General features: G+C 41.6%; 5 protein-coding genes across 5 annotated transcripts; 2 read left to right on the plus strand and 3 right to left on the minus strand.

The window, feature by feature from the left end:
• Positions 1-18684: 18684 nt before the first annotated feature.
• On the minus strand, positions 18685-19491 carry olig2 (oligodendrocyte lineage transcription factor 2; the record flags this gene model as incomplete). Its single annotated transcript, XM_083921401.1, has 1 exon — positions 18685-19491. One exon carries the CDS (start codon positions 19489-19491, stop codon positions 18685-18687), a length of 807 nt encoding a protein of 268 aa, XP_083777527.1.
• A 37643-nt stretch (positions 19492-57134) lies between these two features.
• dhrs12 (dehydrogenase/reductase (SDR family) member 12) lies at positions 57135-63969 on the plus strand. The gene is made up of 10 exons (XM_083921400.1): positions 57135-57297; positions 58247-58380; positions 59075-59157; positions 60329-60421; positions 60513-60594; positions 60692-60753; positions 60904-61008; positions 61096-61186; positions 61935-62072; positions 63129-63969. Exons 1-10 carry the CDS (start codon positions 57242-57244, stop codon positions 63242-63244), a joined length of 960 nt encoding a protein of 319 aa, XP_083777526.1. The 5' UTR covers positions 57135-57241; the 3' UTR covers positions 63245-63969.
• A 1425-nt stretch (positions 63970-65394) lies between these two features.
• wdfy2 (WD repeat and FYVE domain containing 2) lies at positions 65395-84117 on the minus strand. Its single transcript, XM_083921388.1, has 12 exons — positions 83812-84117; positions 80452-80519; positions 78882-78955; positions 77583-77637; positions 76125-76275; positions 74479-74591; positions 72884-73010; positions 71813-71918; positions 70838-70939; positions 69113-69243; positions 68895-69003; positions 65395-68361 (listed from the first exon to the last, which is right to left on the minus strand). The coding sequence occupies exons 1-12, from the start codon at positions 83946-83948 to the stop codon at positions 68332-68334; spliced, it is 1203 nt and encodes a 400-aa protein (XP_083777514.1). The 5' UTR covers positions 83949-84117; the 3' UTR covers positions 65395-68331.
• A 4392-nt stretch (positions 84118-88509) lies between these two features.
• ints6 (integrator complex subunit 6) lies at positions 88510-111835 on the plus strand. Its single transcript, XM_083921931.1, has 18 exons — positions 88510-88906; positions 88990-89067; positions 89664-89813; positions 94492-94581; positions 97299-97482; positions 101466-101591; positions 101906-102057; positions 102862-103014; positions 103937-104069; positions 104428-104522; positions 104639-104749; positions 105433-105648; positions 106061-106187; positions 106368-106510; positions 107329-107512; positions 108070-108444; positions 109311-109404; positions 110202-111835. Exons 1-18 carry the CDS (start codon positions 88796-88798, stop codon positions 110293-110295), a joined length of 2616 nt encoding a protein of 871 aa, XP_083778057.1. The 5' UTR covers positions 88510-88795; the 3' UTR covers positions 110296-111835.
• Positions 111836-112222: 387 nt separating this feature from the next.
• On the minus strand, positions 112223-117884 carry serpine3 (serpin peptidase inhibitor, clade E (nexin, plasminogen activator inhibitor type 1), member 3; the record flags this gene model as incomplete). Its single annotated transcript, XM_083921322.1, has 8 exons — positions 112223-112342; positions 113542-113625; positions 113759-113845; positions 114045-114145; positions 114228-114426; positions 114642-114884; positions 116056-116283; positions 117620-117884. The coding sequence occupies 8 exons, from the start codon at positions 117882-117884 to the stop codon at positions 112290-112292; spliced, it is 1260 nt and encodes a 419-aa protein (XP_083777448.1). The 3' UTR covers positions 112223-112289.
• Positions 117885-121896: the final 4012 nt, after the last annotated feature.

The raw sequence follows: 121896 nt of genomic DNA on the forward strand, positions 1-121896 counted from the left end.
CATTGAACACTGTGAGATAAGACTTGATATTAGGTTGAAAATATGTGGATTATTTAGTTAATCCTGTAGATTACAATCACTGTTTAAAGGGAAACGTGTGCACAAGAACACTATAGAGCAGGAAAGAATGAGACATTATATAAGCATAATTCAATTCACAATTTAGATAATGCAGATGACAATTAAGTCTTTAGTTTTTTTAAAGTTATTATTATTGTTTTTTATTATTAGCCCATTTCAGGAAACAATGACATGAAAATGGATTTTAACCAACATTGGATAAAATCCAATTGGATATGAACACAATTAAACAAAAAAATAAAACTTAATTACTATGTTTTTGATATTATTAGACAGCAAAAGTAAAGAGGCAGTTTTACAGGCTGTACCAGAACTGTATATTATGTTCTATGTTATAGTTTTGGGGCTGCTAGAGATGCACACGCACACCGTAAATAGATTTTTATTCTAAATATGGCTCTGTCCATATTCATTGAAGTTACCAAACACACACACACACACACACACACACACACACACACACACTAACAATATATAAAACATTTGAAGAACAAGCAGAATTCAAACAAGTACTGGTCGATATGGAGAAAAACAAATATCACAATGTTTTTGACCAAATACCTCCATATTGATATTGCAAAGATATTGTAGGGTTGACTGCTTTTTACCAAATTATTCATTCATTTGATCATATATCATCGGGAATGTGAATGTAAGGACTAAGTGTGTAAAGGCAAATAATAGAACAGCTAAAACACTCTGGTAACTTCAGAAAATGTCATCTCTTTAGAGTGATGCAGCCTTTAAAACGTAGAAAAGACACAACACTCATGTCATATAATGGTATACTGTATATTGTAATGAGGTGAACATGCTACAATTACTAAATAGTCTTGAAGTCAGATTGAACATTTGAATGATCCACAGTTGAAAAGTAAAAGTGGAAGTTTTCCAAGTGCAGAAGACGATGCTCCACAGGTGGATTATTACAGGACATGTTAGTGTAACTGTAAAAGACTATATTGTCATAACTCTGACACAATGAGATGCATGTCATGAAGCTAATGTTTACTGTGACGCCCTTTTCTACAAACAAACTCCAGTCAGTCCATCAGCCTCAGCTGTACTTTGTCTTTAGCGCTAATTAAAAAAAATGTTGCATTCAAACACACTAAACTAAGATAGTGAATGTAATGAACATTAGCTGCTTAACATCTGCGCATTAGCATTGCCATTGTGAGCAGGTTAGCATGCCGATGTTAGCATAAAAGCCCCCAGTGTCGCTGTTGACTCTTGTTAGCACCTGACAACATAAGCGACGTCGCGTTGACTTTTTCTTTGTGTGAAGTTAATTGAAAGTGCACACAAAAAAACACAGCATTGTGGGCTTAATGGAATGTACCTCTACAGCCGTGTAACAACTTGGAAGCCATTAAAATCATCAGTACTTTGTTATGTGACGGAGATCAGGTATTAGCGGTATTAGCGGTATTAGCGTGGGTATTAATTGTGTCAGAGAACAGTTTTGGCAAACAGTGAATAGATACGTCATTGTGTGCCGGGAGTTAATTGATGGTTTGAGGTGGAGGTTATTGTTGCTCAGTTCTGAGTGGCTACGCTAACCAAATTGGCTGGCAGAGAGCTGGGCACGGTTCCAGACAGGCAGACAACAGGCCAATTGACTCCAACCACAGGTGAAGCTGGCTTGGGGCACCGAGCAAGGCTGGAAACCTCAAATGTGCCATTCATGAGCCACAAAAAGACCTCAGCGTCACTCCGTTGCACAGGGGGCCTGGCCGTCCTCCTCCTTTGCACTCCCCCCCTTTGTAAAGCCCATCTGAGTGGGAGAAAAGGAAGGCAGGGGGAAGAGGGGAAGGACAGCACCGTTACAAACAGAAAGCAAGTTGTTTACGATGAAAGCAGAAGGAGATGCAGGAGGAGGAAGATCCTTTCTTTTCTCCCCAGCCGCTCTTCACTTGTCGTTCAACAAGTGAAAGATGTGTGTGGAGGCGCTTCCCTTCCCTGCCAGTGGTCCGGTGGCGTCCGGCTGGTGCTGTGATTGAAGCTGAATGGACGGCTGCAGACGGACAGGAAAGGGAGGGCCTCATGAAAAGAGCCAGGCGGATGGCCCTCGCACCTGCAGGAGAACAGAGTGCAGGCAGCCAGGATGAATGTGTGCGTGTGTGTGTTGGTGTGTGCGTCGGTGTGCATGCCTGTGAGCTGAATTTGATTTCCAGTGCCTGTCTAACAATGAGGGGAAATAAACTGAGTAATAAAAGAAAACAAGCTGTGATGGTTTCGACTGTATTTGGGGATCTGGTTTTGGTTTCAAGAGAAAAAAAAGGACACCTGCAATGAACCGCACATACAGAAGTCAGAAAAGAGGAGAAAGAAAGAAGCTGGTGTCTACCAGAAAAGTGCACCTCCCCCACTTTTTTTTTTTTAATCCACCACTTACAAGGGAAAGAAAAGTGAGCTTGATTTGGGGTTGCAGCCCAGCATATCCGCCTCCCAGCTTCCAGCCTTCCTTTTGATGAGGCTGGACCAGGGCAGGAGCACCGGTGGCTTCAGGGCAGGGGGAAGACTAGTGTCTTTATGGTGGAAAGAGTACTATCCATCTGGGCAAGGCCGTCCAATGGTGGGTCTGCACCTGGGAGCTAAATGCCTCGTCTGTGTGGAGCCATTTCCTGCGGCTGACAGACAGGAAGACACCTCAGCCAAACTCCTGGCTCAATTAATTCCCCAATACAGGATGAAAAATACACCCGAAGTGACACCGCTGAAAAAAATGGTTATCAGTTATTTTCTTTTTTTTGGCGTTCTTCAAAAGGACAGAAAAAAAAACACCCTATGTTTTTCCTTTTTTTATGTGTATTAATATGTATGTATTGAATATATGTATTTGTATTCTTATTTAGGTGGTTTTGTGGTTTTGTTTGTGACTTTGAAGCCACAAATCTCCAGTATGGATAACGCATTTTCTTTTCTTTAATCAATTTTAATCGAATAATCCCAGATGTTATTTTTTTAAACAGAGCAGATTCAAAAACTCAAACTGACTAACCAAGATTTGGCCTCAGCAGGTTTACAAGTGTACAGAATTACAGTGAAAATTGGTGGAAATGAAAATGAGCCTCTAATTAATTACCAGATTCAGTCAAAATAAAGATCAAATACAAAATAAAAAAGGAAAACTAAATTGTAGAATTACAGCGTATCTGCACTGCAAAGGGCATTTGTAAAAATGTTGAGTTTCAAAAATATTTACACTGAATTTTGTTGTATTTATTGTTTAATGTGCTCTTTTAACATGCACAAATAATCTCTGATAAATGCACCTTTTATTCTGAGGAGAAAACTGACGCCTGAGTTTGGACCACCGGAGCAGACGTCCCCTTGTTCCCACACACACCAAACAACCTCTATTGGCTCTTTAATTGAGTACAAATTGGCATAATTATAAATCAGTGGATATAAAGAGACTGTTTCACAAATGAAGTCAAGCCACGGGCTGGCTGCCGCTGGTCCGGGCACTATCTTGACTTAATGGAGTCAATTTACATCAGGTGTCTGATTGAGCTCCTTTGTGCGTCACTTGATGGTGTGTCGATGCGTTCGCTGCCTCACATTGTTGACGTCTGAAGAAGGCTCTGCAAAACTGGGACGATTACACAGCGATTTTCTGTGTCCTCATCTGTATTGTCACTGACACTGTCTTGCTTGGTGCTCAAGAGCTCCTGAATGAAACAAAATTACATCTATCTGATTGGCTAGCAGTTCCTTGAGAGGAACAATAACACACGACTTCCTAGCTGGCTGAAACTGTAGCCACACAGGTATTTCTTCATTGTTTTTTTTCTACTAATTTTAAGACGAAGAAGAAGAATTCCTTTATTCATCCCGCAATGGGGAAATTCAATTTTCACTCACTATTTTTCTTCATGTTACACACACAGGCCGGAAATACACACACATGCACAGACAGGACCTATATACATGCAACTAATGGAGAGATGTTAGAGTGAGGGGGCTGCCAGTGACCAGCGCCCAGAGCAGTTAGGGGTTCAGTGCCTTGCTAAACAGCACCTCGGCAGTGCCCAGGAGATCAACCGGCACATCTCCAGCCACCAGTCCACGCTCCATTCATGGTCCACACAGGGACTTGAACCAGCGACCCTCCAGTTCCCAGCCAAAAAAATGATACTTTTTCAGTGGAGAAAACCCACATTAAACACCAAAAACGAGCCTTGAATAAAGTATCCATTCAAAGATTGTATGTCAGCTGATAAGATAAACATTACATTACAGATAAAAGTCTACAACAAGTCTGTCGTAAACAGTACTCATTAAATTAGTGAGGGAGGTTTTTTGGGGGAAAAAAACAAACAAACAAAACAAAAATCCCTCCTTTTTCCATTTAATCAGCTTCAATCAGACCACTGTTAAAAAAAAGTTTGCAAAATGCATCAGACTCAGAAAGAAAAGCTAATTCCTTTCATTTGAGCTGCATTTAAACGCTACAACATCCTGTTTGGATGATTAAAGTGTATTTGTGGTAATCTTTTTTGACAGAGTAGCTAACCAGAATGTTAAATGAGGAGGTGCACCTGCTATGGGCTTTACATCCCAAACTGTTTACAATGTGCAGAGAGATTGTAATGAGAAATTAACAGTTGCCAGTGACTGATTTCCTCCACGAGTCCACGCGGGCTAACAGGTGCAGCGGCAACAATGGAAATATAACAGAACAGGACTTTTCAGAGAGGGGGAAAAGGCTGCTCTGCATCAAAGCAGGAACGGAGGACACACTCATCTATTCGCTCTAACTCCTGCTCTGTGAGGCTTGGCCAAAGACATGAGAAGATTACAAGCTGTTAATAAGGTGGAACCAATCGGCTGAAGGTCTGCTTTTGTCCTTCCCAGCATGCTTTGTGAGCGCCGGCCTGGGATAGTCGGCATTTGGTGCTGATCATAGTGTGACAGGGATAATGAAGGTGGGAGGGGTGTAAGGTTTTAGCCCTCGGGCCCTTTGTGAAAGAGAGCCTAAATGCTTCACTCTCAATAGCTGCACACGCCAAGTTGGTCGCGGTTGTTTAAATACAGATGGACATTTGCCACATTCATATTTCAGGTCGCTAAGTGCTCCACTGACACTTTATTGTCTTGATGTTCATTGTAGATTTTTTTTTGCTTGTTTTGCTGCGTCTGATGTAATCCTGCAATATCTAGATGTGCTGTTGCTTTCAAATTAAGAAGCAAATCTTGTTTAAATATATTCATGAAGTTTTACCATTGATTTGCTTGCAGCAGTCAAACCAAAGCACTCGAACCTTTCGTTGCGGCCTTTTAAAATGACCCCAAACATAATCCGACCCGATGATTGTCTTTTGTTATAGCAGATGTTCCTCTCTGAAACAATGCCACCAGGGATTTGTAGGGTGGCTGTTAATAGGAAAGTGTTAGTTAACCCGTCCCCCACAAAGTCTCCTTAAAACCTCCGATCCTATTTAAGCGTGACAATGATGGATTCACAGACACTAAACTTCCACAGGAATCCTTGTCTGAAATCCAACACAGAGCCTCACACCGAGCGATCGAGGTCAGGAGCACCCCTAGTTAAAGTCTAAATGTTGAGGGGGGCGGGTTGAGATGTTTCTCTTTGGGTTTTATTAGCGGTACAAGGCCAAGGGTGGGTTTTCAGAGGTTATCCCCATCTGTATGGAGGGCGGTGCAGCGACACCAAAGTCACTGTTAAAGTGAAAGCTGATAGCGGTATGATGGATGAGGCTACACGTCCTAGAAATTAGACTTTGGAAAGTGAAACAGCGATGGAGAAGGGAACTGGGATTGAATGTGTTGTTGCCGAAAAAAGAGACCACAACAAATACTGGCAACAGGATGGAAATGTGGGGTTCATCTTTGTGATCCATTGACATACATGTATTTTAGTAATGGACACATTGAATAGGCTCAACTTGAATGTTTATTAACCAGGTGACAAAACCCTCACTACATGTCTACACACTCTGACAAACATTTTCCTTTCTCAGTTTAAAGGATAAATCTTTGTGTTTCAATTAGTTTTTTTAGTTTGGGGTTTCATGTCCATTAGTTGTACTTATCAAGTTAAATCAAGTTAAATGCAGCGACATTTCTAAAAAGAAGCTGTCACACACAAGCGGTCAGATAATCAGGCAGGTTGGAAACTAAGGTGAACGGTGAAATTACTACCCAAACTGTCTGTAAACACTAATCACATTAACAACTTCCACTTGCTGTACTTAAAGTGCAACCCTGTCTCCCAGAAAATGATGTTCCTGTACAACTAAACCGCATTCTTGATTACATTTTCGAGGGAACATGTTTTTTGAAACACGTGGTTAACGTCGTGAATTGAAACAAAACTACTCGGTAAGGATTACAAAAAGATGTTGGTTCGGGTTCAAATAAATATGTTTATCGTGTCAATTTAGATACGCATGTAAGTTATAGGTTGTATGTAAATGTTAATGTTGGTTTCGCAGACTTTGATCAGAAACGTTTTTGTCAGTCAAAGATAAATGTAATGCGGGACATAGATATTCCCCTTGAAATGTGCTGAGATTGAATGTCCAAAACCATGAGCATATAACCCAAGTTGAAATAAACAGCTGCAGGTGGTTTACTGAAGCCTTTTTGGCTAGAAGCTAGAGAAAACGAGTCCTGGGTTGACTCGGAGTAGCGATGATTGGAGTGGTGGCATGATGATGATGACAGTTTGCTCTCACAAGGCATTTGTTTGCAACGCTGGACCGCTGTTGAATGCTTCCATGTGAACAGAAATGGACCAAGAGACAAATGCAGCAATTGTATCATTTTAGTCACTGAATCAGAAGTAAGTAAACAAACTAAAGGTGTGAAAACGCCCCGATATGTTTCAGCTGGCCCTGTGGAGCCTAAATCAACAGCCAGACGGGCGCAGCTCAAATTCGGATTGAAGTGGATGTGAGATATCTGCAGTTATATGTTCAGTCTTCCTGTGCACAGAACTGTCAAATACTTTATATTGCTAAGTTGTTACGTTATTCGCATTTTTTCTGCACATGGCCTGGCTCCATTGTCCCTGGACGCCTCCCTTTGGACACGTTTCGCGCTCGGCCGGCCGGGAGGACGCCACGAGGCAGAACCGTGATACGCTGCAAGGATCACATCTTCCAGCTGACCGGGGAGCACTGAGGGAAAGATACTGCGGGGGAGAGAAGGTGTCTTGTGCTAATTTCTCTAATTTGTTACGCCGTGAATGAATGGATGCTAATGGGATCACAGGGTAAAGGAGAACTTTTCTCAAGGCAGAAAACTTTGTGGTTGTCAGAGCTGACCTCACTCTTCCTACCAAACTATGGCCTGTTTCTATGCATCTTTAACCTCTTAAACATCCCATTTTCACCTCAAATGTCCTGTTATTTTTCTTTGAATTAAACATACAATGATCAATGTTCACGTCTAGGAAATGATGAGATTTGATGAGAATACTCCAGAAGTCGTGTGCAGAATTTTGGGGTCTTCACCCTCACCCTTCAACCCTCTTTTTTTTTTAGTTTACTTGTGCTTTATTGTACAGCCAGAGTTTGCACCCCCCCTCTCAGAGTTTAAAAGGTTAAAGTGATCTGTTCATGTTGGGAAACCTTTTCTCCCACTTGTTTCATGAATAGGGGACGTCATTTTGCATTTTAAGACATTGTTCGGGTTTCACAAAATCTTGCCACGCCAGGCCGGCAGATGGATGCAGTGGATGTAAGATGATTCTTTTAGGCGTTGATGGACACATCTGTCAGCCTATACACTCTGTATCACTCACACAAACACACACAACCCCCCTCCTCCCCTTGAGACGGCCCAAAATCTCTCCGCTGTGCCTCACAACCTCATGCGGCTCATTCCCCTCCCACTGTGCGCCTGCTCCTCACAGCCTCTCAGCACATTGAAATCCCCACTAAGACCGGAGAGATCAGACTGAAGCAGCCACTGCTCTCCCTTTCTATTCAGCCTCCACTCTGATTAAACTGCAGCAGGTTTGTCACAGATGTTGTCCAAACTCATGACTGGCCTCCCGCTGAGGACTGTTAACCACTGATAGTGTGATAGCAGGTGAAATTGGTTAAATACTGATGTAAAAATGAAAAAAAAAGAAACATAATTGGGGTTTGCTTCTTTCCAACTTACTTCTAAATCAGATGACAGCCATGTGGACTGTGGTGCTAATTCAATTAATGAAACAGGGGAGCCCAGGGGAGGCAACAACTCAGACAGCAGACATATGTTGCAGTGCAACATGATAGCAGGCCTCAGTAACTTGACAAATTGGGTTTGTAGTTATTAAAACATCTCACGGTGGCATGGCTGCAGTGGACGCTGAAATATTCACTCTGGACTGGCTTAAACCCACAAACCCAACCCCAAGAGAGTGAGCATTTGCATGATTCGTTGCAAAGTAAATAAGGCGACATATTAAAGCAGTACTAGGAGCCTTATCCACCCAAGGCATGGCAAAAAGAAGAAGCACCGACATGAAGGATGAAATCACAAAAGGCACGTCTTTCCGCCTAACTAAAAAGACTGACCGGCCTTTGGTGTCATCGTTTCCAAAGTTCTCCATTTCTGCCCGTCCAGACTAAAACACAACCACGGCTGAGTTCAACAGCGTTTTCAAATAAAAGTGTAGTAGTGTGGCTGTGATACCGTGAGCTTCTACTGTAACTAGTCTGCATAGATTCCACATGAGGAGGTCAGGTTGGACGGATGTGTCAAACGAATACAGTTCAACCTGTGAGACTACTGTCCCTGTCCCACGTGAAGCCAAAAGCCAAGGACTTATTTTAAGTTGCTTAACAAACATACTAATAATAACCCAAAGCAAGATCTCTCATGACACACATTTGTTTCCATTCATGTTAACCACGTATTTTAAATTGCGACCATGTCACAACGAGCGCCTGTCCCTGGTACCTGGAGAGAAAATATGTTTCCCTGCAAACTTAATGAAGAAAACAGTTTAGTTTAATGGAAAAGTATTTTTTTAGGAGGCAGGGTTGCTTAGGAGGTGTAATACTCATAACGGTCGCCATCTTAGTTCTGCTAAAGTCTGTGTTTCCTTCTTATAGTCAGCGTTGGTTTCTGTTAACTATGGTGATGGTCGCTTCATAACCTTAACAAACCATTAGTTTCTCTAACTGTAGTGAAGCTGTTTTTTCCTAAACCCAACCGAACCTTAACCAAAGTAGGCAGATGAGGAAACACCCACACAGTATGAATCCCTGTTGTTTCTGAATCCTCTCAGGTTGGATTTCTTTGTCAAAACGTCCCGGCTGCCAGCAGCAGTCAGAGCCGGCAGGGTCACTGCCAGGGGACAGACATGAGCGTGACATGGTCAATAAACCATATGGGACATATGAGAGAGAGAGAGAGAGAGAGAGAGAGAGAGAGAGAGAGAGAGAGAGAGAGAGATGGTTGAGAGAGAGTTGCGTGTTGGAAAGTGAACAGTTTTCAGGGTAATGTGCGTTCAAGGCTTATTTTAGAGGTAGCGTGTAAGTGTATGCTGGTGAATGTTGATTGACTTTGCACGGTGCAATCAAAGGTGATGTGCACCCATGCAAATAAAACATTTTTTAAATTTACATACCTTTTTTTTTTTCTCTTTAAAAATGTAAACTGTTTTAGGGGTTACTTTTTTGTAAAACTGTCAATAACAAGATCCGTGGATTACCCACAGTAACCATCGTTTCTGGGATTATATGTTGCTGTTAAATTCATCACAATGGAATTTTCTTTGCTTTAATTAACGCAAACTGTATCATTCATCCCCAGTGTGTTGAGATTTAAGAAGAAATCTATAAACCTAGACAAATAAAACCCAAATTATCATTATCAGACGTCCAACATTTGCTTAAAATAATTTGTGCAAAAAAACACTTTTTACACTCACTCCAGGTGAATTTTGCCTTTGTCCAAAAAAAGTTTAGGTGCTAATTGTGATATGGAAATTTCATTGCCGAAAAGGTTCAGATGTTGCGGACATTTAACCCGATCAGCTGTTTGTGTCCAAATCCATGAACATTAATCTGCTGGTTTTCCACCAGGTTTTCGGAGCCCGGATGCAGGAATTTGCTCCCATTCAGTCCCAAGAGCATTAGTGAGGTCCAACACTGATGTTGGGTGATAAGGTCTGGCTCCCAGTCAGAGTTCCAGTTCATCATAAAGGTGTTGCACGGGGGTTGAGGCAGAGGCTCTGTGCAGAACAGTCAAATTCTTCCACACCATTGTCACAGTCCAAATCTTTTAATAACAGGCTCGGATGAAAATGAACAAATGCAGAGGATCATTACTCTCCCCCTCAGCCGCTTAACAGACTGAAGGATATTGAGAGAACTTATTTTGTCACTAAATTCAAAGCTTAATATGTTTCTCAGATTGGGGGGCAGGTGCACGCACCACACCGTATCTCTCTCCTGAAAGGCATTTAGGAGGCCCTCATCCTGGAGTCATTCAAAGTGTTGTCCACCCATCAGACAACTGGTCCCCACTGGCAACCAGCACACCCCTCTGAGACCTCTGTGTTTCTGCGTTGGTCGATTCATGTCCCAGTCCTGCACTCCTCAGATTCACTTTGATGTTTAATCCCATCCTGACTGTGTCCTCCTTCAGTCCGCGGAGCCGCTCGGCCAGTCATGAATATCCAAAGGTCTGCTTACTTGACAGGATTATCCCTCTTTTCAAAGCCACTGGAGACGATTCTTCAGCCACAGAAAACACACTCAATGGATCTTCTGCTCTCTCGCTTTGTTTCTCTCGCTTTCCTTTACTCTCACTCCCTTCTGTCTTTGTCCCTCTGGGCTTTTACTAAACACATTGATCCACCCGATCGAGGAGTTCATCTGCTGCTGTTCATAGATTATCGAACACACGCACACGTACACACACACGCACACACACACACACACACACACACACAACTATTGTTAAGTTCTTAAGTATCTAGCGTATCCTAAAGAATTTATAAATAGAAGTACCTGCACCTAAGAGTATCTTGTCACATCACAGTTAAATCACGGATCCAGTTTGCAAACCTAAAACTGACCCAATACCACCAATAATCTCTAAATCATTCCCAGTACAACCTGTTAGTGTGAGACGCACAGCCCTGACCCAGACCAATTATCAATCAGGATCAGATCTAGCTGCTGTATAGGAACCAGTGATGGACACTGCAGACATGGGGATTAATTAATTATATAAAAAAGACAACAAAGTGCTATATTTAGACTAAGTGAAAAGCCGCCATTCTATGCAAAATCCCTCATAAAGCATTTTTGAATCATAGTCATAATCATAGGCTTTTATACGCCGTTTCAGAATGTTTGTAAACAACAGGCGTCACAATATTTTCGGGGGCAGAACGCAAGCAGGTTCCACTGACCTGAAGCGATCCAGCCGGCTACTGTTAACAGTGTTACATAGTTAAAAATTAAAACGTGTTGTGTTTGGGGTAGCGCCGCCTGATATACAGCAAACGGTGTAGGGAGCGGAACCTGTGGGTGAGGAGGTTAAAGCCAGTGGATGTGGTCAAAAGTCTGAGTGCTACAGAGAAGACCGCAAGAGGTGGAGGAGTAGCCTCTTCTAACGGGGCAGACTGGGAACCAAACCTCCATCATCGTGTTTGTGGAGACATTTTCTCACAGAGTCACCAGATGACATTTTTCTGGCTAAATTTTATCAAATTTTCCGTTTAACGTACAAATATAAATGATGGTGCAATGTTTTGAGTTAATTTAAGGGTGTAAAACTAAAGTCTGACTTCTTATCTTTGTAAACATATATCATTTTAACGGCCTAATTTAGCTTTGTGTTTACAGTAGTCGTCAAAAAGACACAAACGCCGGTGAATCAGCCGCTTGCTCCTCTCAACACCCCGATCTCCTCACCGTAAACACTGGGAACTGCTCGTCGTCCACATTTACATCAATGTTGTCAAAACATCCAGGATCATAAATCAGTACTTCACAATGAAGTTACATGCTTTAACGGCTCCAAAATATAAGTCTTCTTAATTTACATTTTTACATTTTATGTAAACCACCACCTGAGCCGCTCAGGCTGAGCGTCGTTCTTACTGTTTTCTCTCATCAAGGTCACTTGTAATTTGACATGTAAAGGCTCAGATACAAATATGATGTGTGCAAATCACCCAGTAATTCAAGCCATTCACTCCATTTCGTGGTTCCATCGGAGAGCGCTTCGGCTTTTGCCAACCGGGAGAACATATATCATTGTTGTGACGTCATGGTGAATTGTCGTATAAGGAAACCTACATGTTCTGTTCTGTTTGTGTTTTCAACAGCTGCCGTTACTACGAGAAACCACAATGCATTTGGCTAAGAGTTTCCATTTCACGCGCACTCTTTAAAACCGAAACCTGGACACGGATGGTGCGACTGACAAGTCAGACAACGCATCTACCGATCCTGCTGAAACCAGTTCATATGATTATTTGGAGGATTTTTGCAAACAAATCAGCACAGATGGCGTAGTTAATTTAGTTTGGGAAGTGGGCAGTGGCAATGATAGGAGGCTATTTATATTATCATGAGATCATGAGATTATCATCTCACCAATACCTGAAACGACCCACAAGTCTGAGTTACGAGAATGTAATGTTTAGGAGACAGGGTTAGAGGGAGACTAAGTCTGTTTTAAATCTTATGGAAATCCATCCAGAGGTTGAAATATTTCACTTAAAATCAAATGTCAGTGGAAAGGTCAGTAGGATATATCCTCTGGGGGTCATGAATGTCCGTACAAAGGTTTGATAGCAATTCATACAAAAGTCGTAAAGATATTTAATTTTGGATGAAAGTGGTGGACCAGGACAGAATTTGGTTAGCTTATCGTAGCACAAAGACTGAAAACAGGGGGAAACAGTTAGCCCCGCTCTATCCGGAGGTAACAAAATCCACTTACCAGCACCTCTTAAAGCGCAACACTTAGCGCGTTATATATTTTGTTGAATACGTGCAGCCACCGTGCAAGAAATAGCTAATCAGCTGCATTCTGCAATCAAACTATTCAAACTATTCCATGATTTTTCTAAACTAAATTAAAAAAAGCTCAATACTCAGCTAAGCAACCACTTGTTGCTTGTCTAAGCCATACAGTCAGTGTTCCTTTGTGTGTGTTAGAGTCCATCAGTGTGTAATGGTGAGATTGAGCAGATGAGTTGGAGTAAACATCAGTCCCATGGGAAAGAGTGACCTCTGGGGTCTCATATTCACCTTTGGAGCTCCATCTCTTCCCTTGTAAGTGTTAAATCCTGCCTTTGTCTCTGACAGCTTCTCTGTTTGTTTATCTTCTCTCCCCTAGTCCTCCTTTGGTGCATCATGGACTCTGTTTCTCTTTCTGTTTTTCCGCCACCTTTGATGCATCCCCCCTATCTTTAATCCTTTCAGCTAACACAACATGATGTGCAGAGCTTAAAGGGTGTACATCTGTGCAGTGTTTTCAGGAAGGTTTAAATCCAGTTACAACAGTGTAAGACCGATGCTCCCCTTCTGTCCAAAGTTATGAATATTTAACTGTCACAGAATCAACCTCACACTCTCAGCATCAATGGATAAGTCAGCCTGCCACCAACAGTGGATAAGGAGCTGTTTATTCAAATCTAGACGCAGGGATGTGAGACACAGCTGCTATTGGCTAGAGTGTTCAGGCAGCGCTGAAAGGATGCTACTCAATCAGTTTTTCTTTTAACTTCAGCACCATGTTGATCTGGGTGTATAATAGAAAAACATGTGTCACGTGATTGCAACTTATTCCAAAATGCGTCCAACGTTAAACGGCAACACGTCTTAAAATATGCACTGATATTTAATAGGAACAAGAATAAGAGTGCATGGTGGGAAAAGAATACAAAGTGCTGGACTATGAACTCTAAAAAGTCGAGCTGCATGTTTCTTTAAACCAATCACAATCATCTCGGCGGTGGGCCTTGGGTGCAGCAATGGTGCCCTTGTAAATGTATGCGTTCAAAATAGATAATGGAGTTAAAGGAAGGGGAGGAGAATGCCGCCCGAAATAGGCAAAGACAAAGGCTCGATTCCTATTTTTACCTTTAGCAAAGATTCTCCATACTAAAGATATCACATTTCAGGCAGCACCAAGGGAATGAAATGGTTTACACTTCCAGTCTCCTAAGGGCGCACTCACACTGTCCATCTGTACCGTGCCCTGTGCTTTAGGGTACTTGCCCCCCCCCCCCCCCGTGCCCCAGGCCCGTTTGTACTCACACTATCTGGGCCTCGCGCGAATGCTTCTGGCCTGCCAATACATCATCACGCCGTAACACGTCACACGCATTGATTGACGTCATCGCAATGCGTCGCTTTGTTTACAAATCTTTCCATTGACCTCTGAGTTTTTGTGCGTCTCATCGACTGTTTTTGAATATTTTCATTGACCAAATCTGCAATAAACACTCCACCTCCGCATCACACCAACGTGAACCTTTCACCGCCATTGTTTTAAATGTCCGCGCATGGTCCGTCCTTCTATTTCTCTCTGTCCGAACAGGCGCACATAAAATGACGTCAGAACCGTCGTAGGCCTCGTGCTCGTACACGTGCTCACGCTCATGCTCGTACATGTGCAAACGTGCTTTACAAAAGCCCACCTCTCCCAAACGGTCCGTGGCCAGCAGGCGTACCGTGCCTAGGAGTGGTACGGTTCCACTCACACTGGTCAAACAAACTAGACTTTAGTCATGAAACGTGTTTGGGCACGGTACGGATGGACAGTGTGAGTGAACCCTAAATGGGCAAACGCCTCTTTTAAGTGTAGTGAATGTTGATGAATGAAAAGTTATGTGTATAATTTATTTATATTTTCTTTTGCTAATTAGACATTTACACAGCTAACAGCCCTATTTATCATTTCAAAAATGAGTTTTCTGAGGCGTTTGTGCACGTTAGTTGATGTTAGCTTAGCAGTGTTCCCAGGTCTCATGAAAGTTTGTTGCTGGGACAGAAAAAGGTCTCAAACAAAGTTGATTTTCTTCAGATTTGTTGTTAATTTACTTCAGTGGTCACTATCTGTGTTTTCATTCACTAACATTCACATGACCTGCCACTAGTCTCCTAAATGGGACATACTACTTTTTCGTAACATTGCAACTTCAATTTTGACCCTCTTGCTAAAATATGCTGAAGCAAAGGATTAGGGGTCAAAATAGAGAGGAAAGCATGCTGGTTTGCGTACTGCAAAATCTGACTAGATGAAGGACACCTTGGTATTTTTGGCCTATTGTATCTGACAAACCATGTATTGGGAATTGGAAAGTGCAGGGAAAGTGTTTTCAAGATTTAAGATTCAAGATTCAAGAAGCTTTATTTATCCCGAGGTAAATGATTGTGCAACAGTTTCAATACAAGGGTGGAAAAGGATCAGAGTAACAATAAGCTAACATAATCAAATCAAAATAAAGCTAACGTAAAATAAATCAAACAATTAACTAAGTGTGACAGAGTGCAACAGACATTGTGGTTAATCGTAGGTTTATACAATATACAACAATACGCAGCGTGCAGTTTAGCAGCAGATTGAAATAAATAAGTAAAACTAAATAAGTGAGAAGGAGCGATAAGTGATAACAGTGTTTGATGCAGTTTGAAGTCCTTACACCTCCTTCAGGATTGTGTGGGGGTGTTCAGACTGTGGCTGATTGGCCTCAAACTCTCCAGTCAACTTTGCTGTGTGACAACTGACCCCTTTAAGACTTGCATCAATGAGCATGGAGTTATTGGAACAAGTACTCACAAAACACTTTGGATGCAAAATAGACCAGTAAATTACACATCTAAAGGGTGAAAGATGAGAATAGAGTAAACATTTTATAGACCATACAACTATTATTGTGAATGATAAGAGCACAAACATTTCTCTTTGCCTAAACCTGAGCAGAGGAGTGGTTAAATTGAACTGGAAACACCTGTGTGAGTTTGCCGATCATTTAAGTCGGTTTTCAAATCAAGAAGAAATAGTTTATATCTATTAAATTTCTTTTTCATGAGATCCGAGCCTTAATTGCATTTGTGGCCAAGTGTGTTCAGCCAAATAAAACAATTTGAAATAAACCTATATGACATGAAATATTCTGTGTGATTTAACCAACTGGTGAAGTGAGCGTCCAACATCAAAACTGTCAATTTAAGTTACTAGAGAACAAATGGACAAGTGTTTACTTACAATTGTGGTATAAAGTGATCCTTTTTGTGAACCAATCTGACTGCAGATATTTTTCTTGATTTACACACACACACACACACAAATGTGGAGAGATGTCAGAATGATGGGTCACCACAGCACAGTGCCACAAACAGTTAGGGGGTTTGGTGCCTTGCTCAAGTGCGGTCTGCACTGGAACTGGCGCCTCTCCAGCTGCAGTCCTAACTCTGTACCTAGTCCTTCCAGGACTTGGACCAACTACCCTTCGGTTCCCGAGCCAAGACCTTACAGACTAAACCACTGTCACTCTCAGCTGTCTAATATGCTGCTGAAGTGCATGCCGTGATGAAGTGCATGTACGTAATGTAACAATGTTAAACATTTAAAGTATAAAGTGTGAATTTATGAATAAAGGGATTGGATGTATATTTGTTTCCAAGACTTTTTTCAAGATTGATTGCCTCATATATAGCTTACCTGGAAATAGACAGTATTTTGGCCATATGCACCAAATGACCTCTTCCTCTCTGAAACGTCCTACAAAATGCTGAAGGACTTTGAATAATTCAATTCCCGTAATGAGACGAATAAACAAATGCGTGCATGAATATTCAGAGATTCAGTTCATATCGTTCCAGCTTCAAAAGCCTTTGGAAAACATTGCAACAGCATGCACAATCTGCTATGCAGCTGCTGCCTTTTCCTAAAGTGTACCGGCCTTTACTCATCGCTGGCTCTTTTCTTAGTGGCTGTTTACACACTTATTTTGCAAAGCAGAGGGCTCAAAATGGGATTTTTTTACGAGGTCGCCCTCTTTCCATACAGTTTAGACAATAGAAATGTATTCAGCGTCTGTTATATATCAATCTTTTAGCTGATTACAACAGATACAATCTACAGTTGAACGTACAGGTGTCTAAAGTCATCACTGTTTGGTCTTTTTAACAGATTCCCAACCAGCTGAAGTCTCCTTGCAACTGTGAAGGATCACAAACACTGACTTTGTTGCGACCTGGATATCAGTCAGCAGGAGAGACGAGGTCAGAACAAGTTTGTTTGATGGCAGCACAAACGCTTCATCGTAAAACATTAAGATTACATAAAACAGCTTTATTTTATCATTACATGTAAGAAAAAAAAGGCAATTTTCATACTGATTCTAGGTTTTTACGAATACGTTTTGTTTATCCTTTGGACATTATGATTTTTAATAATTGGTTTAAGAAATAAGTTATTGAAAAGTTCAACACACGTAGAAAACACCTTGTTTGTTCTTTATTTCTTGCTGAATTCTGCAAAGACCCCGTGAGGAGGAATTTCTGAAGTTGAGTCAGTTTTATTTATGGCTCAAAATCACGAAATGGTCTCATTAAGCTAAAAACAAAACCCTGAAATGTATATATTTGACTTTATTCTGATGAGTGGTAGAAAGCTGGAGGCCACAGTGTTCAGTGGGATGAGAAATAAAGGCTCACTTCCTGTCAAAATGTCAAAAAGGGGTTTTTTATAGCCTATATTTTTATTGCCTGAGTGCTTTAAAATTGTAAGAATTGCACATATTTCAGGTGAAACTGTGAATTTGTGTGTAACCTATGCTCTGCATTAGATGTCTGGTTCTGTAACACTGTTAGTGTTGTGTTTCTGTGATTGAATAGGCCTGCTGGTGTTTCAGTGCATACACATACATACGTAGGTTCTTGTGAAGCCTGCACAAAGATTTACCAAAAAAATTACAAACAAACATCAGAAGACTTTTCCCTTTTCAATTAATCGTCTTTATTTTACATTTCAAACTCCAACATGATCAGAGATTCATCTGAAAAAATCCCGTCCAAAATAAGTAAATAAATATCATTTTCATTTTTTTATAAAAAAATAAACAAGTGGTCATTGTTTGGACAGGGATGGAGAATGACAGCCTACAGGGGAGAAAATAAGGGGAGCATTGAATCAGATGGATAGAATAAAACGGGTGCAACGTGTGAGGGGCGAGCAAGTCTTCCCTCACATCAACTCTAATATATGATATCTCCGACTATTTAAACAGAATAATCAATCTACATATTTACACTCCAGGATGTCCCCCGGGCCCCTGCACAACGGATTCAATCTGATCTTTAAATAACTACACACAGGTGTTTGGGCCATCGAAGGTTTCCTGAAATACGCTGAAGTTGTGTTGTGATTTAGGAGCTCTGTGAAGAAACACCTGTTACAGTTGAGGTTAATTAGGAGAAAACACTAAGTTAGTTGCAAAACCCCAAAGTCCCAGTGAGAAAAAGCAACATTGTTCTTTACTGGCTCCGTCGACGCAACGGATTCAGCGACAAGGATAAATAAAAAAAATAAAAAGAGTAATAATGTGGAGAGACAGTCTGTAACAACCCCAAAAGTTCGTCTCCCTTCAGTTCGGAGTCACTTGGAGTCGCTGGCCAGCCTCGGCATGGTGACGGCGCTCATGCTGGTCACATGCGGAGGCGGGACTTGGCACATGCTGCACGGACAAGGCATCCCGGTGCCAACGCCCCAGTGCTGGAAACTGCTGCCCAGCGGCCCTGCACCTGCAGTGGGCGCTTTGAGGAGTCCGTGATGGGGTCTGACCGAGGTGACGGCGGAGATACCGGGCGCGGACAGAGAGGCGGTGGAGACGGCCGGTGGGAGGAGCGGGTGGTGCACCGCCGGGTGTGCGGCGTGTGAAACCGCCGGGTGTCCCGGCACGGGCCCCGCATGAGTCATAGTCCCACAGGCTGCTGGGTGGAAGCCGCCGTGGTGTCCACCGCTGCCGTAGATTTCGCTCACCAGCCGCTTCATCTCCTCCAGTGAGTTGCTCAGCATCAGGATGTAGTTTCTAGCCAGCAGCAGGGTCGCGATTTTGGAGAGTTTGCGCACCGACGGTCCGTGCGCATAGGGCATGACCTCCCGGAGCCCGTCCATGGCCACGTTGAGGTCGTGCATCCTTTTCCTCTCGCGGCTGTTGATCTTGAGCCGGATGGTCTGCAGCTCGTTCTCGGACAGGAGTTTGCGGTCTTTCTTGGCCAGTCGGAGGGCGAGGGACTCCTCGTCCTCGGCGGAGAGGCCACGTAGGCCGGCGAGCTCTGCCAGAGAGTCGCTCTGCGTGGAGGAAACGGCGCCGGAGAAGCCGTGCACGGACTTCTTTAAGGTGGCCAGGAAGATGTCGTCTTCGGGAGATGAAGGTCTGCTGCGGCTTGTATCTGAGTCCATGGTCTTGGTCCAGCACGGTGGTCTGAAGAGAAGGGAAAAAACTTCGGGTTAATTTACTGAATCCACGTGTCATAACTTTAGCAGTAAACCAACTTTTTGGAAGTCCCAAGTTATTGCAATTGTGTCAGTTTAAGTAATAGCCGAATTCAAATAATGACTAATTTAAATAATAGTATAAAGGTAGGTCTACTCAAACCAAAGTGAAAAATAAAAATAGTCCTGAAATGTTCAATTTAAACACGACTTAAAAGCACCTTTCTTAGCAGTTTGCTTTACCTTTTTAACCTTTATATCACTTTTGTCCTCAACACATAAGGAATGAGAGCTCTGTGTCTATATCTGTGCTGCACTGCCTTTATTCGTCTCTTTCTCGGCGTAAATAAATCAGGAGAACAACCACACACATATGCGCACTAAATACAACAAACAACAAGTAATTAAACACCTACCAAGAGTGTTTCCAAGCGCGATGGGGAGAAAACCTAAACGTCAAATCCACTTGTTACTCCAAATCGCATCTGACAGCCCATTTGGCACGCCTGCGTGCGACCGCGGGCTTTTATAGCTGGCTGGAGCGCACAGAGGCCGGGTCACCAGGACAACGCAGTTTCTGCCCCTACTGCCTCCCTGCGACCAATCAGCTCCGTGCAGGGAGGGGAGGGAAAGGGGGGGGGGGGGGGGTGACGGAGGGTCCTCCAGCCTGATGTAATTACCAACACACAGCATTAAGTGAAATCAGACACACTCCCTCCTACATATGGCCCCTTCTTGTGGAAATATTGGCCCGTGTGTGGACGGATTTTACTAGAATAACACAGATAATAAACCACATTCGCCTCTTTTAACGTTGGTCCTAATCAGCATCCGGAAACAGTAGGCTCATGCAATAAATCAAACCCATTTTGGATTATTTATATTAATTATAATGCATTCGTTTTGTACCGAAACTGTGACTAAATAACTTTTTTAATGTAATATCTTATATGTTTTTATTAATCTATACAATATACAATTAATCTATGCATTATTTTTGATCGAAAATTCGTTCCTCACGTCTCATTTATTTTATCTTCGTCATTGAACCCTCCGAGCTTTATCCTGTTTATCCTGTCGCCCCTTCAAATGAACAGCACCAACGGGTCGGAGCCTAATAAGCGCGCAATATGTTTCCTGGCTGCAGTTTCGGTGTTAATGCGGTGTTTTCCGTTGTTAACCGCTGTCGACCAGCAGCTGCCGTTAAAAGCATCTTTAACGTTAATTAATGAAGTGTGCAAAATTGTTTTCTAACGGTTATGATCCGTAACATTTCAATTAGTCTGCGGTGAGCGATAGCGGTGTGGCCTGCTGCTGGCGCTCAGACGGCCTCTGACTGACATACGGGCCCGAACCGGTGATTTGCTCTCGGGCATAACTCAAAGTGACAGCCGCATTGTTCCCACGTACGAGTTGTATTGTGCAGTCAGACGCAATCAGCGCTAATTGCCTCTACAAGTTTATCTGTTTTCATAAGACCAGGCCCCGAATATCCTCTCTGGATTTGAATATTGATTTAAAAAAGTAGTCCACAAATGTTTAAGGTAACTCTCAAAATAATAGTTTACACAACAGACTCCACTTTGTGGCTAGGATGACTCTGAAAGGTGGGATTTAATTAAGAATAATTACCAAATTTGTTATTACAAGTGTCTGATTTTCTTTAATATATATATATATATATATATATATAGTTAATCTAATTATAATTGAGGGCCTAGGTGTATTTGTTTTTAAGTTTAATTTAAAACATCCTTATAAAATGTTATGTTGTTATTATTTATCTTATTAATTATTAATATTATTAATATTTATTTATTTATACTATATTTATATCTCCATCTTGGTCATTTAGTTCCAGAATTAACACGCTGTTCTGTTGCCGTGGTTACCTGCAAAAACGAATATTTTCCCGTGACCGGAACCGTCGGTCAGGTGTCACATCCGTGCGTCCAAAAAAAAAAAAATCAAGGTCACGCACACACACGCACACGCACACACACACACACGTTAGGCCTGTGTGCCCGTCTTCTCCGTCCTCCGTCCCTCGCGTTCGCGTGTTTACTCCCGTTAAATAAGATTATGGTAATGAAGGCGCTTAAAGTGGCATTTTGAATCAGGAGGTTTGTATCTGTGCCACCTCTTGCTTCATTAGACATTCCCACACTCTCACTGTTGCGCCGGATTTACAATGACACACACACACACACACACACACACACACACACACACACACACACACACACACACACACACACACACACACACACACACACACACACACACACACACACACACACACACACACACACACACACACACACACACACACACACACACACACACACACACTACAGGCTTTTCCTCTTTCACATATGCATCATTATATAGTTACTACACACATAAGCTCGTAAAACGTTGACATTTGTCAGAAATGATGGCGGCTTTTTCAGAAATATTTATTAGGCTAACATCCTCTTATCTTAAACCACAGATAACAAATACAGTAAATAAATGAATAAAGAGTTTCTCAACTATTTCTCAAACCTGGAAACTCCAAATAAAGCCAAAATGTCCAACTTTTATCCTAAACTTAAATCCTGGAGCCCACACTGCGGTCCCAAACCAAGGTTGGAAAACTTTTATTAGCCTGTGATGACCATAAGGTATTCAGAACATTGCTATTTTACCCTTTTTTGGTACTTAAAGGAGACAAAAGGTGAATTTCTTTACATTTCCTGAAAACTAATATTTTAATATAAAACTTTAAAAGCGCTATCGACCGCTGATGTCTAAAGCGACCGCTGAGAAAACACAATTTTCTGTAGGTTTCATACCCCAGAACTGCTTCAGGTCCATTTCAACCCTGCATCCAGCAGTTTGCAGTGTGGTCAGAAATATTCCCCACATATCCCCAAACAGCAGCACAGGTCTGGACACAAAAAAGACATAAATGACAAAAAAAAATAAAAAAATATGCGGGAAAATAACCTCAAAAAGCCTTTATATTGTGCAAAATCACACGTGTAATTTGAGACGGACAAGTATTTCCTGAGTTCAGCCTAAAAAATTTTTTATCAAAATAAAAAACGGTTACTCCGATGTGATTCCCACGACATGTGCATTTTAATCTGCTGCTTTAAAAGCCTCCACTCTTCTGGTTTCAGGCTTTCCACCAGATTTTGGAACCTGGCTGCAGGGGATTTGCTCCCATTCAGCCACGAGAGCTTTATTTCTAAGTGAGGTCAGCCCCTGATGTTGGCCGATAAGGTCTGGCTCTCAGTCCGCGTTCCAGTTCATCTCAAAAGGTGTTGGATGGGGGTTGAGGTCAGGGCTCTGTCTGCAGACCAGTCAAGTTCCTCCACAACGAGCTGGGAGAACCACGGCCCTGCTTTGTGCGGGGCGCCATTCTCATGTTGAAACAGTAAAGATGCAAACGTAAACTGTTGGAAGGGTTATTGTTGAAAAACATCCGTATGGTGCAAAATTAAAGTTTGATTGAAACTAAGGAAAATATGAAAACAGTCCTAAACCAAAAATGGACACAGGTGCTTTTAACATTTCCTGTTCCCCTCCAACTTTGACTCTCACCAACAGCACACACATCCTTCTTTCTCCCCCTCTCTCTCTCTCTCTCTCCCTCTCTCTCGCTCTCTCTCTCTCTCTCTGTCCATCAGTCTGGGTGGCGGTAGGCCCAGCGCCGTGGTGAATACCAATAGTGAGGAGGAGCATATGTGAGCCATACTTAATCCTGCTAATCTGCCTCCAAAATAAAAAAGAAAGGGAACCCCAAAAAAAAAAGCAGAAAAGAGAGGAGGGTGGAAAAACACGAGAGAAGGTTTCTCTTTCTGTCTGGGGAGCTGACCGGCCGAGGCCAAATGAACTGAAAGACATGAATAATGTCCTGGCTCTCCCCCTCGATCCTTTCTCTGCCAAATCTTGGAACGAAATGAAGCAAAATTCTCGCTTTTGTTGAAATCTGTAGTGAGGAACGTGAGACGCCGCCTGCCACCACCACTGCAGTTACTGTGTGTGTGTTTGTGTGTGTAACGTTGTCTGCTAGTTAGATTCTCATGCAGCTCTATAATTTACTGTACATTTAATGGCAAAGTTAAGTGCCAGTACAGGAAACGCAGATCTGAATGTTCTCTGTGATACTTTGAAGGTTAACATTGTTTCCCCCTAAAACAAACTTTGTAAATGCAAACTAGTTTAAGAAATATATAAGTTGGGGGGGATACTGTTTCACCACAATGTCTGTATTGACTCAGGTGCCTCAGGTTTCAAGTTCAAATGCAGGAAATGAGACAAATGACCCACACACTATGAGGAGGAAGATCTCCAAAAGAAGCCGGCTTAGAGTAATGCAATAATTATCACTTTCATCAGACGACGTATTTATCACAACAAACAGGAAAACGCTGAGTTAGATTTCTCCTCTCACAGATGTAAAGTTTGAAGGTAAAAAAAAATCTTCCTCCTTGGCTAGACTGATGTATCTGTTGAATAGGAACAGATCTCATTTTGTGTCATTTTTGGTGAAAAAATCTGTTATAGTCAGGAACGCTTTCATCTCAGAACCCACGACCATCTTGGTACATTCCCTGCTTCACTTGCCCGTCTGGTTTTCACCAGGTAACACAGATGATCAATTATAAAGTCATGCCTCTGACCTGTGAACTGAAATGTGTGGCCCTAAAAAAACTCCTTGGCTGTCAGGTGTGCACGTTCAGAATCAATCAGCATGGTGCAGGAACAGTTTCACATTCTTATCCTTAAACTCTTACGTCTTTCTGTGAGGTTTCCCTCATGCCAGTCAGATTTGGTAAACTCTCTAAACTGCACAAATGTGTCCAAAATCTCAGTTCGTGACATGTGTGTTTGTGACATTTGACTATTAGTGCAAATGATGCCCCTAAAATTCCCATAACTGATCTGCTCTATTTGTAGGCCAGTTTCACTCAAGGGTAAAATGAACTTCAGACTGCAGAGATTCAAGTCCCACTGTCCGACAAACACATAATAAGTAACAGTCATCAGAGCAGCACTGTGCTGCAGCAAAGAGAGGGAATGGTTTGAAAATTGGTGAATTAATTATCTTAAATCACTTGTACTTGCCACTTCAGACTAATTCTGCTCGTACGAGTGGGTCTTACATGAGGTCCAGCGCCGTGCTGTGTATAAAGAGGACACAGAAACATCCTTATATCAGCACCATCAAACTCATTTCTAATCATATGAGAGCGAAAACAACGAAAAATGTCAAATATATTTGTTTCATTCAGACTTCACTACACCTTGTAAGGTAGGTTGGTACTTCAGTGCTTTGGGGTAAACACCAGTGTCATAATGACAATGTTAACATGCTGATGTTAGCAGTAATGGTGCTTAGCATGTTCACCATCTTAGTTTAGCGTGTTAGCACTACACACAAGTCCAGCTGAGGCTGATGGGGATGTCATTAGTGTAGCAGGTGTTTGGTCACAAACCAAATTGTTGCATAATTACATTTTGACCTGCTGATGGCGCAAGAGGGAATGTTAAGGGATCAACAAAGTCACTACAATCCATCATGAGGGGACCATGAATATAAAGGGCTGTCCCAAGAATGACAATAATAGCACTAAATATAAATATATAGGTTTTTTTAAATAGTTCTAACAAGTGGAGTCCACAATTCAACTATTGACGACAACGACAGTGGTGAACGATATCATTGGCACCACTTTCCGAACTATTTGATGAATGACTTTACTGTGACTTTGACTGGTCGATTCCTCGAGTAGTCCTCGTTTCAAATGAACTCGATTCGTAAACACATCACTCAAGGTTTTTTTTTGTGTGTGTGTGTGGTTGTGCATCATCAGGGAAGTTCTTCCAAAGTCTCTGACAGCAGAAGTCTCATGAAGCTGGTCACCTGCTACCTCTCTGTGCAGGTACACATGGGGTGAAGAGGTCACGGATGCAGGCTGGCAGAGGGCATCTAACGCATGATGCACCACGTGGATCCTGCGTGCAGAGGGAGTGTTCAGGCCTCTGTGTCTCAGAGGCTGGACAGTGTTAGGTGATGCTGGCCGGGGGCTTTATCTCTACAACAGCTATTAGGAGGTAATTAAGTCCTAACACTGCAGAGCCTCCCATGGTTACTATAACATAACTGCAAATGGGAAGCTTACAAGCTCCTTTAGACGGCATGACAAATTGAATGGAACTCATTGGGCCCGGGCTATTATTCCAGCGGCCCCATCTGGCTGGGAAAAGATAAAGGGGATTTGCTGGAGGTTGTGAGGGGTGTGTGCGTGTGTGTGTGTGTGTGTGTGTGTGAGGGATAAGGAACGAGAGGGGGGTCCCGTTCCAGAGTAGGGTGTATTTTGAGGGTTCCAGGGGGATTTTTTTTTCTCTCCTCTTTGGTCTGAGCTTCAATTCAACAGGCAGCCTGAGATTTGCTTTGGCCAAATGTTACAAATGTTTCGACAACCTGGTCTCTGATCCTCGGGGGTCACCCAGGAGGGCACGGGGGTACAACGGCTTTACGCCCAGAGATTTAACAAAGCAGCATGAGGATGAATATATTCACACTTGTATTCAACTCCCCAGGCCTCCAGATGCTTGTTTTAGGGAGACGGAGGACTAGACTTAGCCGCACACAGCCCAAAGCAGGCCAGCTGGCGGTCTGTGCCCATAGGACGTCCGTGACCAAACTTGTGTGGACAAAAAAGTGTCATGTTCATGTTGGGCTGATGCTGTCAATTGTCATCAGGGAAAAAGATGGTGAAATTCTAAAGTTCTTGAGTATTTAGACTGATTTCCCTGTTGCTTCTATTGTTTTACCTACAATTTAAACAATGAGTCTCCAACACTTTCTCAAACTTAAAGTTTTAAGATCGTTGAAACCATTGTCCATCAATTTGAGTAGACTAATCCTGCCAAGCATCTACTTTCTTAATCTTTCTTAATTTGGCCCGTTTTTATCATTATTATGATTTTTAAAAAAAGTTATTTTAATACATTTTCCAATGACAAAACAAGCAGTTTAGACCTGAACGATACTTTACTCCTCACGTTAAAAAAACTTCAACTCAGAGTGGAAAAACACCTGAGGTCATTACTCCACAGCAAAATAACAGTTGTTCAGTAGTTGCAAGAATAACAAAAAAAAATATGCAACTGGCATCGCTCTTTTTAATCTGTTGGCCTTTTCAGGTTCTTCGTCTTTAGCACCACCATCTGGTCTGCAGTGTGGCTGAATGGACCTCCAACTGTCTCTGATCCGTGACTTTGTATTCCTGAATTGGTGCACTCACAATACAGGTGCCGTCACTGAGATACCCGTTTTTGTTGCCATGCAACAGAGAAAAAAATGACAAGTAAAAAAAAAAATATTAATAATCTATGGTTTAAATGAGTAAAACATTGTAACATTTGAGGTATGCCTAAATTAAAACAAATTAACTATTTTTTAATCAGTCACCCCAATAAATTTGGTTGATGGTCTTCAAGGATTTGTAACAGTGTTGGACTGAAAAACTGCTTTGAAGGTAGGTAGACACTTTACTTTGAAGGATTCAACTGTATACTGTACACTGTATGCTGCTGTAAGCTGTGTGTAAAGCAGGATTATAAATTAAAACAGTGTATTCTTTTACTTTTAAATGAGGGCCCAACAGCAGAGTCTAATATGAATACATATATCACATTGTTATATTCATGTAACATTTAATCAGCGGTACATGATAGTCGGGTTGTTGTGATGATAAAAACCTATAAGGGGCATTTTCAAATGCATCAATCCTGAAGAGCGTTTCCCCCCCCCCCCCCCCCCCAATAAAGGTGCAACATGCTAACCCTACTCTCGCCAGATGAATTTTGTTCTGCCTTGTTTCCGCATAGCTCCACTCATCGTTCTGGGATTGCTCTAGAGGAGAGGTGTTTTAGAAGGCTGGGCCTTATCAAAAATCCTTGTATATGATTGGATTAACCACTTGTCCATTATCTTTATTGACGTGCCACTTCAACCACTCACATCGAAACAAACCTGTGACGCTGATGAGAGCCAAAACAGAACTGCAGACATCTTGGATATAACAGCAGTGCAATCAGCGCAATGTTGGTAAATGATAAATGTCGTCTGTACAAGGAAAATTTGCGGATAAAAGGAAACTTTGCACACAGCAAACTTCCTCAATGCAAGCCACCCTTGTTGTCTGAATCAAAACAGTCGCTTCTATAAAAATCCCAACCGGCGGTCCTGATTGGCTCGACCATTTTTCACTGGTCCCCAAATCCCTCTCCTATGGAGCAATCCTGGATGGGTAAGTGGAGCTGGACGGAAGCAAGGCGGAACTAGATTCATGTGGCGAGAGTCAGGTTAGCAACATGCTGGTTTTGTGTGGATGTGAACAAAAAGATAATGTATCGGTGTTATTACGGACGTGGCCGTACTCCTGCTGAAAGTCACTGATAGCCCTACAGTATCCTCAGTGCTGCATCACAATGGGTGTCAAGGGGTCTAATGATGGGGCTCTGTCAGGCTTAACAGGCTCTCATTCAGATGGCGATTGTCAGAAGGCCCGGAGACAATAGGCTGAGGAATAACAATGGTGTACACAAGCAGCCCAGGCCATCCCCGTTCTGCTGCAATTAGCGTCATATGGAGGGTTACATTCCTTTACTCTCACTACCAGCCTCCTGATCCCATCACACACACACACACACACACAAGCTCATCATCTCTAACAAAAGGGTCTCAACTACTTTATTACCATCCCACTGCTAACCAGCTGTCACCGCTCCAACACACACACACATATACATGTACAGAGACATGCACCCTGCAAACAACAACAAAAAAGTTCTCAGAAACAAAGTGTTGGTTAGGCCAAGGCATGGAAACTAATGTTACATGACTGGTTAAGTTTAGGCAACGCAAGGGAACAGTTAGGCATCAAGACGACTTGATTAGGATTAGAAAAAAAGATTGTGGTCTGGCTTAGTACTTTTAGGACACGAACACCGACGAGACATGAACACCAGTCACCAAAGATGTACTTTTCAATACTGTAGCTCATTTTACGAAAACATTACTCATCAAATGTGTTCAGAGCAAAGAAGGGAACTAAATCATAGAGATGTCAGGTCAAAGACACTGCCAGACCCTCTACCTTGCTCTTTGGGGGATGAGGGCTTGTTGCGCAGGCAGGGTAGGCCTGCTTAAATGGCACAGACAGAGCAGATATTGAACAGAGTGTGGACCAAAGAGAACGGACAGGTCTCCAGAGCAGGGCAATGGAGCTGGAGAAGTTGGGGGTGGATTTTTTGTTTTTGACCCACTTGGCAACTCGACACACTAACTCTCTTTCAATTCTTCAGCAATTATGCTGTCATCAAGCCATTTTTCCCTTTCTGAGAATGAAGCGAGGAACACAAATAAAGGGCCACGCTGGTTTAATTAAACTAATACCAATTCATGCTCCGGCAAGATGCTTGAGGCGTCATTAGGAGAAGAAGGACAGAAAGGGTCTGTTCCTGTGAGTGTCTGTGCGCGCGAGTGTATGCATGTATGCCCATTATGTATGTGAGAATTTTTGTGTGTCCGCGTGTGTGTTGGCATGTGTCCCCTCATTTCCAGTCCATTGAGCTACGGTGCTGTTGCATGCTCTCTGCTGCCCTGGTTTTGGTCCAACAGAACAGAATGTGTGGAGGAAAGGAGGGAGGCGATGGGAGAAAACAGAAAGGAGGAGGAGGAGGAGGAGGTGGTGGGGGTCTGCTTGGAGGGGGCTGTTTGTCACTGTGAATCGGCTCAGGGTGGTTCACATCATCTGGCCATTGATGGTCGCCCCTCCCCTGTTGTAAAACAAGCTCCTGTGGGCCTGCCTGAACACTGGGGGCATTGTGTCCCACCCTCGCAGGAAACATACCACCCAAAGTGCTGCTATACCCCCACCGCGGTCCACCCACAGCATCCCCAGTATTTCTCCCTCTGTCCATCTCCATCTTTTCCTCCCTTGCCCCAAGACAGGTGTTCACCTCAAGTTGGAGGTGAACACCAGACAAACTGGAGGATGAGGGAGAGTCCGATCATCTGAAAGCAGCAGGTAGGACTAATGAGGCTGGACTGAAGGATGCAGGGAAAGAGGGAGTCAGCAGCAAGTGGAGGAGGCTGAGGGAAGTGCAGAGAGGAAGACTGATTTGAAGGGCTGGTGTAAAGGGGGCGTTCCCCCGTGGTTTCCGTAATATGGAGGGCTAATGGAAAGATTGATGGATTGAGACAGCAAAACAAAACAAGGGGTGGTGATAAAATGTAGAGTGGGGGATAGAGCAAGTAGGGATCGGGCTGAATGGCGTCTTCAAGCCTCAATTCTGAGGATGTGTGAGTGTGTGTGTCACAAGGCCAGGAGAAGGAGGAAAATTTACTGCATTTGGGGGCAGGGAGTGGGTGTGACTCGTTCCCTAATTACCAGGGAGGTCTCAGGAGCTTTGGGTACAAGACAAGTGTGAAGGGTGGGAGAATGAGACAGGATACAAGGGGTTAGTGCAGGTCAATGCTGACCACCTAGGATGCCCCTTGCAAAAGACGCACACCCCCATTCCATTTCAACCCTCCCCGAGTGCCCTGGCTGAATGCTATAAATAAATATCGTGTCTTCTCCTCTAAAAGTTGATAATTTACTGCCCACCCATTCGGTTCTGCCCATCTCTTCTCCATTTCTCAGCGCCGTTGCCAGGCGGTGAATGGAGCTCGTCCTTTGAGTTTGGAGGGCCAGGCCTGTGTTTTCTGGAGGGGCTGTCCTCAAAGTTTGGAGCACCCTGGAGTGGACACACACACGCAAACACACACACACACACACACACACACACATGCACACAGGCACACGCACGCACGCACACACATACACACACACAGTGTATGCTTATATGTTGAATGCCACACATGCTCCTTTATCAGCCACCAGGGATTCCAAAGGGAGTAACCTGTTGTTCAACGTGGGTGAAGAGAGCTAACTCTTTTCTTTCCTAATTAAATCTGAGACCAACAGGTGCTTCATACTGATGATTCTTTACTTTAGTTCAGAGGAGAGATGCCCATGTGCTCTCTCAATTCCAGCCTGGTCACCAGAAAAAAGGTTGGCATTGCACGTTTCTGCAAACCACAGACACTTTGATATTTAACATTTTTGCCACCCTTTTAGCATGTACATACACTATAATTACAGGTGTTAATATTACATGTTAAGAGCGAGTACAACAACAGGCCACAGACTCTTAAGCAGGAGGTTGGGGTTGATATTTGGGTCAAACACACACCGGACTTTTACCCAGGAGGCCGCTGTTTGTGTCCCATTCCTATCCCATCCCATCCCATGCCAAAGTCAAACGTATTTACATAACAGACGTATCTATTTCATGCAGAGGAAGGAGGCCACAATGTGAAATGCATTGTTCACTCATAATTTGTTTTAAAGTTCTTTACCACAAAGAAGATTCATTGGTGTGTCCTTGTGTATAGTAGTTAAGACAAGCAAAACAATAGCAATATCAACTTTTGTTACTTTTTGACATTTTAAATATCTTATTCCTGGAGGAAGGAGTATAAGGGCGCACTCACACTGTCCTTCCGCACCGCGCCCCGGGCTTTAGGGTACTTAAAAGGAAGAAGGTCAAAGTGAATCCTAACAGTTAACGTTATGACCACAACTGAGGATCCGTTGCTGTGGGCCTCGGAAAATCTAGGAACGTGGTTTCACTAAAACAAGAAGTCAGACAGGTCGATAATCTCCAGGTTCGACCAATTAAATAATAAAAAATGAAATGGTAAAACCAAGCTGTCTAAAGTTAACATACCGTCACAGTTTATACGCCGAGTCGCTGGTTCGAATCTCATCTGCCAAACTGTAGTTGTGGGCACACAGTTTTCCTGCATGCAATGATTACGCTCAACATTTCAGGTGTGCTCAACTTTATCTCCTGATAAAGTAGTTTAGATTATCTGGATAAAATGTCTGATCTCCCTTGTTTTTGACCCATCACATTCCTAGATTTTAGTATTTATTTTGATAAGTACAATGTGTTCATATTTGTTAAAGAATGTGGCTAATACTATGAAAATAAGACCCATATTGTAATCAATCTTTAACCATAGAGGCAGCAGAAAGTAAATATATTAGTCAGGTTTAGAATTGTCATATAGACATTTTTAGATAGTTTAGGTATGAAGACTTCATTCCTTGTAGTGCTTAGTATTCTTCACAGGGTCCCTCGTCCACATTGTTTTATGTTTTTTTTCTACACGTCTGCTGTCTTTCTCTGTCTTGAAGCCATCTGCTTCCTTGGCACCCGTGCCTGCATGGCATTCACCTGGAGAAACCGAACTAAGAAAAACACACAGCAAGCGTGCAACTGAGACAGATACAAGTCTTTAACTGCCAGTGCAGCCATTGTGCCGTTCTCTCAGCTCGACAGAGGATTGAGAGTGAAAGACACAGAGAGAGAGAGAGAAAAACAAAAATCAAACAGAAGGAGAGTGTGCTGGCAGCCTCACGCTGCCTCTGCTACCATGGCAGAGTCAAACAGACTCAGCTCAGAAATTGTTACCCTAACAGGGGGCACAGGGAGGGCAGAGAGGGATGGGAGAAATGAAAGGGCGAGGGGAAGAAAATAGCGCCTGTATTCCCCAGTAAATCAGTGCTGTTGAGAAGCTCGGGCCTCGCCAGTTAAGTGAAGAAACGGCAGTAGCAGCTGCACTCAGTTCAGTGCCTGCTGACAGAGAGGAGGCTTTTGTTTGCAGCACAGGCGGCACAGTGAACAGCATAGGGTGGCATGGTCTGGAATGTCATATTGTTTTTTTTTAATTGACACAGGGTCAAAATGGAGCACACTGAGGGAGCAATTAAGAGCGAACATTTTGTTTGTGTTTATGTATGTGCACACATTAAATGCATGTCTTGTAGCCGGTACTGACAGCCAAGGTTTGTAGATTTAACCGTAAGATTTTCATCTTGTTAATTGTCTTTTAAGTTCCTATTTATCAAAGAGTGAGTTTAAAAAATGGTGATTGATCATATGACCCACTAATGAAAGCACCTGTTGCCTCTTGGATGAGTATTCCAATCTGCGAGTCTGTGGAGACCCTCTCTTAATGTAAATGCAAATGGCCGCCATGTTGTTGACGCTGCTGACAGCGGTTGGTCTGACATCAGAGCTCATCACTGCCAGCTATGCTGCGTTTGGAATCGGAAATCTGGAACTTCCAACTTCTGAGTCAGGCTTGTAGTAAGGGCAGAAGTGTAATAGGAACGTGTGTGTGTGTGTGTGTGTTTGTATGTGTGTGTGTGTGTGTGTGTGTGTGTGTGTATGGATTTAAGAGGGTAACTTATACGGGACGAACCGGAAGTAGAGAGGTGAATGTGTGTCAATAAAGGTTACAAAAGAGCAAAAAAAAGAAAGTCAATAAACATAGCAACTGGGAATGTGACAAGCTTTGAATGGATAGGCGCGTCTGCGTGTGCGTGTGTCGTTCAGATAAAATAACATTGACATTGACATGACATTTTTTAAGTGAGGATGTCTGTGCCACATGTAAAGATAAGAAATGTCGGAAAAGAAGCATTTGGGAAACACCCATCTTGTCCCGAAGAATGCTGCCTACGTCCACACCAAGAGCAGTTAAAAGTTTTTTGTTTCAAGCAACAAATTGACGCCAGTGCTAATTCCTATCTCAAGTGAACACAGCATAAATTGGACCAAATAAAGAGTTCAAAATAATGAGCATTTCCTATAACATGAGGCAAACAGTCATAAACAACGTCTGTTAATCACTTTGAACTCATGTCAAATGATGCAGTGAACATGCTCACGGACACACGCGCACAATTTTCCCAGTGTCCCACACTTAACAAGTCAACACCTGACTTTAATCTGGCAGCACCTGCAGTGTGCTCAAAAGTGGGTGTTTACTTGTTTGTGTGTGTGTGTGTGTGTGTGTGTGTGTGTGTGTGTGTGTGTGTGTGTGTGTGTGTGTGTGTGTGTGTGTGAGAAAGAGAGAGTTTAACAGGCAGGTGGTAATGAGGCAGACTGTGCTGTGCTGGCTTCTATAATGAGGTGCCAGGCAGTGAGGGGTAGGGCCAGTGCCACTAATGGGCCCCTATAGCCTCTAATAAGCAGTAATTATAGTGTGTGTTTACCAAGTGGCTCCAACACGGTTGAAAAGGTTACCTTCACACATAGCTACTCCACTGCTGGCCCTCCCACCCGGGGACACTAAGTGACAACACCGAACAGTGCCTTGTGTGTACTGTATGTGTGTTGGAATTAGCATGTATGTTATTTTGGGGGTGGAGGAACGATTATAATAGAGATAATGGTATTTTACATGGTCATGTAATTTTGTATTAGTGTATTTTTATTATTCTTCATAAAACAGATCTCAAACTGTCAATCTATACATCTCAAATTGATACCTTATTCTAAATTGTATTATATAAGCATGTATATTTTGTAAACATTCAATATTTACAGTTCCCTTCAGCTTGCAAAATGTCTTCAGGCTAAATAAGCACATTTTAAAGGTGGTGCAGCTGCTTACAAAGTTAACTGAAAGAGGCAAGTGCTAGCTGCAGATAATAAAAAAGGTTCCCTAAAAAATGAAAAATGTGCACATATTCTGAGGGTTTTTAACTTTACTTTATAAGTGCACAGTGCTAAGAAGAAGGAAACGGAGGCCAATCAGGAGGAAAATGACAGAAGAAATCTTGTTTTTAAGATTATCTCTTAGGTAGTACTGGATTGTGATAATAGTGACAAATCTGCGGAACGTAGTCACTATACGTAACTGGAATTCTCCATCCAGTACAACGTAAGAGGCTCACAAAACTCAATTCAAACTGTCAAACTACAGGCAGCGCTGATCAAATGTGACTGTATTGCTTGCTGCTTCCCTAAAATGTTTTCAGGAACACATTTCCCCTCAGCTGTAATTTGATAAACTTTGTGACTCACTGATCAGGGCATTTGCACCCTTGTGGTATGCGCCATAACCACTTGGCTACTAGGACCATTTGTAAAAACTGTGCTTTGGCTCTGTGAGGCGAGCAAACAGGCTGCAAAACAAACACTTCAGCGTTTTAATTTGTGTGATTAAAATGATCACGGCCATGCCGAGCCCTCAGCTGACATTAATGTCACATATAAGTCGAAGAAAAGAAAAACGTAACCTCGACAAAGTGTTGACACACTCCACTCATGACTGTGGAGGAACAGTTTGGATGCACATTATGATCTGGTGAGGAGCACCATGGCAGCTCATCAGACAAAGGTCAATGGTCAAATATGTTGTGATGTCAGTCGTTACAGTCAAAGACAGGGACAGGGAGGACCGCATTTGAAAAAATTAATTTTAGTGACATTTGTTGTGGTACTTTCAGACTTTGCGTCTCCCCTTTGGTTGCACTCCGACCTCTACCCAACCTCTGACTGACCCTCTGAAGACACTCTGCATTCTGGGCAAGCCCTCTCAGTGACCTCATCAATCACAACACCAGCAGCCGGGCAGCAGGTTCACCCTCTTTCTCTGGCTGCTGACCGCATTGTTTCCTTTCTGTCTCCCTCTCTACGTCGATACGTTGCTCTCATTCTCTTGTCCCGCTCTCATCGAATACACCCTCAGAGCTCACTGTGATCTTGATGAGTGTACGGCTGCCAAACCTGACGAATTACACCACAGTGTTCCTACGTGTTGCTGCTCGACAGATTGATATCACTGGTGGCGAGTTCCTTTATCACTGCCTTGCATTCACTTGTTCAGCCCCTCACCTTCCCACAGCTCCTTCCACATTGTCTTCTTCAGAGGTGTCCACGTTCTTTTTTTTCTCATCTACCCTCTCTCCTGAAGTCTTGGAAAGACAAAAAGTTGCGTTTTGTGCGTTACTTGTTACGGCAAACAAGAAGAGAGCGAGTTACTTTTCCTGAATATATCTCTCTCTAATTCATTTTCTAAATAAATTTATTTGTCTTTGAAACCTGTTTGAGTAAACACGTGCGTCACGTAGGATTTTATACACCACTGGCTAAGTGGTTAGACCAGTCGCCCCATGTAAAGAAGCTGAAGGTCCTCGAGGCAGCGGCCGCGGGTTCGACTCCTAATTGTGGTCCTTTGCTGCATGTCTCCCCCTCTCTCTCACCCTATTTCCTGTCCGTCCTAACTAATAAAAGGCTTGAAAAACTGCTAAGAAAATTATAAAAAAAAATTAATAAAAAATAGCAAACTTATTCATGGTAATTAGCGAGTGTATTGCCTTCAACACACACACACATACACACACACACACACACACATTAGGTTACCACACCAAATAGGCCTATCCCAGACATAATATATGTTTTACGCAATTACGCAAAATGTATATACCTGTATATATATATGCAATTTTTTTTCCGATTACGTGATTAATCAATGGAATAATTGGGTAGAAAAAGGTTTGATAGCTGCAGCCCTAGTTGCAGTTGTTGTTTCCCATAGCAAAGGGGTATGGAAAAAAGTATCACACACTGTTTTTGCATTGAGCCAGACTAGGAAGAGATTAATAAGAAAAAATGGATGCTCATTGCACTATTGTGATGTATACAAAGTCCAAGCTGCATGAAAAGTAAAAAATGCAACAAGTGTGGACTGCAATATGAAGGTAATTCATAAAAAACTAGAGCCCTTACCTCAACCTCATTCAGCACCTTTGGGATGTGAGCCAGACCTTATCACCCAGGGTTAGACCTCATTCACGCTCTTGTGGCTGAATGGAAGCAAATCCCCACAGCCAGGCTCCAAACTGTAGTGGAAAGCCTGAAACCAGAGGAGTGGAGGCTGTTAAAGCAGCAGATTAAAGTCCATAGTTTTGAAGTGATATGTTCTACATATGGGTGTAATACTTGCTCACACACATACATCATGTGTTCTGCTATGCTGAAACACAAAATAAGTGACCACTGACGGTTGAAGGTGACACAACAGAAGTTTAACAAGTACAAAAAGATGGATTCAGTGTGATATTTGCATCATGTATCTCTTCTTTGTCTGACATATATGTGCTCAAATGCGGCATTGTGCCTCGAAGAAGGAGATGGACTGCAAGCCAGCTGCACAATGTCTTGGTTTAAACGAGATGCATGTAAAAGAAAAGAGAATTTAGCCTGATCAGACATCAACAGTCACTCATAAACACTACACAAGCTACTTTCTGCTTTTGGATCTCTAATCCAACATTAGTAGCAGGGTCTTTGCTCTCTTTCAGGGTGGTATTCCACCGGCCGTTGGGCTCATCTTTGATGTGGGGATGAATGTGTAGGATAATGCTGGTCCACTATCTCACTGGCCATTCACATGTCATGAGAACAGCAAACCAGCGAAAAAACAGGGTCTCTAATCTGGTGCCCATGCTGAGGCAGGGCCACGAGTTCGCTCACAGCACAGTGGTAATGTGTGTGTGTGTGTGTGTGTGTGTTGTGTGTCTGTGCGTGTGTATGTGTGTGTGTGTGTGTGTGTGTGTGTGTGTTTGTGTCTGTGCGTGTGTATGTGTGTGTGTGTGTGTGTGTGTGTGTGTGTGTGTGTGTGCGTGTGTGTGTTTGTGTGTGTGCGTGTGTGTGTGTGTGTGTGTGCGTGTGCTTTTGTGCGCGTGTGCGTAAAAATACTCATCTGCAAGTAAAATCTGGATCAGTTTTACTGAAGCAAAACTAGAACTAGAATAATATGTTTTAATGCCTGAAATTTTAAAGCTCTTCATATACATTTGGGTAAAATATTGATCTGCAAAGTATATAACAAGTACAATTGTCGAACTAATAATAGTAGAAAGGTAAAAAAACAATAAATACTGGTTACAGACGTCTTGAACTGACACCCACCACATTTCTTTTCTCCAGTTTTTCCACTAACTCAGGAGTTGAGCTCTTTGAGGCGGTTTCTTCATGTGGAAATACAACAAATTTATTGTAATTGTTTTGACTTAGGGCAGCAGATGATGAAAGCAAAGTATGATGTGAGATCTCAGTCGATTTACAAGTCCATTGAATTGACATTTAGGACAAGCACTCACAAACTTTCTACTTATATTTTCTAATCTGTGTGTAAGTAAAGCTATTTTTTTTTTAATAAAAAGAAAGAATGTGTAAAGAAATATTGTGCATGCTCGCCCAATATGCAGACTTTTAAATTAGGGCTGCCACTGAGGATTATTTATGTTAGTGAGTAATTATTAGAACCATTACTTTTTATTTAGTTATATATTGATTGGTTTGTCAGACAAAAGCACAAAAAATTAGGTTAAATCTTCTTCATCTTGACCTTGCTTCATCTGTTATTGATCAACAGTTCAAACCCAATAAAGATATTCAATTAACAATAAAATGAAGCGGGTGAAAGAAGTGACAGTTTCTTTTCAATCGCTGTGACTTTAACTCTGTGTTTTTTTATTCAAAACATGAAAATGAATGTCCCCAAAAGTACTTATTTGAACAGAAATGATGAGGTTTTTCTTTTCTTAACCATAGCATTGCCACAACATGAAACAGATGGACATTTCATGTGATTTGTATAATTTTAAAAGGCACTGGTGAATGATATTATTATGCTGCCAATAGAGGCGTCAGATCAGAAAACACATCCCCAACCCTGATCCTGAGAGCCACTGCCCTGCAGCAGATCACAATGATCTGCTCATTATCAATCAGCTTAAGTTTGTCAAGGGTTTGATAATCGTTAGAATCGAGTGCGGTGGAGTTAGGAGGAACCTAAATCCTGCAGGCCGTAGCTCTCCAGGAGCAGGCTTGGACACCCCTGCTCTAGAGGGCATGGACTTGTTGAATAAGCAGGAAATCCTCACATTTCAGACGCTGTTAATTGCGAATGTTTAGCAATTTCCCCCCATTAAACAATTGATATATCAGCAAAACTGATCAATAGAGAGTTTTAGCTCCATCTTAAATTGTAATTTTTCTTCGCTACTGCAGCTTTTTCTGTCAAAACATCCAGCCAACATTAATATGATGTAACACTAAGTGACTACTTTGAAAACGCCACAAAGTACGGTTAATCTGCGAATACATAGCAGCACAAAGTAGTATCAAAAATACATTTACTCAAGTACTGCGCTGATGAACAAGCACCTTGAGTGAATGAACCACTGGGGTTTGTGCAAATGTCCACGTCCCAGCAAACATTTGTGAGAAGAGAAAAATTCAGCTACATGTGAGTAGCTGAGTTATCACTTGGCCCATCGCTGTTTTTCCATGACAATGAAAACAAATCCAGCTTACACTCATTTCTGTTTTCTCTCAGACTCTGTATGTGTGAGAGAAAGCCTCCCTCTGTCCTCACTCTATAAAGGCTTGATCTCTGCCTCTGTTGAATATGTTAATCCATCTGGAGGTCCCCCCCTGCTCTTTCTCTCGGCCCACGAGACCCCCACTGCCCAGCTCTCCCTTCCCAAGTAGGCGAAAGAGGATCTGGGATACTTCAGCGGAGGCTTGGTGGGCCAGGACTTCATCCCCTGGTTGATTATGTGGGGTGGGGAGAAGAGGGAGAAGGAGAGGTGCACGACGTAATCCTATTGACCATCCCTGTCCCATATGGTGAACGCACTGGCCTCTCCAGTGGTACAGTCAGTGGAGTGGCAGGGCCAGCTTGCCTCTCCAATCAGGGCACATTTTCACTAAAGCTGGCCGTCTCGTGCTCTCATGTGGGATCACTGGTGCAGAAAAGACCAGGATTGTTCACTGCTATCGGATCACGATTTAATTGTACAATCAGTCATGATCTACACTTTTAATGATTAGAGTTTAAAGATTAGCACTTCTTGTTATATACGTGTGGATTTATTCCACTACTGAGTGGCTAATAATATAATAATAATAATAAAATAATATATTTTCTTAAACCAGGGGATGTTTAAGGTTGGGTTTTAATATAAAGCAATTATTCGCATTTTCGGTTTGGTTAAATAATGAAAGGAAAGTGTAATTATCTCATTTGTCTCTACTTATCTTTACTTTTGTCCGTTTGATTTCATGTTTTAGTTTTATGTAATTATTCTTTATTTTTTGTTTGTTTTTTCCCCTTGTCAAGAAAAGTGTTACAAATAAAGGTTATCATTATAATCGAACCAAGAAAGCAACAGAATGATCAATAAGTGCTTTATTTTCATAAATTATTTGAAAGTTTTCAGATGGAAAAAACCCAAAAAGAACAAACCTTTAACTTTGCATTACTTTTTACGTACAATGTAGTCGTAGTAAATTCAATCTCTTTCTAACCCAACAGCATTAAGAGCAGTGTGCAGCCACATAGCAGACCGAGCAACTCTCACATGGAAGGAAGAGCCAGGGATCGACAGCCAGAACGACATGCTCTACCTCCTGAGCCACAGCAGCACAAAAGAGGACAATGGAGGTCAAAACCAAGCAAAATCCTACTTCTTAATGATGTTTCTTTGCTTAATCTACCATGGATACACATGAGATCATCGAGACCGTGGCAGAATGGTTAACCACGGTGGTGCAGTGGTCAGCCATCTGGGGTCGTTCTCTGTGGAGTTTGCGCGCTCTTTGTTTCCTCCTACAGTCCGAACGCATGCAGGTTAGGTAAACTGGTGACTCTTAATTGTCTAGATGTGAATGTCAGAGTGAGCGGTTGTGTGTCTGCCCTGTGGTTGTATAGTGACCTTTCGGAGGTTTACCCCACTGGGAATGGCTCCAACCCCTCCGATCGTACAGCTAATGGATGGAGATTGTATACTCTCATGGTCGAACATTATTTATTTAAAACCAGGGGCAAGAAAGGCAGAAACTGCTGGAATTTGGTCTGAAGTAGTATAAAAGTCAAAGTAATCTAATTACTTTAGTACACAAAAAGTCTGCAAATATACGTAGGCTATTTGTGTTTCTGTGCACGTGGGTAGATGTAGCCTATAGCCTACTGTTGGCACTGGGGTCAGATTATTATTTCCTTCTTTTTATGAGTATTCTATTTGTCTTACGCTGTATCGTAATCATTTTTTAGTGCATCATTATTTCATCTTGAAACCAATAACAGTAATATTCTTTTGAAAAAAATAAGCTGCTATTTAAAAAACAAAATACTAGTTAAGAGTCAATGTCATATTACTGTGAGCTTTCAGTTTCCATGTTATAATAATTTATATTGATGCATGTTTAACAACTGTTTTTAGCTCAACAGTCTCATTTTTTTCAAACATCAGAGTCCAGTGGGGACCCATATGTGTGTGTGTGTGTGTGTGTGTGTGTGTGTGTGTGTATGTGTGTGTGTGTGTGTGTGGTGTGTGTGTTTGTGTGTGTGTGTGTGTTTGTGTGTGCGTGTCAATATAGGTGGTGGTGCTGGGGGGGATCTGGCCTTGTGTCAGCGGCAGCCTGAACGTCTGTTCAGTTCTGGTGGAGGTGTGGGAGCCCGCGGGGGGCTTTTTGTCCGAGGACCACTGTTACAATCCACGTTGGCCATTCAGCCCCAGCCATGTCAATTGGCATATGGTTGATCCACCCCCAATGGGTTCATGTAACCAGAAAATGCTGCCTTTCAGGGACCTGCATTCTCCATCAAGCGGGTGAGATTAAGATTTAATGTCGCTCTCTCCCTCCACAACAGGGGGTCAGTGGAAGTGACGGGGAGAGGGGGACGATTAGGACACATGAGACCGCAAAAGACGCCCTTAGGGCAAACGAGAGCGAGGACAGAGGGGAGGGATGTTGGGCAAGAGTGTGAATGTTGTGTTTACCACAACACAAAGAAGGATAATCATACTATTAAAATGTCACTTATTTTGATTGTTATTAAAGCATGAACTCAATTTCTATCTCAGTAACGATACGACTCTATTTTCCCCAGAGGCTGGACCATAGAAATAGACTTGGATAGAACGGACATTCAGCTGTTCCTGTGGTCATTTGACTAGTACAAAGCAAAATGGCAGTCAGTCAGTGGGGGCTGAGAAGGGTGTAGCAGCCAATACGGTTTAATACTACAGATCCCAGAATAGCGGGGCCAGCAAAAAAAAACTATTGGCATATTAGAAATCAGGCTATACTGGTCCTTTTTCCATCATTCTGTAAACAACCTGATCACATTTTATGCTGCAGTGAAAAGTGAAAGTAGTTGCTCACCTCACTGTGCAGCCTTTTGCCTGCAGCTCTTCATCTAACAGCACACTGTGGCTGCTCCTGACTCTTCCATTACTCCCTTCAATATTTTAAACCGACCCGCTGTCAAAATACGACAAAAAGGATCAGTCTTCTTTTGTAGATGCATTATTGTTGAACGATCACAGTCAAGGGAATTCGAGGGGGATCGATCTCCCTCGAATTCGCTAGTAGGAGGTTCTCTTTGACAGGCATTGCAGTGCTCTTTGCCCAGTTGGAGGTCTGAAACTGAAACTTAGGACTTCCCATGGCACATGAACGCAGCACGAGCATCACAAGTGAAAAAGAGCGAAGGATGACGATTGATGTTGATCAAATGATTGATGGAGTTTTAACCACCCGATGAGTCCAGAGTCACTCCATATTAGCTCCATTTTCAGTCTCTACCAACTCCTGATGGTTCCCTTTTCTGTCTGACATTTGCTGCTGAGCAGTATTAGTAGTTGCACAACAGGTTTTTATAGTTTTTTTCTTTGAAAATTGTTGCCTTCTTCAGCCAGAAACAAACATGAAATACACTTCACTGCAAGATCCACTGAAATCACTGGTAGTTGTTTGTCCTACTTAAAGGTTCATATACTGTGCACATGGTAGAAAACAATGCCAGCAATTAAGAAGCCTCATAAGAGGCACATTAAGAAAAGAATGACCTAAGGGCCCATTGAGGCAAGACAACCCTGACTTTTAGTCTATGATTCAAACTGCAAAATCACTGGGTCCTACACTTCCTTAATTGTAACCCAGTAGCACCTTTCATCATTCCCACAACCCCTTTAGTTTGTTACACAGGTATTGGCCTCCAGAGCCAACTGTCACAGCTGTTTATGGACGGTGAATAGAATTCCTCAAGACAAGTAAGTCAACCCTAATGTGCAAAATTAATGGAGTTCCCCTTTAATGGAGTAGACTGGATTATCACAATAACACAATATCACCAAATTACGTGAGGATTTTGGGATCACAAGATCATACAACTCCATCTTGTCAGGCTTCAAGTAATGCGCTTGTTTCCGAGCCCTCATCCCCGGCCAATCATCGCCCTGTGAGGAGCTACTGGCAGCTACAGGAGTGGTTTAGATGTGTGTGCCGGGCGACTGTTTGTTCAATACAACAACAGCGGCTCCTAGAGAGGTTAGCATGCTGCAATAGCATCAGTTATATAAGACCTGGAGATTATTTCTTTATTGAAAGAAGAGCAAAGAGCGGCACTGAAGGTGGTTCATCCAATCACCTATCAGGGATTTTTGGAAAGTCTCTGCCCTCTTCCAAACAATTTCCAATGACGGCTTTTCAGATCGGTTTGTGTAATAAACATCAGGTTAGAAATGGCCAAAGAAATGAAAAAGTCTTGTGGTCCTGCTTGGGACACACCTAAGCAAAACTGGACCCCTACTCCTTCACAGGTGAAGTCAAATTTAGAGCTACGCACGGAAAGCCAACTTGTTCTCTCTTGGTCTCTGCATTTTCTTTTTGAGTTCCCACCGTTTCAGATTCTGTTTCCCATCAACAGAGCCCGTATTATGAGAGCAGCTAATCAGGAAGCCTTATACCCAAACTTGGTAATGCCATTGTCCAGCTCGTACACAACACCTTCTTACCAGAACCACTTGGACTGACATACTCGCACACACACGCACACACGCACAAAACTTGTCACTCCCGTCAACCTAATTTGCCTCCAACATGGAGGATGGACACGCCCTACTCTAATTAGAACAAATCTCTCCCTTTCTCCCTCTGTCTCTCAGTTTCCCTTTCCCCCCTTCATTCTCTCCATCTCCTCACCCCCCCCCCCCCCCCACAGTCCCTCCAGCCTTTGCTTCCTGCCTTTTGATATTGTAGCCATCTTACTCATGCCACCAATTAGTGACATAATAGACCAGCAGGCTGCTGACTGCTGACTGCTTGGACCTCAATGATTCCGCTGCTGCTGAAGGCACACAGGACAGATATATGAAGACAAGGGAGAGGAACAGAAAGGGTGTGGTGGTCAAAAAGTCCCCAAAATTGCCCTTGCTTTGTTTTAACCAATTTCACTTTAACTGGAAAACATCATGAAGTCAGGGAAAAGTTTGGAAAAGAATTCAGAAGTTTAGAAAAGAAAGACAATGGTGTGAAGAGAACGTAACCATGCTACAAGGACAATTTTCTTATTAGAAACAGTAAAGGAAAAAGTAACAACATACGGTACATCAAGGCATTACAAAAGCTTCAGTGCTAAGCAGAGAAGCATTTAATTAGGTCTGTCCACGTCTTGTGCAATGTCCAGAACATATTAAGATCCTTGCATCTAGTTGAATGCCAATAAAATGAGTACTTCTTTCAAACAGTCTTTCTCCTGCACAAGCATGAAGGCAGAGAGGGCTCTGCTTATAAATATGTAGATGAAATTTGGTCTTTTTCAATTGAATCAGATTCAGTGCAACAGAGAAGCAGAATTGGATAGGAAGGACATTGAGCTGATTGCCCTGGCTAATTTTCTGTAACCCCTGTAGCATGAAACCAATCCATGAGGCAACAAGTAGACGGCTGCCTGGTTCGCTCACTTGGTAACTATGCCAGATTTCTGCATATGAATGCAGATAAATAACAAAAACCTGCTATTGTCATCAGATAATTGGCCGATAGGTTCTGTGATTGCAGGAAGGCAAATGCGTTCCATCTCTTCCCAGTGTTTCTACCTGCATGCAACCAAAGCCTGCTCAAACGTGACTAGTACTAATGATAGTAATGATACTGATGAGTGAAGACTCTTCCTTCTTTTAGAGGTTCCTTGCTGCAACCGAGGAATATCGAAAACAAGTAAGAGTCCTGAGATCACTGGTACTGGAGTTGTCAATAAAGAAGTTCCTTCTTGCTCTGCAAATAAACTAGGGCACATTTATAATACTTATGTTTACAGCTGGGAAACTGTCTCTGGTGCATCTTTAGCCCCTATAGGAACAAAAAAGTACGCCAGTCCACCCTCCCACAGGAAAGTAGGGCCCTTTGTGTTATTGTTAACTGTGTAAGGGTTTGATCTAGTTTTGTGGTTGTGGTCATCCAGTTTGGTTCACATCGTCTCTGAGCAGGGCAGATCTGTCTTATGTAGGTTAATACCCAAATGCAGTGAAACGGCTTCAGACACAACACACCTCTAACTGTGTGTCTGGCTGCAGGCCTGTCCATCACCGCCTGTTGCCACGATTGTCATGTTTAAGAGTTAGGAGTTTACAAGACATCCTCTTTTTTCATTTTCATACACCATCAAGCCATCTCATAAAAACCGTACCCACCAATGTGTATGACCGTGAGTATAATATATTTGCTAACTAACTAACTGACAAATGGTTTGAATGAATATTATTATATTCATACACACACACAAATACACAAGTCTCCATCTCCAACGGCAGCTAGTGTGTCATTAAAAGAGGCCATTGTTGCTGATTAATTAATGAGCATTTTTTTGTTCACGGTAAACTGGGATTAGCATATTCATAAGGGCAGACATCTTTCAGACAGCTTTGAGCGAATCTGGCGGGTCTGTTTTCTCACTGTGTTCTTGTTTGTGCCCATACATAACCCCGTTTGTTGACCGGCGTTCTACCCCATTAACTCCCATGATCCTCCATGTCACAGACGCAGAGATCGAAACATAAGAGAGAGAGAGAGAGAAGCAAGACGCATATGGCCACATTTTCACACTTGAGAGAGCACGCCCCCCGGATTACAGACTAAATTGGTCAGGGTTACAAACTGATTACCATGTCGTGTTACATCTTTATTCTCATACATAATAAACAATGAGCGACTATTAAAAACATGTTGCACTCAGTGCCCCCACCTCCATCCCAACCAGACTAATCATATTAATATGAAAACTGAATAAAAACTGCAATCTGTGAGTCCTGTAAGGGCGTCATTTATTCTCAAACATTGAATGCAGCAACAAGTTTAATTTCCCTTTGTGGCCCGTTTATGGAAGTATGGGCGAAATAACTCAAGAAGGTTTGTATCCAATTTTTCAACTTGCTGAAATGATTGCTTCTGAAAAGTTTCACTTCTCATTGCTGTCAGTGTATCAATAACGATACTCATTACATGACAGTATTATAGGCTCTATTCATTAACATACATCATATGTTGTAATCATAATAAATCAAATGCAGAGATTATAAGTGTTTCAATTAACTGTCAGCTTCAAGCAGGTACTTTAAATGCAGTAAATCTAGAGCAAATACTAATGACCTAAAAATTTATTAGGATGCAACAAACTAATCCTTTGAGTTTCAGTACTGTCTATTGTATGTTTCTTATTAGTTTACATTTAAACTGTTGTGTCATTTGAGGAAAATGTTGCACACTCAAGTGTTTCCGATGATCCCAGCCGATCGTACCTCAGCTCAGGCTGAAGATAAGAATATAAAAACAAAGAAGAGCTGTCAACTTTGCCGAGACTGAAGGATATTTCGGGTAGTAATTGGACAAAACACCGGTAAATAAACCTATATTCACAGTTTGAAAGGTTACTTTAAAAAGCCATTCTGATACAACCACTAATCATCTGTTAAAAATATAATCAGTAACTGAATCCAAGTATCACAATATTAAAGTAATGCAACTTGATTTATTTCCGTTACTTTCAGATTACCTCAATATCAGATATGGGCACAACATGCACTGCACTGTTAAGTAATGCTCTCCTTTACTGCTTTAAATACAAAATTATGTTGAAATTTCCACCCAGTGAAAGCAGGTTTTTTTGTTAGAGGTCATGACAATGATTTGGCAACTGCTGTTCCACTTAAGACCAGAGTGGTGTTGGAACAAGTGCTCATGAGCACGGTAGTATATACTTCTTTATTTTAAAATGTCTTTAATAATTGTAATCCTCTTATACTTTACTCTGACTCATCACCCTTGCTGACACATTCCAACTATTAAGGAGCCATCAGAAAATGTGTGGTTGAAATCAGGGGTGTAGAGGGTGAGGAGGAAGCGATCACTCCCTGTGTCCCAGTGTCGCTGACCGGTCTGTCTGACACAGTGTTGCAAGCACACATACTATGGTCCGCTCCTCAGGTAGTTGACAAACCAGGACATGGGGATATCGGCATGCATCACGGTCAGCTGGCCCGAGGGTGCTGAGAGCACTGGAGAAGTCCTCAACTCCCAGTCGGGGCGAGTAGATGAACCGGAGTGGATCCAAGAGTGGCCTGACCGTGGGCTGGAGCTTCTCCAGGACGAGTCTCTCCGGGGTCTTCATGGTGTGGGAGGTCAGTTCCGACGGTGTGTAGTCCTTGGAGCTACTGGAACGTGGCATCTTTGGCACAGGAACGAGGAAGGACGTCTTCAAAAGCACAGGGACCTTCTGAAGATTCAGGCTCATGTTTAAGACAAAGTGAAGCACCCCCAGCTGGAGGCACAGGCTTTGAGCACCTTGCACGTGTGGAGTCTCATTATAGTAGTAGAGATTTTATTACAGTAATTAAAGCATTACTATGTCCAGTTAATGATGCAGGAAACTTGGCCGCTGGCAGCCTGATGGGACAGTTAAAGGCCAAGTTTGAGTGACTTTCTCCGTCCCATCTCCTCCCCCATCTCTCATCTTATCTGATATCTGCCTTATTAGTAACATCCATCTAACTTTCTCTGACCTGTTATTTCAATCTCTGGCCACACACAGACACTCGCTGCTTATATACACTCATGTCAGGACACACTCACACATTCATACACGCAGACTGACACACTCCCCTACTCACCAGCAATTTGTTGCCTGTGACATCACATTGTGTGTTAAAGCCTTACTGGCACCGGGCTGCAGCTTCGTTAACTTTCCTCTTTAATGAGCAGTTTAATTGAGCTGTCTAGCAGGCCACCTGTCGGCCCGCAGCCTCATTATCATACTAATGGACTGGGATTGTTGCTGCTCTGACAGCTCGGGCTGCACTGCCCAGAGAGAGAGAGAGGGAGGGAGGGAGAGAGGGAGGCCAAGTAGAAAAAGGGAACCGAGGCCACACTGGAAGAGAGGGAAAGGGAGAGGAGAAGGCATACAAAGTGGGAAAAAAGAATGGACTTTAAAGGATAAGGCTGGCCTATATTTTCATACTTAGTATTGTCTGTGTAGTCTGATAAACCTTATTCCTCTGGCTCTCCACAGAGCTCCATTGTTTGTTTGTTTTTTAAACTATTAAAATACACAGCAGCCACACTCTGGCACTGGGTGACAACATTGAAAACAGGCCAATTTTCTCCTGTTTGAGTAACATTAAGAACAGAATCCAGCTGTTTTAGGAAATGACAAAGCTTTTAAAAGAAAAAAAGTTCTGTGAGCCCTTTTTAAAGATTTATGTCTTCAGTAGAAATCAACAGACTCAAACTACCAAACGAAGATGGTATTTTTTTTATGGCTCGGATCAAATTTGTTCAAGTCTGTCTTAAAGCAATAGTGTCGCTGTAAGCTTTCCTCAAGTTGTATATTCTGACCTTATCCTTCTACGGTGTGCTTCCAATGAAAGTAATGGAGGATACAATCCACAGTCCTCAGTAACTAACAGCAAAAGATATTCTGAAGTTCAACTACAGTTTGAGTTGTGACCAAATCAAGCGGGTATCTTTCAAAGTTACTAACACGGTGATAACTTGGTCACTTCACAGCATTACCATTATGTGACAAATCAACTGCAGACCCAGTTTTCAGAAGCCAAGTAGTTGGATCATCCTCCAACCTGTTACGCTGAAAAACACCCATGCAGATGTGACCCTCGGACCTCCCGTACACAAGCTGAGTCGGGATTACTTCATTAATTTACAAATACTACAAAACAATTGTTAATTTCGTACGAGTATGAAACGCTGACTTAATTGAGGATGACCTGCTAAATTATTATTCTGCACTAACAAAACACAAAACTGAGTAGAGAGACTGAAACTCAAAGGCAAACTTCCTTTCTGTGTGGGTCGTGTGTTGCTCAGGGTCTTGATGTGCACTAATGTGACAGCGGAAAGCTGGCATGAGGTGATCTCAGCACAATGGAGGAAAAGGCACCACACTGGGCCTGCTACTTTGCTCTTTTCCAGGCCCATATATAGCAGAGACACCAAGCTGAGTGAAAGTCAGCTCAAACAGAAGCTGCGTCAGGTCTTCAGCCGACTAATTCAAGTCAAAATGAGTTTTTAATGTGTCCCCCAGAAGCCCTGCAAGAAACGCTGAGCAACAGCCACAGTTTCGCGTCAGTTATTTTAAACAGAGCACCAAATTTATATTTGGTTCTAATACAGGAGGATAACCGTGTGCTTTTATTGGAGCTTACAAACTGACATTTCATTTGTTCCTACCTCTAATTATCCGGCTTAATTTGTTTTGATTTCGGGATTCCAGGGACTCTTTTCCAGTCCGCACGATGGCATAAAAAGATGAAGGCGACAGAAAAGCTGTAGAAAGTGAATGCAAAAGGAGGCTAAATAGGGTGATTACAAGTGAAAAGGTGGCTGTGGGGATGATGGACAGACTGAGAAGAAGAGAGGTGGGGGTGTGGTGGTGGTAGTGAAGCAATATGCATTCAAGGATCCAGTGAATACACTCCCAACTCCACACAGCCACATGCTAATGACGGCCACCATTTAATGTGTCAAATTCACAATTCCCCTTCGTTCTTCCCCCTTTCTTTCTCTTTCGTCCGCGGGGCTAATTGCTCTGTCCCCTCCTTTTTGACAGAGAGGCTGTTGGTCTGAATTAAAGCCCATATTGTGGCATCCGTGCCCAACCTGCATCTCCCAAAGGAGGAGCGCATGCACAGGGATCTGAAACAGACACACGCACTAGGTGCTAAACGGTCACTGGACCACCGTCCACGTGTCTTTTTTTTAATGTGCACATTAATTGATGTAAACTTGAAAATGATGGTTCTGCTTTTGCTTTGTCAGGTAATTTTCTTACACTAAATTGCCAAAAACTATAAGAAAATTGCCTTGTTTTTTCTGCTTGGGTAGTTTTGACTTTCATAAGTGAGAGTGTGATACTGCTGAGATACTTACCTCAGCGGGTTATTCCAAATATAAGTTTGTGAAATACAGTAAAATGATAAAGCACCAAATGCGTGTGGGGGTTTTAAATGTTCAGGTTACAGAAAGCCCCGGGGTACAGGCTGTTACAATTTCTTTAAATTGCTCACAAGCATCATTCAGTACTGAAGCTACTTTTTAAAAACTCTTCACACTACACATTACAAAAAGTTGATGTTACCTCAAAAACTCCAAAACACTTCATAGACGTCTGTGTGTTGGACCAAAACAGTGGCAACAAATCAAAACAAATAAATGACCAGGGAAGGAAAGTGAATTTGAAAAAATGTATAGGCAAATTAAGGGGGAAAAAATCCCCACTACAAACGAGCCAAACCAGAGCTAATTTACCTACTCACAGAAAGCTAAGGTGACTCAACCAACACAATAAAGCACACATGCAAGAAGGCTACTCTACCACTCAGCCCCCTCTTGAATACAGCAGAAACAAGTTGGTCCAAAAAGGTGGCTTGTTAAAGGCAAACTAAAATCTAGTATCAAGTCTGGGAAACACGGTAGTTGGCTCATCTAATGTCTTTGATTGAAACTATAAGAAACAGACACATTAATGTACAAAGCAAACTGTACAATAAACATTTTTACAAGATGTATGCAATGTCACAGTCGATAAAAATAAAAGTCCCTCACCAAACGTGAAAAATCTAACAAATAACACATTTTTAACAATTATTCAACACATTTTTAATTTAATACTATGAGCTAAAAGAAGTATTTCACAGTTCCACAGTTAAAACCGTGCTTTTTTTTTTTTTAAAGAGCGGGCTCACCAAATCAAACGCCAAACAAAAGTTGGCCTCAGATGCTCTCTCTGTGTCAGTGCCCTTAAGAAAGGCCCAGGTGTGAATCCCAACCCTCTTTATAGGCTCCCTGCCTGGGTCCTAGTGCCAGACCATTACCTGCCCTTCTACATTATAAAAGGATGAAAACCTCTAACTCAGGGCTGCCCACTCCTGCTCCAGACTCAGGTGTGTTGGAGCAGGGAGAAACCCATGCAGGACAGTGGCCCTCCAGGAGCAGCATTGGGCAGCACTGCCTAACCAGTGGCGTAGGCATAAATAATATTTTGGGTGGGCCAGTACAAAAGTGAATGGGCCATCTTTTCCCAGAGAAAATGACTTATAAAAGCTTACAGCATAACATAGGCCATCTGACAGAATTATCAAACGATTGTTGCTTCAGTACCACGGTCAGCTCATGAGGAATGCACAGATCATCAAATTTACCACTAAAGCAAATCAAAGAATGAAAACACCCAGTCACATATGATTTATAAAAGAACAACACAGCTTTGGTGTCAATTAAATCGACCATACACAATGAAGTCTGGATGAAAATTGGCTTTTATGCAAAGAAACGAGCTACTCAAAACAAGTGAGCAGTCGATCCATATGGCTGATTCACATCACACCATTAGTAAACATGAAATTCCCACACAAGAAAATATGAAGCAGAAAAAAATTAGTAAGACAACAGGCCCACCTTTGCTGCCTTCATGACATGCTTCTGGGTTTTGCATGAATGCAGAGATGATTTCATGATAGTCGAGAGAGCCACAGTTCCTTTTCCAAGGACAGGAGGGCCAGGTTGCTGGGATGGGTAGTACCCATGGACGCTCGGGGGTCCATTTGAATCTGACCTGCAGAGAACAGTCTCTCAACACTACAAGAAGTCATGGGAAGGGTGATGCTGACTGGAAGTAGTTTGTTGGGATTTGGAAAAATGTCAGGAGCACAAATGTCCAATACTTCCATGAGGGATGGAAATTCCAGTCCATTGTTTACTTTCCAACGCAGCTGCTTAATGACTACCGTTAATTCAGCATCCTCAACCGCGATGGGACGGCAGGACATTTGTGTCTATGCGGACCCCATGTGATGCCCTGCTTGGCACAAAACAGTACAATATCCAAAACGACTTTTAGAGGGTCCCGATTCCTCTCGATAAATGAATAGTTCATGGCATCACGGTTCATTTGATTTGACACATTTCCCCGTCCTGCACTTTGCTAGTCTGGTGTTTTTGACAGGCCTGGCGTGGGTGCTTCCGGTCCACAAACCCCTCTCTGGCTAACGGGCTCCGCTGGGGAAATGTCTGCACATTTTTACAGAAAAGTTTTTTTTTTACTTAATACTCCAACCAAGAAAACTCTCTATACCTCATAACTTCAAATTTGGCCGTGAATGTGCTTCACCAATTGCAGATAAATCAGCGGGTAAATCCGCGTCAAGATGACCGGGAGAGAGCACCGGGGCCGGGGAGCAAACATCCGGGTCCGAGCTAACCTTCTTGTGGGTTAATGACTCCGAAGAACCGGGCTGGCTGGACTCGGTTGATGAAGGTAGTGGCCCGTCTTCTTCCTCAACTCTTGGTTTCTTAAAAATAACACATTAACGAACTTAGCTTAGCCGTTGTTGTGGTGATAATATTAGCTACATCGGCTAACTAGCTAGAAAGCAGCCCAGTCTGCCTGCCGTAACCATAGGAACCAATTAATTACATTCCGGCCTCCAACAACTTCATTAATTAGTTCCGTTTTAATCAGAAGACAAATTAAGCACACACACAAGGCACCCATAAATACATGTTTTAATAAATTTCCTTTATTACATACATGTTTATATATTTTTTGTAACATTTTTTTTTTAGATCAAACTTGGCTGAGTGGGTCAGTGAGTAAAATGGGCGGCTTTACTTGACTTTTTTTCTGTTAGTCCTCGAGTCAAATCCAGCAAGTGTGTTAAGTTCAATTCAATTTTCTTCATAGTGCCAAATCATAACAAAAGTTACCTGAAGACACTTTACATATACAGTATGTCTAGATAACAGTCTATGGCTTATTATGATTTACAGAGACCCAACAATTCCTCCATGAGCAGCAGCAGGTCACACTATCTTATTTAATTATATAGAGTATTTATCCGGCAATCATGTGCACACAGTGGCAACGAAGACCTTCCTTTTAACAGGTAGTGATAAAGGTAGTGGTGAGGTCTGATATGCATAAATAATGCTCCCAAATAGTCACCTGTCTCCATGGTGCCGTCCAGTTTCAATCTGGTAAATGTCTCCCGTGCATTAAAAAACACTTTCTACCATCAGGGTTAAAGTCCTGCTGACGGACATTTGCAGACAGAAACAAAACAAAGTTAGCGGGGTCAGCAATAGTGGTAAGGGACCCAAAAAAATAGCTACAGCTGTCAATGCTGTGTCATCTCAGAGTCATACAATAACAGGAGGACAGAAGTAACGGTTTGACGTGAACTTAGATGCCCAAAACATCTTGCTACAGCAAAAGTGTGCTGTGTTCAAGGGGCTTGCGATCACAGAAATGGATGTTAGAACAACATACACAATGTTCCACTGTCAAGTCCAATGAAGGGTGTTCTCCTGGAAAGATACTTAATGGTCGTTCAGAGCAACAACTGAACTGTATAAGTTGACTCTGATGTCAAAAAATAGTTTTTCCCCATGGGAAGAAACCTGGACATCTTAATAAATGGTTGGTAAATGTCTTTTTACATCACTCACATGTCACAAACGAACCTATCCGTTCATATGAGTAATTCTCGTTTGAGGCCAATTTTACATTTTGATATGACAAGGTTCTTCCTCGGGTCCTAAAACTTAAAGCAACATATACAAAAAGTACTGTACCTCATGCTATTGTATTGTTAATTTACAATTTCTAGCTTCTCCCTTTATAGTCAGTTTGTTTAATTTGTTTGGATGAAGGGACATGAAATGAGACATTGACATAAATAAGTAAATAAGTATTTTTTTAATATATATTTTTAGTATTGTTCACAGACACTGAGTGGCAGCTCTATGGTACCCTCTAGTGGCAAGCTGCCACTGGTGCAGGGGAGTGTGTGGGCCTCACCATCCGTCTGCTTGCCTTCTTGTGTGGGTGTGGGTGCGTGTGAAAGCAGCATGTACCTCATCTTCCCTGCATGCCTTTCCCTTTCTCCAGCATGCTCTTGACTCGACGCCGTCTCCGGGGCCTAATCCTCTGATCAGCATGCCAGGAGAGCACCGAGGGGCCTGACTGAGTGGAGGACAGGGGCCTGAGGTGACGCCTGGCTCCAGCCACTTTCTCAGATTGTTTCTCAGTCACATGTACGGCGGCCTCAGCTTATTGTTGACCAGGGCATTTAAGTATAAGACGACCACATCTTCCCCCCACCCATCTGCTCTCCATCCAACCTCAGGATTAAGAGCATGGGTCAGAAACAATGAGTAAGAGTGAGGGAAGCATGCATTGAGGAAAGAAAAAAAAAATCCTTCAATCGTAATTTTAAATGAGGGTCGAAAAATAACTTGAATTCCACTCTCCCTGGTCTGATGTGTCAGGTTCAAGTTACTTACCAGACAAAGACTGGGGTGAATAGAGTGACTTGAGAGACCAGGGGATTGAGGGGAGTTGCTTGGCACACAAACAATTAGCACTCATCCCTGCATAGCTTACCTCGGCCCCAAATCCCCACATTTGTCCAGACAAATTGACTGGACCCCAGGGCTTGTTTGTCTAGCTCTGCTGGCCTGCTGGAGAGGGCTTGAGGGCAGCAGGGAATGCCCCCTCCAAAGAGCCCAGCTCATGGGAAAAGAACAACTACTGCGTTCTGGTCAGAAAATAAGCCTTCCAACACGTTCACAGACACACAGGTAAAATATATGGATTAATTGTGTGTTTGATCAAGCGTTATGCCGGTTGACGTGTGGTTTGGCTGTGCAACCCTAAAACCAGAAACTTACTTATTTATAGTTGAGGCATAAAAGAAATGTATTAAAGTATTTAAGGATTTCTGATTCAGAGACTTTGTTGCAGTGGAGAAGAGAGAAAGAAGTCTGCACACTGAATGTTCACCCTACATGCATTGCATTTCCTCTCTAAGTGCTTGTTGCCACAGTGCCAGGATGTGTCAGTATGTGGTGATTTGGTTGGATGCAGTTTAATTTAACTATATAACAATTAAACTATAAATTGCAATATCACCACATTTCATTTAAATAAAAAATAACATGTTTATGGAATTGTTAATTTATTAAATGTTAAATCAAACTAAACCTGTAATATTTTGTGTTTAAATACTTGAGTTTCTCAAGAGATTCTACATTCATAAGAAACATAGTGAAAAAAAAGTGCATTCCCACTGTATGTGAATGACTTCTTTCAAATGTTATACTTCTTATATCAGGGGCTTAGATGAGACTGCCATCTAGTGCATACATTGGGGAGAGAACATTAAATATAATTATGAATGGTTTGTACACATTAGCCAAATATCCTCTGACAGGTGTCAAGTCTCAGAGCAACAAAGACAAAAACAACTTTAGACCGCATTGTAAAGACGTCATACAGTTAAACACATGTGTACACAAACAAACACACACACACACACACACACACACACACACACACACAAACAAATAACCAGTGTAGAGATGCTAAAAACCCCAAATCCAGCTTTAGTAGGACATAGTAGGAACAGAGACATGTCTCAGTTCCCCAGATTATAGTCAGTGTCATTTAAAAGAGAAGATAAGAGATATAAAACTTTTGATTGTGCTACATTTAGGCTATAAAGAGATCAGCTACCATTACCATGTCGGATTGAATCAATTCTTGGATGGTAAACCCTTTGAAATAGCAGAAACAGATTGTACTACGTTTTTATACCTTCTATATTTTGCAACTATTATTAAGATATTCATGTTTCACGTACTGGAGAAAAAAATGTATTGTCAGAAGTGGGATTCGAACCCACGCCTCCATTCGGAGACCAGAAGTCCCGTATTCCGGAAGGTTTGAACCTTGAGTCTGGCGCCTTAGACCGCTCGGCCATCCTGACAACTGAGTATTAGTGGCGTCTGGTACGCTGTTTACTGCTGCCCATGTTTCAGGGGGAGTCAGAGACAGTGTGAGATTATTATGCTTTAATTATTGGTTTAGTAAAAACCATCATGTGCTTTCACTCTAACAGACTCGTCACGAACTAAAACAGACTTCCGTGTTTCGATGCAAGCCGAAGCAGAGTGTTCAAAAAATACCAAAAAACACATTTTCACACTGCATATAAGACGAGGAAAATGCAACTTATTAAGGGTAAATACTAGAGTTTAATAAATAAATGTAACCTGTAAATTAATACAGGACTAAATAAGTAAATACGGGACAAAATAGATACATAAATAAGTGTAGCCTATAAATGATTACAGGACAAAATAAATAAATACAGGACTAAATAAGTAAATACGGGACAAAATAGATACATAAATAAATGTAGCCTATAAATAAATACAGGACTAAACAAATCAACGCATAGGTAAACGTAGACTAAATAAATAAATACATAAATAAATGTAGCCTATAAATGATTACAGGACTAAATAAACAAACACAGGACTAAATAAATAAACGCATAGATAAATGTAGCCTATAAATGATTACAGGACTAAATAAACAAACACAGGGCTAAATAAATACATAAATAAATGTAGCCTATAAATAAATACAGGACTAAATAAATACATAGATAAATGTAACCCATAAATAAATACAGGTCTAACTAAACAAATTCAGGATTATATACATACATAAATAAATGTAGCCTATAAATAAATACAGGTCTAAATAAATAAATTCAGGACTAAATAAATAAATGCTTGAATAAACGTAGCCTATGAATAAATACAGGAATGAATGAATAAATGCAAAAATAAATAAATACTGAAATAAAGGAATAAATAAATACATGAATAAATGGGACCTCCTACCTAATAAGCACATAGACATAGAAATATTTAGATGAACAAAAAGGTAAAACTGTTGATGCCAGGGTGTCCCATTTCACATATCTTCATTGTGTGTCTATGATCGTACTGTATTTTGAAAGTTATGTGAACGAACAACAACTGAAGTGAAGTGTTGTCAGTTATCAATAAGTACAAATGAAACACTTCAACGGTGCCAAAAAGTATTGTCAGAAGTGGGATTTGAACCCACGCCTCCATTCGGAGACCAGAATCCTCATTTCACAGGAAGGTTTTGTACCTTGAGTCTGGCGCCTTAGACCACTCGGCCATCCTGACAACCATACTCCCTCGCGACAGAAAACGGTATTTATACTCACAACAAGTCCGCGGGTGGTGATGAGTTGCTGTGATGTTTGTTGTCGCGTCAGTCTAAATAGACCATTCAAGGTTAAATAAATAGAAAATAAGTATTTATCGCTGTTATCCGTGTTAAAAAAAAGAGTTCACGTTGAATCCCACCAGGGGCGCTAGAAGGTTGTTCTAGACGTGCTTCCGGTGGTCACGTGACTCCCCGCTTTCTAACTACATAACCACCGCTGCCAGTCATTCTTATGAAACATAAACATTGGACTGTCTTCACTCCACTCCCTATCTTGCACCTGGAAACCCTTTCGTACAGAAGTGACACACCTTTGTGTCGAAAATGTCAATTTTCAGGAATGCCGTTTGGTTCGTGAAAGGACTCCAGGAGTATACCAAGTAAGTCAAGAGGGTTACTTCTCCCTTAGTCCAGTCTGCTGTCGTTAGGATTTGTGCAACATTGACTCATGTAGTAAGTCCCCGAGAACTGCCTTCACATACTGGATGGGTGTATAATGATTAACTAGCAGTGGTTACACAATACTGCACAGTTGGTTGTATCTAAACCTATAAAATGTAAAAGAATACACGAATAAACATTAGTCAAGGGTGGAAGTACCTAATCGGATAATTCACTTAAGTAAAGCAGCAACACCAGTGTAAGAATACTCTGTTTTAAGTAAAAGTGCATTAAACATCAGGCTTGAGTAAAGTATTTGCTTGAAAATATTAATCGCTTTTATTAGTGTATTATTATTATTATTATTATTAGTAGTAGTAGTAGTAGTAGTATTAGTAGTAGTAGTAGTAGTAGTAGTAGTACATCAATTCAATGTAAAACAGGGGGGATGCTGTAAAATGTCACTTTTTAAATGCTGAAATTCAATATTTGACATTTTCCTTAATCAGTGGCATAATGATTACTAAATTAGAAAAATTATTGTCTAATTTCAGTTTATAAATAATTGACTAATTGTCCCAGCACTATACAGTGGAGATCAACAATGAAGAACAAAGTTTTAATTCTTATTTTATTCTAAAATATTGTTATTTTTAACTTAAAATAAAGGTTTTTGTTGAAGCGCCTTGGTTATAAAAAAAAAAGAAACATGCTAGTACAGCAGTGGTAAAGCCACAGCTGCTATTCCATCAAATTACGAACAATAAAAAAACTGTATTTAAGAATAAATCAAGAATGAATACCTCGTTCTCTTATTTAGATCTCCACTGTACACATCCACATTTCCCTACATCATCACTGGTGCGTTTTGTTAAAGGTAGATGGAAACAGTGAACGTGTGGTAATATTGGTGCCAGTGTAATGTATTTCACGTACTCCTCTTTACAGGAGTGGCTATGAAGCTGCAGCGAAGCACTTTGTTGCAGCAGACCTGGAGGTAAACCTGAGTGGGAGGTCCTTCATGATAACAGGTGCCAACAGTGGGATAGGAAAGGCCACAGCGCAGGAAATCGCCAACAGAGGTGAGTTTGAATTGTACTAAAGTGGAGAGCAAAACACTTTATGAGGCTACTTTAAACTTGTTTCTAGTCTGGCTTTTAATCACAGCATTTTATGGCCCTTATGTGATGTTTGTCTTTTACGTATCTTATCATTTTCAGGTGGGTTTTTTTGTATTTCTATATTTAATTCATACATTCTGTGTGCTAATAGTCCCCACTTGTTTTATTCTTCATATCTCAAATGTCTTTTTCCCTTTGCCTGTAAAACTCCAACTGCAGTTTACCACTAAAGTTGCATTCATTGATTGACACCAGATCAGTTCTGACAATAATTGCAATCAATCAATGTATTTGTCTCATAAAATCATAATATAAACACACAATTCTAATTGCAATCCTGTCAGTTCCTTCATCATAAGCATTAAAATAGTAAAAATTAATAAATGTGTATGAAGAGGGGTACAGTCTTAGGCAGAAACACACCAAGCTTCACTATTGGCAACAAATGAAGGCTTACGTCACCTGTGTCTCTCGTGGACGGGGTGTCTCGTGCAAAAAGGGGTACTTGAACACACTGTAAGACTACAGCCTACGGCCAACTTCCATGTGCGCCTGTGCCTGCGCGAGAGGAAATAAAGTGTAAAAGTTGCTGTTGTTAATGTCCTTTTGTTGTTAAAGTTTTTCCCCTGATATGTGTTTATCTTTGAGTCTGCAGGGGGAACCATCCACATGGTGTGTCGCAACAAGGGGCGCGCAGAAGCGGCCAAAGATGAAATCGTGGAAGCGAGTAAAAATCAGGTGAGAAGACCTGTTTCTGGCCTAGAGGAGGGGGGATCATTTCCTCATCCCAGCCCAGGGTCAAAGGATAAAGGGCGTCGTATGCTGCTCCAAAATTACACTATATATTATAGTGTACTTGGAGACAATAGAGAGACTTGTGCAGCATGATGCTAGATATTGCATAGCATCAAAGACAATAGTTTACTTTTATGTATTTTTTCCTACAGGGCTGCTCACGTTTTAAGACATTTAATGGGTACTACTCATTCTGTAACTGAGTATACTGAAGGTTACCTTTTTTTAAAAGAGCCAATAAATATTGCATGCCGTTAATCCATATTTCTGTAAATTCAGGTTTTAATTAGTTCGTAACAAAACAACTGGATAAATAAAATCTACAGTGGCGCTGACACACGCAGATTGGCAGATATGCGAAAAGAAGTGGCAGCAGTAAAATGGTGTTGGAGGTTATTGAGGAAGTTGTGTCTTTACAAGGTTTGTCCAGCAGAGAGCACTGTGAGGGACAGGACAAGTTTATTTTTCACCTTACTTCAGGAGTACTTGTCAAACATATATCTTATCATATCAGATCATGTCTCCTTCTGCAGGGGCAAAGTTTATAGCTTTCTGGTCAGTGAGATAAATGTGGTCCCTCTGTGGTGAAATGAGTTACTTCATTCAATCCGGTCATGATTGAATTGATTTGCTGCGTCAAAGTAGCAACATTCATTCATTCATCTTCAACCGCTTGTCCCTGTCGGGGTCACGGGGGGCGATTCCAGCTGACATCGGGCGTGATGCGGGGTACACCCTGGACAGGACGCCGGTCTATCACAGGGCACATAGAGACGAACAGAGACAGACAACCATTCACACCTACAGGCAACTTAGAGTCATCACTTAACCTAACACGAGTATGTCTTTGGACTGTGGGAGGAAACCCGGAGAACCCGGAGAAAACCCACGCAGACACGGGGAGAACATAAGAAGCAACATGTCAACATGTATTAAATTACAATTCTGAAATAGGCAACAGAAGGACCTTAAGTACTCCGATCATCAGCATTATACGCAACCACCAGCAAACACTTGTTTAAATTTGGACAAAGTCCCACGTGCGTATTCTCTTTTCAAAGAAAGTTAGATTTCAGTCTTATGCATGTACAGTATGTGTCTCGCTTCTTCCCAGAACGTTCACGTCCACATCGTTGACATGTCCAGCGCGAGACAGGTGTGGGAGTTCGCCCAGAACTTCTCACAAAACAACACCGTACACGTGCTGGTAGGTGTTCTGTACAGTAGACGTGTGTTGGTTCATCTGTAATACACACACAGGTTTGTTTACTCATTGAATCACCTGTTGTGTTCACCAGATAAACAACGCCGGCTGTATGGTGAACCAGAGAGAGTTAACAGAGGAGGGTTTGGAGAAGAACTTTGCCACAAATACACTCGGTAAGTATTTTTACCTACTTGTTAATGGCATCTGAAAGATGTCAAAGAAGAAAGAAAGTGTTGCTGACCTCCCTTCTGTGCTTACCTTTATTATCAGGCACATACATCCTCACCTCAGCATTGATACCTACACTGAAGGAGGCTGAAGACCCAAGAGTGGTGTGTTGAATTTCGATCATGGAGACAAAACCTCTTTTGGAAGAGTTAACGATGTCAACCCTTGTCAAGAACGGACAACTTCCCACTGTTTCTGTAAATGGTATGCTTTATTAAAAGTAAACATGAACATTTGCTCCCGCCTCCTCTCAGGTCACCGTGTCGTCAGGCGGCATGCTCACACAGAAGCTGAACGTGGACGACCTTCAGTTTGAGAAGGGGACGTTTGACGGCACCATGGCCTACGCTCAGAACAAAGTAAAGGAGACGGCTTCACAACGGCACAATATGACTGTGGCGTGTGTCCGTGTTTGCTGAAGTGCTTTGGTGTGCTCATTTTGATAGAGACAGCAGGTGATTCTGACAGAAAGATGGGCATCCCAGCACAAAGGGATCCACTTCTCCTCCATGCACCCTGGCTGGGCGGACACACCAGGTACACAAAGAAAATATATATTATACTAAATTGTCAGAAAATAGTGAAAAATGTCCACTATGAGTTCCTAAAAACCTGGGGGGAAACTTGAATTACTTGTTTTGTCCATGTAGTGGCAGTTTTCCCATATTTTAAGTTCAAATTAGTGTGTCAGGGATTACCACAGTTTGGACTTTCTTGTGAAATAAACCAGTATACCCAGGAGTCCAGGAGGCAGGGACGTGATTTAGGAGTGTTTATCTGAAGAGTTGTAGATTATAATACGGGGCACATGCATTCGATGATCTGACAGACTGAAGAGGCCAAGTTCCAGCAATTATTTCATTGAGAAAGCAGAACAAGGAGGCAAATGGATATTGTTTTTGTGGTATTATCTGTCGAGGTTTTGAAGTATCCATCTTTTGAGCTTTCAGGCTCCACCTCAACACAATGCAAAGCAAATGAATCGTATTCCCTGTACTTACAGTTTTAAAAGATTATGTTGTAATATTCAAGGAGCAACATCTTCCTCCAGAAACGGTTTCAGTTAACGTGGATAACCAGCAGACAAAGTTTTTGACTTGGTCTCTGGCAGTAATTCTACACACAGCTGAATAGGCATTTATAATGATTAATAACTATAGAACATATTCTTAATATGAGAGCAGCAGTCCTTGTTGGCGTCAGCAGTTAAACCAAATGAATGCTGTGTATTTTGTGGCACCTCCATGTGATGGAAAACATTCCCTCTGTGCTTTTCTCTCTGCAGCTGTGCAGACGTCCATGCCTTCCTTCCACGCTAAGATGCAGTCCAAACTGAGGACGGAGGCCATGGGGGCCGACACGGCCGTGTGGCTCGCTGTGTCTGCAGCAGCCACAAAGCAGCCGAGCGGCCTCTTCTTCCAGGGTCAGAAACAAATCCCGCTCAGTCTTTCTATCTGTCATTGCGTTTTCTGCTATGACAACTTTTCGTCAGGGTAATAGAGGCAGGAGGCAAAGCATAACTCATGGTGCAACAATGCTATGAGAATTGGTGTCACAGAGGCAAACCCACAAATAATTATTACCAAGTCTGCGGAGCATTTTTACTTTTTCTGGTTCAGTCTCTGCGCTTTGATCAGCCTTGTTTCCAGCAGCAGAAGGTCGGTCTTTTTAGTAGGAAAAATCCTTTTAAAAGGACCATTTGTATATCACTAACTCACCGAGCGTGGCCTTGAACTCATGAAGAAAGCTTTGGTTTTGTTGGATCACTCCACGGTGAACCGAGGATCAAAAAAACAACAAAGAGTTTAATGAATTGATGTACGCTAACAGGCGTTTAACAACAGCAATCTATCTCAGAACATCTGTCTGCAAACACATGTAACTCGTGCAGAATAATCCAAGTCTCCTTTATCCAGTCGTATGCTCAGTACTTCCCAAACGCATGCATTTTTTAACGGATGGTATTATAGTTTTACTGTTGTTGAATGCAGACTCTTATCTCCTCAGTACATCAAGACTGTGTTTTTTTAAATTCCCTGTTCACTGTGGAGGCATGCACCAGAAACTTGTTTAATGTGTTTATACCGTCATTAAATGAGCTGATCATATGTTTCGTGTGTTAAATCTTAATTTGGAAAATAGTAACTGAAGATATCAGAATGTTGTGAAGTAAAAAGTTAATATTTCTGAATTTAAGTGACATGAATAGATAGAATAGAAATACTATTAAATTATGTATGTACTCAGTTTCATGCCACTACTGTATAATTCATTTTATTTATATTTTTTTGCTGAATGAATAGATTTTAAAGGACTTAGATTGTGTTTTGTTGAGTCCTGATGGAAACTTACACTTTTGTATTTAAATTGATCCTGATTTTTTTACTTAACTCTCTGAATCTCAGCATTATGCGTAACACATTTTTGTTGTTCAGGGTCTCCAGTGCTGTCTCACGTATTCCCATAAAATGTCTTCCAGATCGCAAAGCGGTGGCGACGCACCTGCCGCTGGCCTTCTCCAGGTCCACACCGCAGGAGGAGGAGAAGCTCGAGGCGATGCTGGAGGAGTTCGCCCTCAAGTTCAAACCTCAATAAAAAAAACATCTGTAAATGCATTTGTTTCTTAAAACCAAGCACTCCTAAATAATTACAAATGTTTACATCATTGTTTTTTTTTGTTTTTTCCAATGTACAGGACACTTTTCATGCTACTTTAAAGTTACAATCTCAAAGACCTTTTCTTTCATATTCTTTGGCAGCACCTGTGGCAAGAAGCATTAAACGCAGATATGGTTTTAGATCCAAACGGTGCGACACTTCATAACAAATGGGTTTAAGAGTAAGCCTGTTGTGTTAGCTCCTTCTGCCCTCTCTGGTGGGCCAACCGCTGCTAGGTGATGGTGTTGTTTGAAACAGACACCCAGGCTGTATTTGAAACCACCTCCTATACTTTCGATTTGGCCAGACTGTAGCAACTAGTATGCAAACAAAGGCAGAATCTGCAGCCATCACGTAGGCTTTCCAGCTAAGCCTGGCCCGGCATGCTGCAAGATGCACTGAAGAGTTTCATACTGCATCCTAGCATCTGTCTGTAATGTGTAATAGGTAGTTTTGAATATAGCCACAGTTTGTAAAATTGCAAATACAAGGGCTTTCATCGGTGGGTCCTTTAGGCTCAATCACCTTTATACTCATTCACTGATAGAAATGTGTTTAAATGAAAAACTTTGAGATTATTACTTTAAAGGACAAAAAATGAACCTCTATGTAACAAAAATGAAAATTTGTATATTAATTTCTGTAAAATATTGAATGTAATTTCAGGCTGTTTTGTGTAGTATCAAGGCGGTGGATGCTCTGTTGAAATAAAATGTATTTATACATTTGTCTTTGTCATAAATCCATGCGTCAGGTGCAAACACTAACAGCAGAAAGCAAGCGCTTGTTTAAGGGCAGTCTTGGAAGTACAGGGTATTTCAGAATAACTTTATATCAATTAGGTTACCTACTGTCTACTGATGGAGGCTGAACGCTAAACAATCACAACGCAAACGGCATCACTTAAATTTAATTTGTCTCCTTTCACAAGATTCAAGAAGCTTTAGTTATCCTGAGGGAAATTATTGTGCAACAGTTTTATGTAGGTCCTCTACATACCATCTAAACCATGGGTGTCAAAGTGATCCAGTAAAGGGCCGTGTGGCTGCAGGTTTTCATTCCAACCAAGCAAGAACACACCTGACTCGACTTACTCGATCACCTGAACTGTCTTCACACAGTTGATTTGTTGGACCAGGTGTGTTTTTGATTGGTTGGAATGAAAACCTGCAGCCACACGGCCCTTTACTGGATCAGTTTGAGACCCATGATCTAATCTGATCATTCACACCACATTTACACACCCATGTGCAGCACAGGGAGCAATTCAGGGTTCAGTGTCTTGCTCAAGGACACTTGGACCACTTTGTGGACTGGGGGGGAATCAAACAGCCAATCTCTCTAATGTAGGACGAACCCAGTCTCCACTGAGCCACAGTCGCCCCAATACAATAATTTAATTTAATAGAAAGATGGGAAAGGGTCAGAGTAACAATATAAATGGGGAGGCGGCAGTAGCTCAGTCCATAGGTGACTCGGCTGGGAACCAGAGGGTTGTCGTTTTGAGTCCCTGTGTGAAACCATGAATGGAGTGTGGAGCAAGGCACCGATCCATTGATCGATCCATCTGACATCTCTCCATTAGTTGCATGTATATAGGTCCTGTGTGTGTATTACGGGCATGTGTGTGTAACAAGTATAATAACAGAGTGAAAAAATTGAATTTCCCCTTGCTAGATTAATAAAGTAATTCTTCTTCTTCTTCTTCTTCTTCTTCTTAAATAAGCTAACATAAATCAAATCAAAATAAAGCTGAGATGTAGTAAATCAAACACTTAACTAAATGTGACAGAGTGAAACAGACATTGTGGTTAAACGTAGGCATATACAATATACAAGAATAAGAATAAGATTGGGAATTCCAATTGTGACTTGGAAGAAAATTGTGTGATTGTGGTACAAAACAAAGTGTAGTAGGAAAGAGTAACAGTGGCAGAGGAAGCAGCTGTCCTGCAGTTTTAGTTCTATAAAGACCTACTGCACGTTGATCGCTGTGATCTGATAAACGAGACAGCAGACTGGTCGAGAAGGTGAACCTGCTCATTTAATGTCATTTCAACATACACGGTTACATTGATGGACACACTGAAACACACAAGAATGCCGGCCATCTTTCCTGCAACAGAAAAACAGACCACTGGCCTCAACAGTTCAGGTACTGTTTATGTAATAACGTCGTGTAGTCTGGGGTTTGAGTTCAAAGGCTACACCAGTAACTGTGCACATGTTTGCCCATTTGAATCACATACACTCTACCTGATCACAGGTATGTCAAATAAGCTTTTGTGTTTTTTTCGGGGGGTGTATTTCTACTACTATTCCAGGCAGCTACCGTTTCACATTAGTCCAGTACAGTGACCATCAAATTGTTGGTAACGATTGGAAAAAATGCATCCTAAACTTTACACCGTGCATTTGAAAAATGGTCTGCACAACAATGACATATGCATGATTTATAGTTAAAGATATGCAACCTCAGAGAAACACTGGCACGGTTCTTTATGGTCTGAGTACCCACAGGCTCACATTCATGAGTGAACAGCTGCTATAAATGTACCTTTATGGGCAGCTGTGACAGTGCAGACCAACAGTCAAGTCCACAATGTCTCATGTCTCCACTGTTGGATAAAGTCTTACACATAACCTTATTTTCAAACTAAACATCAAACATCTTTGGAAAATATTCAGTGGGATTTGAACGTAAGACAAATTCAACTAAGTTAACATCTCATCATTAAAGCCCATGTGTGATAATCACAAATAATAAGAATCATATTTTCTATTCACAGCAGCGATTCGTGACAGATTTTTGCTTCTTGATTCCAGTGCATTGACACAAAAGTCAGTATTGTCACAGTAACGATGACAACAAAATCAAAGGTTCATTAGTTTCCTTTCAGTCCAGATACATGTACGTACATGCTGCCGCTGATTAGCTTAATGATATGTGCGTTTGCATGTCAGAAACATTAGGACCACACTTAGAATAATAAATAATCGTATAAAACATACAGGGATCAGCAAGCCGTCTAACTGGTTGATTTACAGATTACATTGGTGTATTCAGCACTTCATTAGATTTAGGCTAAAACGGTGTTCTGAAAGTATCACGACAAGGGTCTGCAATAGAGTCAATCACAGATCTATTCCATTTAAGACTCCAAGTCCACATTTCACCACATTTAAGCCCGACATATTTTGTGTCTTGAGAAATTTTAGAATCTCTACTAGAGTTTAAAATGAGGTTCTGTGGATCTGAACGATGTTTCGCTGCAGGGCTATTTTTTAAGCTTAATAGGTTTCCTTGATATCCAGTTTTTCTGTAACACTCAGTGGACTGGGTGCATCAACATTAGTAGCTTCTAGGAGAGAGATCATTTGGTGGAGCTGCCAAACACTTAGGGTCTACTCACACTACACCTTCCGGCCACGGCCCAGTTGAGAGTGGTGGGCACATATACGAGCACAAGTACAAGCACAAGCCCGAGCGTTGACAGCGGTCCTGATCTGTTTATATGCGACTGATTACTCAGTAATGTTTACTGCAGATTTGGTCGGATGAAAATATAAAAAAACATTTGGACGAAACAAAATCCCAGAGGGGTGATGATGTATAAGCAACGGCGATCGAGCCGAGGCCTGGATCGTTTCAAGTAATGTGAGTGCAAGCTGGCCTGGGATGCGGGCGAGAAGGGGGGGGGCAATCACTGTAAAGCACGGCTCGGATCACCTGGGCCAAGTGTGAGTGCTCCCATAAACTGGAAAAAAAACCTTAGTTGATATTAAGGTACCATGCAGTTTAGAAACCTCCATACGTGCACATCAGCTTTACATGCTCTGAAAGTAGAAGAGGATTTCTTGATAACAAGAACACAGTGTAGCTGATGTGAAGCACATGAAACCAGAAACAGCCATCATACAGCTGCAGAGATGCAGCTCCAGTTGTTTTCAGCCAAACTACGCCACCCATTGGCAAGAAAAGTCATAGCATCCACGAGCTGCAGATAGACAGTAAATATGCTCATGAGCACCATCTACAGGCAATGCCTGCAACAGCTCCCTACAGTGTTGACACTAGAGTTCTGCGGGATGACGTTTTTGTAGGCTGACCTGTAAGTTAGAATTGCCCTGGTTCCCTTGACAAAAAGCCAATGGAAATTTTCCATTGGATTTTGGATTATTGCAGAAATAAGCTCTGTGGTTTATGATGCTTGCACGTTTTGTCCAGCAAAATAAGCTTCACAAATGAAAACCACTTTAACGATTTTTGAGGCGTAAATGCAATCACCAGAAGTAAAAAGCTAACGTACAGAAGTATAAATGAAATACACCAACCACCAGCTTCCAAATGATTTTTTCCGTTTGCACGCCGTGATGACGTTAATAGTCTTGTCGAGCCATTTCTTAGCAATCGCCTTTGAAGACACCACTTTGAGACAAGGGAACCGGAAGTGCAAAAATGACAACTCATTTCTTGGTTTAGGGACTCATCCCTGCAGAACTCTATGAGTGGCCACTGCAGGACGTGCTTCACATCGAGCAAATGTATGGGTTTGGCGCTACCCGCTGACAGTACAGATAATCTTTCACTTACTGCTTTGTGAGTTTCCAGTATGAAATCGGCAGGAATGCATGACAATTAAGCAAATAAGGCGTCAATTCCTTATAAAGTCCCCCTAAAACAGACTCTTATACAGTACAGACACACACACACATACATACATACATACACAGAGACACCCCCCACCCAAAAGCTCCCTTCACACAAACAACCACCCACAACAGTCTGTAACCTTGCGTAGACCAATGCCTGTCCTGTTCCCATGCTTCACCGGCCTGCATTGTCCTCACTGTGAACGTGCTACAGCCCCCGCTTGTTGTTGAATAGCTGTTAAATATTATCCAGTTGACATCGATATCGTTGGATAGGCTTCTCTCTCTCTCCGCCAAGTGCGACCGCCGCCAAGAAACCATCACAGTTTGGCGGACAGAGCTTCCTGCTGACTGCTGGTCGCCCACAGACCTCAGGACACCACGGGAGTCATGTCCCATAGCTGCAGATAAACACGACACATTATCTCATAATCAGATCAAGCTTTTAAAGAGACATTTCTGCTGCACTCTTTCTAAAGTTCAGAGCTGAGAAATTAATAAAGCTGATAGTCGGTTTCATATGCAAGTTTCTGGAATGACATTTTAAATGTAATGAATGCATTTTTACTCGTTATTTCAAGTCTTGTAGGGTCGTGTGTCCAAATCCAGAGTCAATACATGACATTTTCACTTGATATATGGTGGTGTTTATTCTTGAATAAATGTGTGTTTAAGAAAAATACCAGGAACTATCTGACAGACTATAAACCAGCTGATCTCTCAAGTACTTTAACATGAGTGTGCACATAGGGGGGTTAACTGGGGCCCCTGAGGAGCTAAATAAGAGACAAAAAAGCAGGACAACACACCTAACCTTCTTGGCAAAGTTAAAACCTCACCATGCTAAGGACTGACCCAATGAAATGTTACTGTGTGTGCTTGCATTTCTTATCTGTGACTGCATATTACAGATACTGTTTGTTCTCATCCAGACCTTGATAACCTTGTCGGTTCCAGAGGTGAGCAGATTCCCAGTGGTGGGCTCATAGTGCATGTAAACAATGCTGTGCTTGCTGTCGTGGAAGGTGGCTGTGGGCGCTCGACTAGAAGACACAAAGGGAACGCCGGTCACTTTGCTGTGTGAGCGCTCGGAAAAAGCTGAGCGCACAAAGGTTCAGTATATGACAGCAACAGAGGATGATTGTTACTCACTCCTCGTCAGTGATGGACTCGTGGCAGCTGTCGCACACACGCACCTCGAACTCGAAGCCCATGAGGGGGATGGTGGAGCGTTTAGACGAGCATTTGCCACACACTGCCTGGCCGCACTTCCTGCAGTGGTGCTGAGGAACACGAGAGGAAGTAAACCTGTCAGCTTTGATTAGCAACAGGATAACTTAGTAGAAGCAGTAGATAAAGGTATACTTAGCCGGATTTTCCTTAAAAAATGTACAAAAGTAAAAACGTATCTATCATGACTCATTAGAAGTGTGTGGTGGCATCTGTATCTACAGTGACCCTGCCCTCTGCCTGTATTCATATTATCATATAGATTTTTTTTTCTCCAAATTTCTTTATTACATTTTTGCAGACAGGCAAAAACAAAGTCCTACAGTTGCATATTGTGTCAGAGTGTCTGCTTTAAAGTGGAAAAAGAAAAACCCCAACATGAATCCCACTATCACTTCCAACAACCCATGTCAAACATAGTCACAGTAAATTACTAGGTAATTAAATAACATATAACAAAACTAGATAACTAAGGTACCCATTATCCCTCCAAACAACTCATGTCAAACGTAGTCACAGTAAATAACTAGGTGATTAAATAACATATAACAAAACTAGATAACTAAGGTACAATGAGACAAAATGGAGTGAAAACTGTAAATAGCAGTAAAAAGAACAAAAAGGGGGGAGGGGGGGCTCCCAGGTTTTGTGGAATGCTGTCAAAGATCCCTTCTGTGAGAACATTAACTTCTCTAACCGTAGACATTGTAAAATTTCACGTATCCAACTGTTGTGAGACGGTTGAGAAACATGTTACCATTTATGGAGAATGTTACGTCTGGTGAGCAGCGTGGTAAGGGCCACGACACGCTGTGTAGTAATGGGCAGATTTTTAGACGGAGGGAGCCCAAAAAGAGCAGTCAGGGGATTGAAAATCTGGTTTAAGAGCCTGTTTGTGGGTTTGAGATATATCGGCATCACTGTGACTAGGGTATATCTTAGCGTCGGTGAAATTGGCTCTATGAAGCACCTTCTAGGCCGTGCCTGGCACAAATCGAGGATGAGTGGACCAGTTTTAAAATGTCCTTCCACTGGACCTCAGTAATGTCTACCGCCCGAGTCCTTTTCCCATGCTTTTTCAGGTGATACACTGGGCTCAGAATTGCTTTTGGATAAAATGTCTCATTTGAAGGTACCGAAAAAAGTGGCTATTAGGCAGGCTGTACTTGTCCGACATGGATGCAAAGGACGCAAAAACCCTTCGTCATACAGGTCCTTAAGAGTTTTGAGGCATATTATTATATTTTGTAAATTTCCTTCTTACTTGAGTGTAATGGAACAGCTGAAACTTGAATTTCCTTTAGGATCGACAACGTTTTTATCCATCCATCTATCCATCCATCCATCTATCTATCTATCTATCCATCTATCTATCTATCTATCTATCTAGCTAGCTAGCTATCTAGCTATCTATCTATCTATATATATACTGTATATTTATCACTCTTTAAAAACAGATCAAATAGGTTACATCTTATAACATAACCACTGTGAAACAATCTGAAAATAACATTTTATTCATCTGATACACTCTATCTTTCTTTAGTCCCTGGCTGCAATGACAGATGGTACCAGCGTCATATTATGGAGCGTTTAATGCAGAGATGAAATGAATGAAAGAACAAGAGGAACGGGACTGCTCAATACCTGTCGCAGGCCGATCTTCTTGCTGTCCCACATCTGTTTGAAGTTCCAGAAGAAAGGCTGCTCACACTTCTGACAGGAGTCACTGTCCAACCACTCTGGAGTCTGTGCAAACAGTTTTAAAATCAAACATATTTCACCCTTTTCCGTTTATATACAGACAACTGCACTTAAATCACAATTTAATCCCCAATAATTTCATTTCTTAAGGTTGCACAAGTATAAAGCAATTGGGATTAAAAAAAATAAAAAAAATAATATCATGACACAGAGGTTAACATTTTATTAGTTTTATAGCTTAAAAAAGAGTGATTAAAGGAATACTTCAACATTTTCGGAAATGTGCCTTTTTGCTTTTTGTCTGAGAAGGAGATGAAAATATTATCAATGTCATGTCTGTGTGTTTGGTTCGTCTGCACCAGGGTGTGGCTAGCCAAGCTTAGCTGTCTTATTTACACAATGTGTCTTATTTGTTTAATTCCTACACAAGCAGAAGTGTTGAATATCAAAATCAAGTTATAAAGGGAGTTACGTGATGGAGCTATTTTTAGACAAACAAGAGTTTATTCATCCGCCCAGTACTTCCGTGTCTCCTGCGAATTTGGACCAAACGACATAATGACGCTGGGGCACAATATAAGCGGCTCTGCAAATGAAGGAGCAATAAAGTCCGTACTAACTATGTCGAGACTGGCAGAGCACAGAGGGAGAGGAGAGGTGGCACGGCTGAAGCTACACTCCGTGTTTGTAAGAGAGAAAATCAAGAGGGAGAGCAAACAGATGCACTTACTGATCTCCATCACAGTATACGCAGGTGTGTAAAAAAGGCATGAAAACATCCAGCGCACATGACAAATTACAGTATTTTTCCAGCATTTTCCACAGGCTGAGTGTGAATGTGTGTTTGTGTGTTGGGGTGGATGTCACACTCCATCAGTCTGCTGCCTCTGTTTCTTTCTCTCTCTCTCTCTAACTCACCTCTTGTCTTGTCACATCCATGTTCCAGATGACGATGCCTCCATCTGAGCTGCAGGAAATGAGCTGACGAGTGTGTGAGGCGTAGCACAAGCCCTGAACCTTGTCACTGTAAAATACAGAGCAAAGGGGTTGGTGACCCCGCATTCTCCATGAACATAAGAGGATTGTATGATAAATGCTTCCTAAAACTCGCGACAAAACAGCTGTTGGAATAAAAACTCCTTTTGTATATCAGATTTACATAACGATGTGCATGTCTGAAAGAGGCTATAGATTGCTGGATGGATACTTTAATATTCCCTCATCAACCATTCAACACAATAAAATAGACACATAAATATATATATATATATATATATATATATACACACACACTCACCGGCCACTTTATTAGGCATACCTAGTGTTTAATAAAGTGTCAGTGTGGTCTTCTGCTGCTGTTCCCTATCTGCTAGAAAGTAGGTTGTGTTGTGTGTTCACAGATGCTCTCCTGCATTCCTCTGTTGTAACCAGTGGACATTTGAGTTACTGTTGCCTTTCTATCAGCTCCAACCAGTCTGGCCATTCTCCTCTGACCTCTGGCATCAACAAGGCATTTGTGCGCCCACACAACTGCCGCTCACTGGATATTTTCTCTTTTTGGGACCATTCTCTGTAAACCCTAGAGATGGTTGTGTGTGAAAATCCCAGTGGATCAGCAGTTTCTGAAATACTCAGAGCAGCCCGTCTGGCACCAACAGCCATGCCACGTTAAAAGTCCCTTAAATCACCTTTCTTCCCAATTCTGATGCTCGCTTTGAACTGCAACAGATCGTCTTGACCATGTCTACCTGCCTGAATGCATTGAGTTGCTGCCATGTGATTGGCTGATTAGAAATGTGCGTTAATGAGTAGTTCGACAGGTGCACCTTATAAAGTGGCCGATAGGATAGACTCACCGTCTCAGTACCATGTATAACTATCTATCAGTACAAAACAAACGATCACATTATTACACCATATTAGTGCTGTTCATTCAAATGAATAACTCCTAGTCAGAGACATTCAGGAGAGGATGTTTGTGATTCTTACTTGTGTCCTTGCAGTTCGATGGCGGTGCCTTTGCGCCCCCCGATGTCCCACATGATGATGGAGTGGTCCGAGCTGCCGGAGAACAGTACCCTCTGGCCTGGGTCCCAACACAGTGCTGTCACATTACCTGGAGCAAGTACAAAACACACTCAGGAAAAATGCAAGCAAAAGACATTCTCTTCCACAAAAATCCATCAATCAAGAAGGAGATACATCAGGCCAAGGCCAGTGCACGAAATACCACCAAGCTCTCAGGATGAGTTTACTCACAATTATGTACGATCTGCTGATCATGCTATTCAAACTGATAACCTTGGGGACCGGCGTGGTGTCCCTGGGGCTGTCATGCACGGGTTCTCATAAGACTATGAACTATTTTTCCTCCGTAACTGATTATTTGTATGAGGAAGTGTAACCTCTGTTAACTTGTACAGGATGGGTTGGTGCATTATGGAAATTATTTCAGTCAAAGAATCCTTTGTTGTAGTAGAGCTTGTTTATTTCCGCGGAGTTGAACATGCAGATATTGCCTGTGTGTTCCATGTATGTCAACAGTTCATGTTTTTCACTGCAGAGAAAAAAACAGCTTGTTAACTACTGCAGAGTTTGGAAGGTGAGGAAAAAAAGAATGTGTGTGTGTGATGTTGTAGAACTGGTAGTTCATACAGTTTGTGTCGAGCATAAAGGCTAATTAGTTGGACTGTAACAATACATGAGTCCAAGTTACAGTTAATGAATATGACAAAAATCCTTTCACTAAATCCAACATCTTTCTTCCTGGCCCTGAACTCATCTTAAAACTAATTCAGAAGTCTCTTTATGCAACAACTCCAACCATCAAATCTTCAAATCACATTTAAGACAGACCCTGTAAAAAACATTTTTCACTGCCTCCTTTGTTGGAGCAGATTCCAGTCAAAGCTCCAAAAATATGTTCTTGAACATTCACGACCATCACGGACTTACAGCTCTTAGAATCACTTTTTAACTGGCTCAATTAATTGTCCTGAGGACAGCAGAAGTTGACAGAGGACATCTAGCTTCAAGTATTATGGGGAATTAATGCAGTTTGGTTTATATGAGGTTGCTATCTTTATACAATAAATAATTTACGCCTAACTATTTCATTTTCCTCTTCCTTTGTCGATTTTACCTTCCTGAAAAAAGCTGTTCCTGGCTGATATCTGCAAAATGTTAATTTATCTGTACTTTTGTCTTTATACAGACAACATTTAAATAAACACTGTGCTAAAACTGATTAAAGTTTTATTCAACAATGTTGTAGCTCATCAGAATCAGAAATACTTTAATATTTTGTTACAAACAACAAATATTATACAGACTAAACATATGTTAGAAAAAACTCAAATATAAATGTACAGAAATTAATATTTACAGTAGTGAAATAATTGTACTGTAGTATAGACTGCAGCTGACAGAATGTGTGTGCTAGGGCTGTAACTATGCCACTTTCATTATGGATCAATGTTGATTTTTTTATTGATTAATACAATAGTTTAGTCTATGAAATGCTGGAATGCAACATAACATGTGTGTGCGTGGGTGCGTGCGTGCGTGCTTGCGTGTGCGTGTACCAGTGTGTCCCTTAAAGGTGGTGACCAGGCTGCAGCTGTCCTGCTCCAGCTTCAGGATGGTCACCTGACCCGACTGGTCCCCTACGAAGGCGTGTCTGGTCTCCACATCAAACCTGGGATAAAATTAAGGTCCAAGAAGAATAAACTGCATCCTGCTGAAAAGCTATTGATGCATTAATTTGGACCTTTATCTGTTAGTGGACCAGAAACACGGACCAAGCAAGCAAAACCTCACTGCAATGTCAACACAACACCCGAGCTGCACAGTGAAACTAATGGTCCTATCGGTGTGTAAACTATAACGTGTAAGATTTTGCTGTCCTTTGTAGTGGCAGCAAAGAGGACGACTCTTAGCTCTTTCACTGGCCACTTAGTCAGACCCCCCCCCCCCTTGACCTGGTTAAGTCACTGCAAACCAAAATCAATACGACACTGCCCATGCTGTTGAAGAAAGAAATATCTACACAAGGAATAACCTCTAAGTGTCCAATCCAGTCTAGATCCTAACATCTGAAGGTCTAGATCAGTGGTTCCCCTATTCCATCAGCCATTTGTTTTGATAAGGGTTGAGTTTAAAAAAAGCAAATGCATTTAAATTAACATCATGCAGCACATGCAGGTTACTTCCATTAAATTACTGTTAAAACCTTCCTCAAGATGACAGACTTCTCCAAAAACAACAACTCCAAATACACTGAAAGTGAACTAGAGAGCCTTTGTCATTTGTTCTCGACCCATTAGCTTGATAAACATCATGTTTTGTCTCCATATTTCTTCTATCTTGGACTTGACATGTCTGAACTATTTGTCAGCATCTGTTACTGTATGTCATGCCATTTATCCCCAGGTCATGTGCGCCCCACCTGCAATGGCTCTACGCTGCACAGGAAGGGCCTGCACCACAGTTTGAGAACCACTGATCTAGGTTGAAACCAAGCTTCAATGAAAAAAAGTAATTTTTAGGCATAAAGATGTGACTGAAGATAAGACGTGACTGTCTCAAACAACAGCATTTGCCAAAGAGCTGTTGAAACATCTGTTAGCTAAAACACCTTAACTAGTCAACATGTTACCTTTCCACCTGCTAATTAGAAACACAACAGAAACAGCCCTTAGTATCACATCTAAAGTACTTCCAAACAGAAAATGTACCTTTCACTGCTCAGCATCTCTTCTCCTGCTGGTTTTCATACCATGCTAACCAGACAGGTTAGCATGTAGAGGCTAGAAGGATAGCAGCAGGCTGATGACCTCACAGGAGGCTCATTGGTATGGATCAGTGTCACTGCTCAGCACTCACAGCCTTTCATCTGGCCATTACTGAAGCCTACTCAGAGGGTTTCCTTGACAACAGCATGACTGATGCCTATTGTTAGCCCTTCCATTAGTACAAACTAACTGGAAGCTAATCTCAATCGTTCTACTGTTTTATGTTGATGTGGCCTTAAAATAGATTGCGTTGTCATACTGAAAAATGCAGAGAGAGGCAAAGATGGCTCGTCACTTCCCTCTTAGTTACATCCACTCCACTTTGTTAACCAGGAAGCTTAGCTGTCAAGTTCATTGAGCGCACTCTAAGGGGCAAGTAGCCAACAAATCAAAATGACAAACAGGCCATGAGGGGGAGGAGGGGCATTAAAGGATACTGTAGTCCTGAAACCCAGGCGGCGGTGCGATACGTCCCCAGCTGCTGGCCGCTCTCTGAGCAGTGCCAGTTGAAGTTTTTGTCCTGGCCGGTGCTCAGAAGCCACTCCATCTCCAACACAAACAGCACCACTGTCACTCTGCCCTGATGGGCTGCAGGAACACAAAAACACACATAATACAACGCATCAGATTTTCCACAAGCGCTTAAATCAGAGTGCAGGGGATCGACCCAGAAATCTTGGGTAAGACGGTGTCAACAATTTCATAACAGTGTACAATCGACCGTGTGCTGAACATTTCCACATAAATGCACATTCTTCAGCCTTTTTTGGAAACAGAAAAATGGTGCTACAGTAGAGAATAACGCTCCAGCAACACCACCTTCTTTGGGAAAATATCTGACCAGCAAATGCAGAGAAAGTTGCCTGACACTAATGCAGAGATATCTACAGTTTCACAGTACACAGACACATGTGACAGAAGGACATGTGATGCACAAGATCAGAGATGTACATACTGTGAAAGGTCAACTATGAATATTAATATGCGTTCATCTAAGTCATTTATTTCCCATGGTTTGTATGTGCATTCATATAGTAGAAACATCTAATGTAGTTAAGGCTCTCAAGATCGATCAGTAGTGCTCTGGTCCAGTTATTTCTGAGCGAGTTGTGCTCAAAAGAAATAAATGAATTATGAAAAGCACCAGAGAACAAACATTCCTCGGGCTGCGGAGTTTTTCAAAGCCTTCGGTACACAGTCGGGTAGACTTTATTAGCAGAAATTTCAGCAGGGCGACAGCTCTCAAATACGCTTTCAAAGCAACGAGGGGTAATGAGGGCCATGGAAAAGTCGCTTACATAATTTAAAGATACACTTGAAGGTATACACAAAGGGATGGAAATTACTAAATAACTAGTTATCTGCAGGTCAGACACTTAGATTGTTGTCTTCTGCAGAGCTTTGAAGTCCAAGTATATAGAAAATCCAAATATATATGATGCAATTCCAGGTTTTACTTTTCTCTTTTTTTAAAGGGAGCAAACGAGAGGTTATTATAGGGTAACTTACATCTTTTAAATTAATCTATGAGATAATCCTAATTTGTCAGTCTCCTTTTTTTCAAATGCTGTATATACAGGTATGTGTGTATATATCTGATACTTAACTGGTACAATAATGACAGCTTGACACTTGAGACGTGTGATCTGACCACATGGGAATTCTAAAGTGTGTACTGTTTATGTGATCTGAAGGGCCACACTCAAACAGGAAGTGAAAAGTTGGCATGGAGAGGGGGGAGGGGGGGATAAGATGTTTTACCATGTTTTTGTTTTCAAACTAACCAACAATGGTATCTTTTGGTTCTCTTCCTGACACATGATATTAACTGACTCACACACCTAATACATTTAGGGTACACACACACACACACGAAAATACACTTCCTGTCTCACCCTGGTAAGTGCTTGCCGGGGTCATCTTATTGTAGTCTTCTGACAGGATGAACTCCTGAAAGACAGGAAAACGAGAGAAAGGTTCACACTGTCTGAGGTCAATGAATAAGGTTTCTAAAATAATCTATTAATGGCAAACAAATTATGTTACTGTGTTGAAAGTATGTAGTCACACTTTAACATTACAAAAGCCTTTTAAAAAGTCTTTAAAATGATCCTTAAAAATTTGTGTGAAGTGTAGGCCTTCCTCCTGCAGAAAGGTACATATGCTCCCCCTTTCTAAAAAAGAATAACCCTGTGCATTGCCAGTAAAAAGAAGAACAGCTCTCTGACAGTGTGATCTCTTCCGAGGCAAACACCCCGAATAAAACACTTACCAGAACTTGAAGCTTTAGGTCCCACTTCAGACACGTTTTAAAGTATGTAAAAACTCTCCTATGATTAATATTTAGTTTAACATGGTTTTCCCACACAACAGAAAAACCTCAGAGAAGGGGATGGAAGCACATCTACCCTTTCTCCTTCATTGGGAAATTCTGCAGCTGGCCTCATCCTGCCTACCACTGCTTATGCCGTGCTTGTCCTTGCTCGTGCTTGCAGGCCGCACCTGAGGACGATGAGCGGGCCCGACGTGAAAGGGAGTGTTCCCCATATTAGACAGCGATTGGTTTATGGATTAGTGACGTACCAACTAAAGCATGGCTGGGTTACATTTGAATCTCAAATTTCAGAAAAGTGCACAGACAAATAACTGGCACTGTAAAAGTCTCAAACAAACAAAAACTGGACAGTAGAAAATGCTGCATCTGTGTCCTACAGTACTGCCAGTCTGGTACGTTACAGTAGGTCCGAATGGTCATAGACTCAAAACAAACAAATCCTACAAAGACTAAGTTGACCGAAATTCTGTCTATTCTGAACAAGGTGAAGGTTCCTCATCACCTCTATGCATCTCAAAGAGAAAAGACGAAACTTCAGAGTTCAGAGCAAACCATCAGCTCACAGCGACCTGACAAAGTGACCTCATTCCAATTAAATACACAGGAGAGCAGCCAACAGCCAAATACATATCATTAGAGCTGCTTTCCATTTTATGAGCCAAAAGGCAGATCAATATTACAAGATCGTCGTGTCAACATGCCGACAGAAATACAACCTAATGAGATGACATGTATCCTTCGGGCAAATTAATACTGAAACAGCAAGAAAAGCAAACAGTCTTCAGTTGAGTGAGTGAAAACAAAGAAAAAGGCCAGGGGGTTGTGCTTGGAGGCGAAGCAGGTTGGTGACTGGACTCACACAGATAGTTCCGGTATCCATCCCCACGGACAGCCTCCTGGTCTCTGGGTTAAAGGACATACAGGAGCATGACGCTGGAGACACAAAGACAGACAAGAATAATAGTGAACATGCTGCCTGCATGTGTGCGTGTTGGTGTTATTTTGGGGAAACTTTCCAGTCTAAATGTGTTACTTTGTGTACTTCTAAAATAAAGGCCTCAATATATTGTTTTTTTTAGTGGAACATTGACTATAATTGCTGTTTTTTGGAAGGTTATGTGTGTGAATCTCTGAAGAACTTAATTTCTGTTGAAAACCTGCTTGTCTATGGGAGAATAACCCCAAAATCAATACACCCGGCATTTCTTTCCACCGTCGCAATTACCTAAATGTGTTGGCTAAGGTTTGGGGGACAAAAAAAATGTTGGACCAAAGTCCCTGCAATTTGAACAGCATACACAACAAATGTGTGACAAAGCAACTCACAGATGCATAGATGAATTTAAGCATAAAAACTAAGATAATGAACTCCTTCTACCTATATGATGTAAAAATATAAACTATTTCAGTCAAGATATGTACTCAGTTTTGCCAAAACAAGAAGAAAAAATTAGATTTGCTATATCTTTAAATCATGAAAGTAGTTATTACTGTGCAATTTCTGTTTTTCTATTGGTGCACTGTAATGTCTAATACGTGCAGCATGTGGTGCTGCTACTGAAAGCTACAAATCTTGCTGATGGCAGCATGGTATTTCCTTCAGTTGCACAACTGGAGGGAAACAAGGACAAACAGTGTCACAATCATGCAGCACTGCAGCACTGGAGAGAGGAGAGCAAATGATCCTACAGGAGCTCATATGCTGCATGTAATTTCAGGGGCATGTAAACCTCACGCTTTCATGTCCTCCTGAGAGGTGGAGTCTGTGTTATTCATTATGTTTGTTTGTCGTGATGAGGAGAGACGCTCGCACAGAATGAAAGCAAACACAGAGGAAGAGTGAACAAAAACAGGAATGTAGACCTGTTGTTCATTCCTGTTTTTGTTCACTCAAGAAGTACATGTTATCTGGGCAACTTTGCTGATGGAAGTTACATACTCATACATATTCATGACTTAAACCAAAAAAGCATTCATCTTATTCAAATTGTTTAAGATATTGCCTTAAAACAAAGGCCAAGAATCAAAACGTGTACATAATACATCTCATCTCATCTCATCTTCAACCGCTTATCCGTTGTCGGGTCGCGGGGGCAGCAGCTTTAGCAGGGGACCCCAAACTTCCCTTTCCTGGGCCACATTAACCAGCTCTAACTGGGGGATCCCGAGGCGTTACCAGGCCAGTGTGGAAATATAATCTCTCCACTTGGTCCTGGGTCTTCCCCGAGGCCTCCTCCCAGCTGGACGTGCCTGGAACACCTCCCTAGGGAGGCGCCCAGGGGGCATCCTTGCTAGATGCCCGAACCACCTCAACTGGCTCCTTTCAACGCAAAGGAGCAGCGGCTCTACTTCGAGTTCCTCACGGATGGCTGAACTTCTCACCCTATACATAATACAAATATAGGTAAAAAGAAAGCAAGTATACTTACTTGTCATTGTGTGGTAGACACTGGGCCAGTACTGGCCGCTGTCTCTCTTCAGCCATACCCGAATCGTCCTGTAGGGAGACACCATAATGTTTTAGAGTCTACATTACCAAGAGCCCCCATGGCATCTGAGGTTTAACACCAAACTGTATTTCTCATACACTCTGGGGTGTGGGCATTACAACAAGGTGCAGTTTCTCTTTGTAAAGTTTTCTTTATTCAACACCAAGGAGGCAAATCAGGGTAATTAAAGTGAACTCTCCATTGTAATCTACCACTATAGGTGTGCAATGCCTTAGTCAGGAGCTGTTTTATGCAATGAGATCTGAAAATGACTGTTTTTGGAGACACAAAATGTAACAGCCTTGTTAAACTGAGCAAGACCTCATTTTTATAGTTGCTCTTACTGGCGGTCTGAACCCATTTTTCTTTTTTAAATGAAAGGAAAAGATGGCCTTTTGTTGCAAATATATACACACATCAAATAATTTCTTGTGATGCTTTGATTTTTTTTCATCAGCGATGCCAACATATCTTTAATAACAACAATAATGGCTTGGATTTATATGGCGCCTTTCTCAGCACTCAAGGCGCTTTACAGAGTTCCCTTAATTCACACAGGCATACATGTCGTGAACGGTTCAGGGAATAACACAGTGAACCGGACCCAAATGCAGACAAGGAAACAGAGAACGGCTTAAACAAATATTTAATCAACAAAGAAAACAAGGGATTCCAAAAACAGGGGGAAAGGGACAAAACAGAACGTGACGAGACGGTCGAGGGTAGACAGGAATGGGACCTCGGGAAACTATAACGAAAGGGAACAAAGAAACAATAATTAACAAACAAAACTACTAGGAGCGAAAATACAAGCATACAAAGAAGGGAAGCCAAATGACGAGACGTTACCACGTAAATGAGGAAAAACATCGACACGAGGATGTAGCCAGCCCTGTTACACGCTACCGCTCCTGCTGCTGCGACACCTGGAGTATCGAATAACGATCCGCCCCGAATGAGAGGCCAGCTTAATATACAGGGAGGCAGGTGCCAACGAGAAACACCTGGATCAAACTGCCGGGGAAAGTCAGCTCACAACAGGGAAACTCAGAAAGAGGAGCACATACAGGAAAACACCGACAGAGGGAGACAAAAACACAGAGACTAAAAAGGAGAGGAGGGCTGCCCTGATGTAATCATGACAATACATGGTGGTGGAAAACTACGATAGTAGTCACAGCTGACCTAGGGCAGACTGACAGAAGCACTTACAGTCCCTCCGACCATCTCCCTGAAACTCCCAGCAGCCATACACATTCACACAGGTAAGGTGGGTGAAGTGCTTTGCCCAAGGACACAACGACCATGACACAAGTAGGGCAGTGGGGGCGGGGATCGAACCCTCAACCCTTCGGACATTGGTCGACTCGCTCTACCAACTGATTCACAGCCGAACTTTATAATTGGTGAAATATTTATCCAACATTTTCAAGATTTCCCTGCCATTGAGAAGAACATTAATAATAATAACTCTCCGTCCATGTACAGTAGAAGGAATACAGGAGTTGCTTATCGAAATATAATGAGATGAGACTCTCCAAAGTGGCCACCAGCAGCTTTCAGTCAAATGTAATAGTGATAAAAATCATTAAAGTAGTCTATAAGGGCGCACTCACACTGTCCTTCCGCACCGCGCCTCGGGCTTTAGGGTACTTGTACCCCCTCCCTCTCCCCCCACGCCCCAGCCCCGTTTGTACTCACACTGCCTGGGCCTCGCGCAAATGCTTCTTGCTGTCCATACGTCATCACGCCGTAACACGTCACACGCATTGATTGCGTGGGTGTAGCTTTGTTTACAAATCTTTCCATAGACCTCGGAGTTTTTGTGCATCTTGTCGACTGTTTTTGAATATTTTCATCCGACCAAATCGGCAGTAAACACTCCACCTCCGCATCACACCAACGTGAACCTTTCGCCGCCATTGTTGTTGTTGTTAAATGTCCGCACATGGTCCGTCCTTCTATTTTCTATGTCAGTGGACGGCCCGCTGTCCGCAGTTATGCGCGGAACGGGTGCACTCACACTGCTTAAACGTACTAGGCTTTAGCTGAAAAACTGGTTTTGGCCCGGTACAGAAGGACAGTGTGAGTGCGCCCTAAGGCTCATGGGGCAGGATAGTTTTCTCCAGGTGGCCCTTGGCATGAAAAATGTTGACACCTCTGCTTTACAGCCTTCTTTTCGCAGCTTTGGTAACTAAGAAGATGTGCTACCATTTGGTTTGGTCATATTCACTTTTTTTTCCCCGTAAGACGTTTTACGATTGTGCATCCCTCACTCCAGGAGATATATTTATGATTTATTGTATATATTTGTATTGCACATTTCTATTTTATACTTGAGTTTCTTAAATTGCAATAGGCTACATGTTCTTTTTTTTCTTAATCCACTGTTATTGTCACCATTGTGCACCCAAATACCAAAGCAAATGAGCAAACCCACTTAGCAATAAAAGAGAAATCATTTAGTAATTATAAGTAATTAGAGAAAAACCTGGATGCTATGGGTACAGTTAGTGATATGACACAGGTATTACAGGACATACAACCTTTGAACAAGACACACCCACCCTCCAGCACTTGCAGATGTCAACAGACTGGAGACATACCTGACAACTAAAGACTGACACACACACACACACACACACACACACACACACACACACACACACACACACACACACACACACACACACACACACACACACACACACACACACACACACACACACACACACACACAGGCAAGTGTACAGTTGGGAGAGTGAGGAGAGAAATGAAAGTGCTTTCCAACTATAGTGACCCCGTTGGGGTTCACGACCCCAAGGTTGAGAAACCCTGTTCTGTACTGTAAAGCCGTGTTTTGCTAACTCTTAGCGCCATAACATGTCAAACACACAAACAGCCAAAAGTGTTTATCGGAGAAATTATATATATTTTTCTGAATGGGTTCATTTTTGGTCGCTAAACTAACGTTAGCCGCTACTAAAAATGCCCATATTCAGCGGTTTAATCCCTTGGTTAATTCAAAGAGCATACCGTGTTTAACTAGCATGTAATGAGCTCAAATGACTGTGTCAGCTGACACCTTTATAGAAACGTAAGGGTATGTTTTCTCCTTTAACCATAAACCGTTGGACTGTGTCTACGTACGAACGGCTTTGGAAGTACTAAGCCAGGCGGTGGCACGATCGATGCCTGACAGGCGCGGAGCCGTTGGTGGCTAAAACCAAGTCCGGTGACGGTTATTATACATAAATTTGGATTTTGGAGGTTCATTTGTTGTCAAATCTTCGCTGTTACCTGTCTTCGGACACGCTGATAACGCCGTCTTCCTTGGGAATGATGACCGCCGCGCTCACAACATCTTGGAAAGCCTCGAGCTTGCTCAGCAGACATGGCTTCCGAGCCTGCGGTTGGGGCTGAATTTCGGCCGCCATGAGTCGGTGATGCTGGTGCGCAAACCTCCGTCTACGGTTCTGGCTCCGGGAAACATACCCCCACAGCCCCCCGGTCCAAAAAGCACAGCTTCGGCTCGTAGCTGCTGCTACCTAGCTGTCAGCAGGCGGTACACGGTGTTGTGACGGCTGCCAGAGATGCTGCCAGTCAGCTGACAATCCCACACACCACGGCCATGGACTGTAGCACTTCCGGTCAACAAAATAAGACTTCCGGTTGAACTTTTGCTGCTCTATTGGTTTGGTTTGGTTTGGTTTAGTTTGGTTTGGTTTGGTTTGGTTTGGTTTCGGCGTGTGTTTTAATGCCATTTAACTCCTTTAACTCAGTCCATGGAGTGAATGCTTGGCCTATATTGACTCTGGTTTTCCCCGTCTCCGTTCACTCAGCTGCAGGATTGGCAAACTCCATTTCACCCAGTGCCAGCCTAGAGTAGCTATAACCCTGCAACCCCGCAATACCTGCAGCTATTAAATTCAATTCAATTCAATTTTATTTAAAGTGTCAAATCATAACAATAACAATAATAATCTATCACCTTAGCTGTGCTTGTTTCCTACTATTCTGCTATATTAACTGCCATAACATATAAGTCATATTCACATTACTATAGATGTTATTATAGTTACTGGAGAGGAAGAAAAGGAGAGAGAAAGAGAGAAAAGACAGACAGATGGACAGAGAGAGACAAAGATAGAAACAGAGACAGACACACTTCCAGAGATGCAAGCAAGATACAATGAAAACAGAACGTGAGAGAAAGTCATCGTCAAGATTCTACATATTCAACGTTTACCTTTTTGTTCAAAATCCCTTTTTAGTCGCTGACATTTTAATATTAAGTGGAAGGCTATTCCATAATTCCAGTGTAAAAAAAAGACTTTCTTGCCTCACTATCTACACATGACACATTACATGATTGAACACAGGCCCTAGTAAAATGTGCGCCAGCAAAATCTGAGAGCCAAAGTGCTTAGGGGCTACCCCTCTAATGATATTGAACATATGACTGAGTTTGAGTTGTTCAACCCTAAGCTTTACAGGCAGAAACTCCACCCCTCTGAAACTAAATATATACAAAATAAAAGCATCATCTTGGAAGATATTTTAAAGGTCCCAAATCATGCTCACTTTCAGGTTCATACTTGTATTTTGGGTTTCTACTAGAACATGTTTAAATGCTTTAATGTTCAAAAAAGACATTATCTCCTCATCTTCTGCTCTCTGCACCGTCACGGCAGCCGGGAAATGACTGTGATGACACTGTAGCGACTCTATCTTAGCCTATATATATATATATTGCTCTGTCGATTGAGTGTTTTGATACTTTTCCAATAAAGAGCACCTGCTTAATTATAATAATGATAATAATAATAATAATAATAATAATAATAATAATAATAATAATAATAATAATAATGATAATAATAATAATAATATAATAATAATAATAATATAATAATAATAATAATAATAATAATAATAATAATAATAACAATGATAATAATATAATAATAATAATGATGATAATAATAATAATATAATCATAATCATAATCATAATAATAATAAAAGACATAGGAATCTGACTTTTTTACAATATGGGACCCTTAAATACATTTCAATTTTTTAGTCGTGTAACATTTGGCATAAAAAATGAAGCTTTGTTGCAATAAAATAGTAGTAATTATAAACTTAATTTATATAGCACTTTTCTTAACAAGGTTACAATTTTAACACAATTTTACAAAACATTACAGGAATCAACATCATAAAATGAGTGAGATGATCAAACTCAACAATATTGAATAATGAAAAACACTTCAATCAAAATGCCATTTTGTTAACAACAATAACATTTAAATATGTGATGCAGTTGAATAAAATGAAAGATGTTATTAAATAGCAACTCATTTTTAGAAGTATGAGAATTGCACCACTTTCTAATAAGGGTTTATAGGGCTGCCATTAATGGCTTTGATACAGAAGTGGTCTAATGATTTACAATTACATCCTCAGACTCAAAAGAGACACCTTTAAAACAAACTGATGCAGGAAGAAGCTGAGATATTCTGACTTTAGTCAGTAGTATGGGTAAAGTTTCAAAATCACTGCATTTCCCATAATGCAACTTAACGACTTTCATCTGATCCTCCCTTTTTAGTTTCCATGTCCTTCAAACATCCCCTGTTCTGAGCTCAGGCTTCCTGTTAGAAAGTTGTAGTTTCTGCACCCAAACTGAGGTAACCCTGCGAACATCATCACAGTTTATGCTTTATGATTTATTAATAGCTTGAATTGCTGCAATTAATATCAACAGTTCTCAACTTATTGTGTTCAATAAAGCCTAGAAGCAGTGAATACGGTCAAACCTACGCAGCTTGCTTTTATGTTGAAGGCAAACGACCTGAAGTGTCTTTTAGGTTGTTTTTTGTAACTTCACGCATTTTACTGACGGACCAAACAGTCAAGTCACTATGACAACAAAACATAATACTTCCGGTCATGTTTTTCATGGTAAAACCCTTACTGGCACTGATGTTTTTGGTTAGGTCTTAACTCCAAGCTCGTTATGATGAGATAAATAGATGATAAATATTTATATCAGGAAACAACAATGTGATACATTAAGTGAAAACACTTTTAGAGGGCTGCAAATAATTCTATCCGGTCACATTTTGTCTGGACTTCAGAATAAAGGTCAGAAAGTATTAAGGGAAGTAACAGTAGGCTGTGTGTAAAACTATACATTTGAGCTCTTTGATTAATTTTATACGGTTAAAGTAGAACCTAGTATTTCGCATATACTATTTTGAGTGGGAAATAAAGTAAAAACATATAAACATAAACATATTTGTAAATTAAAAACAGTATATTGGGGGGGAAATGGAGGCTTAACCAATCAAAATCAGTATTCTCAGCAAAAATAATTGCCGTGTCAAAGTATAAACCCATGATACAGAAAAGCCCCTTTCAGAGAGTTGTGTTACTCTTTAGATGAATTGATTATTTATATTGAAGCATTAACATATAAGCACCATTTAAATGTTGTAGCTGGTACTTGATATGCTTTTGGATAGTTCCTATATCAATGCATAATATATACAGTATATATATTGAGATTTCCATATGTTTTGTAGCCTATATACAATTTAAATCTACAAAATAGCCGGTTAACACTCAAACTGATTAGTTTGGAGAAGCACATATAGGCCTGGATATACATAAATGTCCCTAATTTGCTTGTTTGTAAAATACTCAAGTACATGTGGGCTACTTATCTACTCTCCACCTCTGGCTTTAAAGTACAGTTCTTATAATAAGTTGGTTCCCACTGGCATTAAATGGCAATACAACTGGTGTACAATTTTGCCCTCTAGAATCCATGACACCAGCCACATGAGTAATTTTATTCTGAAAAACATGTCAGTGACACACCGGAAAACGAACTATTGTGTGTGTTGCTCTAGAGAACTCTGTCAAACAAGAGGCAATAGACCTTCCTCCTCTTTGCTATCGCCAGCCACCGGATGGTTTCCTCTTATTTTTGCGGAAGTGATGATATTTTCCGAGGAGCTATATTATGTAAATTGTGTTGCACAATCGTGCACGCCTGGATGAGTGTCATGTGGCATTAAGAGTGGACCCTATAGTCAACCAGTATGATGTGTAGCCTGTTTGAGATCAATTGACATCATTATTGTTTGTGGTAAATCAGTTGAGGCATAGTATCTGACAGAGGCCTGTAGCCTTTGTGTTAAGCCCAAACTGATGGGAAGCAACATCATAAGTCTGCCTACTTATCTCACTTATTAAATCTTTTTCTCAGAATAACTCATTTTAGTGAATATGCAGGTCATTGCACACAGGCCTGTGGCAAAGAAAGACAAAGTAAAGCCATTTTTGAGCTGCAGGGTGTGTGAGCGCGCGCGCGCATGTCAATCCCCTATTCAGATAAACCTCTCTTCCTGTCTTTATTTGGTCATCACATGAAAACCAAGTGCCATAGTATCGGCGACTACTTTCTGTGTACCCATGGTGCATCCCCGGATTAATATGTCACTATTATTATTTCTATATATGCTCCATCTTCCGTTTTCTCTCTATAGTCTTAAGGGGTTGTCTTTCACACTAGCCCACGCCCGTGCACGCATAGGATGGATGAAGTAAATGTTGATTATGTAATCAGCTCTCAGGACGGACACCTTCTTAAATAACATGTGCGCAAACAAAGTAATGTTCCGGGGGAGAAAAAGAGTGCGTCGCCGCATAAGTTGTGTTTTCTTTAAAATGCATGTACAGAATATTTTCCCTTGCATTCCTGCCTCTCAGACAAAGCGGACATGCGCACTGGAGGCTCAGCTTTGGCCCTTATTTGGATATGGTAATGAGCGGCGCCAGACGAGCCAATGAGGAGTGAGTTTGTCGCACACGTGACGCTGAAAGAGCGCTCGGGAGGCGTGGTCAGGCGCGGAGCTTAGCTTAAAACCAGTGGACAAGACACAGCGCATTCAGTGTAGGGAGAAGCAGGGACACAATATGAGGGGGGAACTTTGTTACCATGAAACTTAGGAATATTTGCAAAATATTGTAAAAAATTATCAATATCCCTCGTGAACCAATAACCTGCCCCTAGGGTGTGAGGTTTTTAGCTTAGTTCGCCCGGAAAGGGCTTCAACACTCACTATTCTGACACTTTTTTTGGGAAGAATGTGTGAGACAGACAGTTAGCCGGCTAGCCAGCTAGCTAGGAGAACAAAAGATTTTTTTTTGCGTTTTTAGCCGGTTTGTACTGACACCAAGTCCATGCAGAACGTGTCATTACCATCACAATGCCCGTTTTACTTTTTCTGATAGACACGTCCGCTTCAATGAACCAGCGCACCCATCTGGGCACTACCTATCTGGACATAGCAAAAGGCGCTGTTGAGACTTTTATGAAGGTACTGTAACAACGGGACACATGCGGGTTAAGATCAACATTGTACTGTTGCAAGCTCGCCTTAATTCTCTACTATTTCCACAGCTCAGAGGGAGAGATCCGGCGAGCCGAGGGGACCGGTATATGTTGGTAAATTTTGAAGACGTTCCGTACGGGATAAAGGTAGAGTTTGTTTTGTCCCAGCTTTCACATTGCTGCAAGATTGACTGACTGTCCCCCTTCTCCATCGCTCCACCACGTTGTGATCACTATCATTGTGTGTAGAGATAGAAAAAATCTTCCAGGAGGAGCTTTTCATACCCCTTTTAAAACATGGCCGACATTTTGTTTCAATGTGAGCAGCAAGGAACTCTGGGTGTTATTTATACAGCGAGGTGATATCTGGGGGAGGAGGGAGAGGAGAGGAGGAAGGGGAGGAGGAGGAGGGGGTGACAGACTAGTTTGCTTGACTTGTTTAGACCAATTTGACACTTAAGTTTGCACACATTGCCACTTTGTCATTTATGATCTCCTGCTAACTGATCTTGGCTGCAGTGTTGTCAAAGTATTGGCTTAGGGAAATAGGAAACAAGTCACCTATATAAATAAATATATATATTTATAAACATGTTTATCACTTCAGAATCATCATAAAAAAAAAAAAAAGTTAACCATTGACCTCTGCACGAGTTGTCAGGTGCTCAAAACAGTGGTGAAGCTACCGGGCTTTGTGCTTGTTACTAACCAGAATGTTTTTGTTTTGTTTTAAAAAAAAAAAGGCCGGATGGAAAGAGAGCCACGCCACATTCATGACAGAGTTGAGGAACCTCCAAGCAGCCGGACTCACATCTATCGGCCAGTCCTTGAGGACCGCTTTTGATTTACTCAATCTCAATAGATTAGTGACTGGGATAGACAACTATGGACAGGTATGTAGCACTGTGAAGAGGCAGCGAAGAAACATCAGGTTGATTAAAAAAACAACAACCTGATCCTCCCCAGCCCTCCACAGACCCCCTTCACCCATCCACTACTCCCCTTCCTCTAGCCCCAGTCAGTCTTACAAGCATCAACCACATGCATACTGTGACCCCCACACACTTTCAGTCATGTGCTCATGACACAAACACAACAACAACAACAACAACAACAAAGTTAAAAATAACAAAACAGGAAATACGTCACCTAAGTAACCGCCGTTGATTTCACCACTGATTTGGTGACTTTAGTTTCCGACTACGCTCTAAATCGGGGATGGCTTATTAGATTTTTAAAATTGTATTTATAGAGATTAAAGCTGTAAATTAGCTGTGGAACTTAAACACTAGAAGCGTGTAATGTATTTATTGTGTTTAGGAAATTTAGGGGTCGCTTACAGCCTTAGAGGGACACTTACAGCTAAAACTAATGCACTCTAATGCAAAATATCTGCTTTAAATCCTATCTTTATAAGGGTTTTAGTGGTCAGTTAATATTTCAGAGGTGTTATTTCAACTTGGTCAATTGTTTTCCAGTTTCCTGAGGGTGTTTCTAATATTTAGTCTACCCTCATTGACATAAAAGGGACAGGCAGACTATTTAAAACACCTCCCAGTAAGAGAATATCTCCTGAAGTTGAATTAACAACAATTTCCAAAACAAAAACTGAACCTTAAAACCTTCATAGAGTTGTGACTTGTTCCTGAGCTGCTGTTTTTAGGCTGCATAATGTTTTGCTTAATAAGAAAACCCTAACCGAGTGTAGTTCTGTGCCGGCCAGATGACCTTTTAAAGTTGATCAGAGTTTAAATTCCGTTCTCCATTTAAAATGTTACCAGGATGTTTATTGTGTTACTGGTGCCGAGATGTAGACGGTGTTATTTCCATTGTGTAGCACAACTCCATTTTTAATTTGTGAAATGTGAGACTAGTTTCTCCCGCAGCTGAACAGCACAGGTCTGATTCACAGCTGGAAGTCTACACTCAAAATTAATTGGGAGCGAATGTGGCAAAAACAAATATTCCTGAAGCTCACAAAGTCTGTAATTTATTCAGTGTTACTGGCCCAGTTTCAAAAAAGTGCCGCCTAATGACATCACCGGTTTAAACCTGTAGTTAAAACGTCCGGTTTAGGGAGGTAGTTGTTCAAAGTAAAGCTCTGTGTGAGAGAGAGAGAGAAAGCGTATGATGGATAGAAACTGTAAGTTGGGGTTTCAGTGCTTCTCTATCAGCTTAATCACTTTTCTACAACAGATGACAAAGTTTTGTGATACTTACTGCGTAGTGTAACACAAAATGATTTAGTCTCATTAGAAAACAACAGAAAACAGCTTGCAGTAGATGTATCACAGCACCCTGTGATGTTTTCTCGTCTTCCTGCCAGATTAGTCATTATTAACGTTAGCTTAAAAGCGGAGCCCATACCAAGTTTGGCTGCTGGGTGAGGCTTGTGGTTGATCGTGGAGGTTTGTTTTCCAGCATGAAGGTAAGTCTGGAGGACCGATGAATGCTTGTCTAGCATTTCCTGAGTAACAAATGGAAGATCCCTACCTACCAGGATTGCATACATACAGCATACATAATGTATGTCAGCCACTCTTGGGGAGTTAAAATGTCATAACATCCCCGCTGTCAGGCTGGCAGAGGCGATATGGGTACACACACACACACACACACACACACACGTGCCTGTGAACACAAAACAGCACACGCCAGGTTCAAGGTTACTGCGCCCTGCTCTGGTCACTGCTGACCTCTAATGACAGGTTGATTAAGCAGTTTTTATAATTTAATGAACTGAGGGTCAGTTTCAGAATGGATGGTGCCCTCACCCTCTATATTTGACATCATAACCGATGTTGTAATGACCAGTAATTATTGTACGTAACTTATGCCCTTCCAAAATAGTGTCTAATAATGCATTGTAACAGGTCTGCCACTAGTAATTATTTCATCATTCATTAATCTTTCTTTAATGCACATTGCACTTTCCAATAGCTGAACGTGGCGATTGCTTCATTTTCCAAAACCCAAAGATATTTAGTTTACATAAAACTGAAAAAAGCTGCAATTACTCTTTAATGATTAACTGATTAACTGACTAAATGTTTTAGTACTTCTCTAGTGTCACCCCATCTTTTGTGAGTTGTTTTCTGTTGTATTTCATTTTTGTTTCCTTTTTAAGTGAAGGGTATAGGAACAAGTGCGATACTGCAGAAGAGTAATGTGTTGTGAGCAGATTTTGGGGTTAAGTGAGAGCAAGATTCACGTTCACACCAATATTAATACCGGAGAAACCCTGTGTATCTACTTGTTATCTTTGGCAATTTGATTAAAGCAGGACACTGGGTGCAGATGCTTGTGATAAACCTTATTCCCTCTAAGCTTGGACACATTGATCTAAAAGTCTGTGTTTCAGCAGAACAGAGGTGAAGCTGAACCTTTTCAGGTGCAGCTGTTTGAGCAGTCGACGGTTTCGTCAGTGCTCTGATGACTAAACACACACACGTCTTCGTCTTTTGTGTTTTTCCGTCTCAATTTACTTCATCAGCTGTAAATCAAAGCCTATTCTCAGTGATGCGGTCGCTTGTGCTCTGTTGACTTTGTATTTCAAGTGCCCCCTATAGTAACTAAATCTTAGCCGCTTTTCTTTTTCAATTTAATTCATAGAGAAAAGTCAGCTTTGATTTTTCATCCTCGTGATAGTAAGTGGTGTAAGACGTTCGGCGGGGGCAGAGAGCTAGAGAGGGAGGAGACAAAGGGGAGTAAAGCTGTGGGGGAGTTAATATTGCCCTGGAGTGCTTCTCTCTACAGTAACAAAGATCCCTCCAGGTTGCCAGGCATCTGAGATCACTCTCCCCTGGGAGATGAAGAGGAATATGGAGGCAGGGAGGAAAGGGAGCCAGCGGGTAATCCTGACGCTGATCACACTTTCATTAAGAGAGCAGTGAATGAGCAGAAGAAAGGGGGGGCAGGAAAGGAGGAAAGTGAGGGAATGATATGGCCGGTAATGTTTGGTTGGAAGTTAACATGTCAGCATGGGCTATAAGCAGGGCTTTAATGGATCCACTCCATCAGTCTGGCGTTGTGTTAGCAGAGCAGCCGATCCTGCTCATTTCAGACGGACTACAGTGGTGGACGACCTGTCTGTGAAGTCAGCTACAGATGAGAGGGGCTGCAACATAGAAATAGAATGAGTAGAACAGACGTTCAAAATCCACATAGCAGGATGGTCAGAGCAGCGGCTATTTTTCTGTGTACCAAAAAAAAAACTGACCATTGCAGCGGGCTAACTCATTCTATTTCTGTGGTCAGTGCACAGGGCTTGGCGCCATTTTTTTTTGTACTAGTCAAATGACCACGGCCAACAAGTTTGTTCTATTGTTCTACTGTTCTGTTTCTATGGGCTGCAATTACTGGCTATTTTCATTATTGACCTATATCTTGATTATTACTTAGTCTGTCAAATAACCCCAAATCATTTCCCATAGGACAAAGAAAATATATTTTTTTATTATATAAGTAGATGATTATTTTTCTGTGGATCTTGTTGCTTATTGTTTCCGCTCTACACGTCAGACTATAGAGGATAAGAATACAGTAGCAGAGCTGGTTGCTGCTCAGCGTGAACTGATGTGATGTCCCGAAATCTAATTTTAATAGCTGCTTCTTCTTTTTTTTTTTTAGCCCTCTTATGACCAACACCTACAGTAATTCCATAGCAACAGTAGAAAAGTGAGCAGATGTGACAAATCGTCACTCGTTTGGCAACTTAGCCTCATCCCCAACTTCATTCGCGTGCTAAGAAAGAGCTCAATATCAATGGGATTTTGGGGTAGGACATAGGGGGCCGGGTTGTCATGGATACCTGCAGTACAGTGGATCTTGGTAGTATCCTTCTCTGTTTACTCTGGGCTGTTTGTGTAACCGGACAGATCCATCATTCAGCAGAAACCGCTGCCTACAGGTAAAGTCCAAACTGAGTCCACATCCATTAATAATATTGCGCTGTCAGAGCAGGATGGCCTTTTATGAAGCCTCTGTATGACTCTGCAGCGAGGTCCAGTGCGCTGACAGGACAGCGTTGAGGTTTTTACACCGTTAACTCACCCAAGTTATTCTGCGGCCTCTGTAGAGATCCCACCGGGCTGATGCATAGTGATAAATGCAGTGCTGCTCCAGTTTCATTTTCTCAGTGTGGAGTGTCAGGAAATATCGTGAGGTCTTGCAGAAAAGAGGTTTTTTACGTAGATCCTCAGGTAATGTATCATGCCTTTTGTGGAGGAGGGCGCGAACAGATGCACATTAATACCCGTCTCTGATGTGTAGATGCAGTCACTCTGTACCACTAAAGCCTGTACTCCTGCTGTTCCTCTTGACGATTCCCCTGAATTCTCTTTCACACATCCTAAAACTCAAAATAGATCCCCTGTAAGTTATCTACATAACGATACATTATCTGTGCTCATTTATGCCTCAGACTCACAGTGCTATAAATATACACCTGCTAAATTCTAAAAGGGATGTCGCCCATTAAATGTACTTAACTCTTTTCAGTCCTGAAACTTTTGTCTGCCCGTGTGCTTTCCTATTTAAATTAATTGTGTTTTTTTTTTTTTGTCTTCACAGGGAAGGAATCCCTTTTTCCTCGAACCCGCCATAATAATCACCATCACCGACGGCAACAAGTTGACCAGCAGCAGTGGAGTCCAAGATGAGGTCAGCCAACATCAGGAGTGCTTCCTGCTCGGTTGCAGCTCAGGAGCCTGTCTGAACACACAACAATGTTCACTTTAACACAAGCATCTATTACTTCATCAAGCCCTGCCCTATTATCTGTCACTGTGGAGGCTACAATTACATTCACAGGACAACTGCTATTACAAAGTACTTTTTAATGGTTAAGGTCTGAATCATCCCATAATAACAATATATATTTATATATATAAAGCAAAACAGTCTGACCAAATTGTCCACTCACAGAATCACATCTAACCCGTCTCTGTGAGCTACCACTAATTTGAATATCACTTCAATATAAGTTTCAGCTTTTTAGTCACATTGAGATTAAGGCAGTGGTGCGTAGAGTACTGAAAATCTATACTCAAGTAAAAGTACAGAAGTACTCTGTTAATAAATTAGTCAAAGTACAAGTAACATCACATTTTAATCATTTTAAATGTGTGGGCCAGTGCAGAAATAAAAAAAAAAAGTTTTTTTAATGAAGTAGAAGAAGAAGGCTAACCAAACCCATAAGGATACAGTACCGTATACATCTGAGACAATTTCTGCAGGAACTTCTTTCTCTCCATCTCTTCCTCACATACTCTTCTCTAGCTACAAGATAAGTTAATGTCATTATACCAAAGATTGACGTTGCACATCAAAAATCAACTTGGCACGTTAGCTCCTAGAGTAAATGCAACTTACTTACAATGTACTTGCTAAGGTTAGATGAGAAGTTTTTAGATCTCAGTGTTTTTCAGGAGACTCAGTGAGCACTTCATCATGTAGCCTAACTTGTCTTATTTTTTAGAATTTGGTTAAAAAAAAATAGTGGCCAGGGATTGTCGCTGGGAGTTGCCCTTGTTTTGAGTTTCCCTCCGTCATCGTGGTCTAAAAATCAAGTGGAGCTTCTTTTTTCTTCAACTCCTCTACACTCCATCCCTGAATTTAGTACAGACTAGCTGCCCTACATAAATGCTAAATGTAACAAAGTAAAAAGTAGATTGTCTCGAAAATGTACTCAAATGAAGAGTACAAGTATAACTGCTGCTTTTTTATACGCGTGTTACTTGTAATGTATTACCATCCTCCCTGGATCAAGGTTGCAACTAACTATATTTTCGACTGGCCATTTTCTCTGTTAATTGTTTCGTCTGGTGAGAGAATCTTAAAGAAAAGCTCAGGTTGACACATCAAGGTTGCTTGTTTCAAGTGATCAACAGTCAGAAATCAAAATACCTTCAACTTTCTATAATACAAGATCAAACAATCAGTATATATTAACATTTGAGACTAGTTATTGAATGCCCTGGTATTTAAAATGTTGTAAAAGGGTCCATCATAATTTCGCAGTGCCCAATTTGAGGTTTTGGTTGGTAGTCCAAAACCTAAAGATATTGAGTTTAACAGTAATACAAAACAGAAAAATCTGCAGTTCTTCAAATTTGAAAAGCCAGACCCAGCCATTTAAAAATATATATACTGGTTGGTAAATGACACCTATATGATTTTTCAAAATCTTAGATTAATTGATATCCAACCGGTTGCCGATTATTGTCTAATACAGATCATTTTGGCTCTTTGTTATGATACAGAACTGCAAAGGTCGGTCATGTGAGTATGTAGTGTTGTCGTTAAAGCTGTGAACATGATTCCTTTATGGTCTGCTGGTGACACGAAAGCTGACCTCCCTGTGACTCATTCACTCATTCCGCCTTAAATTATCAACATATTTCTGCCTTTCTATCTTAAAGTGTGTCACATGTGTGTCATGCATGTTGAATATTTATGCTGCTAGTCCCTGTGAGATGGAGAGGGCTCTATTAAGCCATGTAGTCAGGTCTTTTTTTTTAGCTTGAGAAGCAAAAACTTTGGGAGGTTAAACGCATACAATTTTCAAAACGTTGATTCTGCAGCCACAGTTAATTTATGGCCTCTTTGATAATTCCAGGCTTGTGCTTGTTCAGACTGGGCACAACTTACTGAGTGACGTTTGGTTGAATGGGAAGTTTTGACTTTAATTGCAGCTCTTCTGGCAGTTATATAAAAGTCTGGGCTGCCTGAGAAATGTCTGAAAAGAAAAATGCATGAGAAAATCAGAATCTGTGTGTTTGAGGAGCAGTATGAGGGAGACATGACACCTGTTACTGTGAAGGGATGATCCATCAACACTATGAGATCAGAAGCTCAGTTTACAGACCGTGTTTGCTTAAATGTCCATGTTAATTGGTTCAGCTTTTTATAATTACCAACCTTAGACCTGTTCTTTTATACATGATAACAACCCAGACTTGGACTGGGCAATATGAACTCAATCCTCTGTGACACATATATATATATATATATATTATGTATAATTTTATATAATAGCAATATGTTATGGATGTACAGAAGTACATTTACTGCAAGTTCTGTTGAAAAACGGACTATAGATGAGAGATTATCTGTCTTTGGAGAGAATTTAATACCTGTTAAATCGAGGCATTTCATTCCCATAAAAATGATGCTGATTGATTTTCAATATCACTTTAAAACAAGCAGTGCTATTTAAGGGAAAGCTACCTCGGTATAAATGGTAAAGCAAAATCTCTACCAATACATTTCTGTACTGTTTTGGTGTATTTCTATATCATACTGTGCAACACTTTGTCTCTAGTTATGATCCAGGCTTCATTTTGTCATTGTGAGTCAATCCTGTGTCTCTCCTCCAGCTCCATCTGCCTCTGACCACCCCGCTGCCTGGTAGCGAGCTGACCAAGGAGCCCTTCCGCTGGGACCAACGTCTGTTCGCTCTGGTGCTGCGTATCTCTGGCAATGCTTCGGTGGAGCCTGAACCCCTTGGTGGCGTCCCGCCTGATGATTCTCCAATTACCCCCATGTGTGAGGTCACTGGAGGTAAGCGGACTGAGTACAACCTGGTGTTTAATGTATTATACGTGTGTGTGTGTAGAGTGCATGCTCCTCAGATTTGACACATAAGTCAGATTACTGGTCATAAGGAGTGCATTGTTATCATGAGTCAGACTTTAAGGCACGGTCACGTGATCGAACGCAGTGACCATCGCATGCCGAAGTGATATTGGTGCTGAATGTGAGCTGTGCAGGATGCACACAGACTGGTTTGTAGTCTGTGTGAGTTGTTGGTTTTTGCGAATATGATGTTGTAGGTACACCATCTATTTTCTTCAGGTCAATGCCTGTCTCCTGACAGCATCTCTCTTGTAGGGCAGTTTGTAATTCTCATGGCCAACATCATATAATGACGGCAACAATCGATGTCTCCTCCATCCTGGATCACTAAAAAACTACAGCACATGATAGCCAAGTGGGGTCACCCACACAGACTTCTTTGCTATTGATTGAGGCTGTGACTTCACTGCTCATAATTCAATGTGACAATGCAAATTTGTTTTTTTTGCTTGCATAAAATGGAAGTGAACGGGAGATCAACATTAGCCGATTTTAATTGTGTGCATATGTAAATAAATGACCAAAAATACCTGCATTATAGACTCGAGGAATGGAGTATGAAAGATGATTTAGATGTTTACATTATTCCTAAAAGATATGCAGTTTTAACCTGGGAGAGAAATAAAAATAAATGCATTTTCTCTTTAAAGCATCACAGACAGCTTGAAGCATTCAATCATGTCCACACCAGAATATTTAAGTGACTTGTCACTGTTGACAAAGTGGAGCCATTTATTCGTAGACTGATGTCATTATAACTTTATTTTGGAAAAAAACATCGACTTATACTCCTCGTGGGAACAACACGAGCCTACAGCAGAGCCCGGGGGAACATGCTGGGACAAGCTCAAAGTATTTATATCATCAGATCAAAATAGCTATTTGTCAAATGCATTCTGTAGCACAGTTGATGAATCATCTCTATCAATACAAAGATATTTTCCCTTCTCTCTTTTTTTTTCTGAGGAATTTGGTGTTGGTGAGAAAGCTTGCCACTGCAGCTGTTTCTCACTCCAGTGGGGGAACAGCCCCGAGCTCCTTCACCACCGTCTTGCTCAACATTCAGGGTTACTTGTGTTTACAGGTTTGCCAGTGGGAGCTGAACAATAAAATAAAAAGTCTTGTTTTAACCACCGAGCAAGCTCGAACTGCTTGAGCTGTTGTGGAGGGGTTCAGTGCTTTGCTCAAGTGCACTTCAGGAGTAATGTTGATTTAGGGATAGAAAGCTCAGATTTTCCCACCTGGTCCAGGAACTGTCTTTTGTTCCTTTCCATTAGCTGATTGGCGATCGGGTCGTAAATCATCACTTGAAGGGATGATGGACGAGTTGTGTTAAATTTACTCATATTAATGCGGTTTGAACTATACTACTATCAGAACTAAGACATTATATAATTATCTCTAGAATCTGCACCCTTTTGTTCTTTAAGGGATGTTTCTGGTGGAGCAGCAAGTCGGCCCGCTGAGTCCCATTAATCAGAACAAGTGATCTTTTTTCCGTGGATCACCATTCGCCATATGCCTGCTCACCAAAACTTTGCTCTGCGCGCCATCAGAGTAGCTAACATTATGGATAAAACACTGTGGATCACTGATTGTTCAGAGAGAATCGTCACTAGTCACTAGAACGACACGGGACATCCTGCACAAATCTGGGATTTTTCTTTGCTTTATTTTTTAAGAGATAAACGGTAAAGGAAAAGAGCGAGAGAGGGGATGACACGCCGCTATTGGCAGCAGGTTGGAATCGAAACCCAGCCGCTGCAGTAAGGACTCAGCTTACCTCGCGTCCCAAAAATCCACCATTTTTTTAAAATAGCCAAGCTACAGTCAATAGCGACCTACATTTTTTTTAGTTTTTTATTCACTCAACCCAGATTTTATAAGAAACAGTTGTCCGTAAGACTATGCCGTACACTACGCCTTATTGATGAAGCGCAGACGTTCCTCCTCACAAGGCATCGCTTTGGCAATCAGCTGAGAATCCCGCCCACGCTGAGGGGGTAGAATGAAAACTGGAAGAGAAAAGTACTCATACCCAAAAAGAGAGTGGAGCAGAGCCGCACCATAGCACACAGTGGAAACACTGTTTTTGTTTCCACTCACAAGCCCCATAAAGATACTCCACTGTCTGTCCCTCCTGTCTCCAGTCCTCATGCTCAGTGTTGTGGAAGCAGCTGGCAGGAGGAACAGACTAGAATGATGCTGATGGCAGGTTAAGATTAACACACACACACAGACCGAGAGAGAGAGAGAGAAGAGCACACCAAAGGGCTGTGTAGCAGTCAGTGGTGCTGAATGCAGAACATGACACAGCTCCATTGTCAGTGACAGTCTACAGTACATGCTGCCTGTCCATTACTGCTGATGGCAGACCTGACACAAAGCCATGGCCTATTGAAATGAGCGAGTGAACGGGTGCATAACAAGGTCATTAGAGGTGAAGTTGGAGGCAGTAAATGGCCAGAAGGCTGAATTGGACTCATCAGTTGTAGCTCTGTAAGACAGATTGCCTGATTCATGGTCTTTACTCATGTGACCCTTTCTGCCCTGTGACTGATGCTGTGACAGATGAACCAAAGCAGATTCTTTTAGAGCTACGTTTCATGCAAATGTACCTCTTTGCATGCCGGTATCATTGAGTTAGAGTAATGGACTGATACGGCCCAATAAAGAGGAATATAGTGTACTAGAGTAGTAGAGAGCACATGAAATGGTGCTGCATCTAAAGTCCGCCACTGCAGAGTAAATTACTACTCCACAGTGTAATGTGCTTTTATCCAGGATTATTTAGCAGTTACTTTAATAGCTGGTCGATACATTCATGGTTAGGTTTGCATTCTGAAATCTTGTTTTTAGTTGTTTAGAAACCTGCTGGACTCTTAAAGCTTTGAGCCTCAAATCTTTAGCCTTCTATCGCCACATGGAAAACATTAAAGTAGCTATTTATGTATACATAAAACCAAACCTTGGCATTTACTCTTCCTCAGCGACTCCGGCTTTTACTCATATTGTCTCAGTTAGATTCTTCTTCCAAGATCAATGTCAAAGTGCTTCTCAGGTTTCATCCTCAAAACTTTAATTTCTTTTTATTCAACAATCAAGTAGCGCTTCACAGCCTTAGTAGTAGTATCACATCCTTTTTGTCCACACAATGATGACTTGATTTCCACAATATAAACATTTCACACGTCGTGTAGCCCTAACTGCACCATTAATGACGAGTTCCCACAGTCTACACATAACGTTTAATGCAAATGGTCACACTGAGTAAAGGAAAATGATGCAGATCAAAGATCAGTCTTGGAGATTTTTACCCAGGGCTACTAAATGTAATACATATGTAATCTGTCTTCTCAAAACTTGAGTTGTAGTCATTTTAATGGACTTACCAGCATATCTATATGCAGATACTTTTCATCCATCTCTAGTTGTTGCTCTCAGCTCGATTTAGCCACTTTTTAGCTCAGTAGTTTGTTTTTTTAAGGCTCATTTACTGTGTGATTCAGCGTTAACCCTGTTCCTGCAGCAGCAGCAGGCAGCTGTTTCCTGTTAACAAGCTCTGAAAAACCCTCTGCACACTACCTGCTCAGCACCAAACAGCAGATAGACACATTTAGAGACTAGCTGGTGAAGAAAGTGGAGCATCTAGCAGTTAAAGAGCCACGATGATGATGATTCTCCAGGTCTGATGGCAATGATAACGCAACTTTGCTTTCCTGATGTGTAAGATATTGTTCTTTCATCTTGTCCCACTGTCCTCCGGTAGTCCCAAAAAAATGAGTTAATGCAGCTTTAAGACGGTTGAAAGCTATCTCTAAATATGGATTCAGCTTTAATATGTGGATTCATTACCTCCTCCTCACTCCGTTAAAAGGCATTAATTGATGTGTGTCTGTGTGTTGCAGGACGTTCCTACAGCGTCTTCTCTCAGCGAATGTTGAATCAGTGTCTGGAGTCTCTGGTGCAGAAAATCCAGAGTGGAATAGTGATCAACTTTGAGAAGACTGGACCTGACCCGCCTCCTTTAGAGGGTAAGAGCACCTCTGTTTGTTTTAATAGTTCTTTATTCTTTTTTTTTTGACAACTGCTGCCACTGCATCTGTTTGATCACTTGAGAGTCTTTTCTCTCTCTCCCACTCACTGTTTTTTAATCCTCTCTGAGCTTTTTCCTCACTGTTGTTCATAAGCAGCTGGTGGATATCGCTGTTTAAACCCCCCACCTTCATATTTTTGAACTGCCCACACACTGTAACAGTTCAGCCGAATCATTCTTCTGCTCTTAAAGTGCTGATGACTGTTTTACCCGTGAGATCAGCGTCCTCTGTCACTGTCTTTGTCTGTCCAGACGCTCCAGCTGAGGTGGTGAAGTCCGGTCCGCAGGCTTGGCATTGTTGTCACAAGCTGATCTACGTACGACCCAACCCTAAAACCGGTGTCCCCATCGGTCACTGGCCCATCCCCGAGGCCTTCTGGCCGGACCAGAACTCCCCCACGTTGGTAAGGAACTTGTTGAGGAATCACCAAAGCTAAATCACAAAATCGAACATAAGGGTTGATAATACACACCTTTCAAAATACCCTCTAAGGTCTTTTTTTTTGCATTCATACCTTGGACACGTAGCTGTTTTGACAGTTTGACAGTTTTATTTAATAGCCCAAAGCAACAGCGGAATAGTTTTAAAGTTCTCCAAAATGTTACACAGTTAATCTTTGTTTCTAATTCATACAAAGAATGGAGGCAGATATTGGTCCACAGAAATTTAATTCATAATAAAGATCTAATAAGAAACAAAAGACATAGAAAAGTATATTGTTTGTTTACATGGCGCAACATGAAAAAAAGTCCCAGTTTCTACAATAATAATGGAACAAAGTGAGGAACTGAAGGTAATTAAACAGATTTATGCAGGCCAAATATACTGCACAATAGATCAAATAATGGTACAGCATGGTCAGGTAACAGCACAATAAAGATGACAGCTGATATACAGTACACGCTATATGTATCTAGTGTTTCTTGTCTTAGTAATATCATTTATTTTAAAATGTTCATACATAAATAGTAAAAACAGAGGATAAAAAGTTCTTAACACAGTGACACAAGTTGTAATACAAAAAGGATACTTATTTTTTTCTTCTCTTCAGTGTCAGCTGATAAATATTGATAAACCAATAATCCTGAGTTCAGATGGGAGATCAAATATACAAACACAAATACACATGATGATTCCTGCAGTGCCGCATGCTAATGTGAGGTACCGTGGACTAGAACAGTATTGACCTCTTCCTCTGTACCCCCAGCCCCCCCGCTCAGCCCACCCCCACGTCCGTTTCTCCTGTCTGGACGCGGAGCCCATGGTCATAGACAAGGTGCCCTTCGACAAGTATGAGCTGGAGCCTTCGCCTCTCACGCAGTACATTTTGGAGAGGAAGTCTCCGCACACCTGCTGGCAGGTACGGCACGCGAATAACGCGAGTAACACACACTTTGTGAGGAAAGAACTTAAACGTGAAAGTGAAATTTAAAATCTACTGTGGTGATTGTACAGATTTTCTCTGACGTCAGATTCAAGACGCGTGTGTGAAGCATCCACATTTTGCCCAAAATTACACTGAATACCTTTTTATTTTTCTTGTTTAAATTCCTTCAAAGCATTCACTACATATAATTTGCAAGTCTGTCAGTTTAAATGTAAACTGCCACTTGAGTGGACGGTGGAGGCGTACGACCACGAGGCAGTATTTCTAGTTCTGATTCATTACTTTTTTAAGTTCTTTTTGTATTAAAATTAGCACAAGTGTATGTCCTATTATTTCTTGAATATGTTTCTTGTTTCCTGTAGCTGTTTTACCCTTGTCTTTCATGAATGTGGAGTGTGTTTAATGGATTTTTTAATGGAAATTTCCTACAATGTGGGACTATACAGTGAGTCTGACTCAGGTTCTCAATTTTTCATTTCTCCCACAGAGTTGCTTTTTGCCCATCATCCTCAGGGGGCTGTTAACCTGTCTGCAAACAGTTCCACTTGTTTTTAGTCCGCCCTCCACAAATGCATCATTTAAATACATAAATGGAAACACTTGTTCGATATTACAGTGTTAAATGTGCAGCTATCTATCATGGGCTGTGTCCTACTTAGCCAGAGGTTAGTTGAGGTGAAAACATTAGCTTGAAAATCTCAGAGGGAGTCTTTAGAGTGCAGTCTTCATTTCTTAAAGAGAGAGTTCATACTTTATTTTTTCATTCCAGTGAACCAGCAGCTTATTGAGACGAGCAAAAACACCTTCTGCATTTCGTACGTTTGTGTTTGCTGGTCGAAGAGTTCAAATGTTACCTCTCATTCATTGATATTTTTTCTTTCGTTCTGTCTTTTAGGTGTTTGTGTGTAACAGTGCCAAGTACAGTGACCTGGGTCAGCCCTTTGGCTACTTAAAAGCCAGCACAGCTCTCAACTGTGTCAACCTGTTTGTGATGCCCTACAATTACCCCGTGCTTCTGCCACTTCTGGGTAAGCGTGGTGTGTGTGTGCGTGCGTGCGTGTGTGTGTGTGTGTGTCATCAGTATGGCCTAGTAATATCTCATTATTATTATTCTTAGCATTAGTCTTCTTCACTGGAGTTCTGTGTCATGTTATGCTGTTTTGTTTTTGTGTTCCCTCCACATTCCTCAGCACCTGTAGGTAGACACGATCATAATGTGCTATTATAGTAAAAGGATCATTAAATTCATAGAAATCTGGAACATTATCATGTCTGAATGGGAAAATGTGTATGTGTATAATTTTGAGGCTTTTATAATGTACATATTGCAGATGAATGTCATTTTTTCCAATCTCCACTTTGTTTGTTTTTTCTTACTTATTGCAGACGACTTGATCAAAGTGCACAAATTCAAGCCTACCATCAAATGGCGGCAGTCCTTTGAGAACTACCTGAAGACCATGCCTCCGTATTATATCGGGGTCAGTGGCCTTCAGCTCATCGTTCTTCAGCTTTTTAAGTGTTTCTTTTAATTTGATTGACTCAGAGCATCATAAAAGCTGCTGCACTGGTCTTATTGCTGTTGTTGTTCCCACAGTCCCTGAGGAAGGCTCTGAGGATCATGGGCGCACCAAACCTGCTGGCCGACAACATGGAGTACGGCCTGAGCTACAGCGTGGTCTCCTACCTGAAGAAGCTCAGTCAACAGGTTAGGAGTTGGGATGTTGTCTGTTGTTCCTTAGTTTAGTCAGTCTCACATTCACTCTCCTGCTGCCATGATCACTCAACAGCCCATTAACTTTAAAACTGGAAATCGTCTCCAAATGCATTATTTACTCCTCCTACTCTCCTGTTACTTATTATTTGATCAGATACAGTGTTTCCTTGTTCAAAGCAACATTTTGTTAATTTTATGCTTACTTATGTAGTTTTTTTTTCAGGTTGATGAGCAACATTAGATGAACATCTTTCATAAGTTTATCTGAATTTGTTAAATGCAAAAACAATTAAGGGAAAATATCAGCTTTTGTTATGGGAAGATAAGATTTATTTTAGTTAACAAATTTAAAAACTTTTAAAAAACTATAGCAAACTCTCAATATACAAATTCTCCTAAACAACATTAATATTACATGTCCAAAAACCAGTATGAGGAAGTACACACAACTCAAACAATTAACTCTGTATGTTTGTATGTATGCATGTATGAGGGAGGGAGTACGTTTATTCGTAAATGATCTTGATTGATTTATATTTGGACTTTTCTTAATTTTCATTTTCAACCCTAGTGTGCATGTATTTATATTGTTAAGACATTAAGTAAGAGAATGAATGGAAATGCGTTTAAAAGGCACGCAGTCACTCATATTACTAATTTGCTCACATTTCCAGTCAAAAATCGAGTATGACCGCCTGATTGCCTTGATCGGTAAGAAACAACCACCTGAGGCCGGCATCAAGGTGCGATGGCGAGGTGGAGGTATATCTCTGGCCCAGCGCAGAGACTTCATCCAGCAGCTGCAGAGTCTCTCTGGAGAGGGTCCGACTCTGCCCCTGGAGCTCAACCCCAAAGAGTTCCAGGGCTTTCAGCTGGCACTGCTCAACAAGGTAACCTTGGATTATTATTAATGTCCCCTCTACAATTATTCATTTCTGTGGATAAACTGCTGCTATAAGCAAGAGGTATTCAGTCAGGACTCTTTAACTGAGCTGAATTTACTTGGACAGTTTAGATTTTCTTTGTTCCTTGATCAAATGACTCATTCACTTTCTGCTCAAACCTTTTCTGCTCTCCTAGCTTTTTATCCAACAAACGTCATGAAGTGTTTATTGAGATGTTTTATCTTGTATTTGGTTTTTCTTGAAGGCTTTGGCCTTTGAAAAATCTCTCTCAGACAGTGCTCCACTGTAAATCAACTCTGTTCTGGCCAAAGTACAACAATATTTCAGCAGAAAACTGGCCCGTATTTCATCTCCCATCCTGCACTTTACAATCCCCTCTGTCTTGTTTCCTTATCAGGGCCTGAAGCCACAGAGCTTTAGGAATCCCTACGACATCCCACGCAGCCACCTGCTGGACCAGCTCAGCCGAATGAGGAGGAACCTGCTCAACACCAGCGTCTGTACTCTCAGAGGTCATGACTCCGGTAAGTCACTGTGCAAGTCTGTTTCTCACTCTCACTGTCGGGTTTGGTCATAATTGTGCGCTGTCATCTTGTAACCACACCTTATAACTGATGTCACGTTGAAAACATTAACCACTGACTGAAGGTTTCAGCTGGTGTGAAATGATCCCTCCATTTTGAATTTCCCTGTCTCCCGTCCAGACCAGCTCCACAGCGTGCCAATAGCCCAGATGGGCAACTACCAAGACTTCCTCAAAGCTGCTCCTCAGCCTCTTCGAGACGCCGACCCCGAGCAGCCCAAACGTCTGCACACATTCGGAAACCCCTTCAAACTAGACAAGAAGGTAATATATCATCGCCTGATCCCCTTATTAATATTCAGGGAGACACTACGGGTGAAATAGGGTCATCATTTTAACTCAATCACTATGAAACTTCCCCAGTTTATGACACAATTTCAGAATTGTCATCTTTAAATTTGCAAATGAGGCATTATCTAAGAACATTGGATATAGCCAGGTTTCATTTTGTTGACATATTAGAGTCAAAGGTTTTTACAGAGGGGGATTCGGTCACTCCATAAATCAGATAATACTGTCCACAGCCATAAAAAGGAATACAATGTTGTATAAATCAGGCTATGACTGGTATATGAACAAAACCTGCTGTAAAAGCCTTCAGAATACAGATAGGAAGGCACCGGCAAAGTTTGGTTTGTGTAAGTGCTGCCAAAAAGGACATTTCTGGCTCAGAGTGAGAAAAACTCATTTAGAGTAAATGAAAAAGACATGTATAGTAAAAGATTCATACATTTTTGCAAGACACTACAGGTGAATAGGGTAAAAAATATAAACCGACAGATATCAACATGAATCTTTTGATTATTTACGTTAGGACGATTCTTTTTTGTGTTACAAGTTTTCTGCAAGTTTACGTTTCAATATGCAAATGAAGCAGCATCTCAAATCCACATATGCAAACAGACTAAATGTAGTTAAATAAACATCAATGTGTATTTTGGATGTTCTCTTTACAAAAGAAGACAATGCAGCACAAAATCTCTAAACTGACCTGTGCATGAAAAACCACTGGTATTGCCTGTAGTGTCTCGCCTTAACTGAGAAACACGTATATTGACCGCCTTCCTCACCTCCCCTCTCAGGGCATGATGATCGACGAGGCCGATGAGTTTGTGACCGGCCCTCAGAACAAGGGAAAGAGACCTGGAGACAGCAGCAACATGACGGGAGGAGGGCCCAAGAGACGACGCTGCATGTCGCCCCTGCTGCGTCTGGGCAGGGCCTACACCCCTCCAGTGACACCGCCTGCCAGCCCTCGACCAACAGGTATAATTACCCGTCTTTCTGACTAAAATTATAAACCGCTAAAAACGGTGTCTGACACTCATCGGTGCTTGAAGCCAGTTGTGCTGACACAGTAAATCACTAAGGATTTGGCTCTTCACAGTGGTATCAGTGTTACTCTGTCACTCGTGTCCTTCAAAGGTTTTCTGATAAGCTCGGCTGCCTTGTCAAGAATTGTTGTCTGTGTTTTAAAAGATTTTAAATGTTGATGATTTGTAAAAAAACAATTGAGTCTAAAAATAAACCTTTCTGTTTTGAGTCTCTAAAAACAATTGAGAGGGTGCGTTCGTCCTCATTCGAAAGAATGTGTCCTTGGGCGAGACGCTGAACTTCAAATTGTTTGTTTTGCCACAGTCGTGTCATATTTGAGTTAACATCCAAGTCCAAACGTGCGTTTTACAAAGTCTGAAATATATCACAATTATACAGAAATGCGTGATGACAGATGACACATGTCAGACGAAGTCTTTCGTTCGGATTTAATGGATTTAGTGCAAAACAAAAAAAAACAAATGTTTTTTAAATCTCTAAACCTGCAGATGTGGACCTGATTGACGAAGAGCCTGAACCGGACCTGATCATCAACCACCTGGATCTGAACCACTACGGCTCGGACGGGAGCTCGGATACAGAGGCGGATTCTCCCTCGGAGACCGACGACCACCAGGAGAACCACATGGCCTCGGACCCCGAGGACCTCCGGACCTTTGGTGACGAAGAGGAGAACGGGCAGCCCTCGGCGGGCGAGCTGCCGCCGGGCGACGAGGGTGGAGCGGAGATGGTGCTGGTGGAGGACCAGCCGCCTCGCTACCTGTCACCCACGGCGCTGAAGAAACACATTCACATCGAGACGACGAAGGTCAACAACGAGCTGAGGACGCTCATCACCAAGGAGATCAGAAAACCCGGCAGACGTATGTAGTCTAAACAAAATCTTTGGGTGGGGGGAGTTTGGTATCGATACTTTATCTGATACCTTACTTAAATAAGATAATATATATATTTATTATCTTCCTTGTATATAATGACATATATTTTTCTACAAAAGCCTTTTTTTAGTTTGACAGAAGATGATGAAACACACGTAGCCTAAGAAACAAACCTGAATTTCCGACCGAATTGGGAGAATTATAGTTTAAATCATTAAATATCTGACAAAAGAAGATGTAAAAGAATTTGGTACTTGATAGTTTTGCATACTTGACTTGATTACAAAGTGCCACCGTTATTTTATCCACACTGTGTTTTTCAGTTTTGCAAAAGAAGAACAAGAAAGAAACCGGTCCTTCAAAGTGTAGCCATTAAACTGTGCATAATAAAAAAAACGCAACCTGGGGATTTAATCTCCGTGATGTAGTCCACATAATAATATAATTCATTTTCTGCTCACGGCGTCAGTACTCCACTATATCCTGACATAGCCAAAGTTGTTTGCTTCTATATTAATGTTCTGAATATGGAGTACAGTGCCTTTTAAACTATCTTTTAGTTCAGCTACAAATGTCCATGCTTCAAATTGTGCCAAAAATGTGAATAATGTTAGATAGATAAATAAAAAGTAAACATCTCCTAAGGACAGAAACTTGGGCAGCTGCCAAAGATGAAGGCGCACCATCAAGAACAGAGCAGGTGTGTGTGTGTGTGTGCTGACAGAAAGTTGGGTCCCTTTAAATGTGGTCATCAACAAACTGTCCCCTTAATGAGATTAATGTACTTCTGTCCTAGAAGCTCCGCAGTAATTGAGCGATTAATCCTCATTCACTTGCTCTTTCTGCTTCAGATTACGAGAAGATCTTCCTCCTTCTGAAGCAGATCCAGGGCACTCTGGACACCCGGCTCATCTTCCTCCAAAACATCATCAAAGAGGCGGCCAGGTAGCGACTTCCACCCTCCTCTGACGTCATCACTGTTTTCACCATGCTGTCTCAAATATGCAACAGAAACAAATCACCTGTAGATCTTTACTGGGGTCCTCCCTTCACAACTTTCTTCAGATAAAAAGAAAATCTATATCAGCAGCAGCATTTTGTTTCTGACCACAGACTGTAAAAAATGATGTAGTCACCGTGACATCACCTGTTGGTTTGTGGGCTACCGATTGGCCGACGCCATCTTGGTATTTTAGAGCCAGAAATAACCATGTTTGGACAAGAGGGCGGAGCCAGGGCTGACACCGGCATCATCTAAAAACAATCTCAGGGCTATTTTAATGCACACATGCCATGAATATGTATCCTAAGCCTCTATCCTGATTGACAGGTCGCCATGTAGCCCCGCCTCAAAAAGAATATATCCTGCTTTATCATCTATTTCACTCTGAATTGAACCATCATTTAAAAAATGGACATAATGCTTTATTGAAGAAGACTTGAAACTATTGATTGAGACCATTAAGTCATTAGGAAAATGTTTACTGAGGCAATAAATCAAGCACACTTCAGTTTGGAGCCAGTGGAGTCGCCCCCTGCTGGACATTAGAGAGAATGCAGGTTTAAGGCATTTCATTAGCTTCACATTTCAGGCCCCGGAGCTACGTACGTCCATAATATTTTATTTGTATTGTCCCTGACCCTAAGATAATGACTATTGAAACATCTAAAGTGTTACTTTTAATTGCTACAGAGTACCAACCATAACTTGTTTTGGCTTTTTTGTTTGTTTCTCGCTTCAGGTTCAAGAAGCGCGTTCTCATCGAGCAGCTTGAAAACTTCCTCGAAGAGATCCACAACAGATCCATTAGCATGAACCACGTGGACACGCTCTGAGACCGGCTCATTCCCAGACCGAACTTTTCTGATAATGAACCCAACAACCCTCCACATCCTTCTGAACCTCCCCACCCCCAACCCCCCCTCCCCACCTCCCAAGATGGCATCCAGCTCTCAAACGATCACCTCTTCAGTGGACTCTCAACGTTATTGATGGTCGCGTTAGTTTGCACAGTTTAAACTAAAGTCAGTGTTGACCCTGGATGATGCAAGTGTGTTTTTCAGATATTTAAAAGGGGGAGTGTGAAAGCGTTATTGCTACAAGTGAAGTGTTTGTCGACGCAATGAGGTTTTTTTTTGTTTGTTTTTCTGGCCTGTAGAACATTCGGCTGTTTTCTGATCTGTGAACTCGTCCTGAGGCATTTCCCTGGATTATTCTCCTCCCTTCATTAGATTTTCTTCCTTTTTTAAAAGACGAACGAGTGTGAAAAATCTCTCAAACCAGGAGGTGGAGTAAACGAGGGCGTGCGGGACCTTTCTGGAGAGGAACAGATGGCAGCCTGCGCCTGGAATTTCTGTTCAGTCATGTTTTATTTGCGATGATGTGTCGGACGGCGTAGGAAGGGTTCAGGTTGTGTGTTGGTAACTCAGGGTCAAACGGGATCCGGCGGAGATGCTCATGAAAACACTTTAATTCCCTTTCATTCATTCACTTTTCCCTTCTTGTTAAGTCTTCTACGTTCTGTTTTGTGGGAGGCTTTTGAGAGTCTGTCGTTCTGTTTGACTATTTAATTTAACTTTCTACACTCCACTGACTGAAGCACTCCAATGCTGCGCTCTTAAATGAGTATGACTTGGCTCAAGTATTGAATTGTCTACTTGGGGTTTACCTACCAGGCCGACAATTAATATATTGAGCAGTAACTTAAGAATTAACTAAGTTTGACAAAACTGATCCACAGTTTTCACGACGTCTGGAAACGGTAAACTTAAAAAAAAGAAAAGAAGTCTGTCTTTTTGAAATACAGGTTTTCAGAGTTAAAATCATTTGAATGATGCAACATCATTGGTTACAAATGTTGAAATAACAGGGACAAAAAGCTCAGGAACTAACACTACCGCATAATAACCAGCAATAACATTGGAGCTACTTTTACACCCCCTCCATTTTTATCTTAATTTTAGTCTGAAACAGCTGATATGCAACACAAACCGTTGTCCCCTGGAGTGTTGATGATGAGGTCTCAGACGCCAGCTTGTCCCGACAGGCTGGTCGCTGCCAAATAACTTCACCCGTCCCCTGAAACTTCTCCCCGCCATGATTCTCAAACCAACTTCTTGTCACTTAACCGTTAATGCACTTGTGTAAATTTGAGAATGTTTATTTAATGTAATTTAAAAAGGAAAAAAAACGACTTTTTGTTGCGGAGGTTTAGTTTTTTTTCCCAGACCTGTTCGATTTTCTCAAATATACACAAATAATCTGAATGAAGGTCTAGAGGTCAAGAGTTGATTTCTGATTCAGAGGGCAGCCCTCTTCTGTTCCCTCCCTCGGACAGGGACCAAAATCTGCCATACTTGTCTATGTTTGTGAAGAGGACGCTACCAAAAGAGTATTTTGAATACACTGTAAAGATGTAAATAACCCTAGAGTACTATTTAAAAAGAATGTTCAGTGGAAAATGGCCTTTTTGTAAGTATTTCCATGAATAAAGTTTCTATTTTACACTGTGAAGGGCCATGTAAATAAAGTGTTCTGTAAACATGTGACTCTTAAGTGTTTCTGTCCACATTTGTTGGTAGTTTCAGTGACATCAGGCAGAAAAAAGGCCTTTCTTTTTTTGTATCTGCAATAATGGAAGAAAGGACGAAAACACCCTCAGTGTAAAAACATGTATTAAAATTTTATTTACAGACATGTACAAAAATATTGTCCCTCTTCCTGAAGTGTCCCTGGACCCTCCCGTTGGTCCACAAATAAATACCAGTAGTGAAATAGGGGTCGGGGTAAGAGTGTGTGGGTGTGTGTGTGTGAGAGGTGTTTGGGTATCTTAGGGTGCTTGGTCCACTGGGTTCATCACTCGGCCCATAAACAAGATGGATCCTGAAATGGAGAACACACACATAAAATAATTATTTGCATCGAAGGATCTTACAATTTTTTTTTTTGTTGTTCTTGTAAATTAAAATTCCTGAAGGACACTCTGAAGAATACTTGTGATTGCAGCACTTTTTAAGAAGGCATACTATTTTGGTTGCATTTAAATGAGACACTGGAAATTGTTGCACTCTATTCAGCCCATTTAGTCCTTGTCTCATCATTTGGAGTGCCTCCAGACCCAGAAACTATGAAATTAGGCGAGAAACATGGGGTTCAACAAGCTATTCTGTTGGGCTCCTGTTCCCATGTCACATGCAGGCTCACTGGAATACCACCCCCCCCCCCCCACACACACACACACACACACACACACACACACACCCACCACCACCAATTTGAGTATCTCCACCAGTGATAGACTGATTGTCATTTTGAGATAATCGTCATTGGCCAATAACGAAAGATCCGCAGACACATCAGTCAAAACTACTCCAACTCCCAACAAGTCAAACATTCATCACCTTTTTCCTTTGGGATGTTTGTGGGATGGTACGCGTGGGTGTAACTGTCTTTAAAACGGCCTTTTATGGGCCGTTTACGTGACGATGTAATGCTTTGACATGTGTTTTTCCTTTATTTTGGAAACTACGCTGCACGTACTAGCCTAGAACTTAACAATGCAGAAAAATAACATTGTAAAATAATCAATTTTGTGTCTCATTTGTTATTATTATTAAATAGTTGTTTGTCAGAAGCAAAGACAACTTATCAGCATTATGTATCAGGGTGCTATCTAAATATCGACATCAACCATTATGAATCCCATAATGGTCGACCACTAATCTCCACCCACAGCTTGAGAACAACCTCTGCAAAGGTGTGCCATGTTTTTTAATCGCAAGCCAATCACAGCAGAGTGAGGTGGCTTAAAGAGAGCGTTTCAGCGAGAGTGTGAATACGGACATATTCACACAGACAGTATGAGAAAAATAATGTGTTTTTTGAACATTAAAGCATGTAAACATGTTCTAGTAGAAACCCAAAATACAAGTATGAACCTGAAAATAAGCATTATATGTTACAGGAGATTAAAAACTGTCCCTGTGGCGGTGTTTGTTTTGAGTCTACCACTAGGGGTTGCCAAATCGGAAATGTTAAAATCCTACACATGGGTAGGAAATGTGACGGAGAAAAATAAATACCTGTGTTAATTTGTCGTAGCAGGAATAAGAAGGGCCGGTCTGCCTTGAACACAGGAGCACGGGATCGCTTGAGTAGCACCATAGCTGCAAAGCAAATGTGTTTTTTTTTAAATCATCCCACAGCCTGTAATTCTGTTAGGAGACATGTTTGCAGTACAATCACATTAAAATATCTTCTATAGAAAGTAATTTTCTTATTTTGGAGGGCATCTCGCACCTGTAGCAGCAGCTGCCTTTGTCCCATCTTCTGTGACTTCTATTCTCACTTCATGGAAGGCGTCCGACACATAAAGACTCTCCTCCACTGCAGCGAGAAACAAACTGTCAGCTGCCAGCAGAGCCACACTAATCATTATTTGTCCTGCAGCTGTTTGTGATCTGGGATTAGTTTGAATCAAAAACAACTGGAGCATTGTGTAGGTGGGTTCTGTGTAAACCTGATGATTTAAAGAACTGTGATAAAAAGCAATACTCTGAACACATGTTTGAGTTGATGTATTTACCTGATATTCCAGTGAAATCAGCTGCTGTTGGGTTAAAGGCGTCACTGATGCCCATGGCGGGAAGTACTGATCTCAGGTTGAACTTGTTCTGCATTCTGAACCTGTTAAAACCAAACAGAAAGTTATTAAACCGGAAAACTACAAGTTCAAAGTGTGAGTTTAAAAAGGGTGCATGATCTTAACCTGGGTAGGAAGACGTCCATCTTGGTTCTGCGCAGGCCGGTGTCCCAGGAGGCCAGCTGGCGAGCGGTCAGCTGAATCTCAAGGGAAGACAGCGGCGTCTTCCTCTCGCTAGGCAGGACCAGCTGCAGGCTCAGGGCGCGGCCCAGGTACGGCAGCTCCAACACGGTGTAACGCTGATCCGATGCTGTCATGAACTGACCTGCCAGAAGGAGGGCAACAAGTTCAGGTGTGCAACTTCTGACATTGATTTAAGTCATTATTAGTCAGTCGGTCATTTCATCTTGTGTTACCAGTGACTTAAGTGAAGTCTTGAGAAAAAATGGTTTTATTGCAACACTTGTGTTGATGTTAAATTATTGACAAAAGAGAAACATGATTGTTTTGCTCTTTCGATGGATGGAAGGTGTCTCTTACCAAAGCGGACCTCTGTAGCCTGATACATCATGGGCACCTTGATGGCACTCCCATCAGAGAGGATGAAGGGCAGGTTCTGGGTGTTGGTGAACAGGAACTGTTTCTGCCAGACGCCCCTGAAGGCCACTGTGTTGACCAGGGCCATCTGCAGCCGGTGGCCCCACCACAGGGCCTCTGCCTGGGCCTCGCCTGAGCCTGACAGTTCCCCGCTGCTGCTTCCTGCCTGGAAGGGCCACGACTCATCTGGAAGGTAACAAGGGATTGAGTAAAGTTTAATGTTAAGGTATGTTGTCTGCAACGCATCTCTTAAAAGTCTCCAGATGTCTTCCGATGCAGTGAACAGAAGAAAAGCATTTGTAAATACACCTGATCATTGGGGGGGTTATACATTAAAAACAGTGCTTTAAAAATGTTGGGCACTGAATTAAAACGTGGGGGTCGGCATCCTCTGCAAAGGGTCTCAATGGAAACGAAAAAACAATATTTCCACACATCATGTGAGGGACCGCCAGCCGAAACTGGAAACCACTGCTCTAACATTCATTGAGTTTCTTTGTCACTAGGGGGCAGAGAAACTCCGCCACAAGCTGACACATTATGACCATAGACTGTATGAAATGTGGACGTAGTCTCGATGACATCACCCAAAGGATCCCTTAAGGTTCCTGCTTAATAAAAAATGGCCCGATGAAGCTGAGGCCTACAGTCAGGGATGACACCCACCGGTTAAAGCTTCCACACCCTTAATTATGCAGAACTATAAGTCTTAAGATAATTCATACACGTGAGTTATATAAAAATGAACCCCCTGTATAGTCATGAATGCGTATATTAGTCTGTTGGGAGCGACTTACTTTTGGAGCCAGTCTCAAGTGGTCATTCAAGGAACTGCCGTTTTTTGCACTTCTGTGTTAGCTTCATTTTTTAGCGTTGGAGGTTGCTGCCTGATTATCACTCTTTTAAGTTGCTGTGCTGTTTCCTATTTACACATCCAGCACAAACAGAGCCACATTATCATTCCATTTAGGTCTACTTTTAGATCTGGTCTGGTCTCCATTTACTCTTACTGGGGAAAACACCTTTAGGTTCTAAATGCTCCGCTGTGTTTCCAAGCTGGTCACTAACTTTGTGTGTCTGCTGTTTGGTGCTGGGCAGGTAGTGTACAGTGGGTGCACCAGAACTTGTTTTCTGAAAACAGCTGCCTTCTGTTGCTGGAAACAAGGTTGGCAAGACTGAACCGTACAGTAATAGTGCCATAGAAACAAAACAAGGGGCTAGAAGAGGCTGAGAATCTCCATAGAGCTGCAGAGATGATGATTATTCTCTATGTGTTCACTACAAGTAACCCCTAATTTCACTCATTTTCAATCCAAAGACATTGATCAGCAGGGTCTTATAAAGCTGTCTTGCTTACCGTAATTGTGTCCTGCTCGCTCCAGCTGGCCACGAGTGTGGTTGGGTTGGCTGAAGTTGGCTCGGATCACGTTGGTGTTTGCCCAGGCTGCTGCATGTTGCGTGAACTCAGTCAGGAGCTGGACTCCACTCTGTACAAATAACGTGCAGGTCTGCTGCAGCCACATCCCCTGGCTGGTGTTTCTCATGTTGCTCTGTGAATGCAACAGGAAGTCTTGTACCTGGGCGTCTGCAGGACAGGAAGACACAGGAAAGGTCAGACGTATTGGAGCGTTACAAACTGTAGGACGTTTACAAGAACTTTCTCAGCTGTATATGAAAAGCTGTATGCATAAGAATATGCTTTGCACCACAGCTCTGCAGTGGTTTGCAGATTGCACAATACTGCAAACCTTTCACCTTGGTGAACTTGTTTAGAAGCAGCTTCACTCTCTATCAGTCATCCGATCGGCTTCAACATACTGTATGATCTTCAGCACTGTCACAAGTACATACTAGGAATACTAAAAGAAGTATAATTCACACCACTTTCAAAAAACAGTCAAAAAACGACGAAGAACAATTACTGAAATGGATTCAACTCAACAGCCTGAATTTGCACCATATCCCTGCAGGATTGTGCACAAACAAATGCTCATTTGACTTAATTTGAGCTTTGCTTAATACATTCTGGTGAGCACTACACACTACAGAGATCTCCTCATCTGATAAACTCGGCATTTGCAGATAAAATAATAATAATAATAATTATATATATATTATTAATAATAATAAGTCGAATGTGGGTTCTCTCCTGACTTCAGCGTCAGATTTGTCTTCCTTTTATTCTGCTCTCAGTATACATGCATCATTTATCTTGTAATTAGGCTAAGAAAAGAAGCCGTTTTCAGAAAAAAATGAGTATTTTCTCTAAGCAGTCACTACACAGTTTGATTTCTAACAAAAGATGGCCTCTTTTCTATGCAGCAGTGCTTCGATCTTTTGAGTTTTGGGCTGTTGGTCCAACTAAAACAAGCACATGTTGGCATTTTCACTATTTTCTGGCATTTTAATAGATCAATCAATAGATAGTTCATGAAAGATAACAGCTGCAGCCCTGCATGAGTATGATCAGGTTAGATTAAATGGATATCAGACTTTCTGTCTTTCTGATGGACAAAATCTTTCGATCGCAGATGAGGTATCCTGCTTAATTAGAGCCGATATCATCAGTTTCCATCCCTGACTGACGTGAAATCACATCACGGAGGTAAAAGAAACCGCAGCTCCAACTCTCATTTTGTGTCTAATTAAACACACTGACCTCTCGACCCCAAGGCCGAGCTGCAGGAGTGGTTAATGAGATTAGAGTTGGTGTGGAGGCAGGTATTATGGCTCCAGACACCACTGTGCTCTGCAGGGCCAACAGCAGCAGCAGCACCGCTCCACACCACCTGGTACCAACAGCACTGAGAGCCACCAACAACCTTTCCAACCTCACTCTCACAGCATGAGGAGCAGCTGCCTGGAGCACAAGCGTTGTCTTTTTTTTACTGTCCATATCAAAAATCTGTGATAAATCTCACCCTTCACGTTGTATCCGAGCGTTCTCTCCAGTTGAGCCAGCGTGTTGCCCCTGGCACCGAGCTGCAGCAGCCCCAGAGACAAGGAGACGCTCACTGGTGACACGATCAGGTTGGAGTTGTTCTCTGTCTCTGTGAGCGTCTGATAGAGGCTGACGGCGAACGTGGTGTGCAGCTCTCTCATGCTGTCCTGAAGGCTGCCGTCACAGTGGCTTCTCTCCACCAAACAGAAGCAAATAAAGAGTGAAGCCACTGGCAGGCGACACATGTCCTCAGTGCTGCAGGAGGGGGAAGTGTCCACAGGGTGCAACAGGTGGCCAAAAAACTAAATCTTGTAAGACCAAAAGAAAGAAAGTAAATTATGTAGTGAGGTCAGTGAGGTCAACCAGTAGGCAAATCATACTGCAGTATCTTTTTATAAAAGCCTGCGAAATATATCCATTTATTTAGCAGTTTTGTCTGATGTATTACATAAAACTGAACACAGTTTACCGCATCAAACATCGATTTCATTGTTTAATATGTGCATACATGATATAATATTCTTCTTAATTGATTTCAACCATATCCTCCACAACGGGTAAATGGAGCATCATTCATAACTCCTAATGCAAATACAGATACCTGCCACTGTGGCTCATGTTCATACTATGTTATGTAAAGTTCTCGAGAAGAGTGAGCTGGAAATGGTTAACTTTCTTCAATTGCAAAACAAAGTTTGGTTGAAATTTTTAAACTGAAAGTGTTTCACAAATGCTATTTAAATGTATCTTAAGCAATCTGAAATGGAAAAATCCGAAAAGACACATTTTAGACATGTAAAAGACATTACAGTATTTTTTTTTGGTCAAAATCAGTAGACTGACAAATGTTGTCCTATAGAGTATTATTATAGTACTATAAAGTGTGTAGTGCCAGTATAATCTAACCAGGTAACGTTTCATCACCTATATGATGTGGTGTGATATGTAAAACATTTGCAGAAATACTAGTCTATAGATATATTATGGGAGCAGTGTTGGACTGTAACTAAGTACATTTACTGAAATACTGCAACTTAAGTACAATTTTGAAGGTACTGTACAACACTGTGCTTATACCTCACTACATTTTCCAACACCTGTAGTAACCAAACACTTAAAGTAGATCAAACTAGCTCCACCTTGATCATCTGGAGCATTTAAAGGTTGCTTACATGTTGATGCATGATGTAATAATGATAAATATAGCCTACATGTAATAATAAGAATCATACTGTAGTTATTTAACACATCCTGGAACAATTTGTTTGCATAATTAGCCTTAAATTATACTTAAGTTTAAGATTATTATTATTTTTTCAGGAGCTTTACTTCTAATGGAGCTACCCTTACATTGGTGCAATGTACTGATGTGATATGATATCTGAATACTTCTTAATATAAATAATAGATAAATCCACTAAAATTATGAATCCTAATGAGTTCTTCAGACTGACATTAGCCTAACATGCATGGTGACTTAATGGATTGTTGTTTTTGTCTCCTCAGATGAATGTTATTGTCATGTTCAGCTCAGGTGAAAGTGCTGACAGGTGCAGCTGCGGGTCCTACCTGCGGACAGGTGAGGTAGTCTCCGTTTAGCTCCAGCTGTCCTCTCAGACTGCCTCCAACCATTCAGCCTCTGCAGGGGAGCTCTGTCCTGTGTGTCCCCCGGCTCTCGGTCGCTGTCGCCGGTTTCTTCTCACTGAATCAGGCCTCTGCTGTCCCCGACTGCTCTGTGGTTGGGTCCTCCGGGCGTCTCTCACTGAAGCAGCCTGTAGTCATAAGACCGTGTTTAAAGGGGAACGCTCCGCGCCGTGTTTGCGGTCTCCGTCGGCGACGTCCGTACCACTCGTCCGGGATTCCTGCCTCTCCAGGGCTATAAGGAGCCAGGCGGAGGGAGGCATGTCACTGAGCAGCAAATCCCAAACCGGGCAGAGGGAAGGAGAAAAAAAACACCCCCACGCGTGCACAGTGCGCATGCATGCAAGTTGTTTTTTTTTTTAGATTTCTTTATTATACTTGTTGGAAACTATTACCTACCCACAGACACGACCTCAACATGACAAAAGTCTAATGTGTAAGCCATGATGACATTTTGAAATGTATGCCTACACCAGGGTGAACACTTCTCAGGCTACCTATCTGTGGGTAGAAATATTCCTATGGAAATAGTGGTCAGTATGTAAGGGCTCTATTCTGATCTATTCTAAATGTCAATGATTTATTTAAGGGCTCAGTGCAGGAGTGGGTTGTCCTCCATTCAAGAGATCGGCAGTTCGATCCTCCACATCTCGAAGTGTCCTTGGGCAAGACACTGAACCCCGAATTGCTCCTCGTGTTGCGCATGGGTGTGTAAATGTGGTGTGAAAGATTAGATTAGATGTTCTGTAGATGTCCACTGCCATCAGTGTGAATGGTTGAATGTGACAAATACTGTGAGAGCGCCTTGAGTAGTCAGAAGACTAGAAAGTCGCCATATAAGTACAAGTCCATGTGCACACCAGACACAGGTCCACCCTACAAAACCTGGAAAAAAAATCTGAATGGACTGAAGACTACTGAGATAAAATAGTCACTTTCTGCGTGATCTGAGGCGAGAGTTGGCCGTGCATTTGAGTGGGGGACAAAATCACCTCCATGAAGTCGTCCCACAGCGCAATAATACCCCAAATATCCTGTCTGTCTCCCGGACAGATCAGCCCAAATATGACAAATGACAATGTGTAATGATGCTTTCTCTCAGGACAGCGACGATTATGCTTTCACTGTTACTACTGTCTGAGATTTCTGCCTCCACCCCAGAGCAGAACCAATTTTTTAGAAGTTGGACCAAATCTCCCGCTCCAATTTCCCCTTCTAGAGCTCCGCTCACACCATGAGCTCAAAGCCCACCTGAGTTCTTCTCTTTGGTACATGCAGATGAACTAAGCCTGCCCTTCCTCACGACAGGAGCCATTCATCTTTACTGTTCATCTATCTATCTATTTATCTATCTATCTATCTATCTATCTATCTATCTATCTATCTATCTATCTATCTATCTATCTATCTATCTATCTATCTATCTATCTATCTATCTATCTATCTATCTATCTATCTATCTATCTATCTATCTATCTATCTATCTGTCTATCTATCTATCTATCTGTCTATATATCTATCTATCTATCTGCCTATCTATCTATCTATCTGTCTATCTATCTATCTATCTATCTATCTATCTATCTATCTATCTATCTATCTATCTATCTATCTATCTATCTATCTATCTATCTATCTATCTATCTATCTAGCTATCTATCTATCTATCTATCTATATATCTATCTATCTATCTATCTATCTATCTATCTATCTATCTATCTATCTATCTATCGATCTATCTATCTATCTATCTATCTATCTATCTATCTATCTATCTATCTATCTATATATCTATCTATCTATCTATCTATCTATCTATCTATCTATCTATCTATCTATCTATCTATCTATCTATCTATCTATCTATCTATCTATCTATCTATCTATCTATCTATCTATCTATCTATCTATCTATCTATCTATCTATCTATCTATCTATCTATCTATCTATCTATCTATCTTTGTATTCCCATACAACGCTTTTCCGATTCCCTTGCAATACATTTGAATTTACTAATTAGTAGTTGGTTGATGAATTGTATATAAAAGAGACCCTGTCATGTGTGGTGAAAATATTAACTGTTACAGTAGTTATTATAGCATAGATAACATACTATTACCATCATTTATTGTATTTTCATTTTCTTCTGATTTAGTTTTAGGGCTAAGATGTCGAAGAAAACAAAAACATGTTCTTTTCAACACACGCATACACACACACACGGACAGACTAAGACATACTTTGTGTTATACAAGTCATTTGTCCTTTTGTTGCGATGATCAAAAGACAATTTTTCCCTGGGCGTCACACTGCTGCGTCAGCATTTCTAATTGGTATCACTCTGTGGAGTCTGCTCCAGCGAGTGATGAATAACAGCATCTCAGCCATCAGACGCATTTGATCAATGCAGTGTACAGAACAAAAGGCTATCAACACAAAAAAGACGCTATAACAATGTGCAAAATCTAGAATTAAAAAAAGAACAATTATGATATTTCATATATAAAAACAGTGAGAGGAACTGAATTTAAAAATCTTGCACAACACAAAGATAATGAGCTTTTCACTGGGATTTGTTCATTTTGAAACAGTCTGCACGCTAGCACAGCAGTGC

This window comes from Echiichthys vipera (assembly GCF_963691815.1).
Source record: "Echiichthys vipera genome assembly, chromosome: 10".
NCBI classification, from domain to species: domain Eukaryota; kingdom Metazoa; phylum Chordata; class Actinopteri; order Perciformes; family Trachinidae; genus Echiichthys; species Echiichthys vipera.

Bases quoted from the DNA above. Each gene is read 5' to 3' on its own strand.
- dhrs12 (XM_083921400.1), top strand. From the start codon at position 57,242: ATGTCAATTTTCAGGAATGCCGTTTGGTTCGTGAAAGGACTCCAGGAG. The intron at 60,754-60,903 runs GTGTGTTGAATT...GCCTCCTCTCAG, and splicing joins AGGCTGAAGACCCAAGAGTG to GTCACCGTGTCGTCAGGCGG. The intron at 62,073-63,128 runs GTCAGAAACAAA...AATGTCTTCCAG, and splicing joins GAGCGGCCTCTTCTTCCAGG to ATCGCAAAGCGGTGGCGACG.
- wdfy2 (XM_083921388.1), bottom strand. From the start codon at position 83,948: ATGGCGGCCGAAATTCAGCCCCAACCGCAGGCTCGGAAGCCATGTCTG. The intron at 78,956-80,451 runs GTAAGTATACTT...TTGTGTCTCCAG, and splicing joins TGTCTACCACACAATGACAA to CGTCATGCTCCTGTATGTCC. The intron at 70,940-71,812 runs GTGAGTTAGAGA...CTGTTTGCACAG, and splicing joins TGGATGTGACAAGACAAGAG to ACTCCAGAGTGGTTGGACAG.
- ints6 (XM_083921931.1), top strand. From the start codon at position 88,796: ATGCCCGTTTTACTTTTTCTGATAGACACGTCCGCTTCAATGAACCAG. The intron at 104,070-104,427 runs GTAAGCGTGGTG...TACTTATTGCAG, and splicing joins CGTGCTTCTGCCACTTCTGG to ACGACTTGATCAAAGTGCAC. The intron at 106,188-106,367 runs GTAAGTCACTGT...TCTCCCGTCCAG, and splicing joins TCTCAGAGGTCATGACTCCG to ACCAGCTCCACAGCGTGCCA.